This window comes from Echiichthys vipera (assembly GCF_963691815.1).
Source record: "Echiichthys vipera genome assembly, chromosome: 1".
Classification (NCBI taxonomy): Eukaryota; Metazoa; Chordata; class Actinopteri; order Perciformes; family Trachinidae; genus Echiichthys; species Echiichthys vipera.
The window spans coordinates 28,584,905-28,729,083 of NC_139826.1; the positions used below are offsets into that span (position 1 = coordinate 28,584,905).

At 39.8% G+C, this 144,179-nt stretch overlaps 1 protein-coding gene across 1 annotated transcript; it reads left to right on the top strand.

The window, feature by feature from the left end:
- Positions 1 to 47,659: 47,659 nt before the first annotated feature.
- Positions 47,660 to 103,856, top strand: pcdh17 (protocadherin 17; the record flags this gene model as incomplete). The annotated part of the gene is made up of 4 exons (XM_083925717.1): positions 47,660 to 50,155; positions 71,710 to 71,768; positions 72,211 to 72,383; positions 102,804 to 103,856. The coding sequence occupies 4 exons, from the start codon at positions 47,660 to 47,662 to the stop codon at positions 103,499 to 103,501; spliced, it is 3,426 nt and encodes a 1,141-aa protein (XP_083781843.1). The 3' UTR covers positions 103,502 to 103,856.
- Positions 103,857 to 144,179: the final 40,323 nt, after the last annotated feature.

The window sequence follows — 144,179 nt, forward strand, 5'->3', positions numbered from 1 at the left end:
CACTGTTTTTGCCTTTCCTTGTTACATTATTTTTCTCACTCATAGGCTTCAAGTTTGATTGAGGCAGTGTTAAATGTTATGGGCAAACACAAGTGATACCCACAGTATAGGTGGTTAGGTTACAGTGTACAGTATGATGCTGGCACAGTTGCCCCTGAACAGCAATAAGTGAGTAGAGAAAGTAGATGGATGGATATGTGGGAAATTATTAATGGGATCGGAAATATAAAGATTTTTTCTTACGGTGAATTTCAATTTGAAAGTCAGCCTTGGTTATAGCCTTAGTTTTACTCAACATAGATCCACACTGCACTGTAGCCTGATTTGTCATCCAAAATTTTAATTAATTTCCAGAAAGTTGGCAAAAGAAAGTTCAAATGAATACATGTACGGCACTTTGTCACAATTTATTTTTATTAATACATCAAACTTTCTGACTAAATAGCAATATTTCAACTTTTGTTCAAATTTCCAACATTTCCACTCCACTTTTTGAGGTGCGAGCAAATTAAAAAAATGCACATTAAATAAAGACAGGTGGATGTAAAATCCACTTTGTGTCATCGTTTTACAGTTTTGCGAGGTTATATTATGTCTGTTGGTTGTGTCCAATTTATTCCTGATGAAACCTGCTTTTTCTATCAGTATTTCAGGTGAAAAGGTACTACAACTAACAGACGGTTCCAATGATCCTCTTTTGGTGTTTGCACAGTATGAGTCAGATCACAACTTTGAATATTCATAACACTTCATTATTTATAACAGAATTAAAACAATAAAGTAATGAACTGAACTAGTGAATTCAAGCAAATTACAGCACATGTGACTGCATATATCTTAGTGTTTACTGCTTGTATTTGTTTTTGCTTATTGTGATCAATTCCCAATTGGAGATGGTCCCAATAACATAAAATGGACACAAGTTTTTGACACAAGTGATGATATTCATTCTGGGCGATAGACAGAGATATAAATATTCATATCTGCACAGAGTAGCAGGAAAGTGACATATACAAACTGTTTTTTTTGTTGCCCTGAGTGCATGGTATATTTCAATACCTTCATATTGTTTTTAAGGTCAGAGGCTTGTCATTTGAATTGTGTATATATAAAAATGTAGAGATTTGGAGAAGGGCAGTTACAGCAACAAGCAATTATCAGTGCACTCAGTCAGTGAGACTAGATGTGAGAGAATGAACACATTAATCATTGTTATCATGACTGGTACTAGTATCAGTCCACTGCAGTATGTGGGTTGCATTAATGTGAGTGGGACTGCACGTACATTTGTGAAAAGGGCTACACAATTTATTAAATGACTCAGTCTATGAGAGAAGAGCTACATCTTTGTAGGTGTGCATTAACAGGTTATTCTGTTACCAAACCACGTGTGAGAAAATACAGAAGAAGAAGAGAGAGTGCAGGGAGTTCATATCGTGAAACAAACTGTTGAATTATTTACTATGATAATGATGATGCAAGAGGATGAGTTGGAGGAGAATATCCTTGTTGAGGACCTCAGCCCACTCAACTCCCATCCTAGAACATGAGACAACGGGAATGGGATCAGTAGTTACACGAAAGAGTTAAGGAGAGGCCCGAGGCTGTACTTTAAAGAGAAATCAAAAGTGTTGTCTGAAGTCATTCCAAACATGCAGGGTGTTTTGATATGTAATGTTTAGAGTTTCTTTAGTTTGTTTCCAGCAATCTCTCATCAGTATTTTTTTTTTGCATCAAAGTTAAAATCTTACAGAAATATAGATGACTTTGATGTAATTATATTTACCTGGGTTGACTGGAATTTGGTCATTATTAAAACTATGTGTACGCTAACTGCATACTACAGCCTTTTTCGATCAAAATGTCACAAAACCTTCAAAAGATAATGAAGGATTATTTATCTAACAAACAATGTAGGGCTGCTACATTTTTGCTAATGCTTGTCAGATGTTGCGCCTCTCATTAAATACTCACAGCCATCATAACCTTTGTAAAAAGTACTGTCAAGAGCACACTTTAGCATTTCTGACTAATAATTGGGTGCTAACAGGTCGTGTTTGGATACGCTTAAAAGCAGTTGAGTTTCTAGCACCTCCTGCGTGTTGTCCTGCATATTTTATAATCTCTATCATTAAATGAAAAATGATGGGGAACCAGGCCATGCATTGTACACTTTGTTTAATATGTTGTACCCTTGTAAACAATAAATAAAGAATAAAATAACAAGTGATTAATGTAATTTAAAAAAACAGGTAAGAACACGCTGGAAAAACAAAAGACAGATCCAGGAATATAATTAGAAGACATGATGCTTTTGAGGAACCCCTGCACATAAAGCAAACTATTTCTGAAACGGAGCAGAACGCTGTAATCACATACTGCTGACCCTGAACACCTACAATATGTTTTAAATGTTGTTGCCGACCTGCACTGTACATACCACTGCACCCTCACTGAAGGAAACGCACAGATCTAAATAATACAATTAATGATGGCTGAATTTAACATAGCTCTTTCAGTTTTAGGGTGAGACTTGAATAAAATGGAGCCATCCTCAGTGTTATTGGTAACACTCCGCATCGGTTGTCTCCGGGTTCCTCCCACAGTCCAAAGACATGCACGTATTAGGTTAATTGATGACTTTAAATTGCCGTGGTGTGAATGTGAGTGTGAATGCTTGTCTGTCTCTATGTGCCCTGCGATAGACTTGTGTCCTGTCCAAGGTGGACCCAACCTCACGCCCAATGTCAGCTGGGATCTGCTCTAGCCCCACATGACCCTGTTAGGGACAAGTGGTTGAAGATGATGGAGGGATGGATAATGAAATGGACACTTAGTACAATAAATTATTAACACAAACGGTATACACAAATCTGAACTATGTTAATGTTGCTGTGAGTCAAGTCTCCAAACAAATTTCCTGTATTATTGTAGATATTCTATTTATATTGTGTTTATATAGTTCATCAATGAAAATAACACAATAGATGTTTTGGAACTTTTGTTCACAGTGGAATTGCATGAAAAACCGATGTGCATAAGCATGGGAATTACAGAGCATGATTTGCATTTTGTATATTCGTCCCTATAAATTCATGTAAGGAAAAGTAATGGCTATACATCCAGTTCAAAAAGGCTACTTTGGGGACTACCTTGGCTCACTATTCCTATTGTTGCTCGTTGGTTTAAGGCTTTGTTTGCAGGAAACACATCTGTTTCACACCCCCTGTTCTTAAAAAGATTTCCGTCCAAACAGCCTTGGCTCTAGAAATATCTGTTCCGCACAAAATCTTATTGAAACTGAGCTAAAACGCTGTAGTACACATGCCAGGCCTGTATGTGGCACTGTATCTCTGCCACAGAAATACACCAACAATGGAGAAGAAGAGATACTTTTGTCATTGTGTGTGCACCATGCATGCCTTCAATATTGTGTCAACAACACCCGCCCAACTCTTCCTCTGATTGGCTTACTTAGGATAAGACAACATCATTTATGAATACAGACTTATAATAAGATATCATTTATAGAAAACTGAAACTGAAAAGCACGTCAGATAGTGAAGTTTTTCTAATGATTAAAAAGTTGCTTTATACATGCATATTAGGGGTGGAACGTTTTTTTTTTTTTTTTAAATCTGTCCTTTTCGGTACGCTTGTCACGGTTCGGAACACGTGTGTACCGTCCGGTTTATGAGGTGCAGCGTAGCGTAAGCCTTCTTGACCGCTGTCCTTTCTCGTATCTCAGCGTCAAATCCCGGCGCGCTGGGAGACTTGCTCCATGCTCTCCCTGTAGGCGCGCGGCCACAACGCACGGTCCCGCTACACTCTTCTTCGTGGGTTTCTGAATTCTCTTGGCAACAGCTTGCTAGGCTCCGCTCTTTTATTGTTCTCAATTGTTTCTGTGTGGTTAAATCCGTGGTTAGATCACCACCGCAATGTTTCTTTCTACTCTGAAAATAGAAAGGTTGTCACAGAAAACCGTCAGTTAACCAGGGAAAGAGGATAAGCTGAGAAGGCATTTTCAGAAAAATCATGCTACTCTACATTTATGTTACGTTAATTTGTGTCAATCCAGTTTTTGATGAATAAACTAATGTTTCATATGTGCTTGTCAGCCTGGTAAAGTTACTGAAGTAATCAGATAAATATAGTGCAGTAAAAAGTAGAATATTTCCACTGATTTTTAGTGGAGTAGAAGAATAAGGTAGCATGTAAATAAAATACTCAAGTAAAAGTAAAAGAGCGCCTCACACTTGGACTATAGTCCAATAATTGAGTGAAAACCTCTGGTTAAAAGGTATGTTCATTTAACAAGGATTGCTATATGAGCTTGTTGCTTTGAGGCCTATGACTACTATTTACATTGATTAAAATAAACACAATATATGTACTCCTATGTCTCTGCATTGTTTTACAATATCCATTAATGTGATGCTTATATTATTCCGGCCCCTCAAATTACTTGAATATCCCTGATATAGCCTATTTCAGTCAGTTCAGTGATTGCTGTTTGTGTGCATTTTAGTGAAGGAAAACCTATTTTATTCATTTTTTCAAGAATTGATAATGTATAAGTGATTATATTCTTACCTAGAAGGCAAACAATTGTTTACCCTTTTGCCAAATAAATATATAAATGTGTAAATGCAGCAATGTCTTTCCTACTGTTTAAAAATATCCGTTCACTTTAATTTAAGATTATTAATCCCTCAACAAGCTACCTCATTATTTCAGTTTTTGCATGATTGCATGACATGTCCTTATAACAATGGGAAGAGTTACCAATAAGATTACTTGTTACTGAAAAAAAGTTATGCCTTTAGAAATGTTGTTATCCCCATCACTGTTTAACAGTGGATTTGAGAGGGTAACCTTCCCAAAGTGCAAGGTTCATTACAGATGAAGAAATGCAAAAACAAGCAGCACAGAAGAGGTAAAGAACAAATTGTTGCATAGAAGTTTGTCACATATTTTATATTATGTATCCATTATAACAGCCTAAACTGTTTGATCTACTGCAGCAGCCTAGCCTGATATCAGACAGAATTGTCAACCAGTTTCAATCTGTTTCCATTTTCAGTCTGACATTTCCTGCTCTCTGACTGATTTCCATGGGGGAGAGGATTTGATTACCCCTAACCAATCACAAGCTGAGCTGTGAGTTGATTGTGCAGCTTTTCTAGACTTTCCAAATGTTATAAGATGGAAACAATTAGATTCTGATATTGAAACGAGTCATTTTTGGAGGTTGCGACGGTCAAAACAATTTATCCACTGTCTCACAGCTGCAACAGTAGCAACCATAGACTCTATGGTAACAACAGAGCAGGTTAGAGGGAGCACTGTGGAGCCTACGCTGTTGCTACTAACTTGGTTTTGATTAGCCACAGCTTAAAAATGGTGTTAGTCCCAGCCATGTCGCTGATAATATGTAATGTTCTGATGTATCTGATTCACCAGATGACTGTAAGCCATGCATATAGAAATGACAGCGTTGGTCACTTGTCCAAATCCTTTAAATGGCAAGCAACTTCCTGCAGTTTTGTGAGCAAAGACAGTATGACATTGCTATATTGCAAACAATTTAGGAATGTGCTGTACTTCAACAAATAATGAGGCTTGCAGAAAAAAAGCCTGTGTCACAATGTTAACTTTTGAAAAAAATAATAATATAAAAGCTCAAAGCTGAAATGTTATGATCAGTGTAAATAAAACACTGATACAGACAAGTGAGGCGAGAACTCACTTTTCTATGTTTTTGCTCATGTCTAATTGGGTTAATTAATCTCACTGCAGATATGGAGCATAATGAGATTAAACATCACCAATAGTAGTGGACTTTTCCAGCCCATCAGATTTACACTTCAGTCTCAAGCGATCTGTTTATTTTCAATTAGGTCTAAAATGAGGAATGTTCTGGCAGAGTGTGGGGGAGAAACAGCACCTCTCTGTAAGCATGCCATGGCCTGCTGCTCATGTTCAGTCATCTTCTGTGGTAACTCCTACTTCCTAAGCCTTACTCCCAAACACAATTTTAACCAATTTTTAATAGGGAAACCATGCAACAATTTTATAAAAGGTATGAAAAGGCATGAAAATGTGTCTTTACAGATAAAATACAAGCCACATATACTGCGTCTTTTCTTGCTTATTGATGCATGTATAAAAACAGAAACAAGCAACACACTTCAATTGAGCTTTGCATACAACTGAGATGGTAAAGTCTACTTGTGTTAGAAGAAGAATTCCTTTATTAGTCCCGCAACGGGGAAATTCAATTTTTTCACTCTATTATTGTTATACAGGTTACACACACACACAGGCCCAAAATACACACGCATGCACAGAAAAGGACCTATATACATGCAATTAATGGAGAGAATGGAGAGCTGCCCTGAACAGTTGGGGGTTCAGTGCCTTGCTACAACAGACCCTCGGCAGTGCCCGGGAGATGAACTGGCACCTCTCCAGAAATGGTTCTTATTGATTGAACTTTCCAAGCCACAAGCATGCCTAACATTTATACTGTACTTTCTGAAATTTATTGAAACCAACAGCCTTAGCAACTAGAAAAGTTCCCCTTAGTAGAGTGCTGATCTCTGTCTCCCTCTTTGTTCGGCCAAGACATGTACCCCAGGATCTCTCTCTCCCATCCCATACAAAGAAAAGTCCAATCCCACTCAATTATCCATCCCTGTTCTGCTAAGTGTTAAGGGAAAAATACACACCACTGAACATGAACCTGTTGATGCGCCACCTCCCAACAGTTGCCTCAATTTTTCCCTCATCCTTCTCCACACAGGAAAAACACTATGTCGGCCGTGTCTGTTACAGTCAAGCTGGCAATGATGCTACACAGACCTCATCACCAGCTCGTCCCCTTTATCACAGCTCTGTGTCCAAGCCTGATGGAGTTGTTGCAGACAGATGAATATAAATTAAATTAGAGTGTTTTTGTTGCATTAGACACGTGAGTAAATTAGCAATTCATGTCACAATGATTTCTGAGTGTTTTAGTAAAGCTAGTTTCCTATATGGCCACTTGCTGTAGTACAGTTCAGTTATGAGTGTGCTGGATTACTGTGTAATCAAACTGTGTTCACTCAGGTATCAAGAAAGCTAGGCTGGATTTCCACTTCGATTTAATTAAAGATGATCATCTGACATACATATTTTTTAAAATACCAGATCCAACCTTAAAATTCTCAGCCATTTACCAGGAATGTGCAAATTTCATTTTTTAGAGACACAATTTCAATCATTTAATCTCAGATGGTTATTGAAGCAAACTATAAAACAAAGGCAAATAAGTATGAGCCATTTGAGGATGTTTCAGATATCCTGGCAGCTATGAGGTATAGCAAAGCGGAAATTAATGAAAAAGAAAGGAGGAAAAAACTCTCGTACTTGCCAGTACAAAGTAATTAATTCACTTAGAAAAATAACACATTTGTGCCTAAATAAGCTCACAGAACATTGGCAGACAAATAAATCAATGTGCATGAATCTGTACAAGCACATGAAACTGAATCCAAGGCGAAGAGGAAATTATTGAAAGCTTGATGCTTGGCCTTTCTCAACCTCTATTGATCTGCTGCCTAGATGAAGGCTAGGTGAAGGACACAGCCACCAAATGGATGTAAGGAAGATGAGAGGAAGATGTAGGGGAGATGAAAAGAGATGGGGGTAAATTGTCACAGGAGGAAAAAAGCAAGTGGAGAAGATACAACAGGAGTGGAGATGGAGGAGGGGAGAAGTGGATTTGCAGGTGATTGCCAAAAAATGGGTTAGAAAGACCAGTATTAAAAGAGGGAGCATGTAGAAAGATTGAACTCAGGGGGACAGTACAAGCTCAGTATGTTAATCACTGATATACCTGCATGTGAAGGGAGGGGAATAGACCTTTAAAATGGAATCGCATTGCTTGGCAACAACTGTGTTCCTTGTTAACTTCCTGCCAGCTAATATCATTCACATACACTGCAACAGGAAATTAACTAGGACTGTTTTGGAATGTTTATGTTTACATCTTTGAAAAGGTCTATTGAAAAGCCTGCAAAGATTTACACAGCTATGTCTAATAATTTTGCCTCTTCATGTCTCAACACAACTTCTTGCTTCGATGTCTCGATGTCAAAGTGTGTTTTATTGATGGTTGAAGCTCATCTTTAACTCCAGACTGCCAAGGCATCAATAAAAATTCATCACAGAAAGGAGGCAGTCAACTTCAGCCTCCACACTGACAATAAATCTGAGGGTGAGAGGGCCTTGTAGTGTATGTGAGAAAACTCATTCTTGCTGATGAGAAAGGTACATGACGCAAAAGGACACTCCATCTAAAATAGGCTTCTGTCAACACAGAAATAGAGTCAATGGAGCAGCAGGAGAAGGGAGAGAGGGAGATGAGCAGTGACTATGAGAAGGACAGCAGAGGAGCAATTGTCTCCACAGCAGAAAATTCTCTGATCTTGTCAACAAGACACTTGGAAGGGATTAAAATGGTAGGGAGGTGGACAATTGAGAAATAGACTAAGGTGTAAAAAGTGGAACACTGGAAGAAAAAATATGGTGGAGGAGAAATAACAGCTGCTACTGCAGTCTGAGAGTGAGTGAAAACACCAAGAAGATTAATTCCTGATGACCTTGTGTTCTGTAGGCGATCCCACAGTCAACTGACCTTTGCATGTCTCACCATTTTACCTAGCTTTAATGTTTGTGGTAGAAATTTTAGCCGCTTTTTTAAATTTTTGTTGCTCATCTTTTCACCTGTGACAATACCAGTGATGCTGTTATACATCACTATTTGACAATGGAGACCCCGGACTGTTGAGCAATTGAAGTTGTACATAAATTAAGAATGGAAAAGAATTCCACCTACACTTCAACAATTAGTGTCCTTAGTTCCCAAAGGATTATTGAGTGATGGCAGGAATTAAATTCAAAATGAGTAAAATATTTGCAAAAATACCCCAATAAAGTTGGTCAGTTTGAAAATTAGATATGTTGTCATTGCAACGTATTCAATTCAATGTAGGTTGAAAAGTATTTGCAAATCATTGTATTCTGTTTTTATTTACGTTTTTATACGTGCACACACACACACACACACACACACACACACACAAGCCAACATTAATAACAAGGGCTACATCAGCCGAGTGTGGACTTCTGTTTCTTAAAATAACAAAAATAGGAGAGACTATTTACCTTTAAGCTCTTTAACCATAATATTAATGCAAATGTGCTTTTTAGTTGTTTTTAAATGGGTGGAACTTTGGATGGGACTTGAGTCCTTGTGCGATGTAGATATCGAGGTGGGGACGTTTATATACTGCAATTTAACAGTCTACATCCATTGTCTTACCTAATGGCTGTCTGTTTACTGTGAAGACTGTCTATGTTTCATACGAAAAGGATATTGTAACATTAATGTTATCAATATTGAAACATTTCTCTGTCATATGAATATTACAAAATAATCATTCAACAATGTAACCTCAAAGAACAACTGTTTACAAATGGCCTCCTGTGACTCCAACGACTTGTCGTTAAGACCCAATAAAGCACTAACGAAGTCGAAACCAACTTCTCACCAACAACTGTCATTCTAACAGCGGTCGTTGACACTTCGATCACAAAGGGTTCCAGTGACATCATCGGCCCTGTGAAAGGTTAGGGTGCACTCACGGACAGGCAAGAAGCATTCGCGCGAGGCCCAGGCAATGTGAGTACAAACGGGCCTGGCCAGCGGGGGGAGAGGTAGGGGGGGACACGTACCCTAAAGCCCGCGGCTCGGTACGGACGGACAGTGTGAGTGCACCCTTAAATACCTGGATCTCAATACCAGTTAGTTGGACCAGTCCCAGCCTGGTCAGATGCGTACATGAACTGATAAAACCCCTTGGATGAGAGGTGAAACGTCTTCCTAGACAAATAACCAAGTCCAGTTGCTTTTGAATGAAATTGCTTTGGGTAGTACTTAATTCGTACTTGCTTTGCTCATTTGCTTCACTGTCCCAATTTGTCCACAATTGTGTATTAATGTTGCTTAGGATTTACAGTACAATCTAAACTCCATACAATCTCTGGACAGATATGATGTGGAAAAAAATAATTTTGCTTGCAACCATCAGAAAAACATGTGTATGGAAATTGTGTAATATGTAGTCATGAAACCTTACAGGTTTGTAGTTGGGATCAAAATTAAGGCAGAGTTCAAATATGGATGTGGTCCAAGCAAATGCGCTTAAAGTAGGGGGGTAAAAAATTAGGAAGGGGTCATTGCCCCACCATACCCCTGGCCAGATTTGGCATCACAGCTGGTATGATGCCATCACAAGATGTTCTCTAGTGTTTGTTGCATCAGACAAAATGTCTTAAATGTTTGCAAAACACAGGAAATCTTGTTGCACATTGTTTTTAAATCTTGAGGCTCATAAATGCCTTTCACTCCCGGTGCCTGTAATTGATTGTAATCAGTAGGTCATGAGAGGTAACAGGTATACTGTGGTACAACAAATTGTAACTAGTGTAACCAAGTTGCTTTGTGATTTCTGGTGAACAGATTTGTAGATATATTTCCACATATCACATCTGCACTTTTAAGATACTTTGCATTTTCTTAAAAATGCCATCAAAACTTTAGACAAATTACAAACTTTAAACATATTTCTATGATTCTCCAAAGATTAAAAATTTAATATAAATTGATATATCAAATGAATTGTCCGGCAATAAACATTTGAAAAACATGTTTATTTGAAACAGCAGTGACTTCAGAGTTACAATCACACTCAAAAATATGTTGCTTTAGTAAAGACTTCAGATAGGCTTTTTAAATAGACCAATTGACTAAATTATGTATTCCAATTTTTCTTCATTATTTCAGACCAGAAAATCCCAGTATCAGAGTATTACAATATATTAACATTGCCATTTAACCAGCATTTACTTTAATTAATTAGATCAAAGGATCTGAGAAGTGAAGTTCATAAATTATAAAACTCAAAACTGCCAAGGCTTTTTTTTCCCACCACAGTGAGAAAAAAAGGAGCTGATCCAGTGCCTTGGAACCATTTTTACAACAGCCATGTCACAAGGCTCTCTGGGCACATAACAAATTGTAATTTGTAATTACAAGGATTGCTTAAAATGACCTCTCTGGGTCACAATTTATTTTTGAAAATCCAATTACCAGACCGCTGATGCCTTTGGCTGACATATTGTGATTCTTAAATGCATATCTTTGAAAGAAGATACACCGCCATCTCTTTCCGGAGGTCATCTGTTATGAAAATAGTCAACTCTGGAGCAAAACCATGATCCTTTTTATGTGTCTCTAAAACCAGCATTGATTTGCTCATATGCCCTCATGCCACTTGCCATACAAATAAGATTTCACCTCCATCTCCCACCTCAGTCCTTGTGAAACCTCTCTCTCAAGTTCCATCCTGTTTGAATAGAAAGTGACCGGATAACAAATTAGGCCGAACACAAAAGCAGAGGTGGGGGAGTGGTGTCCATCATTTGCACCCATCACATTTGTCACCACACATCAATAACTCTCAAAATTTCACTCTACTTTGCTTTTAATCAGATCCTGCAGTAATGCCACTCAATTTGTCTCTCAGTTTGTCTCGACAGCCTCTTAGTTTGTCTCGACAAGCTGGCATGCTGTGAGTTATGTAACAGACCCTATTTGAGAGCTGCACAAACTAATATACATGCATCAAAATTCATATCTCATGCAAGGCCCTAAATTATTTGTGTAGCTTTTACAACGCAAATTAAATCTCTCAAAGATGTGTGTTTTGCTACGTGACGCCATCCATCTTAGTCTGGAGCAGTAATTAGATTATCACTCAGTTGATGAGCTTCCATCACTCGGCCACCCATTTACTGAGCTACAGTGTGTACACACAGAAAAAAACGGTTCACATACACACACACACACACACACACACACACACACACACACACACACACACACACACACACACACACACACACTGCCTTTTCTGCAAGCATAAACAGAGCACACAGTGTTCCCTTTAAGCCAATGTTGATGATGATCAACAGATGATCAATACATACCTGTGACCAAATGACCTTGAGCAGAAAATTAACAGAATACCACACACTTGATAATTCAATTTTTCACATTTGTATCTGCAAAAGGGACATCATTGCAATGCTTATTTTTAGCCATGTATATTGTGTTCTGTAATTAATTTGATCATCATTATCCAAAATCTAACTCAGAGAAAGCCTTAAGCTGCACACAGTTTAATATCTACAATCTTCCCAGTATGAGTGCACTGCATAGTGCCTACAGGGTGAGACAGAAAAGAGGAAAAATAGGGAGTGAGACAGAAAAGTGAAGTGAATCTGAGGAAGCACAGAAGGGATCTACCATAAGCCCTTTGAGAACTATTAAGTTACTGATGAGTGTGACTATTGATTGACAAGTGTTTCTGTTTACACCAGTTTGGCCACCCTTCAGACTGGTGTTAATCAAACTAATCCTAATCAATACTAAAAACAGCAGCAAGAAGGAAGGAGGATATAGTTTGACTCCTTACTGTTTTATTTTCAGGAAAGTTTCCAAAATTGGAGAAAATCAAGATTTAAAGCAACATTATCCTCTTTTGGCAGGCCTTTGAGTGGCACAATTAAAGTTTTTCCTCTGTATGCTCTTCTTAAAAGTACTTCTGTGTATTCAAAAGCCTAGTTGAAAATGAAATGTAGCTTTTCTGAATGTTTCTGTTTTATGTGTTTGTATCAAAAGCTATTCAACAAAAAAAAACATTTAAATCACATGAATTGTGTGAAAACACTGTGAACAACCAGGCTAGGTAAATGCAAGGGATAATGAATAAAATGAATGTAACAAGAAGAAAAACTCTGGTTGAGAGCTAAATGCCTGAAAACAGAAATTTAAAGTAAGAGTTTGTTTGAAGCATTTGAAAGAACCCTCAATATCAAGAAGTCCTAATCTAATCTTTTTTTGAAGTGAGGGAAGAGCAGGGATTTGGCTGCATCTTTTTCCAAGCGTTGGGGTCTGATCTGAGTATGTAACTGATGCAGGACATCATCCCAGTTTCACCACTGGCTTCCAAAACAATCTATTTTCAAACATCGGACGATTCATCTGGCCTTTTCATGCTACTCTGTACACACGAATGGTTCGAGTAACACTTCAGAAAGAGAGATTAGAAAGATGTAATCTACATCTGTGCATAGCCCTATCCAAACTATTAATCAAAGATTAATTTTCCCTTTCATCATGAGGACTGTTAATTCCTTTAAAAGATCAGAGCATTACTACTAACTTACCACTGTAAGCTCTTCATTTCTGCAGATTTAAAACAGCATTGTGTCAAAGCTCACAACAGACAGGCAGCTCCACTTTGTTCTTAAAGCATTAGTCTTTTAATCTCTTCTTTTTTATGTATGGGGCAACAGGAGTAGTGCAACTAAGCCACAACCACTCGCAAAGTTGAGATGGTAAATAAATCTGCTCAAGCAGCTTATAGATATGGCAAGATTGAGTCCACTTTTGCTTGTTTATCAAACGTGTGTCCCTTCAAGGATTCAGGCTATTGTGCTTAATGTGTTTTAATCAACACAAACCAGTGTTTACCTATTGCTAAGCTGTTAGTGTAATGATAACCTGCCTTACACACAAGTCAAACAACAGGTGGGACTGTTTTTCTTTTTCACAATTAAAAAGAAGAAAAGAAAGCGAATCCTGAGAGGCTGTGTTTATTATAATTGTTAAACCCATCTTAGCTGGAGTAAATCTATAAACATAGCTGTGTTGTTTATACCAGGCATTAGTTTGTTAATAATGATTGTGCCATTCTGTATACTCAACCAATAATTGCAAATAGGATTATGTTAGTTGGGAGCACCTTGATATTGATTGTTTCAGTCACAAACTCTGATATGAATCTGTTAACATGTCATTGTTACACACAAGGACAATTATTTATATTGGCCATGCACATATGGGGTAGTTAGTCAGCCAATTACAAGCGGGCGCCTCTGTCCTAGATCTTGAAGGATAATAGAGGTAGTAATTATGATGTGTTCATTTTAATGGGGTTTTATTGACAGGCATGGTTGCGGTTCAGCCTTAGCCCCCAATTGTAACTGTGTTTGAAAACAGCTTTGCAACTCAATTAGATCTGACATTGTATTTGACTCTATGACAACAGAAACAGGTAAAATTGGAGAGCAGATTTGCTGGAATGGGGTGCAATTGAGCTGTTTAAATAATTATGAATCATAATTATACATAAAACATACAGTGTCACTGTATGCATTAAAACCAATTGTGCTCACTTATAACGTTAACAGAGACAGGAGAGAGCAGAGGGAGTTCCTGAGGATCTAAGTTCTAGAGGATAATTTGTACAAATATTCATATTTTTATTTATTATTTATTCAGTGATGTACATGATTAAGGTGACAGGGTCACAGACCTGTAATATTCACTTCAAGGCAGCATCCTTGATGTTACACCCTCTCTTTATCATTCTGCCTCAGTCTGGATAGTATGTCTTCAACATCCTTTTATATCACATTTTTGCCATTTTGCCACATCCATTCATTTCTGTCATTTTCTTGTCCTTTATATATTTGTATACTTCAGCTTCCTACTTCTTATTCATTCCACTTCTTTTTGTTTTTTCCTCTCTTCCCTTGAGACGTTAAGGTCATGGTCAGCCATTTATAACCATGTGCTTTAAATGCTGTTTAACCTTATCTCTGCATTCTTTATGGATGCTTCTTGACTGATGGAATTAAGCTTCAGTACTCTTGCTCCAGGTGCTGCAACAAGACAACATCTCTCTCTCTCTCTCTCTCTCTCTCTCTCTCTCTCTCTCTCTCTCTCCCTCCCCCTCATGTCTGTCTGTCTGTCTCTCATTCTCTCTCTGAATGCTTCTTTTCATAGAGAGCTCTCATGCCTCAACCCCTCTTCTCAGTAGCATATACAGGTAGGAGCACTACAGCAGACACTCTGACAAATAGAGATAGGGTTGGCTGATCACATGATTCGGCTAGCCCACATCCTGTGTGCTCCCTGTCGAAGGACACTGACGTCATGGGCAGAGCCAGAGCTGGTGCAATAACTGTCAATGTCACCTTATGTTCTCCTTAGCTGTTAGCATAGTGTGCTGGGCGCCACTGCTCCTGTCGTTACTGGCCTGGCAGCCTTGAGTGTAGCAAGATGGAGGCAGTAGAGTGAGTGACAAGTCATCCTAAACTACCACTTTAAAACGTGCTGTGGCTAATGATGTGTATCATAAAGTGGCATGTGTGTGTGAGTTTGTGTGTGCACGTGCACATGTTGAGTGCTTGTGCACCATTACATCTGTGAGTGTCGTTTTTAATGTGTTTTCATTTAGTTTAGCAATAAAGACATTGTCCATTAACCTCCTAATATCAATTTAATCTATTTTAACCCTTTGGTAAAGGTCAGAACACAAGAATAATCTGCGCGATGGCCAAATAATGTTGTTTGGCATGAATTTCCTCTTCCATTTCATAAGCATACCACCCATTTATAAATCATATTAGATTACATGTATGTGTTGTTCTTTAGCCTAAAGGAGTAAGTGTTGTGCATGTTTAGAGACAATTATTACAAAAAACATAACATTTATTTAAACTTCTCTTGTTAAGTTCAACCGTACAAGTCAAAACATTGGCTCGTGTCTGGAAGTAGATGTAATATTTCTTGTCATTAGTTAACAAATTATGTGTAAAGAAGATGTAAATAATAATTTAAGATGGTTTATGCATATGTCTATGTGTGTTTTCTAAACTTCTAGCTGCACAGTAAAATGTAAATGATATTGTAAATTGTGCAACCTAATTGTACTTCATTATCAGGGGCACACTCTACATCAAGAAGAAGTTATTAAGAAGTTACAGAAACTTTGTGTGCAATATTCTATTAAACATACATGCATGCAGGTGCCACAGCACTGCAGCCAATCTCTGTTCTTCTATCTACTGACAATTGGGCTTACAATAATGCATACATTTTGGTGGTTTGTGGATCAGGTCGAGTGTGAGTGATTGATTAATGTTGTGGATTGACTCACTCACACTAGATGCTGATGCCTCTTTTGTGGTCTTGTATAAACTACTTGAAAGCAATTACAAGGAGTATCCTTGTAAAAGGACAAGTATCTTACCAGAAAATTAATTTGGTAGAAGTTAAAGTCACTCTTTGGAATATTACGGGAGTAAAAGTCTTAAAGTATCGTCCATTTACTGAACTTAAGTATGAAAAGTATTTTTCTGATATTAAATGCAATTAAGTATTGAAATTCCCAGTAAACGTACAAAAAACGTATAATGATACTTTATTGTGGCTTCAACAGGCTTATGGTAACTAATGTTAATGTGAAGCCCAGCAAAGTGTGATTACATTATGTGATTTAATTTTGTGTATTTGGTATAATTTGAATAAGTATTTCAGAGTGCTATTTATTTAATTTTGTGTATATGAATGTTTGGAGCACTATAACAATTTTCGCCACAAGGGGGCTTTGCCTCCCAGCGAGACAGCACAACGGCTGCAGCCGGCTCTTGTCCTTAAGCTGCTGCCAGACCGGACTCGATGGACGCGACGCTTTTACATATAATGTACAATGTACTGACACGATTACGGGGCAATGGACACGATGTTGCTTTCAGCGCGTGAGTTGAAAATAAAGAACTTTTTGTTGTTTTTTGTTTGTTTTGTATTTGTTTTGACTTCCTGTGTTGTGTATTCTAATTCAAATGTGTTTTGGGTGTTGTTTCATACATGCCAACACATGCACTTTTATTTTTTTTTTCACTACATGTTTTATATTGTTTATATGTGATGACATCCAAACTGGCCATCTGGCTCGTCACAGCGGGGTAAGAGTATCTCCGGTCTGATCTACGAGGAGATCTGCGGTGTGAAGGTGTTTGTGTGTGGCTTTGATGATCAAATCACTGACGACCTGATCTCATCACAATACATCAGCTCATTTGAGAGCCACACAATTCATCTGAGAGCTAATTAGCTGAGCTAGCTAATAGCACTAGCATTCCTACTAATTTAGCACAACAGCAGAGTAGGGTATAGCTGCAGGATGAGCTGGCAGAGCTGCAGCTAGCTAGCCACCTTGGTCTCCCATAAGGTAGTTATGTCCATCGCGTCCGGTCTAAATGCAGCTTTACAATTTTCTTCTGATTTTATTTGGTGGTAACGAGTAACAAAGATGCTGATGGGAAATGTATTGGAGTAAAAGTATGCATTTTATGTAGTGGAGTACAAGTGAAAGATGTCCAAAATATAAATAATGAAGTAAAGTACAGATACGTGAAAATTCTACTTAAGTACAGTAGCATTGATGGTTCAATGAGAACAAAAAGCCAGCGTTGCGGCGTGCCAGCGTTGCGGCATACCTTCATTGTGGTGCTGTTGTGGAATCTCTGTGTAAAAGGGGCTAGTGTGCATGAGAATATATGCATATGTATATTTATATACTTACACTGTTTGTTTGTGTGTGTGTGTGTGTGTGTGTGTGTGTGTGTGTGTGTGTGTGTGTGTGTGTGTGTGTGTGTGTGTGTGTGTGTGTGTGTGTGTGTGTGTGTGTGTGTGTGTGTGTGTGTGTGTGTGTGTGTGTGTGTGTGAAAGAGAGAAATAAAAGCAGGGACTGCACATGCACATGTTCATGTTTGTGTGTATATGGTGGGAATACTAAATGAAAAGCCCTCCAGCCACCGTCAAAATTATCTTCTGTAGCAAGTCCCTGTAGCACTGCTTGGCTCTATCAAGAGCCTGTGGGTTGGACTCGCAGTTGTGGCTCTGTTTGCAACTTGGAAAAACAGCCGGTAGAATTCTCACCTCAGACTTAAACAAAGCACTTCCCTCATTGATACAAAAAAAATAATTAGATCACCAGTCATAAATCAAATCAGTTATGGAAGTGTGTACAGGCCTCTCTCTTCCCGTCTCTTAATGTTTCTGCACTGCCAGTTGCCAGGATACCACTTCTGTAATTCACAGTCCTAATTGTTTTGACTGAGTAACATGCTGTTTAATAAAGGTACCTTGTACAACGTTGTGATTCAAGTCATGCACAAGCTCAGTGGATTCATTTCAAGAGGGGGTATTAGTGGTAGCTGGTAGTGGTGCCCGTATTTGTTCTTCTAAGTCAAAACAGTTACACATAATCAGGTCCATCAATTATGTTAGTTAGTCATCTCAAACCCAACAAAATACTCCTGATGTACCAGACTGTCCTCATTCACTTTTCGTACATCCAACTACCTTTGTAAAGTAATGCATTGTAATGTGTATGTAATCCACGTATTTATTACTGATCATGTCCGGAGCAAAGAAGAAAATCAGGTGCATAGGCACCACAAAGCACTATGAGCAGAAGCCTGGCTGTTTTCACCACAAATGTAGTTCTAGTCAACAAGCGATTTTGCTCCATCTCTGTCTGTCTGTCTGTGTATGTACAGGTAGGTGTGCGTGTGTATGCAGGAGGCAGCAGCAGAAACATGAGCAGACAACCTACATGTTTGTTTCTGTCGCTCTTTGTTCAGACACAATTAACTGACAAATGTGTGGAACGGGAACATAATTTATACAACAACAATCACAAAAAGCAGGGACACAGAGTTAATTCTAAATAGATAGTAGATGGTATTTCCTCATGCAAAACTCATGAAACTCCGGCAGAGCAGCAGATCATTAATATCACGTAAACCATGTCTATAAACCATAGTTATAGAGTGTTTTGTTCTAGATTTTAGATTCACCCACGGTTCACAGAAAAACTAGAGCCGTCCGCGGAGCCTATGTCACCTACCCAATTAATTAATATGTGAGCCAAAAGGAAGTGGGGAGGAGGCTCAGGTTGTTGGAGGGTTTCAAAAACAAATTACTTTTACCCGGGGGACTGGTGTTTGTCCCTGCGATAGACTGGCGTCCTGTCCAGGGTGTACCCTGCCTCACGCCCGACAAGCGGTTGAAGATGGATGGATGGATGGACTGGCGTTTGTGTCCCGGAAGTACTAAGCCTAATATTAACCAAGTTGTTTTGGTGCCTAAACTTGAGATATAACCACCAGATATAACCAGATATCATATATTTTTCGTAAGATATTATACAAACCAGTTTTACTTAATTTCGAACTCGAGTTCGTACTATTGTCATATTGCTGATCCCAGATCAGCCACTGAATATTTACACGTTAGCCCTTTCCAACCAACCAGGTGTCTCCACCTGGCTTTAGGCGGTGCTGTGGAATTGCCCCTGCAATGTGCCTCACTACGCAGTACAAAACATGCTCCACAGCCCATAGCTCAGTTAGCTCTCTTTCGGGGAGATTAAAAACAAAAAAACAAAGACACGGAGAAGAAGAATTTCAAACAGTGCGCATGTGGCTCCTACATGACAGCAAGAGACGGACACACGCAATGTTCGGGGTCTGGGTCGGGAGCACGCTGAAACGGCCCTTTCCGACCCAGACTTTTGTGTCAACTGCTCGGGGCTTTGTGTGTCCGCACTCCAACGTCGGGCTGAACTGTTCAGCTACTGCGTCTCATGGCGAGAGCGCTGGCTAAGCTCAGGATCGACTGGCCGGACCCGGCGCTTACTTCTTGGAAACAGCTGTGAGACCCCCGCCCTCTCGCCCTCTTCCCGTGCTGGATGATCTGAAGAAAGAGGTCAAGTTTTCCTGGGGCTCACCTCATAAAACAAGATCCCCCATCCAGCAGTTCACCCCGTTCTCATCCCATGACACCGAGCCGGAGCTGGGCTATTTGTCCATGCCACCCCTGGAGGAGCCCGTGGCGGCTCATCTGTGTCCTTCCCTCACTGCAGCTAAGCCCAAGCTGCGGTCGAAGGCTTGCAGGGTGAGGGCGAACCTGGCGGAAAAGAGCTACAGATCCGCGGGTCAAGCTGCCGCACTGCTAAACAACTGCTGTCTGCTACAGAAAAAGGCAATTCGGCCTGTGACAGCGAAGGAAGCAAACGGAGGGTTTTATTCCCGTTATTTCCAGGTTCCCAAGAAAGACAGCAGTACTCTGCGCCCAATATTAGACTTGAGACCAGTGAACGCAACATTACAGAAACTCCCTCTGCGAATGCTGACACACCGCCGCCTGTTCAAATCAATACGACAGGGAGATTGGTTCACCTCAGTGGATTTAAAAGATTCATATTTCCACATTCCAATAGTCGAGAGACACAGGAAATATCTGAGGTTTGCTTTTCAAAACGAAAGTTACAAGTTTTGCGTACTCCCGTTAGATCTCTCTTTCAGCCCGAAAGTTTTTTCTGTGATTGTGGTTGCAGCACTTGCCCCTCTACATGCTCAGGGTGTACGGGTCTGTCATATCTGGACGATTTGCTCACTATGGCGAATTTGAGAGGCAGGGCTGCGTCACACATGCAGATATTAATCACTCATCTCATCAAGCTGGGTTTTGTGATAAACCAGTAAAAAAAGCGCCCTGACTCCTTCTCAAAGCACAGTGTATTTGGGTCTTGAGTTGAACTGTGAGGCGTCTAAAGATCATCACAGCTGCTCACAGGATGATGAACAGTCGTACAACCAAAGCGAGACATTTTATGATCTTACTTGGACTGATGGCTGCATCAGCCATGGTACCCCTCGGTCTCCTGAAAATGAGACTGTTACAATGCTGGTTTATCAGCCAAAGCGTCATCCCCGTGAGAGATATCGACCGGGGGCTGGCGCTGTCAGCCCAGAGTCGGCAAGCACTACGGTTTTGGGTGACCCCCCTCAATTTCATAACCGGTGTTCGGCTGGGTCCGATGACACTCCGGGTGGTAATAAAGACGGATGCCTCCCTGTATTGGTGGGGCTGGGTCTGCGAAGGGCAGACAGCCAGCAGCTGCTGGGAAGCACAGGAGCACCGTCACATCAATGTGCTGGAGCTGGACACAGTACAGCGGGCCCTGAAACATTTCAAGAGCCGATTAAATGGGAGACAGGTCCTGATTCGGTCAGGCAACACTGCCCCGTTCGCATATATCAACCCTGTTTGCGTCGCAAGTCGCACTGTCCGCTGTGGTTTTCCATTCAGAATGACGACCCACCGATGGGTAACGATGCCCTGGCTCATCGCTTGGCAGGAGGTCAGCTATAGCAAGGCGAGGATCCCTTTCATTGTGGGATTAATGTTATCCTGGATTTTCTTCACTCTCTGAGTCAGAAGGGTCTTTCGCCTTCTACTCTTAAGGTGTATTTGGCCGCTATCTCAGCTTGACATGTTGGGATAGACGGTAAACTGCCAGGCAGCCATGTGCTGGCATCTAGGTTTATGCAGGGGGCCCATCGTTTGTACACACCAGAGCGTCCCTCGTCGCCTTCTTGGGATTTGGCCGCAGTATTGGATGCTATGACTAAAGCTTCATTCGAGCCCCTCCGGGATATGAACCTTAAGTTTTTTATCATCGAAAGCTGCTAGTGGCACTAGTAACAGCAAAACGCGTTGGGAACTTGGCAAATCTGTCCGTTCATCCATCGTGTCTCACTATTTCTCAGGACAAGAGAACAGCAGTTCTACGACCAAAAACGTATTTGGTGTAATGGAAATTCTTTTAAGGACTTTGTTTCAACAGGTGTGGATGCAATTAGTTGGGAGGACGCTCAAGTCAGAAAGGCTAAATGTGCAAGTTCAGTTCAACCATTTTACAATTGAGCCTATATATCATTACCCAGTGCCCAGTCTGGACCACTGTCTCCTGAGTATAAAGCTTCATTAACCTAAGTTAAACACCGTTATCAATTAGCCTATTACAGCATTCAACAACTACCAGCTCTGAGATATCAAATGCAACATGAACAATAAACAGTTTCCATTATGTGTGCATAATTACATCCAAAGAAATTTCACAAACACTGATAATTTTCTTTAAATCATAATGTACATTAGCAGCTGAAGGATAACAGTAACAACAATTACAACACACTGACCAAAGTCACACAATCAAACACATAAAGCTGCCAATGCTGCTGATTAATGAAAGCCAATTAAGGATGAAATTGGCAGCAGAACCCCACTTTCAAGTAAACACTCAACCTTGACTGCTGAAGAACTAACAGCCAGCATCTCATCCATTCACTCACAAAGACAAATGAATAAGGTATGAAGTTAAAGATCAAAGTTTTTCTCAGCTCACTAAGAGAAACTGATGCTTACACCAAGGATGAGGATGTAAAAGACTGATGTAGTCTCCGCAACATCACCCATAGGTTCCTGAAGAGCCAACATTAAGCTCTCTTGGTGACTCTTGACAGTGCCTTCGCCAAACTCTTAACTTATCAAAAAATGGGCAAAGAGGATGGAGCTGAGGTGGGCCGAATGAAGCCTACTATGCTATGTCTATGCTTGCTTTCTGTGACAGCACCCACCTGTCACACAAAGAGGCCATGCCCTTCATTATGCAAAACTTAAAGCCTTATTATAATTTGTGAGTTATATAAAAGTTCACCCCTGCGCAGTTGTCATGAACTGGGAATTAGCTATAGGGAGCAAAATGGTCTTATTATTATTATTTATTTTATGCTGTAAAGTTGGGCGTTTTGACATGTCATTCAAGGAAATTGTTATGTTTTGGAACTTCCACGTAGTTACAATATTTTGAAACGAAGTTTAGTGTACCATTCATGACTTCCTTGTCTTGTGAGTGTGCACTGATCTTTTTGATTGCAATCAATTACAGGCACCCAGAGTACAAAAGATTTGTCAGTCTGATATATTCACATGATGTTAAAAAATGTGAAAAAAGATGTCCAGTATTTTGTTAATATTTAAAATATTTCATCTGATGCCGGAACAAAATGTGCCACAATAAATAAGACTCAAATTGCTATTCCTGCAGAAGTCCCTTGCACATTGGTGTCTATGGGGATTGACTTCCTTTTTGAGCCATCCTCTAGCAGCCATTTAAGTAACTGCAATTTTTGGCACTTCTGTGTTGGCTTTAACTTTTTAGCCCTGGAGATTGCCCTTTGGTCACTTGACTTGACTTGCTTTATTTGTAACCATTTATGGATTGGGTGGTACATGACTGTATATGTGTCTCACTCCTTTCTCCTCTTGTCTCTGTATGTTCATGAAGCAATATTAGACACATTTTCTACTTGGGCAGATCAGTTTGTGCTGCTCAGTGTGTAAATGCATCTTTCAATTGACGTCATACAGATCTAAAATTCGCCTCACATTCTGTCTGAACACACTGTGTGTGTTATTTATATGAAACAGTGTTCCACGCCCATCTTCCAGCAGCATACGCCTGAATCTGGTGCTGAGAGTCAATGTTGTCTTTACATGTCATGCCTATTTTGCTTCCGGAATTCTGGCGCGCTATCTAAAATCACACACTGGGGCAGCATTACGGAAGTGTTGTTTGGTTCTGTGTTAAAAAGTAAAGTAGGCGTAATGGCTGATTTTCATCACAGCAGTATTGTGGAATCTCTGCAAAAGAGGCTAGTGTGTTTTGGACTAAATGTTGATTGAAGCACCCTTCATCTCCTGTCATGTCTTTTCTTTCAAACCCTGTTAGTGGAGCACCAGCCTGGAGAGTTTCCAGTGGACAGCTTTCATGTCTTTATAGTCAGGCACTTGAGAAACATTCATAAATAAGTTTGTGACAGTGACGACGCTGTACAAAGTACTGCCTTGCTGGGTGAAATGTTTACTTTAACGCAGGACCCAAAGTAGTTCATTAAACTGCTCAAATGAATGGCTCTGAGTGCCGTGGGCTACCTAAAGATAGAGTCACTGAGGAGCTTTGCGAAGTAAATCTGTATACACTGTTGTGCCAATGGAAAATAAGGTCTTGTTTATATTTGTCAGTCAGTTTGAGCAACGACGAGTGCTGCATGCAAATGACCAGGGTGCCTCTGCCTGGGCTCCATGGGGGATGCTATTTGAGCTTTCTTTAAAATGCAACACAGACTCGACTAGAGTGCGCACAAATATTAACCTGATGAGGTGAGCTCTGTCATTCAAATGCATCCAAACCAATCAGCATGTGACAGGATTACTGACTCTATGTCTAAGGTGGCTTTAGAGAACCACGTGATTTTCTCAGTTGTCACTGGATTCTGAAAGTCCAATCACATGTATTGTAAGTCTTTTTCCTTAATAACATACACACAATTGTCCTAAACCCTTTCCCCACTGTACTTAGGATTATTCGGTTGCATGTTTTGAATGCCCATTGATATATTTCAATGACTGGATTTATTTTATCTAAAAGCAAAAGACTTCTATGAGTAGAATATAAAATATCAGATACAAGTCAGTAAACATAGTTTGCTGTAATAGCTGTAACACTAAAAGCATTTTTATTTAAAATGTCTTGAGGTCTGTGACAAACAGTTCTTAAGTCATAGTCAGTTTAATCTGGGTGATATGGCAGAATGCTACTATTGAATACACTAATAGATACACTCTTAGTATGACATTTTTGTTTATACCCGCAACCTCGTTCTTTCGGTCATGACCCAGCTTTCATGACCATAGGTGAGGGTAGGACCGAAAATTGACCGGTAGATTGAGAGCTTTGCCTTTCGGCTCAGCTCTCTTTTCGTCACAACAGTACGGTAGAGCGCCTGCAATACCTCCCCACTGTTCCGATTTTCCGGCCGAACTCAAGTTCCATCTTCCCCTCACTCGTGAACAAGATTCTGAGGTACTTGAACTCCTTCACTTGGGGTAAGGACTCATTCCCTACCTGGAGCAAACAATCCACCGGATTCCTGCTGAGAGCCATGACCTCAGATATGAGAGGTGATCCTCATCACAGCTGTTTTCACACTCGGTTGCGAACCGATCCAGTGAGTGTTGAAGGTCACTGACTGACGATGCCATCTGACACAGCAGAGGCTGCAGCCCTTCTGGCCTGTTGGTACCTTGCAACTGCCTCCGGACTGGGATAACATATCCCGGAAGGACTCCTTCTTCAGTCGTACAGCTTCCCTGACCACCGATGTCCACCACGGTGCCTTGAGGCACCTAAGACCTTGAGGCCACAGCTCACCGCCGCAGCTTCAGCAATGGAAGCTTTAAACATTGCCCACTCCGGTTCAATGCCCCCAACCTCCACAGGGATGCCAGAAAAGCTCCGCCAGAGGTGTGAGTTGAAGATCTCTCGGACAGGGGCCTCCTCCAGACATTCCTAGTTCACTCGCACTACTCATTGGGGCTTACCTGGTCTATCCAGAATCTTCCCCCATCTTCTGACCCAACTCATCACCAGATGGTGATCAGTTGACAGCTCTGCCCCTCTCTTCACTCAAAATCGATCATTGACCATTGGCCTGAGGTGGTCTGGTACCACGTACACTTATGAGCATCCTTATGTTCGAAAGTGGTGTTAGTTATAGACAATCCGTGACTAGGACAGAAGTCTAATAACAGACGACCACTCGATTAAGATCAGGGAGGCCGTTCCTCCTCCTCTCCGGGTGTCTTCATCATTGCCCACGTGGGCTCTGAAGTCTCCCAGCAGAACTATGGAGTCCCCTACTGGAGCCCCATGCAGGACTCCATTCAGGGTCTCCAATAAGGCCGAATAATCTGAACTGCTGTTTGGTGCATATGCACAAACAACAGTCAGAGTTTTCCCCCTACCACCTGCAGGCACAAGATGACGACCCTCTCATCCACCGGGGTAAACTCCAACACCGTAGCGCTCAGCTGGGGGTTTGTGAGTATCCCCATACCCGCCCGGCACCCCACACCCTGGGCAACACCAGAAATGAGTAGGGTCCAACCCCTATCAAGGAGTACAGTTCCAGAATTGAGACTGTGCGTAGAGGTAAGCCCCACCAGTAGTGACCTGGTAACCTCCCACATAAGCTCCGGTTCCTTCCCTTACAGAGAGGTAACAGAGCAGCGCACCCGAGTGGTGGGCCCACAGGATGGAGAGGGGGGGAGGTGCCACGTCACTTTTTCGGGCTGTGACCGGCCGGCTCCGTGGCAAACCTGGCCACCAGTTGCTTGCCGGCGAGCCCCGGGCTTTCTCAGGGTAGGGTCTCTCTTCCTTTTCCTCGTTCTTCCATAGAGTCTTTGTGAACCATTCTTAGTCCGGCCCCTCGCCTGAGAGCCCTCTGCCATTGGAGACCCTACCAGGAGCACCAGACTCCAGACAACACATCCCTCAGGTTCACAGGGTAAAGGTAATGGTTTCCCGGAGACGTATATTTCTTATATATATATATATATATATATATTATAAATATCATGAAGGTCAGCAATACAGCAATACAAACATGTCAATGTCCAAATGCCGTACCCAATCTACCACAATCAGCCTCTGCTATTTGTTTGCTTGTAGGTTTGACTGATACAGGCTGTACAAATAGCTAATGTATTCTATCCAAACATCATCAAAGCCAGCGACTTCGAAGAAGTGTGACAAATACAGTGGAAGACTCCACCTACTCAAATTCAACTTTAACTTCCATACAGATACCTACACGTCTCACCATAGACCAAGCCATAACCTTTGAGCCATTAAGGACCAGGACCACAATTCATCCGTGTCAGTCTCTAGACATGGTGCATGATACATGTGTGGGATTTTTCACCTGGGTTTTGGATTATTTCAGAAAATCATATCTGTGATGAACAAAAGTTGATGGTACTTACACATTTTGTTCAGCAAGATAATCTTCACAAATTAATCCCACTTCTATGATTTTTGAAGCGTAAATGCAATCACCAGAAGTAAAAAGCTAACGGTAGACTATAAACAAACTATACCACCCACTATACCAGTTTCTAACTGATTTTACTTGTATGGCGGGATGATGTTTGTAGTCTTATTAAGCCACTTATCAGCAACCTCCTTTATATAAGATGGGTACGCCTAAGCTTCAAAATTCATGAGTGGAGTATTAACTGGCATATTTTATCTCGTAGAACAAAACCTACAAATAACCTGTTAACCACAGACCTGATTTAAGGCATTTTTCCAAAAACTCAATCAAAATTCCCACTGACTTCAAGGATAACACAATAAACCACTGCCATGTAACTTGAAAGAACTGTCAAAAGTTGTGTTTTCATCCAAATTAAGCACAAATTTTAAAGAACATAGCAAATGTAAAAAAAAAAAAAATGTCTAAAACAGGCGGATGGAAACAGTCATAGAGATTGACTACCCCTCTTATGCAATTCTACAAATATCACCACACCACTGCAGAATGTGGTGCTGTTCTGTCACTTCAGAAAAAGTACTTCATCTGGGTGAGCCACAATAAAGACTTCACTGGTATCAGAGTGTATTGATATCACTAGTCACTGATAAATAGCAAACATTTGATGAGACAACATCTGGACATATTTCTTATCAAAAGTGTCTCAATATAATTGGTTAGTCAATACTACTGAATCACCAGTATTATTGATATATGTTTGTCATTTGCTAGATTCTGGTTGAACAGCAGCATGAGCAGCAGGAGCTATTTCCACAACATCTCGCTCTTTACTCTCTCTTACTGGAGATATATCCACAGTTGCCCTAGCCACAAGAGGACATTGTTTATTCTGCAGTCATTTTGCAGTAAGAAACAGAAAACAATGTATGAGGACATAACACCCAAATGAAACTTGGCTTGAAACAAACTACTCCTTTTAAAAAATCTGGATATTTTCGTGCTTCTTTGTTTCTTCTGCTTCCTTGCTTTATTGAGATACATTTCCTGAAAATAAATGTCCACATCAGCACTCCAACATTGGCAATATTGTCACAGTGATGGGTAACTTATATAGAATTCCTGTTCTGACCATGAATTCTGACATCTGAAAATCTCTGGGGAGTATTTTAGTATTTTATGTGTCAACTAACACTTGGTAAAGACTGAATTCCATGAAGCAAGACAATTTCAGTTCAGATGTTTGATAAGCCAATGGATAAAGCTAAAGTTGTCTCAAGTACAAAAAAAACTCAATTACACTAGTAATTCTTTGAAAACGAAGATAATCCAGTAGAGACCTACGTGGGCTAAGAGGCCATCTTTGCAGAAGCGCTCCACTTCTTTTGGCTGATATCAGGACAGAGACAAGGATTACTACCATCCAAACACCTGGCCTCTCATTGCGGGAAGAGAAGCTATAAATCAGCTGAGGTCCCCATTTTCCCTGCTCTCTTGTTTTCATCCCTCTCATCCCTCTATACACCTATTCAGTTGAGATTGGTATATTGAGTTTGCACTTGTATTGAACCTGTTAAGTATGGACTGGAACGGAAGTGTGTGTGTTCCATTTTCTTCTATTGTGGACCTACTTCATGCTCAGACTTTGTGGTAGACAATGTATATTTACCCACCATAACATAAAACCTGAAGTGTTTTAACTTTACAGAGATGTCTTTGCAGGCCTAGTAAACAATCATCAAACAGGAATCCCCAAGTAGAAAATCCCTCCGTTTGAAAATGAGTTGAATAACATAAATTGGAAAAATATACTGTTGGGTGTTGCAATCTGATGGACTGTGATGTTGTCTTTCAACCCATCTTGGGTATAATTTGTCATGTTCTTGTCGTTTATTTGTTCATACCTTTTATCATCTATAGATACCGTTTGTCCTTATTTGTCATGAGAAATTTATTTTCATGCTCCTTCCCAGTTAGTGTTAGTTCAGCACTCCTGCAGAGTAGCCAACCCACACTTAACTGCTATAACAGTCTACATTAGTCTCATGTTTTATTTGATTTGCATTTCAATGCCCTTGTTCACAATCTGTGTTGAGAAAACATTTTGTTTACACACAGAAAATCAAAAAGCGTCCATCCTGATCATAGTTCAGTTATAAAATTGTTGTGCAACATCAAAAAGTGCAGCTCCATTGCTCCTACGCCACTGGTTATAGGCCTCTGCACAAAAGACCAAAGATTGGCAGACTTTTGGGGTAAAGACTTAAACTCTTCTTTCCTACATCTAATATACAGTAAATACTGAAGCTTAAAGTTGAAGATTTCAAGGTAGATCTTGTCAAGTCTTGATAAAAGAAGATCCTACACACTGCAGCATCACAATTTATTGATAATATTGAAGTTTCCAAGGTGGATCATCTCAAGAGTGAGTCTTGTGTAGTGATGCCACATAGCAAGAGGTGGTATCTTCACTTATTTTGAAATTAAATGTTACATACTTAAATAAAAACATGATAACACTCAAGTGCCATTGATATTATGTCAAATGCTACTGTTACTGTTTTTGAGCCAGATTCTCTAAAGTCTAGTTTTGCATAATGTTGTGTATAAATCAGTGGTCCCTAATGGTTTTGGCTAGTAAGACCTCCAAAGAAAGCTTTTTCTGCTTTTGACCACTCATTACAGGTTACAAGTGAGTGATTTTCCTTCTCAAATTACAGTTTTTAGGGGCCTTAAATGTAAAAAAAAGAAAAGAAGTATCCTCCAATTTGCAGGTAAACAGCAAAAATGTCAAAAAATGATTGAATGGTATATTTATTGTTTTATTGTCATCGTACAAGCACAACAAAATTAAGATTGCAACATCTGTATCAATGCTACAGAAAAAATGAATAAAAAACATCAATACAATTTGGTATAGCACAAATACTATATGTCCGGTGAGATTTCCTCTTCTATCAATTGTTTTTCGCCCCCTCAGATTCATCTTGTGACCCTTTTGGAGGGTCGCGACTCGCAACCCCTATTTGGGAATATGTACTATAGAAAATGGAGTGCAAAACTCAGTATCATGGGGGTCATGCAGCATCATATAAATGTTTATTTTTTCTTTAACCCTTATTTAACCATGTAAGAACCAATGATATCAATGATCTCTTTAACAAGGGTGACCTTGCCAAGACAGCCATAGAAAAAGACAACAACAAAATAATCACTTACCTATGCTCAGTGAAAAGTACCTTCATTCACCATTCATACTCGTAAGATCTTTAAAATCAGTGGCCAGACCAGTTAATATTAATCTGAATAGAAGAAAGGAGAAGACATCATAAATGCAGTGTGGGTCTGATGAGAAATAACCCAAGCCTTGGAGCCAGAGACTCTGAGGGACTGACTCACTGTAATGGGAAGAGCCCTTTAATGAGAAGTGCTAGTGATTGTAGGTGGTAGTATTAAGTAAGGCAAAGGAGGATTTAAAAGTCAAAGGTCACACTCGCTATCCTCCTTGGGCTTTGTTCTCCATTACCACAGTGGTATACAGTGTTCACAACGCTGCTTGCATTATGCTTCAACATCAAAGAGGAGCCTCATTTTCTGCCTCTGCAGCAGGAGACAAAGATGCTGAAAAGGTGCCTGCTCATGTTTTTGTTAGGACAGGGTTGGGAGTGTGAGGGGATTTTGCTATCCACAGATAATGTTTGTCTTCTGTTGCCAAGGAACTGTCTGGCAGACCGACAGAATAGACAGAAGCAGCGAGAAAAATACATATATATATATACTGTATATATTCTGAAATCTTGTTTTCTTTTATTGTTCAGAATTTGATGAAATATTAGCTGTGGCTATAACACTGCTGTACTAGCATTTTCTTTTTTAACCAGACACTTTGACGAAAACTTTTATTTTGTGAAAAAAGCAGCAATTTCATCCTATGAATATCCATTTTGATTCCTAGCTTAATTGAACAACTAGAAAACAAAACAAAGTGAATACATGAGATGCTATGCTTTCAAAGTAGGCTTATTAAAAAAATAAATACAGATTTGTTAAAAAAATGCTGTATATATTTTGAACTGTGCTCACTGTACGATGACACTACTGTAGACTGTTACTGTAAATCCCAGGAAGTGTCCTATCACTGCTGGACACAGAATACATATTGATGTGTGGGAATATAGTTTTTTTTTAATTGAAGGTGAATTTACTGTATTCCTTTTTAAAAAAATTATAAATCTTTTGTGAAAAACTGCTAAAACGGGCAGGCAGGTATGTCTGGCCTCTTTCCCATTCAGAAAGATTTACAGCTGGCCAGGTCCTGGGGAAACCAATCACATTAATTTCATGTGGGACAGGTTTAAGACAATGCCTGACAGAGTAATGTCATTGTTACTAACATAACTGGCATTCTTAGTCCAGCATAGTTTACCTGGCTCACAAAACTCAGATTAAACTGTCACACTAGGTGGTGCTGATCCAATATGAACCAAGACAATGTTGCTGTTTTGCCTTTTTATTGCATAAAATGTTTTACTTTACTGTTTAGCTGTAACTTGAGAGAGTTTGTGACCCGGCCACTGTTTGTTTTCTTCCTTAAAAATGGACCAAGCACCGGCTCAACTAGCATGTTTCACTCTGCGCTACGCAGGTTTGTTGCTATGACTGGTTGTAGGCATTGGCGTCGGCAGGCCCTGAGGGCAGGGGGTTGGTTTGTCTTGAATAGGCGGCGCTTTAACTGGTACGTAATTTTAAGCATGCAATTGATATGGGTTGATCAGAAATTGTTATAATTATCATTGACTTAACAACCCAGCATGGTACTTCAGCACTCGCCTGTTTGTGTGGCGGTCTTGTGTCCGGGGGTCCTGTGCCCCATACATGCGAGGAAGAGATCACCTCTGAAATTGTTTTTGGATACCAATTAAAATACTATAGTTATCTTGAGACCCACTACTAAAAAAAATGTTTGTGGGCATAATTTTAGACCCTACCAAAATCGAAGTAGGATGGGCAGGAGAAAGAGGGTGCATGGCTAAAAAGAGTCATAATGAAACACCTCCAGCAGCTTAGGTCCTGGCTCCGTAGAGCCCAGTGCAATGCTCCGGCTATTGTTTTTCAAGTTGTTTCATGCTTGGAGCTCGGGCATGGAATCGGTAACGCAAACAGTTCTTCATCAGGTTAGTCCTCCCGTGTTCACAAGAATGAAAATAGAGGGCTGTTCTCTGTGTGTTTGTGTGTGTGTGTGTGTGTGTGTGTGTGTGTGTGGGGGGGGGGGGGGGGGGCTATCAGCTACCCAATGAGGATTTTCATTTTATCCAAGCACAGATATTGACTCGTATTACTCGTATAATACTTGCAATCGGCAAAAGTGCTTTATCTGTACTGGTTTCATCAGAGTATCCGGCTCATCTCTAGTAGGCACACAGGCTTAGGAATGTGGAATTCCAGGGTTAATTCTGCAAAGTGAGTGGTAGACCTATGTATGGTTGTTTGTGCGAGGGGCCTCATGGATGGTTGGACTCTGCAGGGGGGACCCAGATAATTGAGCTAGAAGACTGTTGGTCTTCCTCTCCTGGGGCGGTCCTCTTGTGAGCCAGTTTTTTTGTAGCGCTTGATGGTTTTTGCGACTGCACTTGGGGACACTTTCAAAGTTTTCCCAATTTTTCGGACTGACTGACTTTCATTTCTTAAAGTAATGATGGCCACTCGTTTTTCTTTACTTAGCTGCTTTTTTCTTGCCATAATACAAATTCTAACAGTCTATTCAGTGGGACTATCAGCTGTGTATCCACCTGACTTCTGCACAACACAACTGAGGGTCCCAACCCCATTTATAAGGCAAGAAATCCCACTTATTGAACCTGACAGGGCACACATGTGAAGTGGAAACCATTTCAGTTGACTACCTCTTGAAGCTCATCAAGAGAAAGCAGAGTGTGTGTGAAGCAGTAATCAGAGCAAAAGGTGGCTACTTTGAAGAAACTAGAATATAAGGCGTATTTTCAGTTGTTTTACACTTTTTTGTTAATTACATATTTCCACATGTGTTAATTCATAGTTTTGATGCCTTCAATCTACAATGCCAATAGTCATGAAAAGGAAGGAAACTCATTGAATGAGAAGGTGTGTCCAAACTTTTGGTCTGTACTGTACCTGCTCGACCAATGGCGAGTCAATCACAGCTGTCAATCTTGACATTTGATCCTGTTCTTATCCCATCAAATAACTATTTGTAAACCAACTTACCAGAAAAATGAACATGTGAACATAGCACATGGACATGTATATTTTTTGCTTTGATTTGTTCATGTCCCTTCACACATTCAGCCAGTCACTGGGGGGAATCAAAATGTTTTGGCTTCACGTTTGGGGGGCTTTCAAGCCATCTATCTTTAGATACAGTCTAACGTTTGAACAATCTACCAATGCTATTTTTCTAATGAGGAGGTGTTGACTGAAACTACTCATTAAATCATCCTGTATAACTTTCCTGATATGTTAAAAGCCTTCATTTTTAAGTTGATACCTTGGCTCTGTAAGAGTGTAGTAAGGAGCTGAGTGCAGATAGAGGCAGGGGCCGGAAGATGAAAAAAACCTATCCAACCAACAGGCTACTGTTACAGGCTAGTTTGTTCTAGGGCTCAAAGTTAAGGCTCTAATCACTAGTCCTAACCTTGACTGAGCTGGTGTGAAAAAGAGGAAAACACATATAAGACCTGCTTTCAAACACAAGAGAATAGGGTGCATACCGGAGTAATTTTCAATCTTAGCTTAGCCGTGTAGCTTGTTCCTCAGATAAGGCTCCAGTAGCACTAGGTGCTGCTTCCACTAACAGCAAGTCACCTCTGGCTTTTGCAGTTCAATTTAGGGTGATAGTTGAATCCTCAAAAACAATATTGCAGGTATCCATGGGCTGGAACAGTGTGAAGCTGAAGTGTCGTGTTAGCAGCATCTTCAAAATCGAGCATTTCTGTGCAGCCTTCACTTCTGCCTGTCACTAGGACAGTGATGTGCCCTTTAGTACTCACAGCCTAACCACACCCCCAAACATCTCTCAATATGATAACAACCCACAAATAAAGGATAGAAAAGAAAGAAGAAAACAGAGGAACTTCCAACAGCTATTCTAACTTGGCCTCAGACAATACCATGCTGAAAATGTTTTCTCTGGTAGAAGCAGGCATAAGAGGTGAACTCAGACTCAGCAACCAGGAAACACTAACAAGGGGTCACATCTTAGCTGAAGTCAATGATAAGACATTGCAAGTTATTGGCATTGGTGTGGGCAGTGGAGAGATAGAGTAGCCCAAATAGCACCCTAGCCAATCCTAGCTGCAAGATCAGCACCATAGAGAGTGCTACAGTACACAGTCTTGACACAATGTTGCTGTAAACCAACTATTAAGCTAACCAAAGAGACAATGGCATAATATTAAGATACTATATTTAACAAATACATACATTAATAACCAGAGTGAATTATTAACCAGTGATTTACTCGATCTGCTTCATGCTACAGGGTGTATGAGAGGCTGCACCTAAAAGAAAGATAAAGGCTAAAGCTACAGTATAATTGATTTTAGGCTGTTGACCTGTCCAAAAAAAATGTCTTAAATGTTACATATCTTGCATTAAATCATAAATGAATCATGAATCTTGAAACATACTCTCACAGACAGTACTTATCATTATTTTAATCGAAGAAAGCATAGTAAATATGATTCATGACTACAATTTCAATAATATATTACATTTTTAGTAAGACAAATTAACAATGTGTCTACATGTTGAATCTGTCTTTCTCTCCCTTTTTTTCAAGGTTCCTACTGTTTCCACATGTCCATGATAAGACCCTAACAGATAGCACATTGTGATTTAATGCCTCCTTCTTACATGTGTTCTAGAAAAAGACTACAATTATGCACACAGTGTTCATAAATGACTATGTTTACTCTTGCCTCAAGTGTGACCTGACATATCCTTATACATCCAACAAATGTAAAGATCTCATTGGGGTAGACTGTACCAGGATAGAATTGGAATGTGACTCCCATTCAGACATGGAAACAAACATCCACACCATTACGAGTGATACAAATTAGAAAATCCTTACAAATTACATGGTGAGGATACCAAGGCATGTGCATTGTGAGGCTTGTTATTGGAATTGACATATCTGAGACTTTCATAAGCAAGGCATATTAGCAGTCTCTAAATGCTCTGTGAAATTGGCTAATCTATTCAAGCACTAGCACTTTCAAACAGGTAAAACTGGATTTGAAAAAGTACACATTGGGGGATAATTACATGAACATCCATCCATCCATCCATCTGCAACCGCTTGTCTTTCAGTATTGTTGTGGGGGGGGGGGGGGGCACCCTGGACAGGACAGGACAGGACAGGACAGGACACCAGTCTTTCACACCTACGGGCAAGTTAGAGTCATCAATTAAACTAACACGTGCATGTCTTTGGACTATGGTAGGAAGCCTGAGAACCCAGAGAAAACCCACGCAGACACGGGGAGAACATGCAAACTCCAGGCAAACTCTTGCTGTGAGGCGACAGTACTAACCACCACACCAATGTGCAGCCCAAATACATGTACGTGCAGGAGTGTATTCATGATTTACTTTACATTCAGAATGCTTTATTATTTGGTTAATTAGCTTGAGTTTGAGATTTCTGCAAGGTATGAGGACGTTGTGCCAGTAAATACAATTTACTGCATTTTAGATAGATAGACAGACAGACAGACAGACAGACAGACAGATATATAGATAGATAGATAGATAGATAGATAGACAGACACATAGTTAGATTGCAGTAATGAGTGCACACATAAAAATGTCCAAAAAAACACTTGTGAGATCATGTAATGGACAGAAAGAGACAGGCTCATCTATACTCACCACTAGATGGTGCAAATGTGTTTCCCACCCCATTCCTATCAGCTGATGGAGGCTTTTTTTTGCAATGCATGGACCATTAAAGTTAAACAGATAAATTAAACCTTTTCATTGAAAACGTCACAGATGAATTTACTACTGTGTAAAAAGAAGAAAATGACATTTCAAGGACTCAGCTTAGTATGATATGCCTTCTGCTACCACAGAAGGAGAGCGAAAAAGGGTGTGTGACTGCCATGGACAACCATACCTTAAAGTATAGTGTATGTATACTGCCCTACAAAGCCTAAGTGCAGAAACTACGAATACATTTAGCCAAAAAATGGCTTTAAAGTTTGTTTCCTATCCCAACAAATGAATATTAGGCACATTGATGAAGGATTATGGTTTACCTAGTTTACCATTTAAGATTTATTATCCAAATCAATCCAAACCACCTCACTTTCATGCCCATAAATTGTGCAGAAATCACATTATTGGTGATTTCGTTGTTACTGCTCTTTTGGGTATTGTATTGGGGGTATGTAGTTTTTTTTTTTTACAATTGATTAGGACTGCAGGGATGAAAAAATCACAAACTAATAATGGAAACTGTGTGAATTAAATACAGCACGTCACTGTAAATAAGCTATTACTTCTCAGTCCATTCATCTCATGGGAGTGCAAAGCAGCTTGAGCTCTAACAAAAACCACACGGTAATTACGCTTATCGGAAATGTACTGAATGTAAGTGCCACAGCCTGAGTTATTTTGTATGTGAAGCATCATTGCGATCAACACCTGTAGGCACTTCATAGAGTCAGAAGGTTGTCACCTGCTGTCATGTACATCTACTGATGATGAATACAACCCATATGTATACTTCAAGGCCTTGAGAGTCTACAAAGACTTGCAGCCGCTCTGAGGGAATCAGGTGCTGCACTCTCACTTCAGTAAGATGCACATCTAAGTGTAAGCATCGCACTGCTCTTTGGGGATGGGTCGGAGTCTTTGTCTTGCTTTCAACCCCTTTGATATGTCTTGGGGGGGGGGCAGACAAAACAAAAGACAGGGGAAAAAATGCAGGGAGAGTGAAGGAGACAAGGAAGGTGGAGGGTGGAATCATTCCTCAGTTGATTGCAAACAAAAGATTTACCTCCGGTTTCACTTGTACTGCCCAGAATCAGAGCATGGAGCCACCATGGATTCTCCAGTACATGTTTATATTACTGTATTTATTTACTGTACTGTCAATAAGAAACAGTGGGGGTCAAATCATGAATAAAAAATAGATACAGGCTCACATTTCCCTGTTACTGTAAATATACAACATTGAACTCAACTACTTAGACCACAACCCTGGGACATTGCAATTTCGGAACCTATCAGCTATCTGATGTCAATTTAGCCTGCAGGGCAACAGTTAATAATTCTGGCCTTCCAATTTAGCCATCGGGTATTTGGGCCAAGACATCCTCTTACGAATGGCAGTCATTGTTTACCGTCCGATCAGCAACGTGAGACATGGCAATGGAGTTATATTTGCATATACATGACTGCTAATGCCTTCTGCCTCTTTTTCTCTCCAGTGCAGTGCCACTCCTATCACCTTTAATGGTTGGGGGAAGGTTACTCCGTGTAGGTGTCTGTCTGTGTGTCTACTCCCTGACATGCAAGCTGACCAAAGTGACTGTGGACCAGATGGACCCTGATGTGGATGGCTTGATCAAGTGGAGCGTTATCAGACCACCCACTCTGGCTGACATAAGCTGTGAGGGCTAAGCGTATTAGGAGGCAGGAGGTCCACAGGGACTATGGAGACACTTCAGTGTAATAAACTCATCAGGAGAGAGACAGATACACCTGTTCGCTACAGGGTGACGGAGACAGAGGGCACCGAGTGGGGAGGAAACAAGGAAGACAGAAGGAAGAGTTGTTGATAAAGTGCACAGACAGAAAGAAAGAGATAGCAGATGAGGTGAGGGCAGAGAAAGATAAAGACAAAGCGACGAGGATGCACAGCGGTGAGGGTGAAACCGTGACCACAATCGCCTTAGACAAGACGAACTGAGCTTGCCTAGTTGAGTCCAAGTCAAGCCAAACACCAAATAAGAAATCTCAAATTCTGTTTTCACTTCAATCTTTTAAAATCAAAATGACATCTGTACTCAGAAGTGTTGCTGAGTGAAATAGAACAATTAAGGGTTCATTTTGGGATTACTTTAAAGGAGTTGTACTCCGCATTCAGAACATTTATATAACATCAAACAAAAATTTGCTATGTAAAGATATAGTGGATAAATGGCATCCTAAGCAGAGAAAGAAGTCACTCTCCCTCATCATTTCTCTGTTCTTTGTTTGATAAATGGTCTGTCTGTGCGCGCATGTTAGTGCATGTGGCTGTGAAAAACTGTTAGTAATTTCAGTTTTACAGAACGGTTTTGTGAGAGGAGTGTGAAGGCAATCCCATCCCAGTTTTTTTCAAGCTTCTTTAAGGGCTTGTTTGATATCAGGCATGATTCGACCATTGTGTCCAATTCTCTATAACATATCTCCTTGAGATAAATAGTAAATAAATAGTTTTCAAACTAAAAATGTATAGTGGTTTCCTAGGAGTCTAGCCTTGACAGTCATGGGCAACTAACACAGACAGGCAGCTACGTAGAGAGAAAGAGCAAGGATGATAAAGTCCAGATAAAGTGATAGGAGATTTGAAAAAGAAAGAGAGAGAGATAAATCCACTTCCTTCACCTATAAAGTAAGCCCAATGCAAGACAAATATAGACACTCTACTAGGTCACCTATATAAAATTGGTTGGTTATTTTCAACAATCCTACAACACTTGTTCCTTCTGAATTTCCAGAAATAATGCAGTGACCCATATGATTATATTTCCTCAGTAGAAAATCACTTTGACCTATTTCAATGTAATGTAGTCCATGTTCTTATTTCTGTCTATTATCATACAAACAAATTAATTAGATGAAAGACAAGAACAAGTTGAGACATGCTTTGTACGGTATAGGCAATATTTAAGGCCTTTCCCAAAAAATATGGCCTATATTATATTGATCTCCCTGTAAGAGTCTGCTGAATTGCTGTGTTTGTGTAAGTATTAGGTAAGATTGTGTGGTGGTGTTTTAAGCTTAAGATAACTTTTCAGAGGTCAAAAGTCAACTTCCTTCTCTTTTCACAAGGCCCTGTTCTGCAACATTGCAACATCTGTAGGTTTATTAAAGCTTTTAAATCTTGAATTTCAGTCTCGGTACACAGCCAAGTCGTCAGAAAAAAAAGAAAAAAAACGCCTGTGAATATTCTCATTTATCCAGGTCATCGTTATCCCCAAAGCAATTTCAGTCAAAAGCAACTGGACTTGTTTACTTGTCTAGGAAGACGTTTCACCTCTCAATAGAGCACTAACCAAGTCGAAACCTACTTCCCATCAACGACTGTCACTATTAACGATGCTAGGACTTGGAGCACAAAGGGTTTCAGTGACATCATCTGCCTTATGAAAGGTTAAATACCTGGATCTCCACACCAGTTATTTGGACCAGTCCCAGCCTGGTCAGATGCGTACATGAACTGATGAAGCCTCTTGGATGAGAGGTGAAACGTCTTCCTAGATAAATAACCAAGTCCAGTTGCTTTTGACTGAAATTGCTTTGAGGATAACAATGACCTGGACAAATGAGAACATTCACAGGCCAACCTAACACTTATTATTTGGTCAATTAGCTCAAGTTCGAGATTTAGCAAAAGCACAAAAGCATCAGAGTACTTATTCTGCAGGGTATGGGGACATTGTGCCAGTAAAATCAATTACTGCATTTTAGATATGTAGATGGATAGATAGATACACACACATACAGACTTTAGGATACCCTCTTGCTGTGAGGCGACAGTGCTTACCACCACACCACTTGCCGCCCTCATCCTTAGTGTCAGTCTCATGAAATTGTGTAAAGCAACACTATTATTTGCATAACTCAAATTGCTAAATGAACATGAAAAAAATGAACCTTTATTCAATTGACTAGTCTTACATTACCAGGCCTGGAAAGGAATAATATCCTGCTAATAAGTGCTGATGAAAAACTATTGTCTGGTTATTTTGTCTCAGGGGGCCTTCTCTGTCACTTTAGTAAGCCTTTTATGCTGTCTAATAAACACCTCCATTTGTTGCTTTAATTAATCTCTCTAACATTAATAAGCATAACAAAAGCATTGCAGGGAAAATGTAAGTGGTTGGTACTAATACCAATAACTCCACAGCTTGATTTGTTCCACAGGTTTTGAAACTGCTTTATGAAAAGTAAAGTGTTTAAAAAGTTCTTTCTTTATCTGATCAAGTAAAGAAATTATGTTTAAAAGAGATAAACATGCAGCACTTTTAAAGTGCTTCTGCCTGAAGTGATCCAGAAGAGAATAGATGATTGATGGGCCTTTTTAATGCAGTGGATAGTGATCAAAAATGGTTTTATGTGTGTTGGTGTATCGTTTGATGCAAAGCCCATCTACGCTAAAGGGAGCTATTGGTCTCGTATCCTTGTCTCAGCATGAAACCTGGAGCTGCAGGTGAGAGGAGAGGTTATTATTTGCACCTCAAGGTGAATACAAAACATGGGCATTACCATGAGCAAGACTCTCATTACTGTAGCTATTTCCTGTGGAGTATCTCAGGTGGTCAAATGTGATTTGGCTCTTTAGGAACTCTATGTTGATAGTTGAAGATGTTGTATTAGATGATTACAATTAATCTCTCACTCTGGTGTCTCACATCAGAGTCAGCAAACTCTCATAACTTCAGAAAACTGTTTAAATGACCCGCATAAACACGATGAATACCACCTGTGTGTAAATTAGCGCATGTTCATCTCACTCACTCACTCATCTTAAACCGCTTATCCGGGGTCGTGTCGGGGGGGCAGCAGCTCTAGCAGGGAACTTCCCTTTTCCCGGGCCACATTACCCAGCTCTTACTGGGGCATCCCGAGGCGTTCCCAGGTCAGTGTGGTGATATAATCTCTCCACCTAGTCCTGGGTCTTCCCGAGGCCTCCTCCCAGCTGGACGTGCCTGGAACACCTCCCTAGGAAGGCGCCCAGGGGGCATCCTTACTAAATGCCTGAACCACCTCAACTGACTCCTTTCAACACAAAGGAGCAGCGGCTCTACTCCAAGTTCCTCACGGATGGCTGAACTTCTTAGCCTATTTCTAAGGGAGACTCCAGCCACCCTCCTGAGAAAACCCAATCCGTCCGCTTGTACTCGCGCCCTCGTTCTTTCGGTCAGATTTCATGACCATAGGTGAGGGTAGAAACGAAGATTTAGAGGTAGATCGAGAGGTTTGCCTTCCGGCTCAGCTCTCTTTTCGTCACAACAGTGTGGTAGAGCGACTGTCCATTACCAAAATTACCAAATGCAATCCAAAAGGAAGGAGCCAATTGATGCTTTGGTTAATGCATAGGGACTCTTATCATGCTACTGCAGAGGATTGGTGGTACCATGCCGAAAAAAGACCCTGAGATGATTTTACATTGGAATCTGTTTGTCTAAGTGGTTATTGCATGAGGCCCAATGTTATAAGAGAATGCTAAAAGCATTTGTGTACAGTATACATCTGACTGATTTACTTCATTTACAGCATCAGAGTAGAATTAGGTTCTTTAGCAATTTGCTTTTGAAAATACACAGTTGATAAAAATGAATCTCCAAAAAAATAAAAAGTAGAGACCATCTTGCAATTGGATCACACCAGCTGTTCCAGCAAATCGGGCAGGTGGCACAAATGGGCAAAAGGCCCCCTCTGTAATTTCTACTTCTGACGCCCTTGCTCAGACCATACCAATCTTTGTGTTCCTTTACACACACACACACACACACACACACACACACACACACACACACACACACAAACACAGACTCATACAGTGAAAACAATACTAGCCTCGCTGTCGCAGCTGCAAGCCTTTTTACTTTTTACTGATGTGCTAAATCATGATCCAGCTCTTTACATACTGAAGCCCATTACGGCTCACAATCCAATAGTGAGGATTGTGACAGGGCAGAATCAGTTACACAGTGAGCATTGACCAGAGAATATTTTTTGGAACATGCCAACAGTGAACATTTGGTTGACAAACAGAAACAGGCATAGTAACAGATGTAGTTTGTGCTATACCACTAAACACATTTCTCCTGTCAAATACAGTAAACTAAGCAAAAAAAGCATTCATTACCTACACGTCCATGTTAAGATAAATTAGAAATCAACATATAGACACATTTAAATGGACAAAAACTGTACAGACACAATCACACACAATGCACGTTACATGTAGGGTAGTGTTTTGTCTATCAGCTTGAATAAACCATTGTTTTTCATGAGGCTTGATGACACTGATAAGCCAGCCCCGAATTTAAGCTCCTCTGAGCTGAAACTAAAGAAAGAAAGAGAGGCTTCATAGTGAAATATAAATAGATTCCCTTGACTCACACTGTAAACCGTGACTGTGCTCATCAGTAAGCCTAAGTACCTACCTCTTTCAGACGGACAAAATGAAGAGGGTGAAACTGGCCTTGGGCTGTCCATCTGAAGCTTCATCCACAATTTGTAGTGAGTAGTTTTCGTTTAAAACACATATCTTTTGTTAGATTTACACACTGCTTCGCTGTTTCTGAACTTCTAAAACAGAGACATTTGGAAAATTTGCTTAGATTATTGTAGTTCCTTGGTTGCTTTTTAATATGGACAGGCAGAAAATGGAGATCTTTCAAAACGATGACGCAGACACCCTCATCAGTCAGTCTTATCAGTTAGAGAGGCTGACATACCTTCTGGGATTGTATCCTTGTGTGGGTACTCCTTTTCCATTACAATGGCTTCTTCTGGCGATGAATAATGTTCATGGATGGTACTGCTTTCATATGTCATGGTATTTTCTTTGCAATGACTCCCAATCTTTGTTTTCCACTGCCTTATTCTATACGTTACTTTCAGTAACAGTTTCATCTCATTGTCCGTCCAAGCAAATAAATATCTGTTCTTACTTTTCACCGCTGCTGTTGTTCCTCCTAAGTAATTTCTGTGTTTAAAACCACAGGCTAGCATTAGACAATCAGCTTTCTGCTTACACCGGCAATGGTCACATGATATGCGTTTTCAGTTGTGTTAATATTTATAAGGATGATTTCTGATACAGAGCTAAAATGCTTGTTTGGGGGAAGATTGTAGTAAAGTACAAGTGTCGATGTAACCTGAATGGATCAATGCATTCACATCTTACTTGGCTGTCCAACTGTCCTCTTGATCAGTTTGTTTAGACACAGGCTGGATACTATTAAGCTTTGATCAACAGGGGTCTCCGTTAGGAATTACCATTTGGATTTACTATTGTTGAAATTAAATTAATGGAGATATACAGTAAGGTGTAAGTGTGCCTCAAACAAATTGCTTGTGTTTCAACTCAATTCAATTTTATTTATAATGCCAAACGTTATCACAAGAAACTTTTTATATAGGGTAGATTTATGATTTACAGAGACCCAGCATTCCCCCATGAGCAATAGCAAGTGGCATTGCAGCAATCTTGCACACAGTAACAACAAAAACCTTCCTTTTAACAGGCAGGAACGTATAGTGGGCGGCCACCAATCTCTGTTTTTTAATTCTTCACACTTTCTGAGTCTGTGTTTCATTATGGCAAAATAAGGTCCTGTAGAGACCTACTGTAGCGTGGTCTGAGCAGGGGTGCAAGAAGTAAGGGGCATTTGGCTCCCGCACTTAACACCCCTGGCCCAATTGCGGCTGGTGTGATTCCATCGCAAGATGGTCTCTAGTTCTATGTAATGTCATTTTTGGCAATTCAGTTTAGTTCTGTGCTTTGGCATTAACTTGGAGAGAACTACAGCTTCAACAGTCTCTGTTAGATGTTCAGAGATTATCCTGTAATAATCTACAGTATATGGGGTCAAATGCGGGTAGAACTAACTTTCAGTAAAGCATGTCATATGTGGGTCACCTGTAGGAATGAGTATTAATATTAATAGCTTAGTGCAGTCAGACTGCATTATACATGGGTGCTGTTACTAATGTACAGTACAGAGGGCTTATGTCTTTGAAGAATGAAAGAGGCACATCTATTTAAAATATCATTAGTTCTGCTGCCTCGGTTCTCATACTATAATAGGCAGAGACAAAGAGTTCCTCAAATTGTGTTGGAAACCAGCTTTTCTCTAATGCTGAACCACAACAGTGAGTGAAGTAAACAATAAGGTGCTTCTCCCCCTCTCCCACCAACACGGCTAAGAGTTGAACAGTGTAAAGAAGAAGAAGAGAGGCACAAATTTAGACGGCGACAGGGAAAAATTCATGTAGGAGACAAACAACAGGCAAGTAAAAATTAGCAGTGAACAAGCTGACAGTTTGCTGTTGGAAAACCCCTCCATGTGTTAAAAGTCAGCTCTGATTTTTTTTTTTAAAGAGTGGAGAAGAAGCTCGCTCTCAGACTCTACACGGTCCGTCTTCATGGCTTGAAATTTCAGACAGTGTAACACATTTTTATTGCTCTAGGGAAGAAGAAGTGAAATCAGAGAGTAGAGGAAAGGGAGAAAAATAGAATTTAAAAATGGGTTAAACAGTGTAGGCAGGAAAAAGCCTTCTCTCTCTTATTAACACCTGAAGAAAGGCCGTTGCCATTAGATTGAAATTTAATTTACGAAATAGTGTTTTAATGCAGCTGTTCGCTGACAGCCCATTCCAAATACGCTTTCTGTCAGTGCATTTCCTGAGGGCCATTTAATTGGGCTAATGAAGAAAGCTGCTAATGGCTGGGTTTATCTCTGGCAGCACTGGTGACATTTCATCAAGGCAGGTGATTTCCAGGCATTGTTTAAGCTCATTGTGTAGCATTGAGTATTTGGCAAAGAAAAGAAGCAAACATGTTATTTTGGCAAATTATATATAAAAAAAAGAAGAAAAAAAAGTGAACAGAACTATGTGGTCTTGAGGAAAATGGATAATTCAACTTCATTCAAGGAGATAATTAATTATTCATGTTCCTAATCATAATAATAAAAACATCTTACTTATAAGATGTATAAGAAGTCCACACAACCAGAAGACTTCAGAGGAACATGCTGCATATACACACGCACGCCACACACACACACACACACACACACACACACACACACACACACACACACACACACACACACACACACACACACACACACACACAAACTGTATACTGATAGAGACGTGTGTGGCATTTACCTTCATCAGTTATCAACATCTTGACATTAGTAGATCAAACCGGCTGTTTAATAATGAGCTTCTGTCACTTTTTGACTAACGAATGTTCTGACACTCATGTCATTCCCTCCTGTCAGAGGGAAAGGTCAGTGGGAAAGTCAAAGAGGTTGAGACCCATGTTTATACATGGATCGACTACAAGATTAAACTGAACAAAGCTGACATGTTGAAATAGCAATCCCAAATGAAGGGCATGGTTAAACCACAGCTCCATAACAACAGTCAAGTCAAAAGATGACTAAGTCTGCAGGGTTGTGATCTGACATTTCTATGGATTTGTAATGAGTTGTGATTTAAAATGCAAAATAATACAAACATTGGTGAAATGGTGCCTTGGTCATTAGAAATATTGGTACACAAGATGATAGACAGAAAGACACAATATAAAATTAAGTTTTCAAGCTATTATTGTGAAATACTAGCCTAATATAAATAAAAGACTGAAAACCATTAAAAACACTGAATGATACTGAAAACTGGAGTGATATGTGGCACATAAAAACAATCACAACTAACACAATTATACATAACAGCCTACAATTTAATTTTTGCTCCTCCTTTAGCCTAGCCTAGACTCAATGTGCTTTTCTCTGCTCTGAATATAGGCTATATATATTTTTATTCCAGAATAAAAGGTTGAGAACCCTCACCTTACATTCAGTTAAAATCAATTTGCACTGAATTAAAAAAAGTTTTGTCTGTTTTTGATAAATGACCTAACTGAACACTTTCAAACCACTTCAGCCTGGTCCCTGCAAGGTCTCTTGGCAAAGCTGTCCAACCAACGCACGGTTTCCTCTATTGTAAACAACAATGAAGTGTGTGCTATTTGAAAAAACACAAATGCACCACCGGTGAACTACGAGCCACCAATCATTTGTAGTCTGTACCCGAAGCGGCTTTTGAATCCCTCCTTCTCTCCCCACCTCTTCAAATTCATTGGCTGCCAGAGGAGTAGCGACAATGTTTAATGCACCATGCGGTGTCCGGACTTCAGTCAGTGAGAGGAAGCGTTCTATGTGCTTAGGATTGTGTTACGTGCAGAACATACTAAATAACGACTGCGCGTATATATTGAAGCAAATCGCCCTTTTTTCCCTGACAGCTTACAGAGAGACTTGTACCAGAATGCGGGGTTGTTGCTGACCACCTCCTCAGCAGCTGTCTCTCTGTGTGTCTGTGTGTGTGTGGACTTTGACGGGGACGCCGACAAGGACAAAATGCCACTACGGGAATCAGTCACTCAGTGCTGTTTCGGACGGGGTGGAAAAACAATGATCACCTTTTAAATATCCACTTTGGATCTACCATACTACATCTGGATTTTTTTACTCCTCATAGAGTATTTCTACGAACAGTTTTGCTTTAGTGAAGAACTGCGACTGACTGCAGGCAGAAGACGAGCCACAGCATCCTAATCAGACAGCGGCGAGGACTTCAGCTCATTGACATTACAGTCATACTTTTCTGGAGCACTTTTTTTTTTATTTCCACTGCGCTGCACTGTAGCCTGCGTCTTGTGTCTTTTCTTCCTGCACAGAGAAGGGAAAGAGGATACGGGTGGCAGCCTATACCTACTGAAATGGTTAGGGGATGAAACTCCCTGAACCCTGCTGGAACGGACTGCTTTTTTCCACAGTTTCAATTTTTTGGACTATTACTTATCTTTAGGTAAGTTTACGACGTGTTTTTTATGTTCTTCACACTTTTATACTATGTAATGTCCCCTTGAAGCCCTGTCTGTTGGCCATTTCCAAACGTTTATTTCGTATCCGTCGCCGTCACTGTATGCGGATGCAACAGCTTCTTCCAAGGACCGTTGAATCTTGCGGAGAGAGAGAGAGACAGAGGGCATCAGTGGAGAGATTTACACGGCTGGGCTGAGATGGTGGCAGCTCATTTCCGATTATTTTTACGAGGCTCATTGTAAATATCCGGATTATGCGGATTTGTTAATGCGTGTAAGAGGCTCATTTAATACATTAAAATAACCGCCACAATAGGCAATCTTCAGTTGTACGCCTGCTGTGTTACTATATTATTAAACTTGCTGTATTACAGTTTCAGTCAGCATGCTCATAATGTGTGAATGTACAATCATCACGCAAGGGTCAGGTCGAGCATTGCACACTGGAGATAGATTAAAAAAACTGCATTCTGTTCATAATGATGGGCTACATGTAGTAAATAAGCTACAAGGAGAATCATTATTTCCCTGTGTATCTGGGCTGAGCTGAGTGTCTTCCCAAGGTTAACTAATTGACAAGCTTCCCCCATAATTGTGGAGATGAATTACACATGAGCCATGTTTCATTTTGGCTCAGTGGTGGAGCTGATTTCTTACTGTCAGAATGACTAGTGTGGCTTAGTCTGTTTTTAATTTTGCACGACTAATTGACACAATCATATTATAACAATTTTTTTTTCTGTTTTCCTTCTTAGGTGGTATGAGCGAACACTTACAATGACTATTCTGTTTGGAGACCGGATCGTGATTATTGCTCAGATGAGTCTAGGTGCTCAGCTGAATATAAATTAGGTGTTCAGCAACACAGATTGCTGGAAGAGGCAGAGGAAGAGTGACAGAGCAAAGACAATTCACAAACACTGATGCCAAGGCCTTGCATGATGAAAAGAACTCTTTATTTGATCCAGAATAATAGAAACAACAAATTTGAAGAAAATATCAACAGGTCAAAGGAAGCCTAAAAACAATACAGATTACAGCAGCTTGTACAGAGTGGGGATGTATCTTTCTATTTTCTTTTTCCTCCTCTTATGGGCTCAAGCCCTGACATTGAAAAACTTGAATTACTCAGTCCCTGAGGAACAGGGGCCGGGGACAGTGATTGGGAACATTGCCAAAGATGCCAGACTCGGACTTGAACAGGTAGGGCCGGGAGGACAGGGTAAGAAAGCCAACTTCAGGGTGCTGGAGAACTCCGCTCCACATCTCATTGATGTGGACCCCCAAAGTGGACTGCTGTACACAAAGCAACGCATCGACAGGGAAACCTTGTGCAAGAGAAACCCCAAGTGCCAGCTCTCCATGGAGGTGTTTGCCAATGACAAGGAGATCTGCATGATCAAAATAGATATTCAGGATATTAACGACAACTCACCCACTTTCCCCTCTGATCAGATTGATATTGACATTTCTGAAAATGCAGTGCCAGGGACTCGTTTTCCCCTGACCAGTGCGCATGACCCTGATGCAGGGGAGAATGGCCTGAAAACCTATCAAATTACACGTGATGACTACAATCTCTTTTCCTTGGAAGTGAAATCCCGTGGAGACGGGACTAAATTCCCCGAATTAGTTATTCAACGGCCATTGGACCGAGAAGAACGAAACCATCACACCCTAATTTTGTCAGCCACTGATGGGGGGGAATATCCTAGGTCTGGTACAATGCAGATAAACGTTAAAGTTATTGATTCCAATGATAACAGCCCTGTGTTTGATCAGCCTTCATATGTTGTGGAAATTCCTGAAAATTCACCTCCTGGTAAAGTGCTGATCGATTTAAATGCCACTGATCCTGATGAAGGCAACAACGGACAAGTGGTCTATTCTTTTAGTGGCTATGCCCCAGAGAGAATCCGGGAGCTCTTTTCCATAGATTCAAGAACAGGAGTCATAAAGATTCAGGGAGAAATTGACTATGAAGAGAGCCCAGTTATTGAGATTGACATCCAGGCAAAGGATCTAGGTCCCAATCCAATCCCAGGCCATTGTAAAGTCACTGTTAAAGTGCTTGACAGGAATGATAACTGGCCATCTATAGGCTTTGTGTCTGTGAGACAGGGAGCCATCAGCGAGGCAGCACCTCCAGGCACTGTCATTGCTCTTGTCCGTGTCACAGACAAGGACTCAGGCAGGAATGGGCAACTACAGTGCAGAGTGCTGGGCAATGTCCCTTTTAAACTTGAGGAGAACTATGATAACTTCTATACTGTGGTGACAGACAGACCCTTAGACAGAGAGGTGCAGGATGAGTTTAATGTCACAATTGTGGCCAAGGACAACGGCATCCCCCCTCTAAACTCCACAAAATCCTTCACTGTTAAGATTCTGGATGAGAATGACAATGTTCCTCGTTTTACCAAGTCAGTTTACCTTCTTCAAATACCTGAGAACAACATCCCTGGGGAGTACCTAGGTTCAGTTCTGGCACACGACCCGGACCTTGGCCAGAATGGCACAGTATACTACAGCATAATCAACTCCAATGTGAGTGGGGGCGATGTCAACACCTACGTTAACGTGAATGCTGCTAATGGAGCGATCTATGCTGTGAGATCTTTTAACTATGAGCAAATAAAGTATTTTGATTTTAAGGTACTTGCTAGAGATGCAGGATCTCCACACCTGGAAAGCAACGCTACAGTACGCATCAGTGTTCTCGATGTCAATGACAACATCCCCGTCATAGTTCTGCCCCTACTCCTTAACGACACAGCTGAAATCCATGTGCCGCGAAATGTTGGTGTTGGCTACATTGTCACCACAGTAAGGGCAGTTGATAATGACTATGGTGAGAGCGGGAGGCTCACATATGAGATCTCGGATGGCAATGAGGAGCACCTCTTTGAGATTGATCCAGTGACTGGAGAGGTGCGGACAGCCCACCCATTCTGGGATGATGTTAACCCCATTGTGGAGCTGATCATCCGAGTATCGGACCACGGCAAGCCAACCCTCACTGCTGCCGCCAGGCTCATCATCAAGGCATCCAACGGACGTCCTCCCGATGGACTTCCACGCACAAAGGACAATCTGAACTGGGACATGTCCCTGCCTCTTATTGTAACTCTAAGCATCATATCCATCATGCTTCTGGCTGCCATGGTGACCATAGCAATCAAGTGCAAGCGAGAAAACAAGGAGATTCGTACCTATAATTGTCGAATTGCAGAGTATTCCCACCCTCAGCTGGGAAAAGGCAAGAAGAAGAAGATAAACAAGAACGACATCATGCTGGTGCAGAGCGAGGTGGAGGAGCGGGATGCCATGAATGTGATGAATGTGGTAAGCAGCCCTTCCTTGGCCACCTCTCCCATGTACTTTGACTACCAGACACGCCTACCACTCAGCTCACCAAGGTCAGAGGTTATGTACCTCAAGCCCACTGCCAATAACCTCAGCGTGCCCCAAGGCCACGTGGGATGCCACACCAGCTTCACAGGCCCAGTCACCAGCACTACAGACACACCTACTAACCGCATGTCGATCATACAGGTAAGAGAAATTGCACTCCTCTCCTTCACTGTTATTCCACAATTTTCACGTATCAACCCTCAGAAAGCTCCCATATCCTATATCAACATTTGTCCCTTGTTTGTAAAAAGAAAGCGAAAGAAGATAAGGTCAGACAGAGGCAGGGTGACTCAAGAGCATAAAGACAAAAGAAGGGAGGGCGGGTTGAGCTTTAGAAGGATTAAACAGTCATTCTGGTACTCTCATAGAACAGAGCCAGTGACATCGACACGAATCATTTGTGCTTGAAACATGTCACGGCTTTTGTAATCAGTTTTCATGTAGAAATGTTTCATTAATAGATCACTGTTGTTTCTTTCCTGCTGAATAAAGAGTTAAGTCTGTGGGTCATAATCAGATATTTTTTAGGACTAATTCTATTTAAACTACCTATTTATCCCACATTTGCATGTCCAAATCTGATTACTAGGTTTTTGTTGAAAATATAATACATAATTGCATATTCGCTATGTTAATATGCCTCTTCACAGTAATTATAAAAGCTTTAATGTCATATCACGAGAGTGAAGTTACTCCAAACAGCAACAAATGCGAGTCCAACCATTTAACATCATATCTGTCATCTAATTCTATAGCTCCTTGTTGTTATTTCTAGTCATTTTAATTCTTAAAGATTAGCAGATTGTACCTTTATTCACGGCTACTTTATACCTCTTTGTGTGGAGAACTTGGTTGTATAAGCCTCTAACGTGATAATTTCTCTGTGTCTTTGGCCTTAAGCCCATTAAAAGTCTGTCGTGTCTGACGAAGATTAAGACAGTGCTTAAGACAGTGTTATGTCATACTGGGGATGATGGGCAGTTGTAAAAAAAACAACAACTTTTTTTTACCTATACACACATGACCTACAATTATGTTCCTAACATAATTAGATAGAAGTAATAAGCCGTCTTTGGTGAGTTATATTATTCCTACATTCTGCCTAAGACCTTATACTATTTGGAGTAGTGGAGAATGACATTCTTTCCAGTTACATCCCGATGGACTATAACTGTTAGTCTCTCAATTCTTTTCTATCCCCCTATTTGCAATGGATGTGGATGTGACGATGATTGTGATCAGATGTGATGTGTTCCCACCAGGGAGGAAGGCCACTGTCTGTTGTTCCCACTCTCAGTCTCAGCCTTGCTTCTATTATGAGCCAGCTGCATAGGGCAGGGGTCAGCACAAAGACCGTTAAGGCTTCCTAATCAGAGGGACAGAATAATTGCTGGTCCACTCTGCAGCCTGTTTCTCTGCTAATGTAGTGTTGATGAATTAGACTGTGTAAGGCAGTTGCACATCCATTTTGTGCGCTTACTTTTTTTTTATCCCTCTTCAGACAGTCAAAATGAAAAGCAGCAGGAGCAGCAACAACGCATTCCTTAGTGTCTTGTTTACAGAGGGTCCCCTTGACGTATCAGGCAAGCAGGGTGCTCTTTTGTATTATTCATCAGAAACCTGTGTAGAGTGAGATGGCCTGAGGCATTAAGTTTCTTCCGAATCTGTACAGAAGCGTATCGCTTCCCTCCCTCCTCCCCTACTTCTGCCTCCTCTCTCCGTTTGTGTGGACAGTAAGTAACCTGAGTCAGAGGAGAGTGGCTATGGGAAAAATGTCAGGAAACAAAGACAGAATTCCCCTTCCATCGATCCTGAGGCCTCTCTGCCCATCTGTCACTACAGTTGCCACAAGAGGGGAGGCTAAATAGGAAAAATAAATAAAGAGATGGATAAAGCGGGAGAGCATATCGCCTGCTCAGTCAGTTTCACAAGGGCACCTTAGTGCTGCTGTCTTCTGCATCTAGTGGGGCAACTGTAGCTGCCTGCAACTCCCAGTCTCTCTCCACACTGCTGCTGGCCTCTAATGATGTTTTATAGTGGTGCACTGGCAGATAGGCTGGGCTTGGTCTCTTGCTGGGAGAGGGGAATAATATGAACATATCAGCAGGGCTCTGCTGGCCTTATCATTGTCACCACCGTGCCAGCACCCGGCACAGTGGAGAGCTTCATTTCATTTCTAAAGAGAATTCCTGGGATAAGGAGATGGGTGATACGTAATGATGCTTAATTCAGCTTAAGGCGTTGAAGGGAATTACTTAGTGTGGAATCAAGGTTAAAACCAATCTGCTGCAAAATTCCTCAATGCTCAGGAAGAAGGGATTTCAGTAAATTGCTCCAAAGAGTAAGCCCCCTCTGCCCGCTATGTCTTCAGTACTTTTTGAGAATTTTGTCCCACATTTTGTTTAGTGTCGTCACTTCTAAGTGGCCCATAATGCATCATATGGATTTGTTGTGATAAGTTTTGAGTGTAATAATTTGATTCACCATGAAACTCTAATTAAACTCAATCCTGTCTCGGTAGGAGACATCCATGTTAATAAGGTGCAGGTGGTACAGAGGAAAGGGGGAGTCTGAAAGGCTATAAAAGCTGCCTTTAGGTGGCGGTAGTCTGCCTTGTGTAGGGTGGCATTAAGATGAGGGTGTCAAGGAGAAAAGGGGCTCTAGTCTCTGCTGACTTGACATTGTCACTTGTCACTTGGTCGGGTGGCTCCAGCTGCTATAATGAAAAATGTCAGACATGAAAATGTTACAAACATGGGATATAAAATGTTTTTTTCTGGAATTGCCCGCATGACATTATCTCATTACAATTGTTTTAAATGACAACCACTGAATTAACCAAGCAGACACTGAATCCGTATGCAAAATGTGCACAAAACTGCATATGGTAAGCATGGAAGATTTCTCTTGTAACAATTGATAAAAAACCAAGGTTTTTGAATTGATTCTAAAAAATGACTGACAGCCATAAACATATTAAATGCATAATGCTGAAAAAAGCACTTAAGAGGTGTTACTATGATCATTTAAGCGTGCATATACAATATAGGAGATACAATATTCACTCCTTTGATCTGTTTAGGTTGAGCATGTGTATGCCAACAATGTAGCTGGAGCAGATGTTAGAAAGTGGTGCTTCCAGGAATGGTCTTACTCTGCATAATTGTGTGTGTGTGTGTGTGTGTGTGTGTGTGTGTGTGTGTGTGTGTGTGTGTGTGTGTGTGTGTGTGTGTGTGTGTGTGTGTGTGTGTGTGTGTGTGTGTGTGTGTGTGTGTGTGTGTGTGTGTGTGTGTGTGTGTGTGTGTGTGTGTGTGTGTGTGTGTGTGTGTGTGTGTGTGTGTGTGTGTGTGTGTGTGTGTGTGTGTGTGTGTGTGTGTGTGTGTGTGTGTGTGTGTGTGTGTGTGTGTGTGTGTGTGTGTGTGTGTGTGTGTGTGTGTGTGTGTGTGTCAAACGTCATTGTGTATTCCAGGCATGTGATTTAAGCCTTTAGCTGGCAGGCTCCGTGACAGAGCCCCTCTCTTTTATGAGCGAGACAATCTTGCATTTGTCCGAACCTTGAAACACACACTTGTGCACACAACACACAGATGCATATGTTACCGGGCTTGGGCTGTTTTTAAGGATTCTACCAAAAAGTCTTATCTAAGGCTCTGTATATTGTATTGAAATTGCTCCCACACTTCAGTGGCCACTGAGGCAATGAATAGAAAAGCACTCTTTATTTCATTTTTCTCCCTCTCCCTTCATCTATAGATAACTGCTTTCCTCTGGAGCTTTCTATGGAATGAGTTTCGTAAACCTGTATGTACAGAAGCCCGCTTGCTGACAGGATTGAGCAGCTAAGCAACTGAATGCAGTCAGTCTCAACAGTCATTTAAAGGAATGAGCGACATCTCAATAAGTCGTTTGTAATTTGTGTACTTTTGTCCCCAAGTTGAGCTCTTCTGGGGCACGAGGGCAGATATGTGTTATTTGAGCTTGCCAGTACATAAAAAAGGAAATAAATTATCGTCTTGCTTTAGGGTGTATCTTCATATTTCCTCAAATAAACCTGCTATGACTGTACATAACACTACATGCTGAAATTCTAAATTATTAATAGTCATTTTTATTTTTCTTCATCTCCCCCCAAGCTCATGTGATGGATACAACTGAGAGAAAGTACTGTCAGACCACAGAATGCCTTTGGGAACGACAGTAAATTATATTCTCTTCATATTACCAAAATATAGGAATTGTGTCGTTCAATGCTTCATTTTTTAGCTGCCATTATTTGTATTTCAGTTTGCAGAGGGGCTTCTTTCAGTACAGATGGGTCAGTATGTCTTGAAGCTGTAGAAGAAGTGTAACGCATGGCACAAAACAGCAGCTATATTTGCATCCTCTTTCATTAATAAATCATAACATTTAACAAATCAGAGGGAAGCGGAAGATGTCACGATAAACATCAGAGGTCTCTGGCTACACATTTGTGAACATGGGGTAGGGTGTATTTCCTTTTTTTTATCTGATAAAAGCAGAATTTGAGCATTTATTTACTTCTCTTGTGTCTATTTGTAATGTGAGGAAACATGAGAGAAAGTCCCCTCTTTCAAAACCTATGTGGTAAAGGCATTTTTAATTTGAATAAAAGACAAAACAAAAAAAAAAGTGAGAAATCTACTCTAGTTATAAACACCATAAATGGTTAATGTTTTACTTGGTCTGTATTTCTGGGAAAAACATTAAACAGACTCAGACTGAATATTCTTCAAAGATTTACACAATAAATAGTTCATTTGCAGAAACAAATTACAAGTACCCCGAAAATGTGTTTGAGATCGGAGGCAGTTGTGGGAGTGATTTATTTTTTCTCAAGTTCCCTTAAATTCAAGTAACCCATGTTAAATAATTGAATATATATGTAGGCCCCTGGCTATGCTCAACACTAAACACAAGTTGCCCCTGTAACTTAAAGCAAACATCAGTAGAGTCAAACTGGAGATAGATAGATAGATAGATATCTAGATAGATAGATAGATGACATAGTATGTATTCATATTACTCTTACTGGACAGTCACTTGAACTCCTTTCAGCCAGCTGCTGTGTATTCTTCTGGACACAGCACTTATCTGTGCTGCATAATTTCATTATTTTAACAGACCTCCTGACCTGGCAGTGTAGGGAAACAAATAGATATTTTTTTATTCAAGTGTAGAGAAAGAGACAGGATATGAGAACACAAGTTAACCTCCGTGATGGCCAGATTGGTCGGACACATTAAACCAATTTGCTTTGTTCAATAGGAAGCAGCATATTGGAGATGACATGGCCACGATAATAAGACTATGGATTGACAAGGGACATTCGCTCCCAAGTTATTGTGCTTTTGTGTATGCATGAGTGTGTTTGTGATAGAGGGGGAGTAGATGATCAGTCTAATTCACTGACACCAGAGCTTCAAAACATATCATACTGTCATGTCTTTTTTTACTAGCCATGTGTGGGTTTGTGTCATCATGGCAAAATGTGGTCGTGGAGACATTTACTGTTACAGGATCTAACACAGAGGCGTTTTTTAGTATTTTGTTATTTCTCTAGGTTTTTAGTTTAATTTGATTTATTTCATTATGACTGACTGACACACTAGATAATAAAAGAAAGTTATATGGTATGCATTCTCTTTACAAACAATGATGCAATCATATAATGTGTGTATATAGGGTTATGTATAGTTAAGCAATAGCTCATAACAGGCTTCGCATCAGACTGAACAACGCTCCTTAAATGTGATATAATCCCAATATATCACAGCCTATAGTGAGCTATTGTAACCAAGTATGGCAATATTAAAGGGATGGACAGATTCCAATTTAAATTGTTTCTGTTAACACAAATCACCCATAAAGCATTGTTGTTGAAATAAATAGGCCCTCCTGTCCGGTGGTTGCTATTGAACGCAGAGTGATTGAAAAATAAATAAGCCGTTTTTGTTGCTTAGTAACAGCTAGAAGTTCCAACCACCTTGTATAAAAGGTGAAAGTGGAGTAATATAGAATTAAGTAAAGGAATAAGGAATCATCGCCGTGATATATGGGTATTACTTCGCGGCTAAGAACTAATCAGATTGCTTTATTCAAGCCATCTGTTTATATATATATAAATGGATGGCTCGAATCAAGCAATCTGATTGGTATATATATACATACATACACAGTAGACAGATCTGTGCATTCTGTACCTGACAATCCTTTTACTATAAGGTGTTTTCTTTTTAATATAAACTCCAATACATGCTATTTTATTGAAGAAAAAGAAGATTGTGACAAAACAAATCTGTGCATCCCCCCAGTAGATTTTGAAACATTTTCCTTAGTGCTGCTGGTATTGTGCTCAAACAACTGAGGCACAAGGAGACAACCTAGCATCAACAGAGGTCACAAAAACAAGAGAAAAAAAGATAACCTTCACAGTGGAAGAATCTTAAGATTCAGCTGCCATGTCTGGGCGTGTGTATGTGTGTGCACGCACCTGTGCTACCACTAGCTGTATTCTTAAGCACCAGTCTTGCTGGTTTCCTCAGATTGGAATGGGCTTCCCTGTAGGGGCCGCCTGCCCCCCGGGGACTCTCAGATCCCTCCTGGGGTCTGCTCAAAACTTAATGTTTTGAGCAGTGGGATAATGGAGCTGCAGCTATATATACAGTTGAGATCAAAATTAGAGAACAAAGTATTGATTCTTGATGTATTCTGAAATACTGTTATTTTTATTGTTCAGAATTTGATAGAATATCTGCTGTGGCTATACCACTGCTGCACTAGCATGTTTTTTTAATTTAAATAACCCAGGCACTAAAACAAAAACCTTTATTTTGTGAAAAAAGCAGTGAGTACACAGTCACCACTGTGTCAGAAGAGAAGATTTAAACAATGTTTTCAGAGGGCTATAGGATTGAAAAAATGAATAGGAGACCCTTGCTTTGAATGACTTCCGCATGTGCCCACAGGACATCACTAGTTCTTCACACTGCTCTGGTTTGATCTTGGTCCATTCTTTTTTCAGTGGGTGTTTAGATCCGGACTCTGGGCTGGCCATTTCATTGTTTCAATATTCTTAGCTTCAAGGAAATGCTCAACCTTTTTTGCAGTGTGACGGGGGGCATTGTCTTACCTGAAAATTGTGGGCTGATTGGGACACAATTGCAGTGAAGGTATTGCATGTTGCCGAAGTAGGTTCACATAAACATCTGCATTCATCCTGCCATGTAGCTGTACAAGAGGCCCAACTCCTGCTGCAGATAACAATCCCCCAAACCATGACACAGCCTCCTCCAAATTTAACTGACTTCTTTACACACTTTGGGTTCAGTCTTTCCCCAGTCCTACGCTGAACATATTGTTTCCCATCAGAACCAAATAAATTGAACATACTCTAATTACTGAAGTGCACTCTGGATCAGTTCTTCTCTGTCCACACAACATGTTGCTCAGCAAAGGAAGGTCTAACCTTTTTATTCTTTCTGCTGATGAGAGGTTTAGTTACTGCAGAAAAGTCTAAAATGGTGAGAGACTGTGTTCCCAGACAGGTCCTTGCCTTGTTCAGCACTGAACTCTCTTGCAAGAGAGGGTCATTCCTTTGGCCTTTATCTGGACAACCTTCCGTCACAGGGTCACCTTAGAGCGGCTTGCCATCTTGCAAAGTAAATAGAAGAGCTACTGGATAAATAGGGTGTGTCCAAATATTAATTAGATTGTAACCAAGTGCCAGATTAACACCAGTAACTAGGAGGTATCTGAAAGTGTCTAATTTTGCTCACTGCTTTTTCACAAAATATATATATATATATTTTCAAAAACATCCTAGTACAGCTGTGGTAAAACCACAGTGGATATTCTATAACATTCTGGTCATTAAAAAAAACGATTATATTTCAGAACAAATCTAATAATTATAATTTGTTCGCTTATTTTGATCCCTTTATATAAATATATATAAAATATTTACCTCACGGTGACCTCAGGGCAACCTCTCAGTGATGTGCGCTGAGATGCACAGCACACAGAGGGCTTCACTGGTGTTCATGGCATGGTGATGTATTCTTTGAACTACCAGCAGCTGGGTCTCCTTGCTGTAAATCAAACACTTTCAAAGTCAAACAAAGTGGAACTCGCTCTGCTGTGTCTTGGAACCAGTCCAACCTGAGAGAGCTTTTATTTCTGCCACATCTTCCTTCACTGTGCCCCCTAGGCATGTGCTATAGCAGCAACACGCAGCTCAAAGAATGAGTTATGTGAATCTGTTCTCACCTTCTATCTCATTAGTATAAGAGAAATGATTTATCCCTTTCTCCCTGAATCTTGCTGTCCTTGTCCTTGCCTTCTACAGTTCAGCACGTCTTCAGCTTCATCAGTAACGTGATAAATTGATTGGAGGGATAAACCATGAAACCCATCTAATTTTCTCTAATTCCACCTCTAACTACATGTCAAAACAAGCTGCTATAAAACAGTTTTTTCCTCCCATGTACATCCACTGGAGTACATTAGAGTCGTCTCATCTGGAAACAACAGTTTGCTTTGCAATTTGAGTGTTAGTTTACATTGTCATCCTGCCGGTATATGTTTTCATATTTGTGTGTGTATATCTGAGAATGTCCGACACTCTAAAAGAGATCCCGCTGTCTCATCTGCCCCTGCTTATATCTGTAGCACAGTTTGAAATCTCACTCCCATGTCTAAAGGCCTGTGTGTGTCTGAAGGGAATTGACAGCCACTGTGTTTTGCAGTTGCTGTTGTGTTTTTGTGGCAACAGAGGCGAATGAGTCGGCACTCTCAGATGTTATTGTCTAAACAAAAGGCCCTAAGTGGTGAGCACACAAGATTTGTCATCAAATGTTTGACTGTGTCTGCTCTTCAGGGTAGCAGTGGCAATGCTGAGTGCTAATGGCGTATTGAAAATAGTATATTTGGCCAGTGTCATCTTTTTCTATTGTACTCCACAGATGTACTCAATTGGCCCCTCACTTGGTTTATGTCTTTGAGAGAAATCTTTCTGAAGCCTTTTGCATTCAGATCAATTTGCTCCATTTCTTATTGATTTTTTTCTCTGTTTGGTACTGAAATACTGTATTTCATTATATATCGCTCTGAGCATTGTTTAGTTAAAAAAAAAAAAAAAACTAGCTCTCGCTCTCTCTCTTCCTTGTTTAACCCCCCTCTTGCTCTGACTCTTTTTCGGATTCCCTTTCTTTCTCTCTGCTTTGTCATCCCAGATAAGCGATGCAATTGCTCATGTTACTGACGATCCAAGCCAAATTCATAATGATGAGATTATCTTGTCAACAGTACAGAGTGTATATGTCTGCCGTATTGATCTGCGCACAGTCTTAATAAATTAAGTACCACGTTGGAGGCGTTGGCTCAATGATAACTCTGAACAGATCTTGCTATTTATACACCCTGAGTCACTGCTGAGATGATAAATGAAACGTGTATTCTCTTCTGTTTTCCTCCTATTTTTCCTCCTCTACTATTTCCAGATTGATGAGGTAAAACGACCGTGAAATGCATCCTCTCTGAGGTCACATTGACATGTTGATTCGATGTACTCCCAGGTGGAGAGACATGGGTACTGCTGTGAAAAAAAACAGTCAGATATTAGACTAAAGTTGATAAAAAGCGGCGAGAAAGAAATTACCAGTGCCAGAGCTTGGGCTTGTGTTTGTGTTTAAATGACTGAGGTTTGAAGGGGGGGTTTATCTGTGCATTTGAAGAGAAGGTCAGCTGGGTTTAGAGCTTGAGATTATGTGTGATTGTTTCTTCTGTGGGCTAGCTGATTAATGCTAAAGCTGGTCTGACAGATACTTAATGCACCATAGACGCACTTGAAAGAGACTTGGAGGAACAGGCGTTCAACACTTTGACAACGGAGCATTATCCTAAAGCCTTTACTGTCAGTTTTTACCCAGGTGTATGAACAGTATCCTCTCAGTCTTCTAGTTCTCCTTTACCCGGCCCATCCTTTGCGCAGATACCTCTGACCGGATACATATACAGCAGATAGGTCACCTTGAAGTGAAACTACACATAGCCCATCTGGTGTGTGTGTGTGTGTGTGTGTGTGTGTGTGTGTGTGTGTGTGTGTGTGTGTGTGTGTGTGTGTGTGTGTGTGTGTGTGTGTGTGTGTGTGTGTGTGTGTGTGTGTGTGTGTGTGTGTGTGTGTGTGTGTGTGTGTGTGTGTGTGTGTGTGTGTGTGTGTGTGTGTGTGTGTGTGTGTGTGTGTGTGTGTGTGTGTGTGTGTGTGTGTGTGTGTGTGTGTGTGTGTGTGTGTGTGTGTGTGTGTGTGTGTGTGTGTGTGTGTGTGTGTGCGTAAAGAGACAGAGAGGGAGAACCCAGGTGTGTGCATGTGCACTTATATTACATATATTGATATTGTGTGCTTGCATTCGATGTATCTGTTCATTTATCTAAGTCTGGCCTCCGTTCTGAGCTTTAGGGAAAGATCTAAAAATCCTTTCATCCACGGAACTGCTCTACCTCCATCAATTCAAATGGAATAATGTTTTTTTTTCTTTCAATGTTTTTGTGCACTAGATCAGATAATGTCTTGTTAACCTGTTAACTAGACCACAGTTGGTGGACAATTTGTTTCAACACTAAATTCTAAAATTATGATTGATTTGATAAACACACTGCATGGCTTAATCATATTAGTTTGGAAGTGTATGGTTATTATTATTATTAAGACACTGATTTTCAAAACAACTTAGTTGAATGCAAGGCTTACTGTAAATGATAAGTACGTTATATACAGCCTTTTGTTCAGTTTATTTTATGATAGTATTTATGTATTTTTTGTTTGATTATATTGTTTTATCCAGTGCTCATCTCTAATTATTTGTATAAAGAAGAGGAAAAATGTAGATATAGCAAAAGAAAAACATTTTTTACTTTGGGAAATTTGCTTATGTGTTTCTCAACTAACTCTTGGAAAGAAAGCGTAGTGTATTTACTAGGGCTGTCGAAGTTTTCATGATAATAACAAGTTTACTGCAAATTCCTCTTAACGGCACTCATTTTTTGACGTGTGATTAACGTCCACACGTTCTTTGATAATGACCCTCCACTCGCCTCGTGGTTTGAGAAATCAGGAAGAGATGCAGCAGAAACATTGTGGATGGCAATCAAAATGAAATATTCTTGAGCAGAAAGGAATAAAGTGGCTTTTTTTAATTGCAACTTCAGCTTCAAAGACCTGCCAGATGGTTCTCTCGACAAGACCAAAGCTATCTGCATTTAATGTCCATGTGAGTTGAGTTCCCATCGGAATGCGTCGAGTCTCAATACCACTTGCTGGCCAAGCATACAGCTGATGCAGAGAGCCCTCCTCCCGCTCACCAAAGGCAGACCATGCTGGATAGTTTGCAATACACTGTGATAGTATTACTAAGTAATGTTACATTCTGGTCAATATGCCCTTTCAGCATATCTTTTGAGCATGTAGTACCTTTGAAGCTATTCTGGAGAATGTTCTAGACAGTATTTGTCATTGTTTTGGATTGTTGTAATAATAATAAATATTAATTAGCATGAAGCGTATTTGTCCACTCCCATGTTGACGACACTATTAAAAACTTGAAAAATATCCTTTAAAAGGCACATTTAGAACATATAAAAAAATGTGTGATTAATTGAGCGTTACCTTTATTTTATTTATTTTAATTGAGTAACAGCTCTAGTATTTAAAAAACTGTCAAAACTCTTGCTTTTAAGTGTTGTTAAAGATTTATTGCTCAAAAAGTATACAACAGGTGTGCTTATTTTGTTACATTCATGCATGCATGTCTTAAAATGTGCAGTATGACAGGCCTGTTACCTCTATAACTGCTTTGGATTTTTGGGCTGAGTTGGCTTCAGATTAATGAGGGTGCAAGGACAGTGCTGATTCAAGACTTCAGTTAACAGCAAAGCTGTTGCAACTATTGATGAGCAAGTACTGAATGATTAGTAGCTTAAACAGCAAGATCACATACTGCACCCTTTCCTTTCGGTTTACTGCTTTCCTCACAGTTTCGACAGTATATAAATAATTCAACATGAAGTCAAATTCTCTCTCTCCCACTCCTCTTTTACTTTTTTTCCCAAAGATTTTCCTTTATCAATAATCATAAGACTGATCCCAGCTGTAAGCTACCCAGACCAGCTGGTTAAATGTGTCTACAAAAAAACGCCTCAAATAGAGAGGGAAAACAACACTGTTATTTTAGGAGAGCTGGCAAACTGCTGTGTTAGGGCTTTTCATGTGTTGGAATAAATATCTATGCCAAAAGCTGCATTTATCATTTACTCCTGGGGCTAAACTGCCACAGATGTGAATCGTGTTGATAGGAGTACAAACGTGCCGTCTTGTGTCGCCCCTCCTCTTCAGAGGAGAAAATTTTCCTCCGAGATGGCAGCCGGGAATAACTGCTGAATTTTTGTCAGCGGTGTTGTATTTTTCAAAAGATAATGCTAGTAGGAACTATATACAAAAGGAAAACTGCAAAAAATAGGCTCCAATTGCAAATATAAGTGGTCCTGTAATACTGGATAAAGAGTAGAATGAGGAGTGCAACTGGAGACCAAAAACTCTTTTGGAGGTGAAGTATGGGGTCACAACCTCTTCCAATCAGCCTCCTTTTCACAAGTGGACTGTGATTTAGAATTTTTTTTAATTCAATTTGCTGAATTTTTGTCACTGGTGTTCAAAAGATAATGCTAGTAGGAACTATATACAAAAGTAATCCTGCAAAACATAGGCTCCAATTGCAAATATAAGTGGTCCTGTAATACTGGATAAAGAGTAGATTTAGAAGGTTTTTTTTAAATTTCATGTCCAGGTCCTATTTTATGTGTTGACTGCCAACACCGGAACAGGCTACCTCATTATATTGTATTGTGAATACACCTCCTAATAATGATTCTGGAATAACACACACACACACACGCATGAACAAGCTTCACTGTGTTCACTTGTTAAAATAACTTTACGTTATTTTATTGGAAAACCAACTATATGTCTTATATCAGATATAAAGATGTAATTTTCTATGGTTGGGAGATGTGGCAAAATTTTATTTAAATATATTAAATATATTATCAACTGTGGGGTGAGAAGTTCAGCCATCCGTGAGGAACTCGGAGTAGAGCCGCTGCTCCTTAGCGTTGAAAGGAGCCAGTTGAGGTGGTTCGGGCATCTAGTAAGGATGCCCCCTGGGCGCCTCCCTAGGGAGGTGTTCCAGGTACGTCCAGCTGGGAGGAGGCCTCGGGGAAGACCCAGGACTAGGTGGAGAGATTATATCTCCACACTGGTCTGGGAACGCCTCGGGATCCCCCAGTTAGAGCTGGTTAATGTGGCCCGGGAAAGGGAAGTTTGGGGTCCCCTGCTAAAGCTGCTGCCCCCGCGACCCGACCCCGGATAAGCAGATGAAGATGAGATATTATCAACTGGATGTCTAAAATTTAGTGAAACACTATACTTCTTGACATATTTTGGGGAGATTGTACCGTAGGCCCATCAGATAATTTACATTCTCTCTCCATCTGGGTGCAAATATGTTTCGGATCTTGATAACACAAAAAAACAATGAATCTTATGCCACATTTTCACTGCATAAGAGAGCATGGTTCTACGCATATTGACTCGCTCTATTTTGGTCTTCAATTAGCAAAAGTTGTAGATAGTACCTGGTATCTGATACTTTTTTTGGTACCACTTCGGTAGAGGTTACGAGCAAGCAGAATTGATACTAAAAGGTTGAGTTAAAACACAGCGTTCCACTGATTGTTCAAAGAGAACTGTAACTATTGTGATACAGAAATCCTGCACAGACCCACCGTTTTTTAAATATCCATCAATAGCGACCAGAATTTTTTCATTCACTCAACCCAGATTAAAAAAATTGCAGCCCCCACAACTATGCCCTACACAATTCTGTATACTACATACACTAAATTTGATACACTACAATGTAAAATTGAACGTGTTCTGTTGCAGATGACAGGATCCAATGAATGTTGCGTTGAAGATCATGTCACGGCAGTTTCATGCAGCTTTGCTATGGCGATCAGCGGAATATCACGGAAAGCACAAAATAGCGAAAAGCACCTGCTACCAAAACTGAGCTGATATCAGTGGAGCTGGACCATGCGGTGGAAAGGTGTCATTATATTCTGTTACAAAGATTCCTTGAGTGATATACTTCAAAATACCGGTCCATTGTAAAATGGGTCATAGTCAAATTGGTTTTTATCTATTCCTATTTAGCAAAAAAAAAAAAAGATTCAGATGGTGTCGTGTATAGCCTCGGTTGTGTGTTTCCAATGTGGCAGCTTATTGTAATCTTTACCCGAGGGGATGTTGGTCAACATCAGCTGTTTACGGGTTATGTTGTCCTTTTTATTTTGATAAGGATGATTCATTCAATAATGGCTTAATCATCCAATTACTAAATCAATTACATGCATATGAGTTAAAAACAGATAACTATATATTTTTTTAATTTGTGGTAAACAGATTATTCTGTATTAGTATATGCTTATTAAGACAAGCCTTCTGAGCCATTTTGTTTATGCAGGATTTGGTTTAGCCCATCATGCGATTTTTCATGCATCACAAAATAGGCTAGATTGTAAGATCTCCAGCACCTCTAATGATATGTGTGTGTGTGGACTGTGTAGGTGAGAGAGAAAAACATGTTCAAGGATATACACATTTTCAGGAGGTTTTCATTTTATTATTTTCTACGTGAGTTGATTCTCAAGATGATAATGAGAGGCTTAAGAATAGAGGTTAACAAAGCTTTATTGACCATCCCTTAGACTCTGTCTCTTTACCCCTTAGAGTTTTCTTTCCATGCTCTTTAAAAGGAATTTAGTCTCCAAAATTAAATGACAGACAATATTACAAAGGATGAATGTACTGATGAATAAAAGCTGCTCTTAGCAAGACGAAGAACACACTGATGGTTTCTTGGATAACTATTACAAGGGACATATTTTGTCATTTTCAGATTCATTCTTGTATTTTGGGTTTACATGATTTAATGTAATATATTTACATTATATATGATCCAGACAGCCCTTAAAAAAACTGACTGGGTTGTCTTATTCAATGTTACCCAAATGTAGGTGCACAAGCACTGAAAAAGGTAATTTTCATAATATTTCCCTAAAGGCAAATGCAGCACTTGTACATAAGGTAACTACCTTAGATTTTTAACCAAAGTAGTCATTTGTAGACAGAAGAGAAAATTATATCTATGCTTGCTCGGGCTGGAATAATAAAGCAGCAGTAACCGCACAGGTTGAAGGAAATCAGCTTTGAAGTAGTGTTTTTGTCTCTCTGGATGAAAAGAAGCAAGCACAACCTCCCTCTGCCCTGAGCACCCCTTCTTTTGCTGTCTTTCCTTTTTCTGCGTTTCACCTGTCGATGCTTTCAATCCCCTACTCAGTGTACGGTTAGAATAACAAATCGACTCTTTCCTTTTCACAGGTTTTTCTCACTATATGAAGTGGCTTTTTTAAGACTTAAAAAGTTGTGCCACTAAGAAAACGTGATCCTCCCACTGGTGTCCTAACAGGCATATATAATGACAGTGTATGGTCTACCAAAATAATAGGCAATCACTGTGAGTGCGTATTAATTATGAATATTGTGTCTCTGTTGGTGAGCAGTGAATATGCAAGGGAGAGGTCACTGTGTTTACACAAATGTACATAAAAGCCTCCAAAGTGCTACTTAGCCCTATTTAATGAAAGAAAAAAATAGCCCTATTCCCCACCAATTGAACAAGGCCACAAAAACATAAAATGCTGTCTGGTTATGTTATGAATTATGAATTATGGCAAACCATTATTAACAAGATGAGACTATTGAATTGGTCTAGAGCTGTCGGAGTCACCAGCTTCATGATAAAACAGCAAATCTTAAAAAAAAAACCCGCAGTTCTACACAAAAACCCAACAAAAAACCCAATATTTCAAGGCAGCAGCAACTCTAATAAATGCAGATGTGGGCGATTTTATTCAGTTTGAGTTGTATTAGATTTGTGATACTGAAGTTGAGTTCAGTACAATTAGATATAGGGAAGAGAGACTTGTCAGTAAGAGAGATACCTTACATGACTGGTTATTAGGGCCAGGACAAATAATCAATCTATTCTGATAAAGTCTCTAGTGATATGTTATTGCTAGACTGGCATTGTTTCCACACCAGGTTTTCTTGGGTTACCGAGACATGTCCTAAAACACTGAAACCTTTTCATGCCAGAAAATGTACATGCATCAAGACCATTTAGGGTTCATGCTGCCTCGCAAACTAACCCAGAGCTTTAAACATCAGTCACATGGAGTGTTAGCTCACTCATTCATGTGACAGTTATGGTGACCTGCCATCCTGTGACAAATGTGGCATAGAGGAAAATCAACATAACTTGTGCAGGTGACTCACTGTAGCAAATCATTTTTGCACAAAACCCTGCGGCAAGGACTATTTTATCTTCTGTTGTGGTCTGACCAGAGCATAAGAAGTCAGTCAAGACTGCAACTAGGCTTTATATCTCTATCAAGCTGGTGTATCCTGCCTCTGCATCACATTCATATAATGAGGGCTGTAACTAAACTAAATTCACAGCCGACTACGCAGCATAGTTGGGGTTCGGCGTTTGGTATGTTTTCAGATTAAAACCCAGAGGGTTTATTTTGAAAAACAGTAACTCTAAATATTGGCCCATAAGCTATACATTCTGCTGTCAAAATGTCAAATAAATTAATATTTATAGGCCATAGACTGTGTTTGCCTCTTCATTGAATCGCCAGGGCACAACTGTAACACATGAATGACACACACGCTCATGTGTGACACCGACATAGGCTGCAGTGTTTAGGTGGAATTAATAAATGATAGGCTAATTACTGCTGTGCCGCCAGTCCAACAGTCTGACAGCGCGGTGAAAATGAAACTATATTTCTAAATATTCCGTTAGCTGTTGTCAAAGAAAGATACAAACAAAACACATTTATGTTATAACAGAGTCTTTTGATAAGATTCCTGTATCAGACATCAGAAGCAGTAACCAGCTGCGTGACCGGGCAACACTGGACTCGCATGCACCCGTGGCTGTCCTGTGTCAGGTGCTCGCGGTCCAGTATGAGAGGGTTTATTATGTTTACAGTGCAATTAAATATAATAAATAGTCCAATAATGTACTAGGAAAACGTTTTTTTTTACTTACAGAAAAATGTGCTATGCAGTGATATGTATCGTTATCGGGATATGAAATGACCTATATTGTGATATAATATTTTGGTCCAAGCCCTACAGCTGTACTTCTTCACATTTAGTAAATACCAGTTTAACTACTATTTTTTTACCTTTGACCACAACATAGCTCACTGTGGCACCTTAGGATTATTGAAGTTGTTGTGTTTAAGTGTTGCTGACATCTGGCAGAATTCCAACCAGTGGTGGAATATTAAAACTTGTTTTTTTAAATAGTTTGTTATTCTTAGGGGACATTGGGTAGAATAATTGCACAGCTTGCTCTATTTGTACCTGCTCTACCAGATTTTTCTTTGCATGATAATTGCAAATAGTGTACAAATTATGAGGTATAGATACAAATTATCAAAATTTTGCCACATAAACTGTATTTATTTTCCTAATAAATAACATAACTAGTGAAATTACTATGACCACATAAACCGGTTCCAAACAATCTGATGTCATCTTGAAATCCAAACTAGCCTTCAGTTGTGTAAGATATCTTCTTTCAAGTCTCGTTTCTGATTAAGCACCGTCCAGAATCATTAGTAAGGTGTCCATCAGGACTGATAAGACCTCACTGTGGTTGAAATCTGTCTAGTCTCCATTTACTGGCACCAGCGGCACTTCCTTACTTCTCAGAAATTCATTTGGACCTAACCTCTTGCAAGTTATTGAGAAGATAGTGGAAGATATTTTGCAGGCAGTAGACTGTGATGGCTTTAAGTTCACTTAAGCCCATTGATTGATTGCTCTGTTATCTCCAGGAAGATGTACAGGACTAGCTAATTAGATTTGATCACTTACAACTGTTCCTCAGCCACTAGGTAATCAATGCAGTCCAATTATTGTCTCATTTCTCCGCCCCTTTTCCCTTACTTCCTTAATCATCCCCTCACTTTGCCCTCGTACTCACCTTTTTCTGTTTTCCACTTTTATTTTATGCTTTTGCTGCAGCCTCTTATTTCCTCTAAGCTCAACTTGTCTTTGTTTTATCCTTTACCCACACTTTCTTTCCATTTGGCTGTAGTTGAACTGTTTTGACAGTTTTCCAAGAGGAATAAACTAGAGTTATCTTGGTGGTAACATGACATAGACATAGTTTATCAAATAAAAGCTGGGGTCCAGATCCTTTTGGCTTACTGACAAAGTTATGTTGGATTTGGAACCACTCCCACCTTCTGACACGTGGAAACACATGCACGCACGCACACACACACACACACACACACACACACACACACACACACACAAACACAGTCAGTGAGTAATATGTGTGCTTTTAGAAGACAGTAAAGGACGAATACATGTATCACACCTAGCAGGGTAGGTTGAGGGAGGGGCTGTACTCTCCTTCCTGTGACTAAAACAGAGATGTCCAGTGATGTGTGAAAGAGAAGCTGCAATTTGCCCTCTTTCACCGCCCCTACCTAAGATATCAAACACACACACACACACACACACACACACACACACACACACACACACACACACACACACACACACACACACACACACACACACACACACACACACACACACACACACAAAGGCAGATGCACACAAACACAGCCCTGTAGAAAAGTGTCCCCAAATTGCACCAACAAGGTGGTGAGTAGAATAGCACTTGAATATGCTCGTCCCATTTGTCTCAATAGGTCTCCTGTCTGCTGGGTCATTCTTAGGGTCTCAATGGGAATTCAGAATGGAGTACAGCTTTTTACACTTACTTAGCCTCAATGTACTCAGTGTCTCTCTGACCTTTGTGGCCTTGCTGCATGGTCTTGATACAAAATATAATTTAATTCAGTTCAACAACTGGCTTTTGCGAAGAAAGTCCTGCTGATACACAAAGTGCATTGACCTAAAGCCACTGATTCATCTAGTGCTGGATAGGTTAATTGCTTCTCTGAACTTTTCAAGTCAAAGTCACTTATTTTAGGTCCACAAGAGAGTCAAATTTTAAAACATTAAATACCAAAAAAACAACATATTCTGCAGTTTGGGTCCATTCCAATTAGGTCAGTTTAGTTCAGCTCAATTCAATTCACTTTAGTTCAGTTCAGTTCATTTCAAGAAGTCACACAAGAGAAAATTAGAAGGCAAGAAGTGCAAGCATGCAACATGAAATACTCAATGATACGACGCTAAATTAATTTATGTACTGTATAATTCAGTGTCTAATAATGAGTATAAAACTACTGGACATCTACCTAGTATGTAAACCCCCCCCCCCCCCCCCCCAAATGATCCTGTATTCATTGTGGGCTCTGACTGGCTAAGTACAAAGCAGCCCATACTGGCCATTATCGATCCATTAATTGGAAAGTGGCCCATTGTAGTGAAAGGGCTGGGCAGTTATAGACAGACAGGAAGAGATGCAGGCTTAAGATCAGCCTGGGCTCTAATTGGCAGGAAAGAGGTTTCTATGAAGTGGTGTAATGTGCTTTTTATTGTAGGGGAGTTGCCCGTAGATGGATGTAAAGCGCATGCTAGTCTAAGTGTGACAAACTACAGTTGCGAATACCATGCTATGGGATTCAGTGGTGTATTTCCATTTAAAACATTATCAATATACGAAAATTGACCATTGCCATTTCAAGTTTATTTCTTCAATGCTAACCACTACAATGAGGGATACAAATTCTATTGTGAATTGCAAAAAATTTTTTATTTGCACAAGGATATCATTTAAGTATCTGCTCGGTTCACAGGTGCAGAAAGTAAATTCAATCTTATACAATCAAGCAAAACCTTTTTTTTTTTTTTGTTAATGTCTTTTCATCCTGATCAGATTCAGTGCCAAAAGAGATGAGTTGATTGAAAAGTATAACCAAGGACGAGTCCCTGGTCATAAAAGTACAGAAGGGGCACATCAATATAAAGACTTCCATCCCCTTTTGAGAAACTCAGGCTGTTATCATTTCAATGCCAAATGTTTTCAAACATTAATTCTCTCTCTCTGTGGTCATTCCATCTTTTGATACATTCTGTGGGTGTTTTCTTTTAATCTTGGTGAAGGCTGAGGTGGAATAGCGTGTTTAGGTATAGATAAAGGTGCTGGCCAAAGCATGGAAGGTCAAAGTACTGAGGTGGCCTGTCTGACCTTCACACACCCTTTTTTTCATACTTAGCCACCGTAGAGCACGGTTGACATTGAAATACTCTATCGACTGTGAGTCAAGCTGTGCATGTGAAAAAGCCTGGCACAAGGAGACATTACTTGATAAACATGACATTTTACTGCTATCAATTCAGGACAGGGAGTTGTGCACTACATCGGGTAATTATTTGTGACTATACTGTGATAAATACCACTACAACAGTATGAAAGCTATTTTTCTTGAAGCCATTTGTTCGTATCCTCTCTACCCCTATCCAACTGGGACTTTGAAATATTAGTAATAATTTAAAGGAATATGAACAGTAGTTTCTTTCTACCTGTGAGTTCCTTTGGCTTATAGTGAAGCCTAATACACCCGATTGCTTTTACATTAGTTGTTTTCATTAAAAGTAAGGTTGATAGGCACTTCTGTAAATGCCAGAAATAAATTGAGATTTTTGTGACCTTTTAGATCAACTAAGATGATTAAAAACCCTCATATACCACACTCTGCTATAATTAAACAAGAGCTAGAGACAGTGCTTTCTAGTGCCAATGTGATTGATCCAGTCTGTAATGCACTGCTGCGGAGGATTGAGGGATGTTTGTGCAGTACAGGCTTTTTAACAGCATTCCATTGTACGGATGTATTTTGTCATACATATACTGGGACACAAAGGAACAGTATGGCATGTAAGACTTAACTGTGATATTGTGTCTTTGTGTGTACACGTGTGCACACACACATACAGTATGTGTGTTTTTTCTTATTGATTCATGTAATATGAAGCCCTCTGTGTATGATCAGGTAGCCCCATATCGAATAAACACCACATGGTTCAGCATATACAAGGCCCAGCTCCTCACAAATGGTTTTTCACTTTCTAAATAGATACAATTTTGAGGCTCAGAGAATCAACAATTTCTCACAGAAATGGTGTGAAAGAAACAAGCAAATAGCACTTAAATGCATGTAGAAATAGTGCTGTAATTTGGATATGTTTAGCTGTCACATTTTCTTTGCTCCTAAAGACTATTATCCGAGAGGTTATTTATTATGTCTGCCAGATGTGATGTTCAGCTCTGCATTTTACTTTCAAAAAGCTAATTAGGCTGCATTTATGTGGTTAATGAAATGCTTAAACCTAAACGATATAGAGATCAAAATCCCAAGTATTTTATTTTCCCCAACCTAATTTTTTTCTGCATAATTAATCATATGTCACTGGGAGATCTTGTTTCACAACTTACACTCATTCATGTAGAGCCCATTACATACTTCCTCTCTCTCTCTCTCTCTCTTCTCAACAGACGGAGAATTTCCCCACTGAGCCTAATTATATGGGTAGCAGACAACAGTTTGTTCAAAGGTAAGAGTTGGGATCTATAAGAGTCATTACAACTTAGACTTTCTTTTCTTTTCTCCAATAGCTCCAACATCGTCCCTAAACTGACAATTAATTGTACTGTCATAGCAGGGGAGAGGAAGGAGGGCATGCACATTTAATCAGGTTTAAAAGTGGTCACTAACCGTATTCCCTATAATACATAAAATATAATCGCACACAAGATGCTCTGTTTCATCTTTAGTCTCCTTTGGCAGACAGTACAGCTGGCACAGTATTTTTAGAAGCATTTTATTACATTCTAAATCCTATTGTATTTTTTTCTTGTTTTACTTAAGCATTCAGGGATGCTCATCAATGTTTCATGCTGTCTCTAAACTTCCTCTGAGGGTTAAAAAAAATAAAAAAGCCTTGACAAATTCTCATCCCCCTGTGTACTAACACTCTTCTCTTTGCTGGTGTCTAGTAGTTCAACATTCAAAGACCCAGAGCGAGCAAGCCTCAGAGACAGTGGTCATGGTGACAGTGACCAGGCTGACAGTGACCAGGACACCAACAAAGGCTCCTGCTGCGATATGTCCGCAAAAGAAGCCCTCAAGTTGAAGGCTACAGGCGTGAAACCACCGCCTCTGGAGCAAGGTGAGCCCTCTTCGACAAATTTTGGCTGCATGAGAAATGAAAGATTCCACGCAAGCCAGGCACCCTTAAACCGAATGACTATCAATCCGTTTTTTTCAGTGCTGTCGTTGTTTGTATGAAAAATTGAGCTCCTGACTTGCCTGAACGCTCACAATCTGAACTAATACTCGTCTACTTTATTCTCCCTTACTTTGTTCCCTGCACTTTTCTCGTTTAATGTGTGTGTTTGTCCATGTGTGTATTTGAGGGTGGGAGCGAGTGTGCATTCTATACGCATCCTCAGTTTATCAAAGCAGACAAGCCCATTATGTTTTTATAAGCCCAACTACTTCAGCCTCTCCATTTAGTCCCCCTTCCCTGAGCACCCGTCTCTGAAACTTTGATAATGGAACATGGAAAATGACTTAGTGAGCGGCAGGAGATGTAGTTTCGTGGTGTGGTGATTAAATATGAATAATTATTCTAAGCACTGTTGGTCGGGCAGATTACACTTGACATGTGTAGAACAATAACTCCCCAGATATGAGTTGTTGCAGTCCTACCTACCCCAGCCACCTCACACGATTAGTGCAGGGTCAGGGGAGACGAGAAAGCCAACATTGTACGTAGGTATAAAAAGAAGTAATGGGACAGCAGGAGGTGGCATGGTATATTTCCCACTGTAGCTTCATCCACTTATGTACTTCGGTGTGGGCCATTACCTGCTTGGCAAAACAGATATTTGTACAGAAATACAAATTCACTAAGGTCCCGACACCAAGAAATATGTATCTCACTGAATGGATCCAGAAGATCAGTGCAGTATACCAAACTTAGATTCTGTGTAATGGTGCTATTAATCCAGGGAACAGAAGGGTGGTTTTACTATGCGGAAAGACATTGACAATTTTGTGCAACACTCTGTGCTGCAATATGCATGTCTGACTATATATCATTTTTCCCTCCTTTTCATTGGTTTTTAGAATGATAAAAAGTTGCACACTTTGGCAAGAGAAATTAGCCAATTAAAAAGCTCCATATGTTTCTCATTTTCAAAATGTTCCAATTTAATTGTCCATGAGGGACAGAAAGAATCACATTCCCATACATACACAAAACACATGACAAATGTGTGCGTAAGAGTGTGCTGGGCAGTCGTCGGTGAGTAAAAACTATCCCAGGGCTGTTGGTGGATGTGTACTGTCGCCTAATAGTGTCAACCGCAGCCTGTCTGTCCGCCTTTTGTGTTTTCTGTGTGCTGCCATCGATCGGTATCCTTTTTGACGGTCTCGAACAAGAGCTTGTAGCACCCATAAGCAAACACTCCTGCTGGAAACTCAGGCAGCAACCTGCCTTTGCCTGTTTCTCACTCACCACTGCCCTCCCATTTATTCTCACCCTCCACTGTGTTTTCTCCTCCTATCCACGACTTTGGTTCCACTTCTCCACCTCTCCTTGTTTGGGGGGGAATCAATTGATGTGAGATTAGACAGTTAACTGGCTGCAGCTGGCTGTGTTTAGCCAATAACATGCAAGCTTAGTTAAGCTGTGGGGGAGGGCAGGGGTAGGAGGCCAAGGCATGGTGCAAGAGCAGTGATGAGTGAAGGATGGTGAACATTGCCCTGGCAGTCTTCCAGTGCATCTTTATTAAGAGATACCAGCTGAATGTTCCAAAGCAGAAAATTATGCCTCACTTTGAGTTCATATTTACATGAGAAAACAATGTTACGGTGTGTTCTTCTGCCTCTCAAATTACAGTCATCTGCTTAGAAAGGTTTTTATGTTTTATATACTCTTTCTGTTAAAGATGAATCACAAGATGGTCACCTTGTGCCTGGTGAGTTCAAGAGTAGTCCCATCTGCTACTGTCTTCTGCTACAGTTAATTTATTGTCATAATTGTATGGCTTATTAATGAGGCTTAGGGGAAAGAAAAAGTTAATTGAGGAAACTAAAACATGGTCTTCTAAATTAAATATGGTGTACTGTGCTGCTCTGCTTTGAGGTATTGATAATTGTGGTTTAAATAAAGCTCCCTGTGTGCACACAGATTTACTATACACATGGAAGCGGACAGATATGCCTATCATCTCAACACTTAGCATCTACTTCATAGGTCTCTCTCTACCCCTTCACCCCCACTTCCCTCCTTCATCCCATCTTAAGTCCTCTGTTTCTCTCCAAGCGTAGCCCTCCCAATTAACTCTCTGTATCTCTCTCTGCTTGCCTGCCAGGACTCTGCAGCCTCATTCACTGGTTCAGTGTAAACAGAACTACAAGTGCACAAAGCATGTAGTTCGAGTCCCAATCAATCCCCAACCCTTTTTCAGTTCTTAGCCTTAATAGTCACTAGCCTCCGATGTCTTTTTTCTGCCTTATATTTCTTTCCCCTCAATTTCTATGCTCTCCTTTGGTAATTGGCATTGGTAGACCAAACATACAACTTCCCACTACCATGCTTGGAATTCATCTCCCCTGCATGTAGTAGTGGTAGTTAGTGTGGTTTCCTTTGCCGACAACATAATCTGGACATCTTTGCACTAGGGACTTGTCTCAAATTGATTAATTAGCCATGCAAAATTGGTAGCAACATATTAATTAAGCTTAAGTATATCAAATGCAATTTTTGCTGGTTTTAAACGCCGATTAATTGATGCTCCAACGTGCCTGGAGCGGACGTTGATACAGGCTTGTCTGGCTCTGGCAGAGTGGCTGGCAGCACATCGTTCGCCTCTGTGGAGATGACTGCTATAGTCGCTATCATGAACAGACAGGCGGCAGTGGTGTAGGGAGATGTTACCCACTGATAGGGCTGTCTGAGGAAATGGAGAGAGAGGGATGATGGAAGAGGAGTAGGACACTGTAGGGACACTGTTTGACAGGGATACTGTTTGACTGTACCAGCTGACCTGTCCTAATTAGCTGCGATGGGAGTGTAATAAGCAAGCTGCCTGCTTTGCTTTAAAAGGGAGGCATGAGTGGGAAACAGGATGTGGGAGGAGGATTTGATACTACAAGGACAGCATGGATACAGTGAGTAGAGACAGCATGAGATGTGTTCCTTTGACCGCGCAGTAGGTGATGATGAAATTGACTTTTTCCCCATTATTTATGGTAGGCAGAAAGAAATCCCCACCCCCACATCACCCTTCAGCTTGTGAATAGCTTAAATAAGGGAAGTCTTTGTCAAGTGCTCTCACACACGCAAACTCTCGGCACATACACACCCAAACAGTTATGTAAATGCACACCCAGACATATGTACTGTACACAAATAAACCATGTTGAATATTTAATTGCTGCTCATCAAACCCTATATTTATATCAGGCTTTTCTTCTCTGCAGGTGTTTATTAATTATACAGTATATGGTGCTGAGGATGTCAGTGAGTCCTCTGAACTTGGATGCATGTACACTTTACAGATGTGCAATGATCTTATATATGTTTAGCCTTCTGTTTGGTAGCAGGATATCTTAAAAACTACCTCACAGATTTGAATGACATTGGTAAATTTAAGGCCAGTGTTGAACTGATGATGTGAACCTTTTATGTCTTTATGCAGCACTCGCAGACTAATTACTCTTTTATATATAATTTCAAAAGATTAAAAAAAACTGTTAAAGCTACTAATACAATGTAGCAGGATTCGAGTGTTTTCTAGTTAATCCTTCATTCACATATCTTTCTGCAACCTATAAGTTGGCATGTTACCAATTAAGTATTGATGTTTTTTGGAATATTAACTCGTCATGTCAAATATCGAATTTCTGTTGACATAACGACAGTCACAATATATTGTTCTGTTAATATTTCATATGAATATGCCTCTGTGAATAACGAGCACACTATTTATTCCTTTAGAAATAAGGCTAATGAATTTCACCACCATTGTTTTTCCCATCATTAGCATTTTCAATTAAACACAGGCGTCAAAACAATAAGCCCAATATATCCTTAAAAAAACAATTTCATATAATTTATTTATGAGTCCTCATTTTGGCATTGTGTCACGTCCAAGCAAAAGAGGGCGTGACTTTACATTTAATCATCTGTAAAATCAGGAGAAAATGAAATCATTTTATGTTGTTTTGTTGAATAATGAGTTTTCCACACTGAAACCAAGCAAACTTAATATTCAGACTTTAATCCATCTTTAATATTCCCCCATCTTCCCTTGTGGCAGTGTTAATCTTAAGACTCTAGAATTACTGTACTTTCCAAAAGTGTTTCAAGGCTCCACAATCTTAGTCTTTCCTTTTCGCAGCAATTAGTTTTAAATCATGAGTGAACCTTTGATAATAATAAAAAAAAAAAAATGCAATTCCAAGATTAATTGACTGGTCAGAAGTCAGATCAGATGCCCTTTTCACACTTGCAGCCATGGCAACCTCTTTCCTCCTCACTCTGGACTTCAATAAACCGTTATCTGACTGTTGTAAAAGGGCATTCTATTCGACATAATTTATATTTCATGGACTGATAAATGCAGACACGTTTTCATATGGTGGGTAGATGCGTATAACACCTATAATTCAAATCATTCTGAATTTGTATTCAAAATACATCACCATCAGCCTTGACGATCACAGTTCATGGTTATGTATGTATGCCATTTTTGGTACAAATGGTGCACGTAGGACAGTGCAGTTAATATATAATGCAATTCAGTTTGCAATCGAAAATGCATGTATATTTCGCGGATATTTATTTTTTTATAATGTACAACTTATTAAATACTTTTGTTATGGCTAACCAAATGTACCTTTTTAGGGGGAAAAGTGTGCACCCATGTGACCAAGACAATATAGTATTATAAGTACATGAGATGTGTATCACTCAAATCATTTACATTTTTTCAGAGCTGTCTAAAAATGTGTTTTGAAAAAGATGTTGATTTAAAATAGTCTTTATATATCTATATATTAGTTATTTCTTCATTGTAAGGTATTGTTTATGTACAGTTTTCGGTTGAAGCAAAAGAAGGACAGAGACAAAGAGAGAAACAAACAGTTCAGACACAACAATATATGGTTCCTATCTCCCCCTAACCATTGATATATTATGTCCTCAGCTGTAATATTTGTATACAATATATGTGTTATTATAATGTATGGTATTCATACATTTCATACCTTTTGGTCAAATGATGAAGAGGTTTATTGCAATATTGCATAAAAAAAACTTGTCCTTAGTAAATGTATATATCATTAGTGACAACAACAAATATAATGCATTGATTTACACTTGAATGAATAAAAGGGAGTGGTTGACAATTGTACCTTTATTCCTCCATCCATCCAAACAGCAAGTACCTTTATTATGTATTGTATAATGTATCCTATAAGCAAGTTAGTGCAGTAAACTAAAGTCTCCATCGAGATGTACTCTTCAGTGGAGAGAGGGCATTGTTAATGTGTGATTCTCCACACAATGTTAAACTAATTGTGCAGGTTAATGGACAAACATCTGCTGAGAGAGGGGCTTCATTTGAGAGAATTGTAATTAGTGGGTTTATAAACATTAATCCAAACAAGTAGCATATGGATGAGCCATGGTTTCATGTGATGCTATCACATCCGTCTGTTTAAACGTTATTAATTAAGGCTGTCATAGTGTGTTTACAAGTGTTATTCCAATGGAGACATGTACTTGTTCTATTCCAGTGAACTCTTTCATAGCAGCATGAGCAGGACTTGATGTACTACAGAGCTTCTGTTCACCTACCACCTCGCTGGTTGCATGTTAGCTCTTTTCATCAGTCATCATTATTACAACTATGGAAGTATCTGTTCTTTTTTAATATCAAACCTTAAAGAAATGATCCAGAGGTCTGTAGCATGGCCTTGGGCAGTAGATTAGAAAAACAAGCAACATCTGAACACACCAGCCAGATGCTCATATTTCTTCTATTGGGAGCCATTGGACAGAGAAGATTTGTCTCTCTCTGAGCCTTTCATCTTTTCCTGCTCCTCATCTTCTCAGCTCTCCCTGGCCTGTCCCTGGCTGGGCTGATAGCCTGATTCATGGCAACATCACCAGCTACTTTCTTGCTGTGGAAAATAAGAACCATCAACAATCTGGATTTCTCCAGGACACATCACTCAAATTCAAATACGATTTGTGTGTGTGTGTGTGTGTGTGTTTGTGTGCGCGCGCGTGCGTGCTAGATCACCCCATTCTTAGAGGATATGGCGGTATCGCACAGCAGTGAGGCGATTTGCGGCTAAGCTAGTGGAATCCTGTGGAAAGCCTAAAATCTTGTGGGGTGAAGGGAGGGGAAATATCACAGTCTTAGGATTTCTTCTCTCTCATTATGGAAGATTTATAGGGATTAGTCTATTTTCTTTAATACATGAAGTTTTATTAAATTCCATTGTTATGATTGTGGTTCATCGAGGGTAATGTCCATTCTTGTGTCCTTCCTTTTGTGCCCAGTGTGTGTGATATTGGGCTGGACTGGCTGTGGGGTGTGATTTCCACCTCTAAACCTCAGCCCTCCTGCACGGCGGCTCACCCCTTGATCCTCATTCAGCCGGTGAAGCCTATCTCAAGCACTGTGGCACTGCAGCTTTGGAGAGGACTGATGAATATCTCGGACTCTTACTACTTTGGCTATAAATCTGTGGCATTATCCCTTCACCCTTGTAGCTACACTGAATAGTTATGGAATGTTTATGGAAGCAATGAGTAAAAATATGTCTTATTTCACTCGAAGCACCATTACAACCTCTCATCATAGCATGATTGGACTCATCTTTAAAAAACTACATTAGATCGAGTTGAGAGTGCATTTCCCTTGCAGTAAGTGCTGCTGCCCCTAAATGCACAGATGCATTTCTCACCCATCCTCACAACCCTCTGTAATGAGAACATTACAGAGTATTAATCCAAGTGGGTGGTCACTCACATAAGACATAAAAAAAAAACACACTCAGCCATTAAATGCTGTGGAAATGTTATTCAAGGTCCATTAAAAAATGTAGGCATACTGAGTATGAGGATTAATCCAGAGTCCTAGAGATTTAAAGTGAAACACTCTTCTGTTCTCTATATTGTTAAAGTTTCATCTACTGTTGGGTCCAGGAAACCCTTAGTGATATTATTATGTCTCGCTTTTATTTTTATTTTTGTCAGGTCTCTGGGAAATGGATTTTACATGCACAGTATTAATGTTTAATGCTGACCTGTGGGTCTAGCTAAAGATACATTCTGTTAAGTTCTTGTTAGAATCCTAACCTGCAGATTCTTTGAATGTGTTTTCTAGAATGACTCATTTGTATGCAATAGAACACAAAAAGTCAGGCTGGGCAGTTTGATGAGTTTGCATATTTTATGTTTGCAGTGTATACATGCACACAGACTTGCTTGCTGTAAACACACTAGTAACCTACAAAAAACACCCAGACTCTGAGAGTCAACTGAAAAAAAACTGCCAAACTTGTTCTACCACACAAATGTAAGCTATATTCCCTAATGCAACAACAAGAGAGAAATCCCAGAGTATTTATCAGCTCTATCATCAGGACAGACATTTTCCTGCTCCCAGTTGTTCCCTTTGTAATCACATGAACCTTGTAGATGTGGCATCTGTGCTTTAAATGAAATTAATTAACATTGTGTGGCTGAGCCCCATGGCAGTGCAGCCTACATGCTTTTGTTGTTGCTATTTTCCCAGGCATGAACATCTCATTGAAAAGCTTAGTTAAATGTGTGATTATAGAAAACATAATAAGAACATTATCATAACTTTTGATGCTGATGTATTTTAAGATAGAAGCTCTGGCACGGGAATCAGAGAGTGGAGATGTTCCTGCCATTTTTCAGCTTATGGGTGGTGTCAAGTGAGCTTTTACTGAAAACAACAAACAGGCTCAGAATCAGTGCTGTGCAGCCTCATGTTTGTCTGTGTGTCGATTAGCTGACATAAATAACTCCCGTGAGCAATCCAAGGCTCCTCTGTGTCAAGATGAGTGTTTAAAAGTAAGCTACTGCTATTCATTTGCACTGGCCTTGTGCATGTGTTTTTTGCTACACCAATAATATCATGGTGGCAGAGAAATTACTCCCTTTCTAAGGGTGAAATGAGAAACCACAATACAAGTTAGTTTGTTGTCACAGCACTGCTCTAAAAGTATGTGTGACAGAGCAGCAGAAGAGCTGTTCCAGTGTCTGCTCTCAGTGGGTGAAACATGTTGTCCAGCACAGCAGTAGGGAGGATACTACGGAGCAGATTATAATGATACAGAACATCGTCACTTCCTGGACCCGAGCCACTCCACTGCCATCTGTCCTCTGTCCATGGACTGCCGGGGCGTGTGTGTGCGTCTGCGCGTGTGCGTGTGCGTGTGCATGTGCGTTTGTGTGTGTGTGTGTGTGTGTGTGTGTGTGTGTGTGTGGGTTCTAGACATTAACCACACTCTTCCACATATGCTTTTCTAGCCTCTTTTACTTCCTACCTATCCTTTTCAGTCACATACATCATCATTCTTACCCCTTTCAGCACAGATTAATATGTCTTGAAAATGTCATTTGTATCAAATTTGATGATTGTTTAAACAATGTATCAAGTAAAAATATCAAAAAACGTACTGCTTCTGATTTTTAAACATTTAAATGAGAATACATTGGTTAGTTAATTGGTATTAATAGGTAAAATATTCGTTAATTAATGGTACAAAAAATGGATTGATAAACAGTGAGAAGTTGTTTTGTCCTAGTAGACTTCTGTCGATATTGTAACAGTTAAAGCAATGCTGCCATCTGTAGTTTTTGTCTCTTGAGTTGGATCTGTTTCAGGCCGCAAGAAACGGATCTAAGTCCATGTCATAAAATAAATGAAACATTACAAAGACATGTACCAGTTAGAATATAGTCTTCATATTCTGGTGCTAGAATAAAGATTAAACCTCTGAATTGTACTTTTATACATCATTGTTACATGTTTGCAGTAAAATGCTGTAATGCGGAGTGCCACGACAAATCCAAGCCTTCACTAGCTGTGGTAAATTTTGTATTTTTAATGAGCTGAAGGTTATTTCATGCTTTATCCTTACCTAACTATATCTAGATTATTATATCAAGTCAAGCGACATTCAACTTTATTACAAGGAGAAGGATGGTGACATATGAGTACTTGACTGACAATGATGTATTACATATGAGAATCTTAATACCTGTAACATGTTCTCACAATTAGAGGAGTTATTTCTCTTATCAACTGATAACAATGATGTGTGATGCTTATTCAATTAGTTTTACATTTGACTGCATATTTTCAATACTAGAACAGTTACTTTAAAAATAATTTATTTTGTATAACTCAGTAACTGTGTACCATTCTTTTCCCTCTATGCTCAGTACAAGTGGCATGCTACTGACAATGAAAAATTTACAAACCTAGATCCAGTGGAAAAGTAGCATCAGTAAGTGTGCAATTATATCAATATGTTTTCTATGGGTTTGGTGGGACCATAGATAAAATTGAGTCTTCCATGCGTTTCTGAAGAGCCGATGTGAAGCTTAATGTGGGTGGCTCTGGCCATCAGCGCCTGACACTGCCTAATTTCAGTTTTATCCAGAAATAAGCAAGTGGAGCATGGATGGAGCTGAGATGCAAATGAAGCCTACAGTCTATGCTAGCCAACTTGTGATGGCACCTACCCTTTACTCAAAGCAGCCATGCCCTTAATTATACAGAATTTTAAGCCTAAAATATAATTTAAACAGATGTGTTGTATAAAAAAAATCTTCCACCCTACAGTTTTCATGAATGGAGAAATTTTATATAAAGAGACCATAAACGTTTTTTGTACCAGGGTAATTGCGTTTGAAAACAACCTCAGGTGGCCATTCATGGAAATGCAGCCCCAGAGGTTGCTGCTTGGCTTGGAGAGCCAATCGGCTGATTATTTTCGGGTTAGTTTTCTGAGGTTTGGATCACACAATGCTGTTGTTTGACAAATATTGTGCCTGGTACTACTTTATTGGACGCAGCGATATTATTAATTGCAAAAACTTCTAGTTTGATCAATTCTATAAAGGCAGTTACAAACAAGTAATAGTTCAGCTCTGACTATGTGACAATGAAATGCCTGATTAAAGTTTCCTTAGACAGTTAATGCAGCACAACTTCCACTGAATCTGTATGATACAAGCGAAAGGACACTTTGTCCAGGCTGTTCCTTTTGCTGATGTGAATGAATATTTGTGGTACCCTGGGGCATTGTTTCCCCATGTTACACCGCATCAGGAACCAGAGAGATAAATGGGCCTAGCCTGTCTAAGGCATCAGGACTTCTTCTCTGCTCAACCATAACTAGTAATGTCCTTTTTGTCCACTGCCTGCAGTGCTATAGATAATGGAGTATTTGAAGAAAAAGGAAATGCTAAAACAAAGAGATGGGATGTGGTTTATGCGATTACAGTGGATGGGATGATCAGAAATGTCAGGAAAGAGGACAAATTGGATATGTGAAAGGGTATATACTACCATACTTGTATTAAATAAATACTAACTCAGATAAGTAGATTGAAAGAATAAAAATCAAAGAAACAAGGCCACAGTGAAGGAAGGATGGAAGAAACGTGGCAACTATTTGATGAGTGATCAGATGATGAGAAGAAGCTCATGGATGGATGGATAGATGAAGAGGGGCAGGACAACGGGCAGGCTCCATGGGAGGTTGGCTTAAGTAGCATGAGGCCTGGCTTCCTACAGTCCCAAAGCCATCAGTTCAAAAAAAAAAAAAAATTGTCAACGTCAACATATACCCTGATAAGACACACCAGTCACACATACACACACCCACCAGTGTGTCCCTGTCATTAGGCCGAACCCTGCAGATGTAATGAATATTCGTTAAAGCATTTGCACCATAAATAGTGCTTTGTGGTATTTGTGGATGGCAAATACAAGCTTGCTGTATGAATTTGTCAAATATCTCTGTTACACATGTGGCACTGTACCACAGCTTTCTCATAGTGATGCAGATTGAGAGAGAGAATGTGTGCATGTGTGTTCCGTTGGGTATGTGAGGATGACGACTGGGAGTGTTTTTCTCTGATAACCTCAGTTTGTTACTTTTTGATCCTGCTAAATTAAGATAAGGGGCTTGGTTAATTAAACTGTCACATGGCTATACCTTGAGGAATTGCGAGGCCAACACAGCTTTAATTGGGTGGCTGCTATTGTCCCTGTGCTACCTCCCTTCTTCGGGAAACAGCCCTACAGAGAGGAAAAACACCCTCACGGTGACTGGCACTGGATAGAAGAGATGAAGGAATGACGATGTTTGACATTTTAATGGAGAGGGGTGGGGTAAAGACATGGTGATCTGATCTTAAGTGTGTACAAACTTATTAGACCCACTGAACCTAAATATAATTCAAGCCATTTAATCTATTATATTGTGGACATATGATGCTGAAAATGGCTCCATAACAGGGTGGAAACCAGGTGAGACTTAGGGGAATAGTTAGGCTTTTTTGAAGTGGAGCTGTATGAGGTACTATAGTGTATTACCTACACTAGATCATGGTTAGAACACTACCATTTTCACGAAGCACTGTGGACGGGGGCAGTAGCTGCACCAAAATGTCACCTTAAAAAAGGCCCACTAAATATTTTTATCAGTTTAAGTGCACAATATATTTAGAATATTTTCATGACTTTACCTTGGCCATCAGACAGCCCTTCCTTTTGTCATTACATTTTCTCAATGTATTCCTTCACATAGGCACATCTGTGCCACACACCTTTTCCGCAGTTTATAGAATGAACAAACACGAGAAGATAGAAATGAGTGATTATGGCAGCAGCGACGGAATGCCATTCACTATGGACACAAGAGGTTCCCTTTATGTAGAGTATGTAGATTAAGAACTTTTGCAGAGGTAGACTTTGTCATAGCTGAAAGAGAGAGAGAGGAAAGGTAGTGAAAATATTCTTAATATAGCATTAACTGAAATGGGACCTTTTGGTGGCGAAAATAAGTTTAGCATAATTTAGCATGTCTGAATCTCCAAACTGGCAGCGTGCTAACAATCATCTATTGTAGGTAACACACAGACTATCGATAAGTAAATTATTTAAAGCTGCAGTCGGCAAGTCTGGCAGATCAAGTTAACTCAGTCCAATTTCTAACGTTTACAATGCTCCAACCCCTCCCCCACTACCACAGAGCTCCTCCTTTCCCTCCCATCGAGTGCTCATCAGTGCGCGTGTCTTCTCTCATCGATAAACAACACGGAGAACACGCTACATGGAGGTAGGCTGGCTAACTTACTCATAGATAGCAATTGCTAACGTCATTTAGCATAACATGCGTGGGGGGTGGGGGGGGGGGGTCTGTGGCGTGAGCACGGAATGTGAACTGCGCTGAGTGGACAGAATGATAGGGGCGTGAAGAGTTTTTGCAAAACAAACAACAAGCTCTAGGTGCACGTAGAGGCGTGTTGTTTTTTTTTTTTTTTCTAAAACCAGATGATTTATGTTGTTCTATCAGAGCATAGTATCGGCTTCAGTGAATATGATCAAACAAATGTTGCAGACTGCGACTTTAAGATGAGGAGTTTTAATTGCTGCTTCGGTATGCATGGAGGAGAGTTGTATAATTTTCTGGACATTGCAGTACTCTCTGCTGCATTAGTTGTAAGGCAATTCTCCAAATCCCCACAGACAATGTCAGCAAGCTTAAGATGCATCTTTAATTATCAGCAACCAATTAACAGCTGACCTCACCATCCCACCTCAAACCACAACAAAGATCTATTATGGAGATTTAGAAGGCTTGCAGTGTAAACAACTAAGTATGATGGATCTTCATACAGAGCTTATGGATGTTTGCACCTCCTCTTTCGGTTTACGCACACACACATTGATATTCAGACCACGGCGAGGCAGAGGGTTTGGATGTGTTACAGATGTGTAGGTTTTTTTCTGTAACAGGTTTTAAAGATAACACTACCCAGGACACCACTCAACCTACTGTAGATGTGTTTCTTAGCATTCACTTGTGTTTTCAGATTTTATTGTTAGAATTAGCTGTTGCAAGTTTAAAAGCACTTGGTAAACTATCTGTTATTTTTGCTGAAATGTATTACACTACAAATGAAATAGAACATGATTTATTCTAAGGCACCACAGAATGCATCAAATGAATTAAAATATCTGCAGCTATATCTGATATAGTTTTAGAACTAAAATTATGGAATTTTCCAAACATTCAACACAAGGTTGTGGCTGCTGGAGGAAGTATCCTCAATAGGGGATTCATTCAGGGGGGATGTTTTGAAAACAGTTGTCCATCTGTCCCTGAAGGTGATCAAAATCTCCCTTGATTAACAAGTGGGATATCTGGTTGATGGTCCCCTGTGCCACCTCTCATCCCCTCCATCAAGAAAGAAGATGACGTTTTTAGCCGAGGGATAAATTAGTTCCCCAGAATGTGATAATGCTGCTCAGGATGATCATGTGGATGAGAGCTAGTTTGGGTGTGCACATGGCTGTGGGTCCGTGCCTGCGTGCTGGTGCTCAAAAGAGAGGAGGCAGACAATGGCAGAGCAAGCCAGTGAATTAGTACACAGAGACTGACTGAAAAAACACATTGGCTGTTGCTGTATCCAGGCAACCACATCAGAATTCAAGACATATCAAACAACAGGTGATGCCACGATTTTCCTTTTTCAGCTTTGAGCTGCTAAATTATGACCAACTCTATTCAAATATGAATTATAATCCACCAATGTCAATTGATCGGTAAATTAATCATATCACGTGGTATACAAAGCCCTATTTCATTTGGACACATTTGCAGTGTAAAATGTAGTCCACACATTTAGATGCAGTGGATTTTTTTGCAAATAACTTACTTTTCTTTGCAAGTCACAAGCAGTTTGTGAAATGACAGTGAGCTTAAGCCCTGCTAGATCTCATTTTAGTTTTAAGTTCCGCATGGTCTCTTCCCACCCTGATCCGTGTCTGGTGTTAGTGTCCAGCTGTTCCGTCAGCACGACAAGTGGTTCAGGAAACTCCCTCATTGTTCACTGACCAATCGCAAACACACCAGAGTGCTGTCACCGAGCATTTTCCACCAAGTGGTTTGCATTCGCCTGCACCTGTGGTTTTAACCCAGAGGGCAGGGGATGTGTTGGGTGTGGGTGGAAAGGCCGTCAGGGCAGTCATGGTTGGGATTAGGCTGTCTTTCTGTCTGTTGAGATTAAACAAAATAGATTCATTGGGCGTTTCCCCCATTTTATTGTGTTTTCCTTAAAATGCATCAGATGACAGCTGAGCCTTAACACCAGATGCATTTTTGTAATTTGCATGAACTCATTGGAGCTTGGAGGCAACTTACGGTTGTGTGTGCTTGTGTGCATGTATGCATCCATGCATGTGTGCGTGCCTGTGCTATGTAATTTGACAAGCAAATGAAGAACTTGTCCAAACAGTCGACCAGACATGACTGGAAACAGCCTGTGCTGCATTCATGGAAATTTGGCACTCAAACCAACTCAACAGTTGTAGCATTTAGTTGTACAACATTTACTGGAATTTTAAGAAATTACACTAACTGCCTTCACTAACTTATAACATGTAACACAGTGTCATGCTGCAGTAGAGAGTCTACTGTGGAGAGTTACTAGAATAGATATACTCTTCACTGCAGTGCTTTGCTAGCCTGGATTGTGAATCTTATCAAGCGCTGTGGTAGTGGATTTAGTGTGTATGTGTGTGTGGATGCTGCTGAGTGTGTGTGCCTCCATGTGTGTGTCCAGGCCCCTCTGGAGTCCATTAATCCCAAATCTAACAGACTTACTGCAGAGGCATCCTGTGATGTGTGCTGAATCCCTCTCTGGAATATTGGATGTTTCTTCCATAATATTCGCTTTCCTTTCTCCCATCAGGACTTCACTGTTTTGTGCCTCCCCCCTCACACACACACACACACACACACACACACACACACACACACACACACACACACACACGCACAAGCACACACACACAAACACACTCACACACACACACACACACACACACACACACACACACACACATATGATGCCAGGATTGTCCACAAGGACAGGTGGATGCCATGTTATGAGTTTGTTTACAATTCAGGTGTGTTTTTACCAGTTCTCTGATCTGTAATTTTACATCTCTGAGCTCTTTTAATCCTATTCTTATCTGGTGTAAGCCTTCTAATCTTTGACCCTAATCTTAAACCACCGCATAGAATGGGACAGCATGGATTGAGGATAGTTGTTTTTCTCACCTTCAAATTCAATGCATACATTTGTCAGAGAGAGCTGGGGCCCTCTAGCCTCTGGGTTTTTGTAAGAGGTATTTATTGCTATATATTTCTATTTATTTGTGTTTTATTGCAGTGGCCTGGACTTGAACCCAGCCTATTTTAAAGCCTCATGCTCATAACCCGGCAGTCTCAGGAGTGAAACTGATTGAGAGGCAAAGAAAGTATAATTTAGATAGTGAGATGGAAAACACATTTCTATTTGAAATGATTATCCCCCCTGACGGCTAGACTAATAGACCGTTATTGCATTTCCGTCAGTTTCTTTTAATCTAATCATATTTATAAACACACGAGTGAGAGTGTTAGCGCGTGCACATGTTTATCCATACAGACGCATAAGCAACCAGTGTCTAGACAGCAAACAACAATTTGGCTGGGGAACAGAGGAACATCAATGCTAAAGCAATGTTGCTGAAACACTAGGCATGTTCCTCAGTCGTGCATGGAGGGGAGATTGTAGTGACAGACAGACGGCGATAGGAAGAGGAGGAGGAGGAGGTGCAGCAGGAATAGAGAAGAGGTTGGCAGAGCTTGCTGTGGCTAATACATCCAAAGTGTGTCAGTTAGCTCTCTAAATGTGTTTGGCCCGGGGGCTGAGAAAGCCAACACCATCGACTCAACCTACCTCTCTCCACCTTTCCACTTATCCTCTGTTCAACACTCGCCAATATCCTTAGGGGAGCTACACTGCTGTTCATTGGCACAATTGATCAAATGCCTACATGCTTAAGTGTACTTTTTTTTTTTTATTGCACGTATAAGTCTCGCAAGTACACATGCTAGATGATTAATTTAGAGTGGTGCTGCTATGCGTCATGACAGGTAGCTTTACAGGTGTTGAGTCGTCACACTTCTTTCCCCTCTCTTGGCAGATGTAGCGCACAAGCATTCACGCTGGGGCTGATCCCATTTTATTACAGCTGGCGATGATACTATGACTTGATAGTTTGATAATTCACACAGTATTGGTGCAATGTGCGGTACAAGGAGAAAGTTTGGTGATTTGAACTTTACTTTATACATTTTCGGTATAGATGATGGTCATTCATTTAGTCAAAAGCTTGTTCCAGCATTGACAATCCCCTTTTCTTTCACAAATGACATGTAAGTAGTGCATGTGCCCATTTGATTTACACACAAATAATACATAATAAAAATACCTGAGTCTACGCTCCAGTGAGCAAGGAAAAAATAAAATATTTGCACACACTAGTAAGCAGGCTTGTTCTGTCATATTCTGCTGTTTGAAACCATCTGACTGGTGTCACACCAGATAGTGTATGTGTGTAAGCTCACAGTATTTTTACACAGCTTTCTGTTCTGTTAGTTTAGCTGAATTAAAAGAGAAGTACACAGATCTTCACAAGTGTCACAGCTGTTCTAAGAAATACTGGAGGTTCTGGCGGTTTTACTGTACAGTATGTATCACAATCTGCAAAATTGAATGTGAAAGATAACATTGTGAAATTGTCACATCTAGCTTTTCATCCAAACAGGCTGGGTTTTCTTCTGAAGCACATAACTCCCAAACTCCTCTTTAGAATTGTGTTTGTTTGTGTTTGTATTGAAAACACGATTTCCAATATTTCACTATGTTGATCTCTAAAACATTTTACTTAACCCCAATTCAGAACCAGCCATGACTAATTAATATGTATCGGTTTTGGCCCCTTCTTGCCATTGCATTAGGCTTGAGTGAAAAGTCTCTTGACGTGTTTCACCTATTTACCCTGTTTTTATTGAGTGTGGCCTGTTTCAGCATAGAGGAGGCTATTGCTAGTGGCAGCAAGCTGTCACATAAGCATAAGGCTTAGGGAATTCTCCTTTTTCCTCCTTTTCTTGCATGGTTTTGATGAATTTATAAACATCTCAGAGCTTAGCTTAATTATACATACAAAAACTCAAAGCTAAAAAGGGTCAAGGTCATTTGATATCACAGAACACTAATGCAGTGGAAAGGGCACTGCTATGCTACAGTACTGTATACTGTATGTGTTGTTGTATTAGAGTGATGGTTATGTTGAGGCTGAGAATCAGAAGCTATTTCTCTAATCCTGCTAAAGCAGTACACATGGGAATGATTACTTGAACAAAGCCATGACACCCTAGGTTATTCGAATCCTTTTTGTTCAAAAGAGAGCGACAAACAGAGAGCCAGACAGAAAGAGAGAGCGAGAGAGACAATATGAGATGATTCAGCAAATGTGACATAATTGTATGCTGTTTGGTGGATCTTGTTATATGAATCATCTGAGTGAAGCCTCCACAATGCTGCATGTATTTATGCTTGGCGTTTTAGTCCAGTTATCAGGACAGGACACAGCGTGTCACTTTAGGCACTAAATCAGTTGAAGAAGAGATCTCGCGAATCTAAATAGCATCATTAAAGTAGTAGGGTTGTTGGAGTGAAGTACTTCAAAAGACGACCCTCTGTGAATTAGCAACAAAAGGTTTCCCTCATTCTTTCCTTAATAGGGTGTTTTAAACCTAGTTTCTCCTTGGATAAAAAAAGGATTTCTGTAATGAGCTGGTGAGTCATAGATTCTCTCGGCTGAATTTCTTGTTAATTCCCTGCCCCCTCCCTTTTTTTTATCTCTCTCACTTTATTTCATGTGCTCTCTATCTCTCTAAATGGGCCAAGGCAACTTTTGTTGCCGTCTACTGAGGAAAGGAAGTAGATTAAGACTATTAACACACACAAGGATGCTGATCAGCCTTTCTGGTCTCTGGTCTTATGTCTGGTCCACACTGTGCTCTCTCTCCCCTCAGGCTCTCCAGTTATAGACATCTTTCAAACGTGAGTGTGCGTGTGTGTATGGGTAAACTGTTGTTTGACGGAAACAGCCCATGTGATTCTCGCAAATATGCCCAAATACAAGGGGTGTCACGCAGCGACCAAAGTTAGTAGTAGTGAGTAGAAATAAAACATGACACAGGCCTGCTGTGTCTGTTTATGTTGCTCATGAGTGAACATGCTGCGGTGCAAACACAATAAAGAGAAGGCACACACACAGGCACGCTATATTTAGATGACAAACTGCCATAAACCCAGGCTAAAGAGGGACGAAATAAACAAAAGAGAGGAAAAAAGCTGGGCAGGCCAGAAGCATCCCCTGTCACGGTGCAATCCCCCATGTCCTAATTACACAGGCTTAGAGGAAACGGAGGATTAGCCACTGATTCACCACGCTGCTCGCCTCATCTTCTAATAAGTCCTCTTTTTGTCTCCTTGCCACCCTTTGTGCCACCCAAACATGTCTCTCTCTAGGTAAAGGTAACAAGATACTATTGACCTGTGGCTTCCTGTGTCTCTTTGTACCTTCTTGCTCACATGTATGCCTCAGAGAACACCACCTTATCCAATTTTAAAAGTCGGCTGTGCAGTAGGCTTGTTTTGTTACCTGTTCTCATAATTCTATGTTCAATATTTGGACAGAAGACATTATGTATATCTGTAATTTAAAGCATCACATTATCATGAGTACATGTCCTGATTCGTATGTATGTGTTAGTGTATGTGTTGGCACTGTGTACAATGTGCCTGTTTATTATAGGGTAAATATACAGTATGTTGTTGTTTTTCATTTTTTTACAGGTCAGCATTATTTAAATATACCACATGTCTATTAACTGGTGAATATGTTTGCAGAACAATATTTTTTTTATACATCAGCTAGAGCCAAGTTAAAATAAAACAGGTGAATTTGCTGATGGGGCTTTCACACATCTCAGTTGCCTGTGCAAATTTTCTTCTATTTTGGGTTCCTGGCAGCTATAAACTTTATTAAACTGACAATCTGCAGGTTTAGTTCAGCAGCTTCTATATTCAAGTTCTTGCTGTGTTGCTAAACTCTTGTTATTTATTTTCTTTTTTTTTAATTTTCTTACAGGTTATAACTTTTCAATGTTAAGTGTTTGATAGGCATGAATAGCTTGATTTTTAGCGGGAATAATGTTAGGGTGGCCCCTGTCAGACATCTATATCTAATAGCTTGCCTGTGGCTGCTCTGCTGCAATTGCTCCACCATTAGAACACTTAAGGAGTGAGAGAAAAGAGGGGTTAGAAGAGTGAGCTGTAGCCAGAGGAAATGTGAATTATACAAGGTCTTCAGTCACAGCTTGGAAAAGAAAGCTCAGGTTTTTTGATTGGTTTAAGCTAGGATCTTCCGTATCTGACCTTGCAATATTTATTGAGTGCCTATGACTGATGTGAACAGTGTGTGCTGCAGTTGGTGGAGTTGATGTATGCACAACTAAACAAAAGGGAATGCTGATATTCTGTCTCCAGCAATGAAAGCAGCTCAGTTAAGAACACTTAAAATGTGGTTGAATGGGCAGCACAAAAAGAGCAGTGGGAATTTTCTGATGAAGTGTTGTCACACGTCATAGATGTGGTTACATATACACATCAATTTGCCTGTTCTCAGCGCTTTTTGGCCTTGGATAGATTCCCATGGCTGTTCATTACAGTTGAACCCGTTTGTTGAGGTTACTTTTTTTCTAGACTGAGGTCTGATTGTCAACAGATAACAGAGAAACAGTGAGAGCATAACCCCCGCAGCCCCACCCTTCCCTTTTTTTTCACACAGCTGTCTTGAGGCCAACCTTCAACAACAATTTAACAGAAACCTTTCATAATTGAGGTTATAGCAGGCATCACATGGCTCTGTTGCAAATGACATGTCACAATAGCATGTAGCGGAAAGACACACAATGTGAGGCAAAGCTATTCATATTAAAATGAAGTATCTTTTAATGAACTTATCTGAACAAAATTCAATATGCCCTCAAGTTACAGACACAGACCCTGGCATGGTCTAAGTGCACTTCATGTTCTGCTCAATCATGTCACAAACAGGCAAACACACACGTGGCAGCCTTTATGTAACCAGATAGGTCACTTGCAAACTAATTTGTATTTATAAGGACTACATCATGCATTTTAGGGACCTAATTGATGCTTTGTGTTAAAGGGAAAGCGTTGTTTGAGAGCATCCACATGACTGTCCAAATGCCCCTCATCTCTACAACCGACACAACAGACCTTCCTCGTCACCCTCAGCAGAACACAGCCCTGCTCGCTCATCATTGATTAGGCTTTGTGTGTTTGTTTTTGTTTGAATATGAGCTTATGCTCCTCTTCCTCCTCCTCTTGGGTTTTTATCTCTCCCTCTCTCCTATGCATAAATACTCTCTCCTCAGGGTGTTCTTTGAAAACTTAGCCAGGCATTAACTGATGGAGGGGCCTGCAGTTTGTGAGGGAATGCCTGAAGTGAGGACGTGTTTGATCCTGAGATACATGTCCTTGATTCAGTCTCGGCATTTGCCAGCCACCAAGAACCCCCACCGCTGCTGCCAAGCTTTTCCTGCTATGCATCAGTATTTTCTCGCCTCCCACTGTGATAAAAGCTATTACACTGGAGAGAAGTATCCTTCTCATTGTGCTAAGCCACCCACTGCACAAACCAATCCAGACCTATTCCCTCAACACACGCACAGTAGAACTTTGAATCAATAATTGGATGCTAACCAACATTTTATCACATATTATCCTTAAACTGTTTTAATATGGATACAGCTATATTATTTCAGCACATTATATTTGTCGTGGGCTCTGATGCCACGTATGGAGAGCTTCTCCAGAAAGGAAAGTTGTAAATGTATTTAAGGCTGCACGTTACTCCAAATTAACATTTAAAATTACATCATGGGCTTTACTGTGGTTTATAGATCTCAAGAAGAGCGTTAAGCCAGTAATACATGAAGGTCCTACAGCAAGCTATTTTGAATACACCAAAACATTTTCATGGAAAAACCATTGTATTGTAACCTCCTGAAATAATGTTGACAAAACAGAAGTGCCAACTGTAGAAAAAGACCTGCTTCCCCAGCACCGCTCTGCTCTAGAATCATAACAATATCAAATTCAGTAATACACTTGAGTAATGTTCTCGTTTTTACCACAACAATGCTTTGTAAGTAGAAGGGACTGTAGAATAACGGGCTCTATATCTGAAGTGATGAGAAATATGCCATTTTGATATGTTTGGGCATGTGTCAAGGCAGAACCAAATATACAGGAGAATACATAACATAGTAGTTTTTTGTACATAACCACAGGGCAAATCTGTTTTCCAGTCCAACTTCTAAAGGCACTGTTCTTTATATTCACAATATTAATAAGAAAAATACACTTATTTTCTATGTAAAGATATAGTGGCGTAATGGCTTACTGAGCAGATTGTGTGTGTGTGTGTGTGTGTGTGTGTGTGTGTGTGTGTGTGTGTGTGTGTGTGTGTGTGTGTGTGTGTGTGTGTGTGTGTGTGTGTGTGTGTGTGTGTGTGTGTGTGTGTGTGTGTGTGTGTGTGTGTGTGTGTGTGTGTGTGTGTGTGTGTGTGTGTGTGTGTGTGTGTGTGTGTGTGTGTGTGTGTGTGTGTGTGTGTGTGTGTGTGTGTTTGTGTGTGTGTCCGTGCGTGCGTGCGTGCGTGCGTGCGTGCGCGCGCGCGTGCGTGCGCGCCGCGTGTGGGCCGTGTGTACATGTGACTTTCAGATTCATGCTTGTGTTTGGCTTTCTACCATGCTTTTTGCAACCGTTTCTGAATACGGGCTGTGTTCATTTTTTTGTGGATTTGGCATTTTAATACTTGTATGGTATTACCTCCACCTATTTTACAATCAAAAAGACATGGACATCTCAGTTTTTACAGTACCGGACCTTTTAACTGAAAAACAAAATCTGAATTTCAGATGCACCCTTTACACACTTCACACAGACTTGAAATGTGCTTGGTAGACTGGTGACCTAAGAAGTCATAAGATATTGTATATATACTAAACATTAGGTGCAGTCAGAGTGGAGACTCTCTCATCTATGCAGTTCAAATATTGAGTCCCCCTGATTGGCTGAGAATGCGGGGAGGGGGGTGAGGGGGGAGTTGCATGGATCAGCTGGGCTAGATAGCAGTAGGCGAGGAGATTAAAAACACAATAACACACATGCACATGTAAACACACACTGCAAGCTCCCTCAGGTGAACAGGTGCAGTCATGGTCTGTCACAGATGCTCTGCGCATTTCATCAGCTGCCTTTCCTCCTGTCCACCTTGGGTGGGTTGGGGGATATTTACCACAACACAACATCGACACACAAGTACATACCCGCGTTATCTCAAATAATTCTCCATTCTCTAAATTAAAAGCTCACATAGAGCAGTCTAATGACTAGCCAGGTGTGCACAAAGGTAAAATGATTCAACACCACTGTGATGGATGCTAAACTGTCATGGATTTCTACCTTTTTAGTTCATTGTACCTTCTTTTTGAACACTCTGAATACCACACTATGAGTTTGTGTGTTTAGCCTGCTGCTGCTGCTGCTTTGCTAGCAATAGCCTATGTATGTACAGCTCTCTCTTGGTCCCCCTCTCCCTCCTACCACAGGAACCACAGTGTGTGACACAGGGACATTAATCACAGGGCTGGGTAATAAAGCGAGGAGGGATGGGCATGTAGGGCCAGGGGGGCAGGCGTCTGGAGGGAGAAAAGGGTGTTTAGGGAAATCACACCATGCTTTATGACACACACTGATACACAGGCACATTTTTACACTCACAGGTTTAGGTGCACATCCTTCACGCAGCATATTGAAAGCTTCCACCCTGAAAGTTTGAAAAATGTAATCGAAGAGAGGAGATAAAACAAGTCAGGGTTCCAGGAGCGGTGACCAGTTACTTTTTATGCATCTGTGTTGAGGGAGAGCCTTGTGCCTTCTTGCCCTCCTGAGTGTGATGTTTTCCGTACAGGTAGGCACTTAATTACCTCTTTAATTAAGTGTTAATTTAGTAAAAGACTTTTCTGGAAGGAAAATAGAGTGGCTTTTTTTTTTGTATTTGGAAAGAGATGAGACATTTTATGACTCAGAAGAAATACCTTCACCATTGCTGTGATGCTGCGTTTGCTGCAGGAGCTTTTCATCGTACTGCTAACTCTCATGATAATAGACAGTGATAAAAAGAATAGTTTGGATATGATTACTTACTAATTGACAGCAGAACACATAATTTAGTATTCCACTGGGTTAGACTTTTTGTTTTTTTTCTTCAGCATGTATTCCTGGCGCCTTTGGGTTCATTGTTTTTTTTTTTTATATCAACCTCATTCTATCTTGACATTTTACAGTGGACACTGGTTTGTGAATCATATCAATTGGAGTTACGATAGTGGATATTGTGAGTGTAAATGTGTGTGAGAAAGGGGGGACTATTAGAAACAGGTAGGTTGAAAAATGAGATACAAATAATTGTTTCCTGTTCTTTCAACTCCGCCAACTGCACAACAAAGGCTCAGCACTCTTGGTGCTAAAGAGCAGGGCATTCAACTTAGAGAAAGGACAACATTGTGAATCAGATTTTTAAAATGATATACTGTGTATATAGTCACATTATAGACACATACATGTTCAGGACATACACCATTGGACAGCCATTACACATTTTTTAATATTGCTTTAAAATGGTATTCTTTATTGAAATTATTCACAAATTACTATGCAAGACCTTCTTATAAAATTATCCCAGTCACTTAGAAGAGATACATGTGGGGGCTGATTTTTGCATTTTAGATAAGGCACCTCTTTGGTTCAGAAAATAATTAACAAATCCTTCATTCATCTATCTTTCACTTTCATTGGCCTATCTCATCCCGGGAGATGTTACGAGGCGAGCCAGTATCTGATGTTGACAAATATCACTATAAACCCGTATTATGAACATCCTCTGCTTCTTTTTGCAATTTTGCTAAATTGTGTTGCACTGAATTTTTTAAGGTTTGTAGGTCTGTGTATCCTTTTGCTTTTGCTCACAGACTTCTTAGAGCAGCCTCGCTACTTTTAAATCGGTTTCATGTGCTCTTAGCAGTAAAGATAACTGGCAGCTACATAACTATCCTATCTAACTCATTGTTACCCAGTCTTGTTATTCTGCCCTAAAGCAAGGCAATTAACCCTGCCAGAGGTAGTGAGATAGCTCTGGCTGCACACTGGTAAAAAAAAAAAAGCAGCCAGAAGTACAAAAGAGTGTGTGGAGTTAATTAAACTTTTTTTGTTGGCAATATATGTGTAATAAATATCTGATTTCAATCAGGGATTCAGGTCAAGTGTCTACAAAAGGGCTGAAAAGATATAAACATCAGCTATCTGCCTCCTGACCGGGCAATTCAATCAGAGTTTCAGTGACACTTTCCCTGTAAATGAAGCTGAATCATGCCTCTGATGTCTGAGATGTTTTTTTTCACGCTTCATCATGCTGAGTAATCTAAAATTATTGCTGCATATCATTGCAACGTCCCCTGTTGTTTTCATTTGTTCACATTTAGTTTAGAGCCAATGTGGTTATAAGATGCACTGTCATTTTCAAGCAAATATTTCTTTTGCCATTCAGTATCACTGCCTAAGATTGCAAATGTGATAAGAGTGAAAGATAAAAATGACTGTGTGCCTAATACAGATAGATATCTTGAGGTTCAAGCTCTCTTGAGGTTTTTACTTATAACAACAAATGTTTACAAATAATTTTATCTGAAAAATGAAAGCAATGATGTTGCAAAATACAAGAAAAGCAATCCCATGATGAATTGAGGACATCTACTAACAGCATTTCAACATAAAACATAAAGCTGAGTGGACAAGCTAATATGGTAATGAGTAATATTGTAATATGATTCTTTTTCTTAATGATTCTTTGCATATTCAAAAATAATAAATAAAGCTGATTATTAGTGCGTTTCATCATTGTACCATATCAAATCATTGACCGAAAGGTGAATCCAGCTCTAAGAAATGGTTGCATGTTTGAGTGTATCCATCATTGTAATTTATCTTGGACCAGAAATGCAGCGGAGAGGAAAACTGCAGAGGGAGTGCCTGAGCATGCCCCTGGTAGCCAAATCATCATAGGCAAATGCGTCCTTGGTGGAGGCTTCTATTGCCCATCCCAGAGAGCTGGTGGAGACATGGTGGAGAGAGCCGGGGGGAGAGATGAATGTCATCCTAGCTCTCATATGTCTTATTGTTAAACATAGATATGAGGAGAATGCCTCAAGGTTGAACGTGCAGCTGAGACATAAATAATCTATCAGAGGTTTCGTCCAACTAAATAGAGGGAAATATGTCTGCATGGATTATTTATGCTTTAATATGCACACGGTGAATGGACAATCACCTCTGAGGTCATGAAGACATTGTAGGGGCCAAGTTAATTGTGTGTGTCTCGAATGCATGCAAGCCAGGTGTGTGAAAGGCAGTGGTTGTCTAGCTGTTAAGCTTGGTGACACATAGGGTCTCTATTTTGTGGCTTGGTGATGGATGACAGTAATGGCGTGGTCTGGTTGGAAAGTATTCAGATTTATGCTTTCGTCCAAATCATCAATCTTTGTGCTTTGACATGATGTTTGTATGTTCACAGTCAAATCTCGAATCACTTGTGTGCAAATACAGGCACACACATGCAAATGCTTCTCTGTGTGTGCAGATGAATTTGTTCACTCCCACACCATTTAAATGTAGCCCCTCTCAAAGTGGTCCGGCCTCCGCTTTTCAGCTCACCCTATTTCCTCTTCAGATGACTGCCTCGACAGAGGAAATGTCAGGCTCTCGCTGCCAGCGTTGTTTGGCTTCTTCAAACATTTGTGAAGTGTTAAGCTCATCTCTTCAGCTTAGGAGGGCAGTTTTTCAGGAATCTAGGCTGCTGACCCGCAACACAGCAAGACAGCCTAGCCAAGTGCACTCAAGCACATCCACTCTGTCTGCTCATTTGCATCAATGAAATATTGTATTAGTCCCAAGTTTGTGGTCTTTACAGCAGCACTCTCGCCATACTGTAAAGGGCCGTGCATCACATAATGGAATTGACGGGGTGACTTTAAAGCTCAACAGTCATGTTGTTGTGTTCTCACATTTAGTTGAGAATAACAGTGGAAATGATGTACAGCTGTGAGTAGCCTTATTTCCAAGTCATTTATACTTGAACTGAATGTAACATTACTTTGTAATACTACCACAATGTAGTGCAAACTATCCAGCGTGGTCTGCATTGCATTGGCTGTATGCTTGGCCAGCAAGTGGTATTTGAGACTTGACGTACTCTGATGGGAACTTAACTCACATGGACAGTAAATATAACGTAACTAACAACGAACGAGTGGTTCTACTTTTTAAATTGCTCTAAGTCCAAACTTCGATGATGTCTCCATCCTCCATGTCCACTTTTGTCTTGTCGAGAGAACCTGGCAGGTCTTTGAAGCTGAACTTTCCATTCAACATAGACTCTTTATTAATTTCTGCTCAAGGAGGTCGTTTTCTTCTTGCCATACACAATTTTACTACTGCATCACTTCATGATTTCCTCAAACTATGACTACTAATCACAGAACATGCGCATTAGTCACATGGTCAAAAAGAAGAAGAATTTGCAACAACTTGTTATTATCGTGTTAACTGTGACAGCCCTACTTTATACAAAGCATCAGTGGACATTTTCAAACCTCACATTAACATTACCCTTCAAAATTTCACCCAATGACTTTGGTTTCAGACTTCAGATCACACCAGGCTTGTTAAAGTCCGAAACGTTTTTTTTATCATATTCACTGAAACCAATGCTCCGAAAGAAAAACATAAATCATCCGGTTTTAGAAAAAAAAAAATGGGCACCTAGATTTTGTTGTTTGATTTGAAAAAATTCACTGCGCCCGTATCATCTTGTCCACTCAGCACAGGGCTGTGTGAGAGCTGTCTGTCAGTCACAGTTTGTCTACACACCACAAATCCCCCCTCACGCGTGTTACAATATCACATGCACACGCCTCAAGCTAGGCATACACTAAATGACGTTAGCAATTGCTATCATTGAGTAAGTAAGCCAGCCTACCTCTGTGTAGCTTGTACTCCATGCCGTTTAACAATGAGAGAAGAAGCATTGTAGTGCACTGGAGGGAGCAGAGGAGTCAACTAAATCTCCCAGACTTGCCAACTGCAGCTTTAAGGAAAGACAAATTAACAAACCCATTCGACAGAATAAAGTTTTGGCATTTGGCATGGTACGTTACTGCAAACAACACAATATATTGAATCTCAATGTTTTTAAACTGCTGCTGAACTTGTTCTCATTCCCTATTTGTCAGGACCCCTTGGCATCACTTTTTGACACACTGGTACGTGATGCTCCCTGTCACTGTTTTAAATGAGTGGTTAACATCAAACAACAAAACTGCTTCATTAGGTTCATTGTCGTTTATTGTGGTTTGGTTTAAAAAAAGTGTCTGTTAAGTAACTTGAGTTTCAATTTTACACAGCACATGAATGGGGCACAAACCACAGTGCCTGGGGGGAAGTTCGGAGTATGTATGTCCCAACCCCTGACCTTGACCCTGACCTCCTCCCAAAGCGTTTTTTGCTGCTTATTATTCCACGTCACCTGACTTCCAGAGCACTTTCTCTGAGTATATAATATTGCGACAGATAGTTTTACAGTTGTAGTTAGTTGAAAGCAAGCGTCTAAAATGTGGTTTTCGTCCCTCACTCAATGTACAAGTACAAAGCTTTCTCATGTGGAATGAGGTTACCATTAACATTTAGCAGGGGAGGTGAGAAGTGGCAAAATCTGTTCATTTTAAAAACATGCAATTGAAGTCTATGTTTTAGCTTAAATATTGCTGTCTTCCACTTGTGCTAGTGATACTTTCATTGGGCTAAACAAACCACAAGGCTGAAATAAAGCTCCTATGAATAAACTTGCCTAATTCCTCTTAACAAAGAAAGCTGTGTCAGTTCTGCTGCAGTTTGATCCGTTCCAAAAAGTGTATTTTAGCAAACAAGCAAGTGTTGCATTGCTATTGGAAGTGTGGAGTTTGACTGTAGTGTTTAGCTCCACAAACGGTCAGACATGCATTTCATATCTCGTAACCAATATGCAAATTGGCCTGAACTGCTGCATTTGTTTAGAAGGCTGTGCAAAAAACATTTGTATTTGACTGGAGAACAGTGTTGAATTATGCTGTTTTATATCATTTTTTGGTTTGTCTCATCTGTACCTGTTGAGTTTACACTTCTTTATACCATAGTCTTTTTGAATACATTCCATAGGTGGGCATTAACCCCTGATATATGGACACCTAGATGGAACTCCTAAGTAAACTGCTTATCAGTTGACGCAATCTAATAAGTAACCATAGCAACACGACACAAATATTCCGTTAAAAATTTATTGCAACAAAATAGTTAGCCTATCTGAAGAACATAACAATAACAAGAACAACTTACTTCGCTTGCAAACATACGGTGCTGCCCGTGTCTTTCCTTTGTCTGCAAAAATTGCAGTTAATGCCTCTTTTTTTTTTTTTATTAAAAAATATAAATAATATAATTAAAATAATATAAGATATAAATAAATAGAAAAAAAAAATAAAGTAGATAAATGTCCACTGTCTAAACTAAAAGTCATAGCTGGCAGTAGGCTACGGCTTCAATAACCTGATAAACATGTTCAGTCTCTGTGTGCCGCAGGAAAAGCTGTTGTTGTCCGCTACATTTACAGTCATTAGTGTGTGTAGGCGTTCATTAGCCTTACAGTGTTAAGCCAGGCAGCAAGGCCGGACTGTCACTCGCTATTTGATGTTCATATTGTTCTCTCTCAGCTGATTGAAATGCATCAGTCTGCTCCGGTGTGCCACATGAAAACTGAAAAATGCCGCTCCAACTCATAGACTCAGTGTTATGGTGTCCTGAAGCGCTGCGTCTGACCAGATGCTCACTTCTGTCTGTTTAAACCCATAGAAGCCGAAAAATGATGCTTTTGATTGTAACGTTCTGTTGCCTATACTGTTACTAAGGGTCGCATTATATTCTGTACCGGTGGCCACTAGAAGCCAAGGAAAACAAGTTGTTCTTTTTTCAAAACCTTCTAAATTTACCGCAAAAAGGCATGAAAGATAAATGAGTGGTCTAATTATTATTTTATTTAGTAAGTGACCATGGTACAAGCGGGTTAAGGCCTGACAAGGTGTCCAATTATCAGGTATTAATCGACGACGCGGATGCGAGAACTGTCCGGCACACTGGAATTATTGGTGAAGGTTTAAAAAGGCAGCATCCAGAATGTGTCGAGTAGAATGTGCAAATTGTCTTTTTAATATAGCCGTGCCACCCATGATACACAATCAGTGTTTTAATATTTTTTCATCCGTAAGTTGTAACCGACCACTTACTGCATATTACACTGATGTGTGGATGAGAATGAGAAAGGAACTAGATGTACCAATTTCATTCGTATTGTCCCAACTGTTAGGATCCCGTCTGTCTGTGGTCTCTTAGTTGTCTTCTCTTGGTTTCCTCTTACCCGGCCAATGGAAAAATTCCATTTATGGGACAACAGATGCTCTGTTTCTTTTCTCTATTTTCCACTTCACGCCCAAGAGGAGAAAAAAATGGGCTCATCTTTTTATTTTATTTTTATTTTTTTCAACCAAGTTCTGGATCTGTTTGACACAGGCATGAACACTCCCATAATCAGCCAGAGTGTGCATCCCTCTGAATAGAGATGAAAGAGGGAGAACACACACTCACACATACACATGCACACTTACACACAACAACAAAAACAACAGCAAAAAGGAGCACACAAATAAACAGGCACAAACACACAGGGAGGAAGCACAAGCCATTTGGCACAGCCTCTCTGTCTAGGGAGGGCTTCAAAGCCCACTGACATGAATTTATGATAACGGCACTATGCCTTTGCCAAACCTCAACTGTTGTTGTTTTTTTCTCTCACTGCCTCCCCAACCCTTCTGTATGCTCTGCCATCCCCTTGATCAGAGCTTTGGAAAATACTAGCAGGTGTCCCCCAGTCCCTTGGAAAGGTGTGTGTGTTTGTGGATTCATGTGCATGTGCACCCTTAACTGGCTCTTACTTCTTTTACATAATTCCATTAGGTTTGGTTCTACTTATTAACTTTTGGCTCCAACTCTTTGTACACTTCAGTTTTATAATGGTACTATAATTATGTGGCTGACATATATATCACTTTCTTCTCCCTGCCCCCCATCTCCCACCCCCTTTCTTTCTATCTGCAGATGAGGATTGTGTGAATTGTACTGAGGAGTGCCGAGTACTGGGTCATTCTGACCGCTGCTGGATGCCCCAGTTCCCCGCTGGAGGAAACCAGGCAGAGGGTGTCGACTACCGCAACAATATGTTCGTGCCAGCGGGGATGGAGACTGTGCCCGAGACAGAGACCTACGAGACTGTCAACCCCAATGGCAAGAAGACGTTCTGTACATTTGGAAAAGAGAGGCGTGACCACACCATCTTGGTAGCAAATGTCAAGCCCTACTTGAAGGCAAAACGTGCCCTCAGTCCACTGCTTCAAGAGGTACCTTCAGCCTCTGGCAGTCCTACCAAGGGCTGCTCCACCATGTCTCCCTGCTCTTCAGTCAAAAGCCCAGCTGATGGAGCTGAAGGCAGACCTCCTCCTGCAACCTGCTCTGGCCACTACGGTCCTCCCGATGGTCAGTACCTGTCACCAACCAAACAAACCAGAGACCAGGGGGTCTACCCACCCTTGCCTCCCTCAGACCCAGTAGCCAAGGTGCTTGCAGAGGCCCGCTCCAGGATCAGCCAAGAGGCGACAGGTGAAATGGAGTGTGTTCTGGAGCAGGTGGAGCCTAATGCGAACCGTGAAAGAATGGACGCTGACCAGGTGGTGAGAGACATCGACAAACTATTGCAGGACTGCAGAGGAAGTGAGGCCACTGGCACACTCAGGAAGTGACACAAAGGACTGCAACAAAAATAAGAACGGAGGTAGAGAGAAAGGAATCTAATGCTATTCCAAAAACTCTAATGGCAAAACTGTCACCAAAACAAATCAAAAAGGTTAAATGGCTCTTATGAGGGGAGCTTTTTTCACTGTATTTGTTGTTAAGAATTCTGACACAGGATGGACAATGAGAACATTTATTATGTCAATCATTTGGCACTAGTTTTGGTGCTTAGATCCCTACCAACAAAAAGGAACTGGTTAACAAACATCCTAATTCTGCTGAATTTATAAACTCTTTTTGTTTTGGATTCTTACGCAAATTGCAGAGGCTTATGCTTCTGGCACCTCGCAAGCTATTATCTAAGTGCCCACCAGCTCATAAGTGTGTTGTTCATGGTTTCTTGTGATATCCTACACATCTGAGTTTGTGTAGGTGGATTTCTGTTACGTGTGACGGCCATAGAAACTGAACGAAAAAGGACTATTTATGGTCAGACATGACAATCGATGTAGAAAAGGTGAACAAATTCAAATCTATTTGGGACAATGAAAGACACAAAACACAAAACAACCATATCTTTCTTGACTATAATATAGGTGTTTAATGTGTGATGGATCCTGTATCTGAACATGAAGAGATTGGTTAAACAGGTGTGTGCTCGTCGGGGATTAGTCATGGACTTGTGGATGGAGGGGCTTAATTGCTACGCTGAAGGAGAATTATTAACAATGTAACCATGTTTCACCTGTCATTTGTAACCACATGTGTAAGCTGTGTCTGTCTCACGCCTCTATTTAAACATTCATGTTGCTGACTGGTGTAGTTGCATGCACCAATTTTACACACATTTTACACATGTGCTCTACACTCACACACAAGGCTGACACACTCACATGCACTGATGCCCCTACACACACACACAAACACACACACACACGCTTACACACAACTGGCCATCTGTGTAATTGTCTTATACATGAACATCATCCGCTTTCAGTCCCTTGTGTACAGTGAATAATCATGTGTGTGACTATGCCTTAAGGCAATCACAAGTTGTATAAAAAGGGACATTTTTTCCTCAACTGTGAAAAGATGATGTCTATATGATTATATAGATGCCTATATGTATGAACCCGTGTATAGTGTCCAAATATTAACAAAATATTTATACATTTTCTAAGAAAAAAAATGAAATGAGGAATCTTAGCAAAAAAAAAGTGTCCTCGAGTTAATGTCAAGTGCGGGGTATTAACTCAAAGAACTGCAAAGGACACTGCCATTGTTTCGAAGACAAATATCCAAAAATATGAATAAACAAGAAAATGTCCCTTCACATTATCACTATACATACTATCATTATATGTGTAAATGTATCCAATTTAGATGTGTTTACATAAAAAATGACATATTTTTATTGATTTTACTGCAATTTCTGTGCATTTGAGCCAAATTGTTATGTGTACAAAAGCTATATTGTGTATTTTATTAAATTAATATATAGTTGTGTTGCAATATACATGGGCTTATATTGTATTTGGCAAAGTTGCCTTAGTAGGTGTCGAACTCTGTGAGTTTGCTTTAGTTTGGGTTTTTGTTGATGTTTTTCTTTTTCCTCTCTATTCTGCGTCTTTGCAGGCTGGCTTCAGTGCTTTTGAGATATCGCCTCTTTTTACCCGAAGGTCCAGCTGGACCAAATACAATAACTGTTGAAAGCTTAATGAGCCAGCTGATCTAAAATACAATTCAAACCAACAACAAAAAGCAACAACCACAAGATAACCATTACTGCATATTTTTACTGAGCAGATTTTTACAGGGCAGCTATTTTCTTTAACAATAACTAGTATGCGTATCTTGTGTTTATTATGTTTTTACTTTCTTTCCAAAAAAGAAACCTGCCATATGGAAAGTGGAGTGGTTTCCTTGGTGATCATTAAACTGCCTTACTGTCTCTGCGGAGAGCTTGTTGTATCTGTGGAGCTTGTGACTGCTTCTAAAGCCCTGGTCCACCAGAATGTGCATTTTCTATTAAGGACCAAAATTGGTTCTTTTTCAGCAGTCTATGTTGTTTATGTGTGTACTCCTTCTCGATACATGTTAGAAGTCTCATACTTTGCAGAGAAACTTGACATCTGAAATTCTATCTTTCAAGTTACTTTAGATTTGATGTCTTAGCTGTTTAGGTACATGGTTTATATAACCAAGTGTCTTCACATTCAGGCTTTCTTAAAACAAAAAAAAGATAGACATTTATTTTTGAAAATTTTGGCACATTTGGCCACTCTCTGAAATAAGGGAGGTGCTTTTTCTAATATACTCTGACAGTAAAAAAAAAAATAAGCAGAACAGTAGGCTATTAGACTAGATGCGTTTAGGAAAATATGACCACAATAAACCAAATCAATGTAAGATACATCCATGAGAGGGAACAGTGACTTGCATTTATATGGATCCTGGTGTGTTAACAGTGAAGTGTTTCTGAGCTGAGTTGGAATCTTGACAGCAGATATAACACATTTTATCCTGCAGACATGTCACATCTGAGTATTTTGGTATTTCTGTTCTTGCTTTCTTTTTTCTTAATCGAGGTACATGTTTGGACATCCTCCTGTCATTCTGATTTTTCACCTATATCTTTTGCCTACTTGCCTTTTTTTTCACTATTCATTTGCTTACCTTTCTCCTCTTTAGCTGTTTGCTTTCTCGCCTCCAAGGAGCAAAGTGACTGTTAGCTTTTCTCCTCGCTTTCGTCTGCAGTATTTGGTTTCGGTTTACCCTTGCTCTTTTCCTGAGAGATGGCAGAGGATGTTTTTAGAGAGGCCTTGGAAGATTTGACAGAGGAGGAAAATATTTATGGTTATTTTTAAATTAGATTTTAGTTGTTATCTCTATCTGGATAAAGCCTGATATTCACATCATACAAACATAACAAATGTTCTTTTCACAAAGTGCACACTGCAACTGTGATCCTGATGAAAATTCTCTTACTCGCACACACACACACACATACACAGGCACACACACAAACACAATTTAAATGCATAGCCCCTTAAAGGTAACTTGGGGGCTGAAAGGCAAAACACTACCCAGACAATGTGACACTTCCACACTTGTCTTCATGGTTTATTTTCTTTTTATCTCATTGTGTACCGTCTGTGTGATTCGCTTTCATGCCCATCATTGTGAGACAAAACAATTTTCTTTCTTCGTATTTAATTTCTGTTACCTGTACTAAAGATTCAATTCCAGCTCACACAAAACCCATATTGCTGCTGTCTCTCTTTTATTTGAGCATTCATTAAAACATAGTGCAGAGGTCAACTCAGGATTCTGTCTACCGCTCAGTCCGGCTGCAGTTAACAGTCCCTTTCACGCTTCAGGCACATCTAAAGCGCTGTCCCCTCGAATGGTGTTCCCTTAGCCTGGCCACTGTCTGTACCCTTAAAAACTGTGGGCAGGAAATGAGATGGGTCCTGTGGATGGAAGGTATGCTTTAAAGCCATGGCCCCTCTCTCAGGCAATATGCTGTCTGATAAGGAAAGGCTGCTGCTGAGATTAACACATGCATATAATGCAAGGCCTCTCATTATTGTCTAAATAAAAACTGTTGGCATCATGCATTACTCAAGTCTAGAGTGGGTTATTTTTGCCCACTTGAGACTATTGGTTTGACCAAGTGATTAGGACAGGGCCTTGTTGAATGTGGCTAACCGCCTCTGGTCACCGATTCACACTGATGCAGGTGCATACAGACTCAGACAGCCACTGCTTCACACATGTAAAGACAACCATTTTGGTTAGTTAAATCAAGCACCCCATGATTGTCAGTGTTGTTCCCTCACCCCCAAGCCCACACTGATAGCATAGGGCCCCACGCTACAACGTGCAACTGGTGAAAATACCAGAGACATTCATTTGTATGGATTATTTCAACTGCTATTGTCTAAAGGCTGTGTTCATTGTGATCTATCTGAAAAAAGAAAATGAAAAGATCAAATAAAAAAGCAATTACTAATAACGTTTTCTCTTGTTCTTGTATGACTTGATTGAGTAATGGCTAGTCATGGCTTTGATTTAATTTCTGTTACCAAGTGATAACCTCACAAACCTGATATTTTTGCACTCTCAAGCATCTACACTATGCGGCCAATTTAGCCTTCTCAAATTAGTACAGTAATTTTAAGCCAAAATAGAGGTCGACATTGAACAAATTGCAACAAAAGCAAACTCAACTGATTTTGTATCCTCAATATGTCCTGAGTAAGGGAAAAAAAAAACCTGAAGAACCCCAATAGGGGAAAGTTTCGGAAAAAGTCCCAGAGATACCCTATTCATTCGCCTATTCATTATTTTTCTCAAGCGAATTGGGGAAAAAACCTTCAGATATCACCATGAAAATTACTGAGTTGATTACCAAATCAGGCAAACAAGAAATGAATTACAAGTTTTTGAAAATGTTTGTTAACATGGGCAAACGGGGCATAATCTAATTATGTATGTGCATTAAAATAATGAGTAGGCGAATCAGGACATATTTAGGATACAAAATCAGTTGAGTTTGCTTCTGTTGCAATTGTTCAACCTTTTTTCATAAAATGACTGGACTAAAAAGGATGTGGTGTTTACTTTTCACGGCTTACTTTGGATGTGATAAAAACTTACTTTTTCACTTTTAAATGCACATATGCATGCACCCCGTACCCAAGCACACACACTTAAAATGTTGCTTAGGGCAGATTATTCTCCATTCATTATATTAGTTCACATTTTCGCCACACAAAAGATTACTGCTCATACTGGGTTTTTTTTTTTCTAATTGCTCTGGGGCAAACAAATTGGTGCTTGAAATTATGTGTACTAATGCTTTCCCAGATAAGATGTTGCACTCAACCCTTCAGCTTGATTTGCATTCAGAGGCCAATTTGAAGTCTCTTCAACACTGGCCTGTGGTTAGAGATATTATTGTATGCTACCAATTTACTGAGTGAAATCTAGTTTGCTTAATTCAGAATTAATGGTTAGGTGTGAGATGCTCCGAGTGGAACATACAGTGGCAGATGTGACCTCCCTTGTGCGGTTCAGTTTCCCAAGAAGAACAGTAAACTTTTTGGAGCTGACTGGTGCTTAGTATTTTAGTATATTATGTTTAAATGTACTTTTTCAGTGTTTTCCAATCCAAAAAGACAGACCATGGAATCTAATGAAACACCATTACATTTATCTCAGGAAGCTATTCCATCATCACTGTTTGATTGCAGAAGTGCATATGGTTATATGCTCTTGTGACTCCACACATCAATCAGCATAATGCTGTCTAAGGATAAAACCTAGTAATCTCCCAGACTGCAGTCCTTCTAAATTCTCATTTAGGACTATAGATATATCCAATATAGATAAACTTTAGTGTCCGACAGAGACATTTGTCTTGAGCTCCAAGCTGCAGCATCACACACCACACTTTCTAACCCCATCACAATGCACATACATGTGTATGTATATACTAACTGTATTTACATAAATCCTGGAGCTGAAGAGATGCAGTGTTAGGAAACTTTAAAAAATTTAATAAATCAAGTTAACATACAAAAATAAAAATATATCAAGATCAATTATTTGTGGAATAATTTATTATTTGAAGTGGATTCCTTAAAATTAATTTTCATTTCGACACCAGAGGGAATGTTTTACCCCATATTGGATTTGCAGACCATTGGCATGCACCAGGGCTTATTCTGTTTGTATCTAGCGCCTCAGGGCAGATATTAATTAAAAAGAGAGCAGAGCTTCTATCTTAAAAACACCATTTCAAGGATTGGAGATGTTTTTAACTGTGCTGTCTCATTTGGCCTATTGGTAAATTTTATGACCCAGCCTAAGGAAAACATGATAGGAAAGATTCCCCTCTTCCCAGCTTCCAAGAACCTCAACAAGGATGAGCTACAGTTAACAAAAATGAACTAAAGATGATCCACCTAACTGTACCTACTCTAGAATAAGAGAAAACCAAGGACAAATGACTAACCTAACTCCTCACCCAAAAACATGACAAAAGAAGGTTAACAAAAATGCTACCCAACCCTACCAAACCGGGCTGCTATTTCAAACAACATATCTCACACATTGTTCATCAGGTTCTCTTGCTGGCAGCCTGTGTGAAACTGGAGAGTGGAGAGCCTGCAGGAGCTGGGAAAAGCTAGCCCTAAGCCACCTTCTTGGAGACCAGGACCAATCACAGCTCTGCAACCTACACACTCAGTCAACTCACTTGCAGCCCATCACACACACACACACACACACACACACACACACACACACACACACAATAGGGAAGAAGATGAAAAAATATCCACCACAGGAACAGCAGGTTAATATTGATAACATATGGGGAAAGAATGTAAAATAAATCCATATGACCTCTGGGTTATAGCAAGAGTTTCAATAAGGCCCATACCCTTAAATAAATACTAGCCTTTCCGCGTGTCAATCACCTTTAATCATAGTCTCTTTGAATTTTACAGATCAAACAACTGTGACAAAGTGTGAAATAATAATGTTATGGTCAAATGTGTGGTAGGTAAAAACAGCGTCAAGTACATATTGGGACCTTTGGGAGACTTTGTCAGGACCCCTTGGTATCACTTTTTGAAGCACTGTGTGGTGATGCTCCAGGATAGCTAATTTAAACATGTGCTTAAATATGTGAAGTCAAACCAAAATCTACTTGGGTAGGTATAGGCAAAATAACTATTTGGTTAGATCGTGGAAAAACATCGTAGTTTAGGTTAAAATAAGTATGATTTTTTTACTCGAGTTTTCCTTTCAAACAGGACACTAACGTTACATAAATCGTGTTATGCTACGTCACTTGGCTTTTGGAGCAGTTGCTCTGAGCGTATATATGACATAGATGGTTTCACATTGGAGTAAAAAAACAAAATTAAATAATAATAGCCTATATGTCACCTTTATTTCCTATCACACAGATGCAATGATACAAAAGTCTAATGTTTTGCAAAAACAATCAATGTCACAGAGACAACAATGTTTACCTTAAATTAGGATAGTCCATGACATGACTGTTTTTTCATTGGAATCTTGTGGCTTTCACAATGCGGCGATTTAACAGCTTTTTCTGGTTAAATAAAAGCAATCTTACATTTTAACAAGAAGGTTTATCTCTGTAGGGATCCTTTCCGTAATGTTTTCAGACACTTAGAACAACAATGTGAGCTTATCAGTCTGTATTGTTAGCATCAACCTCCTTCTTGTGGAAAATCGTAGAGCTGATGAACTTGGAGATAATAAAGGTCCGTTAGACTTGATGACTTATGCAGAAGTATTTAATGAGCTTGATCAAGGAGAGTCAAGATTGAACATTTACAGGCTCAACACAATGAAGTGCCTGTTGCCAGTGTCATCATAACTCTGAAGTTGCAAGATGGTCCTTCAGTAGCTTTGTGTGCCTGTATATGTGTATTGGCCTTCACAAGGTGGATGTGCAGGCATGCTACTTCCCTTGACCTTGTACTCCCTGAAAGGGAGGAAGAACACATTTCTTTATCAGGGCAACTGATGAATTGTCTCTGTATGTGACAAGTTGGCTCTACTGCTTCTTTACAGTTGTTGACCCTGTGACCTGAGGCCTAGGTGTCTCAACTTAACCTGACCAGAAGAAATTCTGTATAACCCCTTGTCACCAGGCTTCTTCTTCAAGTCAGTCAACTTTTTAGGTCATTGTCTCTGCTATGTTTTTTTTTTTTTCCTTTCTCTTTGCTGCTCCACTACACACACACACACACACACACACACACACACACAAAGGCAAAGACAGGATGAGGCCACAGACAGTTGCAAGAGGCCCCCTAAAGGCGGGAGGCCGGAGGCCTTCCAGCGGCTGGAGGCCAGGTGGTTAATCCGCACTTGTACACATACCATGCCAACATATTTTTCTGGCGACAGGGCTGACAGAATTTTTTTTTTTAATGGCTACATGACACACTTTACATTTGACAATATGCATCAATCCCCAACAGATGTATGCAATACAAACAAAAGTGATACATATTGTGACAACATCATAGATGTTTACTAGTTTGATATATAAGGGGAAGAAAATGTCCACACAGTTCCGATGGATACTTTAGTCATCTATTCATTTAGCTGTTTGGTCATAGGCAAATTGAGTTAGAGATTTCAGAGTAACACCACATAGAAAATTCATATTTGTGCATTTTTAAAAAGGTCCTTGATTCACATAACTGTGCTAATGGGATTTAATCAAGTACTGTTCTGTATTGAGCCGGCTAAAAGGGCAAATGGATCTTTTCAATACTAAGAAGAGAAGGTATTCATCATATTCTAGTTAAAGGACAAGGGTTCACCTTTCATTTGTTGCAGTGTTGAAGAAAGCAGGCAAATGCCTGTGTGTGTATGACTGAGTGAATGTGTGTGTGTTTGTTGTGGAAAAGAGACATAAGAGATGTTGAGGTCGGAATTATAAATGTCTGTCTTACAAGAGGAACAGTCATGCATGACAACTTTGATTTGACAACAAAACAAAAAAAAACAAACACAGAAACACAGCAGGTACTATTTCTATGAGTGTGTGTTTAAGTGAATCACTTATCATCAAACAGAAGAAGAAATGATGGCACACGCAATAGTTGGAGACAATGTCAGGTGCATAAATAACAATGCATAGCACTATTACTGTGCCATTGTAATAAGCCCTTTTGTGATGCTCTATATAAACATGCAGCCAGACAGTACTGAAAGATGTTTGTATATTGTATGCTTTTGAGTACATTTGACAAAGTTTATTACAAAAAGTAGATCTGAGTATACAATTAAGACATTAACAGAAGCAATTAACAGTCACAGGAACACCACTGCCGGTTTCCATTCACATTCACACCCTTCAGCAGTCACGTCAAACAGGAGCCGTCTGTTAAGTGTTTCCCATCGGAAGAGGAATAGAGAGCAGCTAAATAATGGCTCTAGACAGCTTTTGTGAAGGAGCCAGCACACACCAGTGAGGGAAAATGTTAGATGAAAAGGTCAATAAGCAACACAGAAAACTTAATATGAAGTAGACATGTGAATTCCATCGCATGGATTAGTGCCCCTGGCCAAGTGCAGAACTGACTGGCACTGCTGAATCAATTCATAAATATCAAATGTCTGGTGTGTAAGACACTTGAGCTAAGAGGACCTTTCACTAAATGCCACCTTTTAAACCATTCCTATTCACCTGTTTTGTTCCCTGTTACTAGTACATTTTTCACTTTTGGTGTTTCTATTAAAACTGGATGCAGTCTCTGGGTTTATTTACTTTGCAAAGCTTTTTTGAGATTACTTACAAAGATGTTCCAGGGTATTTGTCATATTCTTTATCATATGTACATATAAATTAACTGGTTGATTACAGAATGCAACAGTTCCTTAATTATAAATGCTAGAACATTTCATTTTGCAAAAGCATGTCAATTAAATAATGTTAGTGTTAATTAAAATGTTAAAAGAAAAAGAACGAAAAAACATGTTTAACACATTTATTGTTATAATTTGTGTACATGTGTGCATAATGATAATTTTTATTATTTCTTTCCCAACATATAATACCTGGATCTGTTATTTTAGATTCAGTGTTAGTCTTTGATAACCTGCAACAGAGGCCATCCCAGAGAGGATGTAATGGATGAAAGAGAAGACAGATATCTAAATAGCTGTACGATAACAACAGGATGTGAATTGGGCAGTATTTCAGGATGGAACGGGAAGGTCAATATTACTGTAACAGAATATGACCTTGGGGACAAACGTCTTACTATTCAAGCTGTTCTCCTGTGGAAGAGCCACACCATTGATCCATTGCTCTTAAATCAATTAGCTATGCCATCATTAACTGAGCTATACCACAGTGTCATTTTTACAATGTTCTTTATATATAGATATCCTGAACAACCGAATGTGTCTGCTCTATATTTAAACATTATTTGAATGAAATATTTAGGGGAAGCTTGTCAAAAATGTGATCTTTGCAAAGACATGCCTAGGTGGGGGCTTAAAGCAGAGTTAGAAAAGGTTGCATGACATAATCTACTCTTGGGCCTCATGCAACAACCACTCGTATGAACATATTTGTTCTTCAGTGGCTTGTACGAGTGATTTCGGAGAACTTGCTGCACATACCAACTTTACTGTATTTTTAATTTTCTCTTAGGTACAAACACAATTTATGAGTGCTCCAGACCTGTCGCAGGAGTAATGACTCGTTTTTATGACAGCCCAAACCTTTTTCCTCTAAAGCTGTTTTCTAAAGAATTGTATATGTCATACCTTTGAAGCAATTTTGAGTTAAAAAATGACACTTCGTATTTTAGTCATGTTTGTTTATATGACTCTTTTTTATGATAGTTTGACACATTATAAAATATTTCTACCAATAGCCTATTGTTATTCATTTAAATTGGCATAACTTACATTAAGACCCTGTTTACACTTGGAAAAAATGCATATATTTTCATTAACTACTCTGAGTTGATCAACTTAACGCAAATCTGCTGTTCTGGAATTGAAAACTCAGAGTTTCCTATCTCAGAGTAGATCAACTCAGAGTTCAGGGTTAGACTCAGAGTTTGGTGAACCTGCTTTGTGAAACGGACCCCTGGTGTGTACAATGTTATGATTGATAACAGAGGGGGGGGTATTTGTTTCTGTAAATACCCGGCTACGTGTAAATGTGGACTAAATTAACGGCGCATAACTTTTCTGTTTTAACTCATTATGAAGTGAATGTTGATTGCACAGTGTTGCGGCTATAGAAAAATGACACCACCAGCATTTGGAATAGTTTTCTATAAGCATTGCTTTCACTCTGCAATTCTGTCTGCTCTGCGGGTTGGAACTCAAGGCCAAATGACGACTCGCTTTACACTACAAAGGAAGAGGAAAACATTTAGAATTCTGCCTGTACTAAAGACGGAGGCTTCATAGTCGAAACAAAGACAGCAAACTGTTTTCCCTTGCACATCGTAAACAGCAGTGCTTCACAGCTCCAAAGCCCTCTTAAATTCCACAATAAACGGCAACACAAGTCAACAATCAGCTTACAGAAGCTATCGCCAGTTAATGTTGGCGTAAATGACAGATGGTAAAACAACCAAAGTAACTGTGGAAACTCTAATGTTACCCCACAAAAGAACAAAAGCCCTTTGGGCGGAGGAAGAGGGAGGTCATTTAAAACTGTTATTTCTACAAAGCTAGACCAGTAAGTAACAAAAGCTACCTAATTAATATTAGCAGGTGTTTTAATCTGCCTTTATATAAGTATGCATACAGCAATGTGAACACATACACACACACACGCATATACATACACAAACACACACAACTACCCCCACACTCATCATTTACTTCTGCTGCATGATAAATCTCATGATAGGAAAAATAAATTATAGGGACAGATAATTGAATTTACCTTAATAGCTTATGCTCCTTATCTGACATACTGACTGTCTTTGTTAAAATAAGAACATAAATGAAATTTCCAAGCTATTATGTGATTCAGAGTGAGGCAGAGAAAGACATACCTGTATCTAAATGTGTTGATTATTTCATTTCTATTATTATGTACAACAAGTACTCTTCACAACACGTATAACAACACAATACACTCTAAAACTGGATTTTGAGTTCATTGTTGTCGTTTAGGTACATAGGTATTTTGTTTTTTCTCCTGCTTCTTAAGCTAAAAAAGTAATGTTAGCTCTATTTTGTCTATTTTCTTTGAAACCCAACATTGTGTTTAAGGTGGGAATGTAGACATTTTCTGTTGTTGTCAGCTGAAGTTATGACAGATCAACGGGAGTCTAAATGAAGAATGGTTCTACCAGAATAATACTTCACTTAGATGGCTGACATTGGTCTTGAGAGTAAATTGACCACAATGAAAATCTAACATTTGTCTGTTGGCACCTTTTGAAAGACTCAGTCTTGGTCAGAACAAACTTTTGTATCGTATAGAATGTATAGAAACTGCAACTGGCAGCTTTCAGTGGTATCAAAGCCTCTGTCTTCCTCCCTTTGTTTTCAAAGTTTATGTATCTCCAGCATGAACACAGCAGTGGGTATCATGCAGGGACGCCAGCCCGTCTCTGAACTCTGACAAAGGCGATTAAAGCCTCTGACAGCATGCCTGCGTGTGATTAGACCGTCCTTTAGAGCTTTGAACCCCCACCCCCACACCCGACTATTCCCAAAACTTATACACTGAAACACTGGCGAAAAAGCAATACACAATCTGCATCAATGAGGAGTGAGGAACAGAATGATCAAATGAGCATCAGCAAGGGAAAAACAAACAAAGAGTCGCTAAATAAGCTGGGCAACATACAGAGGCCTTTTCCTCAGCTAATGGCTAGTGCAAATAGAATGGGCCTTGAGGGATTTAAAGGGCTGCGGCTGACAGTTAAAGCATTCTAAAGCTGATCTACAACAAAGTGAGAATGTGATGCATCCGCACAGCACCAACCTAGACAGGATGAGAGGGTGTAAATAACAGGCACTCCCCTGGGATGTGTGCCACATAACACAAAGACTCCCTGGTTTGGGTGTCTGATTTGTTTGAATGCTATCTGACTTTTGCTCAACCAGCTGTAGGGAAAGTATATCTAAGGATTCTCAATTTGGCTCAACAATGGTACAAGGTTCTGTCTGTTTCTCTCCATTTCAGGTGCCACTGCACAAATCTGTACTATATCAAACTAATATACTACACATTATATGTTTCTTGTTCTCTCTATTGAGCAGTAATATTTTCTATAGAAAGCTAACCTGACACGGTAGCACTGCTACAAGATGAGCATTTGGCGTCACCATGAAATCGTGCTAGCCTTAGGTTATCTAGTGGGGGGGAGCATTTCATTTCCACTTATGTCTCTTTCTGTTCTTATCTAGTCCAACATTTCTGCCATCGCATCTCTGTTACCTTAATGGAAAACATAAGAGTGCCTCTCTAATGCTTCCCCCTTCAGATACACTGCTGTTTTTCTGCTGCTCTCTGTCCGTCTCTTCCCCTGGACCTTCCAGACTATTACAGTGAGTGACGAGTGTGTGTGTGTGTGTGTGTGTGTGTGTGTGTGTGTGTGTGTGTGTGTGTGTGTGTGTGTGTGTGTGTGTGTGTGTGTGTGTGTGTGTGTGTCTGTCTGTCTGTCTGTCTGTCTGTCTGTCTGTCTGTCTATCTGTGTCTGTGTCTGCGAGTGTGTGAGTAAGTTAGTGTGTAACTGTGCATGTGTTGTGTATCTGGGCTAGTGTTACAGCACAGATCACAGCCAAGTGCACATCTGAACACCCTGTTTTCAAGTGTCAATTGAGTGGCAGAAGGACAGTAACAGTGCTGTCTCAGATCTCTGCTGTCCGTATGACACAATGTGCCCTTTACCAGTTTACAATACGGTGTCACATTGCATATCAAAGGATATGACCTCAGCCAAATTAGTCAGGTCATATGGCTTATTTTTATTTTTGAAGATCATACATGTATCTTATTTGATTCATGTATCTATGTAATGACCATCTAATGTTTTGAGATGCACCTGTATATGATTGCTGCTTAGATATCCTGTAGATAGAGTAATTACTAAGGCTTTCAATTAAAAATATTGAAATGTTCTATGTTTTATGAATTGTATGTATTTGAATTGCATTAGACTTCAGTGTTTATTGTTGTTATAGATATAGATGTTCTTAATATACTATATATAAGAATTTGTGGCTAGAGAGAATGCTGAGTGGCTAGTAACTTTTGAAAAAAAACTAGCCACAGTGGCTGGTGAGCAAAAAAGTTAGTGTCAAGCCCTGTTTTAGATAACAAAATTACCTGGTTAGAGTTAGGCAAAAAATGGGTGAAAAACGCCTTTGTTACAGAAACCCAGTTGATCTTTGTACCAGGATGTAAATAGCCTTTGCCTATACAACCCTCAAAACCATAATATTTCCCAAACCTAAACAAGTAGTTTTGTTAGCTAAACCTAATCAAGTAGTTTTATGTGAATTCCAAACATTAAAGGTGTCGGTATTTCTTAACCTGTTTTCACAATGTATTTCTATGTAAGTTAAGTTGGAATTGCTCCAGTATTAAGCAAGGGGGGCACAGTCTGACTGGGCAACTGTGCACCAACAATATATGTAGTATTAGCTCTTTCCATTAACAGGCTCAGATTGTTATATTGTTCATTATGAATTATTACATTATAATGGAAAGATGGTAATTCTAAAATCTTATTCTAAAATATTGCAAAATTACTTGTTGCTAGCAGACACCAGTGTGGAACTGGAATAAGAGAGAGTGACGCCCAAAGGGAGAGTTTGTTGTGAAGTGAAGCTTTGGGTTATCTAAAAGATTTTTACATTAAAAACATTTGTGCCAACAAAATGTGGAGCTACTGTTTGCACAGCTTTCATAGACATTACATTTGAATAGGACAGGCTGAAGTTGTGGTTAGTTGTGCTACAAATGGATCCACACACACATGTGCATCGCTAGCTAGTGAAAACATCCGGGGCTGTAGCCGAGAAGTCAGAGTCCCCTTAAGATAGAGGTTCGGGTTTTTTTTTTAAATTGGCTGATGAGCATGCAATTGTGACGTAGTTTGAGGGTCAGGAAAGGCAAGACCAATGGTCATGTGCAGGGCATGAAATTGGCACCCGCCCACAGGCCAAATGTGGGTAATTTTTGTGATTGCTGGGTGAAACTGTCAATCTACCTGCCACTTTGATGTGTAGCCAATAAGACAACACAACACTGAGCAAGTGTTGTGTGTTGTTGACCAATCAGGTAGCCTATTTTTGTCGTTTTCTTGGACTTTCAAAAAAAAAAAAGAGAAGAAGAAGAAGAAAAATAAAAAATGTTGCGACATATTGCTGGCGTGAAGAGGTCGCTGGCTGCAACAGAACAAAAAGAAGATGAGGAGGACGATTAGAAAAATAATTAAAAAAGGAGATGCACTGTCGGGATTGCCGTATGTATGGCAAGTAGAGGAAGCAGAGGGGAGTGTCTGCTCCTCCTCCTCTTTTGCGGACTCAGTCTATGCTCTATGCTCTGTGAAAGGGTTTTTCAGTCATTGTCTGACCTTGACATTACTGTGTAATGTAGTTTGGTTTCTGTTAATTATTATGATCTTTATTGTTGTTGTTTATCTAAAGGTTATTCAGTCAAAATAGTCAAAATATGTCTTATCTTTAAAAGCAACACAAACTTATAAGTCATTTGTTAAAAAATGTAAGGTTTATTGTCAATCGAAAATAAAATAAAAAATGTTGAACCTTGGTATCTAATGACACAACAGTGACAAAGAAACAGTGACTAATGGATTGCAGTTAGGTGTTAACTAAATAAATGAGACATCAGTGAGATGATTTGCTGTTTTTATTTCTGTTATTTTCGATTCTAAATGCCTGCCACACCAGGTCAGGCACAGCTGTAAGTCATTCTTGCCATTAATGAGATTAAGTTGGTAAATAACTCAACAGCACTTTAATGTGGATCAGTTCAAAACCATTCTTATGCATTTTCTGAGTCATTCACCTTTATTTTAGGCACGGAAAAAACGTGGCTGGTAAAAAACCACAGTGGCTCGTGGCCAAAAAAGTAAACTTCTGACCCTGGTGATGTGTCTGACTCCCGTCGGGGCAGGCCTACTGAGTAGGTTAATGTTTACGTTAAGGATAGGAAAGGTCAGCACAGACACCAGCAGCCAGCAGCCAGCCCAATAAACACTGTCATTCACCGACCTGATGTCAGGTGGACCATGTTGAATCCACTGCAGGTCTCCTGAAACTGTGCAAACAAGACGACATCACTGTTTCGACGGAAGGCTTCTCTCCCGACCGATGTTTGGGTTTAACGAGTGACCGGTTAACCGGCCACTTTCAGCTGAATGTGAACCATAACGTTACCTACCCGATCAGTCTTTATAGTTTTGTTAGAGTAAATTTGTCAGTCGCGTTTTGTATGTTGCTTTTTGTTACAGTAAACAGGAAGAGAGTGATCTATCTCTAATTAATTTTCTAAATGTATCTATTTGTCTTTGAAACCTGCTTGTGTAAACACGTAGAAAAACCTTTTTTTAGGAGATTGGAAGTCATGCCGTTGTGGGAAAATAAATGAAAGTCAAGAGATTAATCAGAGTATTTTCTTTTTATACAGTCAATGTACCTGTCTTAAAAATCTAATCCTGTTTTCATCATCTGCAGTCACTACAGCTACACTACATTACAGCAGAGGCACTCAGCTGAAAGTCGCCAGTTAACAGGCTCACTCTTTGAAGGCACAGAGGTCCAGCGCTATTCCCAAAAGATCTGGGACTATAGCTCTGAATGCCCAGGTCTAACGATGCGCCTGCCAACACTCCAAAAACACTGCACCTCGCAGACCATAGGGTCTTACAGTTTGACTGGGATACTACTTGTCAGACAAAGAGAAGAACAAATCTTACCAAAGCACATTTTCCTAAAGAAACATGTTGTTCCAAAGGTGGAGAGGTGCAGACAGAGCAAAGGTAGGCTGAGGCTATATACTGTTACTATGTTGACCTGCATCAGTAGCTACACACCAAAGCATGGCAGGATGATGGAGATGTCTCCATCTTTCTACAATTTAGTGAGACAATTATGATAACAATCAGAGCCTGTCAGTGGCAAAAACAAGCACTTTTTGCAGTGATGGTGCTTGTTTCCCCCTTTGATAAGCCTACATTGCAGTGCAGGTCACAGCTGCCAGGCTGAAGCTCTTGTGCTTAATACTGGACAAATTATTTTTTAAATTGTTGCCACTGATCACTTACAAAGAAATACATGGGGAGCTATGGTGGAGGTTGAAAAATACTAAAATTTCCCTTAAACCACGTGTTAAAGTCTAATCTGATAACTATGGACAAAATGACACTGATTATCAATTAAAAGTGAACAAAAATGCATATTCTGCTGTTACCAGGTTGTCCATTTCATTACCTTCAAAAGCATTTTTACATGCAAAAACTCTTCTGTGGGCCAGATGGTTCAGCCCTGATGTACATGAACCGTTAAATTTCAAAAGGTTGAGAAGGTGCGACGGGTGGCAAAGCTGCACCTGGCATGGTATTGAGAGGCCTGTGTGGTATCTAGACCACATCCATTCCTGATGGCATCATCTTGGACCACTGGGGCACAAACTGATGCCTGCTGATGACTGGCAGGGCTAAGAACCACCTAAGTCCTACAAAATGACAAATAGAGGAGAGAGTGGTTATTTATTCATGAATACAAAATATTACCAAAAAAATGTAATAATAATATACCTATTTGGTTTAATAGTATGTTTAAAGGCTCTATTTCAGGTAAACTATTTGGGTATGCAACATTTGTGTTTATGGTATATGTATTTGTAAAGCCTTTTCGATTGACTTTCACTGTGATTTAGCTGCCTACATTATCATTACTGTGTTTACAAGACACAATCTCACAAGTAGATTAACTGTTTGGCAATTCAGTCTAGGGTGCGTGTTGGATCAGGAGATGATGTCACTGGTCCTTCTGTTATAGCCGCGTGGACCACACTCACATGTTCCATGACAGTTGGTCATGTGGTGAACAGATTTCTTATTTAGGTTTGAAATATTGTCATCGCAAAATGGAGTATTTATTAATGTAGTATTTTTTCAGACACTTTGAACATGATAGTATTTGGCAAACATGCACTGCCTTAGTATTATCTTTAAAATATGACAAGCATTGAAAAATGTACATTTGCATTTCATTACATTCAGTTTTATTCATTTGAATTCATCTATTATTTATTTATAACTTACAAATTATATTATATTTAATTATTTTTTAGCACAATATCTCATCCTGCACACTTTTTTTTAATCTTAGATTCAGATGGACTTGCACAGTAACTTACATTTTATAATTATTTAATTAGCATTGTTGAAGGGCACCTGCAGGCCTAAGATTTCATTAGCAATGACTGTTTCTGTTATTGTAATGCACATGACAAATAATAACAAATTTGAAAGAGCTATTTTAAAAAATGGTCTGACACAATCACTGCTTCTTAGAATAGTACACAGTCTGGGAAAGCAAGCAGTTGTTTCATTTTTAAAATGTTTAGTGCAATAAACACAACAGAATTGCATTCATTGTATTAGCATGGCAGCATAAATTCTCACTGGCAGAGATCTCAACACCTCTAGAAATACATCCATAACTATCTGAAAGATACCACTTGGAAAAGCTGGGGAAAAGTGTTCAATTGTGATTTGGATGAATTAGCATGAGTTGCCACTTTAATTGTGCACCTATATTCCAATGACTCTATTGTTTGGCACATTAAAGTGAGTACAAGATGCTGTGAGTAACACACAACTTTCCCTTGGAGAGCAGACAGCACTCAACAACCAACTGCTTGTTGTCACACATAGGTTATGTAGGTCAGGATATGTAGACTGGCGAGTACAAAGGAGAGCACTCAGAATCACTCCCTTAAAAACTGTTCATGAATACTGCAGGTTGATTCTTTGTCTTTCTGCTGCACTGAACCTACCTCGCTTACAAGACAGCTGAGCTTCCCAGTCGTACACAGGATACAACCTGACAGGCCCTATATATTCTGATGTATTGTTGTTAATGTTTAAATGCTTTTACTTCCATACCAAAACACTATAATGTTCTTCCCCACACTCCGGAGAAATGGGTATATAATATATAGCGTTTGTAGATAGAAGTTGTAATATGATTGACCAGACTGCACAGACTTACAAATCTGACATCTTTACTTGTGGAATTGCATTTACCAACATTATCTATCTAGTTTGCACAGCTGACAGTGAAAAGCTTAGCATATACAGTACGGCTCGACAGTGGAAGTAATGATGTTGTGCTAAGCTCTTTAAGGTCACAGGAGTTTCAAATAGCAGAGCAGGTGAATCACTCACCAGACACACCTGATTAAAATTAAACCTCTCTTCGGGATGTTGCTTCGCTAGAAAAGGTGTATTTTGAGGGGGGGGGGGGGGTCTGCCTTTGACAGCTGAATGTTGGACAGGTTTGCATTTCCGCACGAAGCCTGACACTTGTTTACACAGTGAGTTCAAAGCTGTCCAGCTTACAACCTGATATAGCTGCTTATTTGGATGAAAAGTAAGACCCTGTAAAAACCTTTATTTGCATAAAACCTTTGATTTAACACGGATGAATGCACAGCAGAAAGCAACAGCCACTTTGTTGAGATTAGAAAAGTTTATTTGTCACATTAGTCAGAATTACCTATGTTGGTGTCAAATGTGTGGAAAAGCAGAGGCATGGTTAGAGAAAGGGGGAAAGAAGCACTGCAAGAGCAAAACGCCATAGGAGATGGATACGAGGTAAAAGAAGAAAGACGGAAACATAGAAAGAAATGCTTTCATTCGGCACCTAGTTGCCTCATAAGGTGCTCCCTAACCTCCTCCTATTGATAATAACTAGCTTTTCACACTGAGCCACAGGAGAGTGGAAAAGCTCCCTGTGCTCCCGCTTCCTATTTCCTTGGAGGGCTTGAGTGTTGGAGAGGAACCCACGCAGCTCTGTTGGACTGAACTTCTTCTCTCCGCAGTGTGGTGGCTGGAAAGATGTCTTCTATGACAGCTGGAGGTCTGTTGTGATGAAGGAGGGCTGTGGAGTTAGATAAACTGCCAACTGATGTCTCCTTTAGAGGGGACTGGGATCTGTGATACAGGCACTCATGCAAAAAGGCAGAGATTAAAGGGGGGAAATGTGATCATGGGGACCACATAGCTTCTTACGCCTGGGCCACTCAGTCCACGTGATCAGCTTGTGCACGTCGCGCCAGTTGCTTTTTTTGTCTGCGACTATGAATGTAGTAGCCCAGGTCACCAGAAAGTGCGCCAGACTTTTAAGACAATTCAACATAATAGCCATACAGTGCAATGACAACTTCCATGTCGCTAACATGATGCCATGGTGCCCAAAAATACTTTTTCCCATTGACTTGAAAGAGACGTCTGTAAATTGATTGATCATTTTCTTAAAGCATCACAAGGTCTTGACTGTTTTTTCGTTTTGTTTTTGTTTTTTGCATGCTGTACATGGGGACAGCTTTCCATTGTAGTGATGCAGCCTCCCTGATCGTCAAATATCGCCGGGGACGGCATTCCATTGTACTGAATCGAGCCCCATCTCCATCAAACGGTACTTTTTCCGTCAGTGACTGACGCTAAAGGGCCCTTGCCGTCAGTCACTATTTAATGTTCTGGGAGTGAGACTGTGTTGAGTTTGCACTGTGTGTTGTATTTAGGACACCACACACGTTTGAGCCACAGTAGTTTCATTGAGGTAGCCATCAGGCGCCGCTCATGCGGTCTGTGTTGCTCAGTGCAACACCGTCTGGAGTGGCTTCTGCCTGTCCCTGCTTATTATCATAGAGGTCAGATCATCATAAATTTACTATGTTAACAAAACGCAGAGTCGAGGGAGAGAGAGGGGGCAGATAGTCAACTTTAAGTCCTCGCAAGTCCTAATGCTTGTTTCTCTCTTTGGTGTTTTGTTTCATGAACAGATGCTATGACAGATGAACAACATGACATTGGAAAGGTCGAGCTATGTTGGCCCCTTGATAAAAAACTAGGGGCTAACTACCAAATACATGATTAAAATGTTATGTTTAGACTGTATACTGATTTCTGTTATTGTAGGAAGAGGGAAAAACTGGAAAAAATACATCCATATGTGTACCTATACCAAATGAAGCCCCCCTTTGTGCCACTAGGGTCCAATTTCCTTTACCTCGTACTCACTGCTGAGCCAGTCATCTGGTCCTATGTAAGCTAATAAAGTTATACCTCACACTGTGAATGCAACAAACTCATGCTATATTCCTTCTTATCTATTTTAGTTTGCCTTTTCATTAGTTTTTTGCCCCTGCTCCTCTTTAGTTCACACTGTTTTGCTAACTTTTCACTCCTATCATTTCTTTCCACTGCCTCATCTTTTACATTTCCTTCTTACACAACTCTGTAGCCATGTCTTGTCATGCTTGGTGGATTGCAGTGTTTTTCTGAAATTAGAGTTAGATACTGCCTCTTATCCAAATATAAGTATGTGGTAAACCTCCGCATTCAGTTGTCAGTCAAAACTACAAGCCTCCACTCATCACAGTGTCATAGGTGTTGATGAGAAAAAGACTGTAACCTCTATTCTCATATGAACATACTGGAACAGCTCAGCAGCCTCATCAATCCCGCCTCCACCAGCCTGACAGAGTCCTAATAACACAAGTCGCTGTGACTTTCAAATGCAAAATGAAGGTAAATCAGTAGTCGGCTCACATGCTCTGCCATTCTCACAATGATAGGGAAAAAAACGAGGCAAGGTGATGTAATGAATAATAAAATCTACTTTCATGGTTACAGTATATTCTCCAAGACAAATTTCTGAGGAAAACTTGGTGTTTCTTTTTTTTACAACTGATTTTATAATGTTGACATTGGAAGACGAGTTGATAGAAGGTATTTTTAGTCATACACACACACAGCTATGGCAGGCAGTTGAAAGCTAGAGAGTCTGACACCCACTCAGAGTTTTACACTCACACTTGCCCAATGCCAATATGTTTTTTTCCTCTGTTGGAAACTGTGCAGCTCCCCTGGAATAATTGATGGTTCTGTGCCTTGCTCAACTGCACTTTGATGGTAGCTGTTGAGGGTGAGAGTACTATTCACTTAGCTTTTTGTAGTCAGTCCACAACTGCCAAAGTTTCAGTCGGACTGCTGTTTCTCTACCCTGCAGGCTACAACGGGAGTTGAGTGTGCAAGATCCTCGAAAACTATCAAAGCTTGTTTGGAAAATGTTTCACTTTGTGTAGAGGCAAGATGCCGAGTGATGCCATATTAGGTTGCCCACTTGCCTAGTGCCTAATGTACCTCTGTCAATACAGACCTGTTAGTTTGCATTGTGTTGCTGTTTTATTGCATCTACGTAGATTTTTTTTTCCAGTTTTTTGCTTATTTTCCTGTCTCATTTTTCCCATCACTGCAACATCATTTCACTCAGTTTTTTTTAGATGAAGTGCTATTGAAATCACTGAACTTGAATAAGCTTCACCTATCTGCAGTTTTCAAGCAGTTTCCAAACAGACTATGAGCAGATCCCGCCCAGGGGCTGTCCTCTGAGGTTATTTTATCAGTCATGGTTATTGTAATTCCATTCTATCACTTCACTATAAGCAACAACAAGCCCATTGTAGTTTCTATGGTTTCAGCAGGACTGGCCATTATGACTACTACGCTGCAGTGTCTCTAAACATTTGTGACCAAGTTCATTTTACATTATTACATGGCTATACATAATGCCATGGTAGCAGTTTCGGGGGGTTCCTCGTGCCATTAAATTAGGAATAATAATTAGGGCCACCGGTGTTTTCCTTTACGTAAATAAAAACCTTCCACAATACGTTGGTGCATAAAACACAGATGCTATTACACATTTTCCACACCAATTTCATGTCCCCACTCAAAATAGTTATTTCCAGGTAAATGGGTCCTCATGGGGCAAGGACAGCTTAATACTTCCTGTAGCAAACACAAGAAATATAAAAGGGCTGATTATAGTTCAGGTCAATTGCTACATTGTTTATTTTATAATAAAATCATCTTATTGTTATCTCTACATTTTCAAATATTATATTACACTGTTTATTTTATTAAAAATGCATACAATGAATCTTTGACATTTATGTCATAGGTTTGAGCAAGGCACAGAATCTGCACTTTGCTCTACTGTTAGTTGTTTTTGTGGAGGAAAGAGGTGGGGGTACTTAAATAAGCCCATTGTTTCCAAGCTAACAAAGGGCCATGACTCACCAAAGTGACTGCATGTGTATGCAAGGTCTAACACAATCACTGCCAGGCTGGTGCATTCCTTAACTGAAGTAATGAATCCATCTCTCATTTTTGTAGCATGATTATGTCACATAGTACTGTACCACAAGGCTACAACTGGTCAGGAATGATCCCACAAACATGACCAACTCAACACCCTGCTGCCTTCCCTGTCAGTAGATTCCATTAAATAAGCAGTAGACTGCTGTAAGCAGAGACAGCACCCTTCAACTGGAAGGCCTAGTTTCAGGACCCTGGGACTACAAGCATCCAACTTCTTTAAATGGTACCCCAATAGTGCATACTGGCTTAGGAGGACCTGCCCAATAGCAACATTTCTCTGACCTCCCTGCAGACAGGAGAACAGAAAAAAAGACTCTTCTTTCTTAGATTAGTAAAACATGACAAAAAACCAGATATGGGATTAGAAGGAGACTGACTAAACATTTCACTAACAAATTTAGTCAACCTAACATGACCATAAGATTTAGTGTCACCATGGATCAGCATGTCTAATGAACATTTTCATCACCTCTTACCATCTGTGCAGCAGTTAACTAAGCCTCGAGGGCAAAACAAGGTGCAAGTCAGTGTTAAAAGACAAACCTCTATTTTGGTATCTTTTTTATCACATGTTTAATTATACAACATCTGCCAGCGCTACTAAGAAAATCACTGATGCTAAAAATATTTATACCTGTGCTGCCAGTATCTACCAGTAGAGTTGTACTAAGGGAGTGAGGTGTTACAGGGAAGTTTGCCGAATACGATTTCAGACAGAAACTTTACAGGCCAACTGTTCTGGTGTGCACAAAGGTTGAATCAAGTTGTAATGGCTTAATGGAAATGCCAAACTGACCTCGTTTTTTAAATGTTTTTGACATCTTGGGTTTTTAAATGTATTATTAATATACTGTATCCGCTATGTGCCAAAAATTCCTTTGTTTAGATGGGAAGTAACATAATATCAGGATTGTGTCCCTTTCTTCATGCATGAAATAAAGAAAGCAAAACAAACTGGCCATGTCAGAAAGGACAGTTGTGTTTAAAAAGGACTGAGGTTGATAGATATTTTTAAAGTCTCAGCACTGCAATAATCTGGGGTTAGAACAAAAAGTGCGGCTAACACGGATTGGCTTGGGGCGGCAAGTTGAACACATTAAAACAGCTTTTTTAACCACTCATTCTGCTCCAAATAACACCAAACCTCTGCAGTAGCATGCTAAGAGTCCTAACACATTAACCGAAGCATCAACAATGTAGTTACGGAGCCCGGAGTATATTAAAAGAGTGTTTTGAAAGACTTATCTACTAGCCTCATACCAGTGCTGTCAAGAGTTGGTTCTGTCAGTCCCTCCTCTCTCCCTTTTGTGTGAGTTTGTCTCCCTCTGTCTGTTTTTCCTTGCATGTGTCTCCCCTTTGTGTTTGTTTGTCCAGGTACGGATAGGCGTGTTCCTTCCCAGCTGCAGCTCATTACGCTAATCACCTGAAGGCGCATAAGAACCCTGAGCTTACAGGCATGCCAGACCGTTGTTATCCTTCCCTTGGTAAACTCTTCGTCGGATTGACTCCCGTTTCTCGTTTGTTCTAGTTTTTGCGCTCCTCGTTGATTGTTTGTGTTAATCATTGTTGTCTTTGTTTCTTCCTGTAGTTTTCCTGCGTTCCTGTTTTCCTCGTTCTTGTTTCCTGACCTTCTGTCATTTCCTCGTTCCTGTTACCTTCAACCGTCTCGTCTTCAGTGTTTCTGTTTCCCCTCTATTGTTCCCGTTTCTATCGTGTTTATTAAATATTTGTTTTTACTTTTACCCTGTGTCCGTGTCTGCATTTGGGTCCAGTTTCCCAGTGTTATTTCCCCACACCGTTCATGACAAGTGCAGCAACTGGCTAAGGATAGACTGGAGGTAAAGATATTTGCTTATTTGTTGTGTAATATACGATCAGTTAATGTGTGGGGACTCTTATCATGCTATCATGATATGCTCATGTTTGGAGCAGTATTACTGGTTAAAAAAGCCATTTGAATGTGTTCAACATGCCCTTTCCAGGGTTAGCCCCTGCCGGCTGTTAGCGCCTCTCTGCAAAATTACCAGCAATAGGTCGTACACAAAAAAAATGTCTAGATGGCTTATTTGATGAGTGTATTTGCCTAAAAGAGCCTGGGCTGATTTTACACTGGAATTTCACTTTAACTTCCAGATCTGTTGACAAATATATATTACCTGTATTGGCTGGTTTATTTCAGAACACTGACTAAAAATCTAATTTTATTTTGCTTAGAAGATTTTGCATGATAATAATAGTCCACTAAATCTTCCCTTGTTCTGTTGACTGAGCAGATAAACAGCTGATAGAAAGATTGCCCAAATTTGGGCAGTCATGCTTTGGCTTCTCTCACCCCTCTGGCTTTAGACGGTGTGTTGATGCTCGCAGGGTGCATTTGCCAAACTCCTGAGTGAGAACAGCTGTAAGCCGTTTAAAAGTAAAGGTTTTTGGCATTAGATGGCTAAGGGGGCATGTGGTGCAGGTGATGCACATGTTCATATTAATTCCTCCCATATTTACCAGCAAACGATACAGAGAGACAATGTCAAATTACAGGTGTCAAAAGGCAAAAGCATTAATTGAATGCCATTGTTCTCTAGAATAATATTTCACACTGAGCTTGGATTTGAAACCAATAATTACTAACTAACTCAGTTCTATGATTCGACATGCACTTCATGTGAGTTATGCAAATTTAACCTGGTAACTGTTAATCAGGAATATAATCATATTCATGTATATTAAATATATAGTTTTTATTGCACACAAAATTAAACTTGTGTACATTAACTGTATCAAAGACATTGATGGGGTTTTTGTATCTCCACAATAAAGCAGCATGATGCAAAGTTAATATGCAGTTTACCACTTGTGGCTTTTGTTCTTTAATCATCACATACCACACCGGTGTAAACGGCAACAGCTTCTTCAACTGAAAGCATCCAGCAGATGTTCATAGATCCCTGACAAACATAATTGGCTGAAAAAAACACCCTAGGCTCAAAATAAAGGCAAAAATAATAGAATATGTTTACATGAATTCAACAGAGATGATAAATGCAATGCAAGATTGTATTGAAATGAATAAAAATGTTTGTAGATAATTTGATGAAATGCCCTTGCTTTCCTTAAGTGCAGTGATTATCTGCAAATACAACTTGTGCAAGTATTCATTTGCACTGTACATGTAGTGCATCTTCCATACAATGCAATCAAAATTTAGTGCGGAGTGGCATACAGGATATAGATTAGTAGCAGGTAAAGGAGTCCTTGGTCTCTGTTTCACTATAAACATACAATTCGGCGACAGTAAAAATGTAAGCAGTGTGAAAATCAATTAGACAACAATCATTCAGAAATTCATGGCAGCCCTTACTATTTGAAAAAAACAAACAACATATGTCAGTTTTAACCTCATCCCTCCCCAGTCTACAACATCTTTAATCTAGCTCAGTAATATAATACATCAGTATACAGTATTACTGCCTGGCCTTACCAAGCAGCAGGCCAATTCCCATGGTCACCTGAGTAGTCATTACTTTGGTATAAATTATATAATGTTTAGTAATAATCCTTGCATCTGTTTTCCTAAAAAACGATTTAGTTGTTGCAGCCGTCCGCTTCCCCCCACATTAACCGTCCTCTACATGCCAATAGGTTGCTATACAGTAAAGGGCTTAAAATCAACAGGCCATCTGTGAATATGGAAGGGAGGGTCAGGATGGGGCTGCAATAATTCTCCATTCCAGATGTGACCCTACGCCAAGCTTGGCAGGACCAGGGCAGTGTTCCACGGGGGAGGGATGGAGGGAAGGTTAAGGGGTTGGAGGGTGATTGGGCTTTTGTTAAATGCAGAAAGGACAAATTTGTTATGTGGACTTGACAATAAAGAAGAGGGCATGGAATGATAAAACAACTGGCTTCGGGGGCAATGTGGCATCACAATAAGGACTCAGACTCAGCCAATCACTGGTTGGAAAAACAAACTTTAGGGACTGAGGTGGAGAAGGCAGATGGAGCAGGAGCCAGGGCCAGGCGAGGACAGCCATATGTGAAAGGCAGCTGATGTGTGAAGTATTATGCCCAGCAGTCACCCTCTCTACACACTGCTGTGTGTGAGGGCACCTTGGCCCCCTCAGAGCCACATAGATAAACACTATCCAAACCTCCTCAGTTATAGCTTCTCATTAGTTAGAGTGGGGAGGAGGAGGGGAAGGAGTATATGCCTGCCCGTAACCCTGGCACTCCTGCTGGAATGAATTAGAATGTTTTATATTGTATTGTAGTTTAAGGTAATATTTTATTTGAAAGTTTCCTTGACCTCCAGGTTTTCATGGAAAGACCCAGAGGGTTTTCAGACTGACTTTAATGCCCATCAATCAACCTTATTGTAACACTGAACATTATGTGGGACATGCAATGTCTTCTTCCCCTTTGCAAATTGTCTTTCACCTCCTCTCTTCTTAAAATTCCATCTTTGAGGCCAGCTGGGCAAACTTTCATTTTGTTGCTCCATTTTAATTCTTTATTTAACAGCCTTTTAAACAGTACTTCAGTAAATGGTTTATCTCTACCTTATGGGACCATATGTTAACAATGGCAATAGCCATTATAAGCAAGTCTTCTCATGGCAAATATTGTCCTCGCAATGATTTGTTAAAGATGTGTGGTAAAAACTAAACAGCAGATTTTACACATTCAGAACCATTCAGGAGAAACACGGCACCCAGATCTGAAGAATACTTGTGTTTGAAGAGATTTTATGGTCTTATGTTTAAGATTTACACACTCTCACTCTTTGTCAGGAGCTCGCATCGCGGAAATGTATAGCCTGCAAAAGTAATAAAATTTGCAAGCTATTGTGGTTTTGTAAGCAGTTTTACGTTTAATTATACAGAACGCCGGTGTTGAGAGCAATATACCAGATTGAAGTTAGTTAAGTGATCAACAATTATGCTACTAATTCCCCAGGTGATGTAAAGGCAGGGAGACAGCTGATGTCACTCTCAGCCTTGGTAAAAGATAAATAAATAATACAATTTTTTTTTAAGACAGGCTATGGATAGTAGAATTGCTGGTCAATATATTCTGTTCCTGTTATAAGAGTAGTATTGAGCTGATCCTTGATTTATGAACCTATACCATGCTTGTCTTAAAGATTCAAGCAGCTTAAACAACTCCTTTCGATTCTACTCTTGCCCTCTTTATGAATTTGCCTTTGGAATACTAATGTACCGTTTAGTGTTTAATGTTTCTTTATTACATTTCACTCCCAGTGTGGGACACCAGAGTCTTGAAAGTTAACACAGAAATGATTTGGATTGTTTGGCATCAAGGACATTGTTTATATGCTAATACAACAGCAACTCTCCTGATTTTGAAGACATGACATCAGTCTAATCATCTTTAGGGATTATACCAATTATAATAATGAGCAATAATGACACTTCCAGGGTGATGGCATTCTTTTTAAATAATATAAATAAATATTAGATTAATTACCATTTCAACATTTAATGAATGCTAAATACAAAAAACTAATCAAATTGACAATTTAGAAACTTTTTGGAGTATTCATCTCACACAATTCACAAAACAAATTAGACAGAACACAATCAGTGTTATTCTGATATTTTGGTATTATTGTTCATCATTTATACACTGTATGCGCATACATATGGCATATGCATTGTCTGTTGACAAGTCTTTCACACTTCCATTCTGCTCAGTGAATGTCTCTGTCTTGGCTATTTGCCATAGACCGGCTGTCGCTGAGATTGTTCAGGAAGGAAGGAGGACCTGCGCGGACACATACGCACCATGTGAATTTCAAAATAAAGGTATATCTCAATGTTTTCACTCTGCATTGATAACGTTAGATCATTGATCATTTTATCGACATATTGATGTATATCAATGGATCATTCTAATATACTGTTTGTTATGTGCTTTATATTTCAGTTTGATAGTTACAGAGGTAACGCAACTAACCCTGACCTTATCAACGTTTTGTTCCTGGAAATAGTGTATCTCAACAGAATGTCAAAGGCTATTTAAGGCCTAACCTCAGTGTTTCCCATACATAGACCAATGTGTGGCGAAGCACCACATAATCAGCACTGATGAAAATACACTTTGAAAAATATAAATACTGTTCCATTCATTCGTCTCCACATAGCAGTTTTTCTCCCTGTCATTCTAGTTCACACACACACACACACACACACACACACACACACACACACACACACACACACACACACACACACACACACAGAGAGAGAGAGAGAGAGAGAGAGAGAGAGAGAGAGAGAGGAACGCACACTTACCAGTGGCGGTACGCTTATCAAGAAGACCTGCACTCGCCCGACATTTTCAATTTCTTTATTTAAGTGTTTTAGAGACTGCTAAACAACCTGTTTTTGGCTAATTCACACAAAATATATATATTTGCAATCAAGCAGCGCACCGTGGCCAGCAGCTTATCTGAGGTTTGAACTCAGTTTTGTCTTTTGGAAGTGAAAGAAGTTGTGTATCTTCATCCACTGCTTTCCTGTCCTACGCGCTATTAGTGACACAGGCTGGCAACGGTGCGGAGGAAGTTATTACATAGATCATTTCAGGAATGCCTCAGTACACTACGTAGGCTAGTTTGTATGAGTCTGAGCAGAGAAGAAATTAGCAGTTAAGCTGTTGAGTTTTAGTAAAAGTCTCATATTTCCTGTCGCTGGTTTGTTTCTGTAAACAGCACCTCTTCAAACAGAATGGTATTCATCATTTGTACAGGGAATATGAATAACCTGAGTTCTCTGTGCACATGTAAACACCATATCCTGAATATGATCATAAGCCTCATAAACTGGATATTCATGTCCATGTAAATGCACTCATTTGTGAATGTGCAGACATCCCAGCTCCTAAAAATATACATATGCTGATATTCCTTAAAAACATGTCAATTAACTTTTAGAAAGAAAAGTAAATGTGCACTGTTTTGCAGTTTATGCCTCATAAATAATCATTATTTAATTGGAAAAAGAAAAGAGAAGAGAATAGCCTATATACATATTTTGTAGATTTTATCACTTTTGGTTAAAAACATCGTATTGTGAACTCAGTATTGTGAATTGAATCCAATCATGAGTTCAGTCAGTGTACTACTACCTACTGATCAGTTTCGTTAAATTGTGTTAAATAAAAGTGTTTCTGGTCCAGCTGCAGTATCATTTTTCCCCTCTTTTTGTCTAGCACCTGGCCTAGTTAAAGATTGTCCAAACAAATACGATAATAAAGTAAAATAAAAGGCAACGGTGTCTGTCTGAGCCCCCCAAATCCAGACCAGGTGCCTGTCAAAAAGAGGTGTCTGTACGGCCCTGCACCACACATTGCTACCTGGTCTGTGGGAAACACTGAACCTTAAAGGTCTTTGGTGAAGCCGATTGCATATGACGTCAACTGTTGTTTGGTCTCATCTCCAAAGTGTGTTTGCATCAGCACCCATTCACTTCCACTGTGGGCTAGTGCTGATAGTTAGCGCCACTGTACTGCAGTGAACTGTTTCCTACATTGGGAAAGGATTTAACTTGGACCATATGAACAAAGAAATCCCCTACCTAGCTTATTAATTAAGATGCAGTATATTCACTCAGGGCATGTCTGCATGTGTTAAGAAAAAGCATTTGTAATGGAACAGCTCTCCTGAGTGCACTGCTTTTATTGGGAGGGAAAACAGGGGAATTACTAGTTCAAAGCTCATGTCAATTCCTACCATGCCCACTAATTATCTTTTCCTCCTAATCCCACCCAGTGTCAAACTCTGCCTCTGGTCATGGAACTAGCACGAACACCTGTGTTCTTCTCAGGTGCTTACACAAACCAGCCTATCCCTCATTTCAGAGTGAGTTCAGTTCTGAAATATCTCAGGTCCTTTGAAGGATGTTTTAAAGCACATGCTACCTCAACTAATGAGACTGCTTATTACCTCATTATTGGTTTTAGGAAAAACCTTGGGTGACTTTTCATTATGGGAGTTCAGTCTCTCAGGCCTGGATGTATTTTAAAAGAACAGCCCTCTCTTAATATAAAGGCTATTTTAGTCATTACATAAGATTTTTTGTAATTTCGGCACAGAGGTACATTGCTACGGTTTTAAACAGGGTTGGATTTGGAGACAAACTATCTTTGGGTGTGGTATGGGCTGTCATCAATCATGGCCAATTAAATCAGTTTCTCGCTTTCCCTTGAAAAGCAGTACACTCCTGACGTGCAATAGTTTTATAATGCGGAGTTCAGACAGGTATCTCCTTGAGAGAAAGTTATAAAAGCAACTAAAAATGTAAATTGTAGAGCTGCAATCTCAAATTCCAAAATGCACTCCAAGAAATGAGAAAGGCACATTTGCTGTTTAAAACTTGTGGTTTCACTTCAGTTAGCATGGTGTGCTAGATGATTGCTCAGATGCATCAATTAGGCTGATGATGTCAAAGGCCTTAGCTGTTTGCAAGATAGAACATCAATACATGTAAACTCCCCATGCTCTCAACATCTTGGAAAGTATTAAATCTCTAAACCTTCCAGTAGCAGCAAGATGAATTGTGGTCATAAAATATGGATCCATCTACCGCTCCCTGGAAAAACTGCAGAGCAAATCCTAAAGAGATCTTTGAGTTGAGGTCATCAGGAGACTTCAGCTCAGCCAGACTGACTGCTTGATTAAGCTCTTGGCTGTCAGCCTGTCTTCCCTCTCCCCTGTATTTGGTTTGCCATACTTTAATTGTATTATGTAAAATAAACCTATTTTAAGTTCCAACTTACGTGCTGTCTCCCTTCTTTCGTCCAACCCTATGCTGGGTCATGACAGTAACAAATTCAAACATCTAATTCATTCTTTCAAATATCAGTTGAACTAGACATGACACCCGGAACAAAGTTGGAGTAAATTCATTAAAAAAAATCTGGACCATATACAAAACCTCCACTAAAACTTTATCAAATAGCTGGGAGAAAATCTGAAACCTAACTTAACTACCACAATGTAATGAAATCAGTTGTCTTCATTTTGTTGGCTGCCTGTGATTTAAATTTAATATTCAGTATTTAAGTTTAGATGGGCACCAAAAAAGCACTGTTAAACAATGGTGAGATGTTTTTTTTTCAAACTAAGAAAACTTTTATCAGGAGTTCAGGTTTATTACATTTATTAATGTTCACAAGTCCATATACACAAATGTGCACAAAGGTCAAATATGTGTGCAAAGCATTGAGTCAGCTTGACATTTAGCTTATACAAAATCTGATCAAATTTTCAAAAGTTTCACTTGAATAATTTGTCTTTTGCTATTTTGTAATCACTGATTTTTGCCAAGTGTTAAAAAATAAACTTTATTATCATTTATTATATTACTGAAAAGCAACAGGGAGGAAAAGGTATGCAGGAAAAGTCCCTGACCACCTCCCTTTCACAGCTTTGTGCTATAATTTATAATTGTACACACATTTGGAATGCAATGACAGGCCTGTTGTAAAATGTATAGGAGCCTTTTAAATAGGTTGCAAGGTAAAGGAGATTTTCTTTTAAACTGAAATTGCATGATGATTACTCCGATGATTCAGTGTTGCCATTGAGAGTAAAAACAGTAAGCCTATAGCATCTGTGATATGTGAAATCAATCCATCTATCGCTGTTGCAACATTTTATGATATATTCCACTTATATACTCTGAATCATCACTTTCTCTCATCATCCCCACCACTTACTGTACAAAACATTCACAGTTACCATTGCTGCTAGCCCTTACAGCGCAATACACAGGATGCAACCTTCATGTTGTACTCCGCTTCAGTTACCTGTCCATCAGTTTCAAGTACGCTGCTCAGTCATGCAGAATGTACGAATTACTGGTGACTCTGAATGACACATCTGATTGGTTCAACATTCTAATTCCCTTTACATCAATCAATTAAATGCCAGATGCATAAGACAAGAACAGCTCCGCGGGAGGTCGCTGCATTGATAAGCTCAAGACTCATGCTGTGATTTTTTTTTACCACAATGACAGGCTACTGGCAGAAAAGGCATGCCTTTTTATTAGTGATTAAATGTGTGCCTTATGACAATGGACCTCTTCATAAACATTAATTCAATTCAAATTCAATTCAAAAAACTTTATTTGTCCCCGGGGGGCAATTCAGGGCACACAGAGCAGCAAATAATGTCAGTGCAACTGTACAAAAACATTTTACCTATCAACAAGAATAAAGTGTAAAAGAAGAATAAAACAAATTACAAGAATTGAAAGTATGCACAATAAAACAGCATCTGTGATACTACAAATCATACCTTATGCATATTTTGTTGATATGATCTGCATACCTACCCCTTACTCTTGTGGATGCTATGTCCACAAATAAGTACACAAACACACATACTGCATTATACAAAATGCCAGATGTTGCTTTTAATATCATCACAGGGTATATGTTGGGAAATATGCATGTACATGTTAAAATGTATGGCTGTACAGTATATTGTGTGCAGTTGTGTATGCATCTACATATGAGCAGATGTGTTAGTGTATACAGTATGTACATCCTTGTGTACCTCAAGCTTTCTTCTTTCTCTTCTTTCTCATGCTCTTTACACACACATACATACATATTTTTTTTGTCTATACTTGTGAGGACCAAGCTGCAGCCAGAAGTCACCAAACTGTCCATGTTTAGGATTGACGATTTTGTTTATCTCAGACGTGCGCACACACAGACACCCACACACCCTCACACACCCTCACACACACACACACACACACACACACACACACACACACACACACACACACACACACACACACACACACACACACACACACACACACACACACACACACACACACACACACACACACACATTGGGCCAACTTTAACTTGGCTCCTCACACAGATAAATACAACACACATACATATATAATTTAACATACCGACTGAAATATCAGAGAATTTCCTTCTGGAACTGTACCCACAAATTCTCCTTGTTGTAACAGTATTCCCAGAACTAAGCTGCTGATTGTACCACACATTCAGCTAGGCCTATTTGTATGTGCAGATACATTTTAAACAGAGCCGATAAATCTATATCAGCTGCTTTCTTGGGCTCTCAAGTGTGTCTTAAAAACATATACAGTATGTATCTCCTCTTGTCAGTGCCTTGGGTAATCTGCTTTGGTCCAGTCGAGCGACTGAGCACAACGTGTCTGTCATGTCACAGAGAGTACAGGGCTTGGTATTTTTCCTGTGTATTCACAGTTTATTTGTTGTTTTTTTCTTTTTTTTAAAAACAAAATATGCTGTTCCATCTGTTAGCACAATTAAGTTAATTCTGCAAACGCCATTGAAGTCATGTCTTTAGCTCAGCGTAGCAAGTGATTTTACATTCATGTGAAGTGTCCTGATTCTCTTAAACATTGATTTGAATGCAGTCGATCTTTTAAATATAAAATGGTGTAGATGTAACCTGTTTTTTTGGATGATGGCTAGAGGACTGAAAGGTTTTTCACAAGTACAGTTGAAAATTGTGTATCCCAAGTAGGTCATTGATTTGCAACTGCAGGGAAACTAAGGTAAAATAATGCTGTGTTTCTAATAAGGCTGATACAAATTGCCAGTAATGTCATTAAATGATGGTCCAGTATTTTGGTTTAGTATGCCTGAGCAAAGGTCTCAAACATAGTTTCAGACTACATGTCTTCTGCATTTGTCCTGACACGCTGTCGAGAGTGGAAGCTGCATTATTTTCCCTTACTCCATCTTGTTGTTCCACCCCAGTAAAGGTTTTGCAGAGCTCATGAACACTTCCAACAGTTTGATCATAGCCATTTCTCACCTCCTGTCATTTAAACTTTGCTCCTACATGATTAATCTCAGATCATTCACACCTGCAAATAATCATGGGCAACATCATTAACCTGGTTGACCCCCTGTTCCCCATCCAGCTCATTTTTCCCTACTGCTGAGCCTGTTTTTCTGCCATTCATCACTCGATCCTGAAATGATCTCCAAACATCATGAGAGGAGAACAGCATGTCTTATTGATCTCCCGTCAATGCCTGGAATTGACCAAGGGAAGAGTGATCTAATGCTCTCAGTTTGGTATTATAAGTTTAAAAGAGGAAAAAGAGAGACAACACTTTGTTACTGAATGTATGTTTATCTTTAACTGGAGAAAATGCATTTTTTCATTATGTTGGTTGCTCATAAGGCCCATTTGAATAACCATAATTTGTATTACATTTATTTGAAATGCCCCTAAGTCTCTTTTTTATTTTGTATAACTCACCTGTTTAAATTATATTCAGGCTTCAAGTTCTGCATAATTAAGGGTGTGACTGCTTTAAATAACAGGTGGCTGCCATCTCATGAGGCTACTGTTAACTACAAGCATTCTGTCTGCCATCACAACCCCTCATCTCTCTGTGTTTGTGGTGCATGGTAAACTGACTTGATGGAGGCATGTGTTCGTGCCTTTTGGGAAAGTATTCATCCAAATATCGGACGAATAATATGGCTTGCTGTGTGTTCAATTTGACTTAAGTACTGTTAGGGAAGTAGGTACTCCAGTTTTCCATTGAGTGAAATTCTTCTCAACAATCAAGATAATAATTTTGCACAGCACTGTCATAGGACAGCCAGAGGTTGGCAGTAAAGGGGGGCATGTAGTAAAGGGCTGCAGGCTGTGGTGAGGACTTTCCCATTGTAGGGCACCTGCTCTAACCACTGCCCCCGCTATATTTCTATCCATGTCAAAACCATAAAGCAGTTGTGTGTATGTGTGTGTGTGTGTGTGTGTGTGTGTGTGTGTGTGTGTGTGTGTGTGTGTGTGTGTGTGTGTGTGTGTGAATACCAGTACACTCATCTTGCAGACATCTGGCACTTAAAAGACACAGAAGGTGGTCAGCTAAAAGAAAGCCAAAATGCAAAGAGACCTAATAACAGAAAGGGATACTGGTAGGCACAGTAAGTGTATCTTTAGTCCATCCCCTCAGACAAAGGGTAATCTCTAAGAAACTCTTGACAAACCTTGAGGGCAGACAAATCCCCTTTCCAGGTGACAAATACAAAATAATTTATTCCTGTAAAGAGCATCCTGCATGCAATCCTCATTTCATTTTGTGACAGGGTTTATGATACAGCATTGCTCATGCATCAGGCAAAGTAATGTAAACAAGATGTACACACTGTATGTCCTCCAGATCATCTGAGACTAAGTAATACCTGTAACTAAACAAGTAATACCACTGTGGTGAAGAAACACACATACTATTAGTGTTATTCCTAAAATGTCAAACTAGTACTTTGCCACCACAGAAGACCAATAAGGGCTAAAGTTTCTAACTTAACATGGGTTAAATAACATTTTAATCAAGGCAGAAAGCATGCATTGAGCCCAGCAGTTGTTTTTGTCATTGTTTCAAAAATAAAATATGAATATAAAGCTTAATTGAATCACTGTCTACATATTTATTGAGCTCATTGTATAAGACAAAATTGTCCTCTGCCCTGAAACAGAAACTTCAAACACTACTTCCTACTCATCCTTGTGAGGCAATGTTTAATTTCCTATTACTGCACTAGAACTAAACATTTGTGCACAAAATACCACGCTTACATAAGATGTGTTTGTAGTTGAGGAACACAGAAAATAGACAAAGTAAAATATTCTTCCAAGGTTTTGGTTTCACACACATCTAAGTTGAAATACATTTCCAAACACTAACAAAGGAGAGGAGCCTCTTTGCAAAAGTGCTTCAAGTGATAAAATACATCTTTCAAAACTTTACAAAGGGAGCCACTTGTCAAAAACATCAGTTTCTTTTGTGAACAGGAAATAATTGTTCACATCCACGAGGAAACAATATATCCAAACCACTCTGTAGAATTTGAAAAAATGCAATTAGTTACTTAGTTTCTTTAGTGAACAGGAAATAATTGTTAAAATCCAGGTGTTAATTGTGATGACAAAAATAGATATAACACAATTTACAATGTATTTTTAATTGTATTTTTCTCAAGTCTCCAGACAGAACCTATGTGGGAGTGACTATTTCATACTGGGAACTGAATGTTTTATTCATCAAGACATCAGACTGGGTAGTGAACAATGTCACTGCAAGACATCAGTATCTTGGGCACAATCAAAATAGGTTTGGTGGCAGAACCATTGAGTGACACTGTAATACTATCAATTGACACTCACTGATGGCAGCCATCTGGGTTTTGCACTCATGGCACCCTTATGTAATTCCCCTCTGAGTAATGTGTGTCAATATGTGTGTTTCTTCACCACAGTGGTATTACTTGTTTAGTTACAGGTATTACTTAGTCTCAGATGATCTGGAGGACATACAGTGTGTACATCTTGTTTACATTACTTTGCCTGATGCATGAGCAATGCTGTATCATAAACCCTGTCACGAAATGAAATGAGGATTGCATGCAGGATGCTCTTTACAGGAATAAATTATTTTGTATTTGTCACCTGGAAAGGGGATTTGTCTGCCCTCAAGGTTTGTCAAGAGTTTCTTAGAGATTACCCTTTGTCTGAGGGGATGGACTAAAGATACACTTACTGTGCCTACCAGTATCCCTTTCTGTTATTAGGTCTCTTTGCATTTTGGCTTTCTTTTAGCTGACCACCTTCTGTGTCTTTTAAGTGCCAGATGTCTGCAAGATGAGTGTACTGGTATTCACACACACACACACACACACACACACACACACACACACACACACACACACACACACACACACACACACACACACACACACACACACACACACACACACACACACACACACACACACACACTAACTATGTAAATTGGCACATACAAGTCATGATCCCAAGCATTGTGTCCAATTTGCATATTGCACAGTGTATGCTAGAGAAGCACAAATGTTGACTAACTAGCCTATAGTAAGATAAAATTGTGTACATAAAGGGAATGAGAGAAGGGTGGATACACCTCTGCATATCAGAGGAAATGGGGAATGTTGTCATCCCACAGAGGAAAAAAAGCAGAATCACACACACTCATGGGCAAATTATAAACATGTAGGTCAGACAGCCTTCATAATTGTGTTAGCCTTCGTCAGGTGCAAGCTAATTTTACTGATAGAGTGTTGTTGCCCTACATAATCAATCAGATTTTTACTGAACTAATACCTTCATATTTCAAACAGAATGCAAGACTGAAATGATGTTCACCCTGTTGAAAATGCAAGCAGCAACCAGGTGTGTGGTTAAGACTTTAAATAAAAATGTCTCAAGTTCTTATTAGTTGGCTACAAAAATGTCAGTCTGCATTGGTATCTATTCAGAAAGTTTTTACATTCTTGTTATTAATGATAGTACAGATTGTAAATAAAAACATTCAGTTCAAATTATTCATGAAATAGTTTTAGGTAATGTTGTTGCCATTTGCAACAGTTTTGCGTACATTTGCTTAATTGACAAGCTGTTTCCTGCTGTTTGACTACAGTTGTCTATTATTTATAGCAGAGTATTTTTATACAGTATGTCTTAAAACATGCCTAAGGGGAATATATATCAACATTATTAAGAAAAGCAAAGGTTGTCACTATCATGACACAAAAAGAGAAATTACAGAGACATCTCTGCAGGTGTCATGACAGACATTTTCTACAGTAAATGGGTTACATCTTGTGTTGTCTCTGCTTATTTTGACTGCATTTTTACAGTAGAATTTGCAGATATAATTTGAGAAATGTATGTCAATGACAAAACAGAAATTAATGTGTTTTTTTTTAAATACAAAATAAAAAGCACAAGCTTAAAAAGTGCACTGAGCCATGCTGTTAAATTTAATTTTTTAAAGAGAAGCAGAAAATAAGTCATCACTTTTTGTTCCAGTGTCATTTATCCAGCTAAATGAAACTTTTGCTGGCCCACACTAGCTTCAGGGGTGCATACAGAGGTCAAAAGCTTTAATCTCTGCAAGGTTCCCATATGGATTACTACCAGTCTCTATGGAAACTGTTACTATTACTTTGAGTTTTATTACTAACCTCAGCCACATTGTGCTGGCCTGTATCTATGCAGTGTCTCCCTTGGTTCACTTGAAATAATGACATCAATTTTAGTGGTGGGAATGTCACCATCCAACCCAGGAGAAACCTATCCCTCCGGCATAATGAATAAATATATAGATAAATAAATACCATCCCAGAAGTACCAAGAATTATCTGATCTTTGCGTTCGTCTTCTGGTGTAGAGATCTTACTATTTTGTTAATCAATATACCAACAGATTAGATGAATATGTCATTTTAACCAGTATATGTCATCCAGAACTGCTTGTAGCCTGTTAGAAGATCGAGTTAAGTTTTAATGAGACAAGGTCAGTGTCCACAATATGATCTATCTGCAGCCTTTCCAAAGCATTTACCCCTCAATCTATGTACAGTAGTTTTACTCTACTGATTTAATTACACTTTTAATCCACAACTGTTAATTGAGGTTCAAAAGGCACATCACCTGACTCTGTACCTTGCCATGATATTTTGAACAGACATTGATGTCTCCCTTAGGGATGAATTGCAATACATTTGGTGATCCCTTAACATTTCATATAGCACCTTCAGCAGAGTAAAATTTAAATTCGTCCCATATTTGACCAAATACTTCACCTCAGTGAGTTATGTGACTGACTAATCAGACTATAACCGACGGACCGTAACTCGTGTCAGTGAAAACTCTAAATGTATTTGGATACTCCTTTGATTATATAATTATGTGCATGCCCTGCGGTGGAGTGGGTGATACTAATAACGTTAGTGAAGGGTCTTAGTGCTATTGTAATGTCACATTTCCAGACCTATCTCCACAGCGCCATGTGAGCACTGGAGAAAAGTTTATCTTAACGAGTTAACATTCTGGGATAGGTGAACAAATAAATCTGGCTTGTTTTTATTTCTTAAAACCAATCACAATTGTCTTGGAGCAGTGCTAATCCCCCAGATGCAGGGAAGGGAAGGAAAATGCTGACTGAAATAGGCATTATACCAGCAGATATCCCGTGAGTCAGACTATTGCTCTTGTGATTGAACTGCAAGCATTATTTGCTTCACATGTCTCAGAGGTCTGAGAGTAGAGGGATCTTGGAGAATTGAGTTCACCCCACCCTTCAGTGCACAAAAATGTCCGATGTTTATTGAGTCAAAGTGCAATTCTCCAATTTAGGTTATGTATGAGAATTATAGATTTGAACATGAAAAGTCAATATTTCTCAGTGGTTTAAACTGGAATCATGTCTGCTTCACAAGAGAAGGAGAGAAAAGGGAAGTTAAGAGGGAGCCTGTGTGTTCATTCAATTTGTTCAGCTCCTTGCATAATTTGTTTCATTATCCTGAGAGCAGCTCAGGACTGTGGCATGCTGGCAGAGGTCACTGTTGGCTGCCACTGAAGTGTTCAAGAGTGACAGAACACAGGGTGCATAAAAAGACCTATATGGTTCATATGTAGTTCATATGGGCTAAAGGTCAGCAACCCTTTCTATTCAATAAACACGCCTCATATATGCACATTACATATAGTACACCAGACAATATTTTCTAGGCCTGTGGTGTCTGAATGTCCCCTGACTTCAAGTGTGGGGATTATTTGTTATGGCTCTACTGACACTACTACTCTACTACTATCCAAGTCATTAATGTACAAC